The sequence below is a fragment of the Carcharhinus amblyrhynchos genome, unplaced genomic scaffold (assembly GCF_965287045.1).
Source record: "Carcharhinus amblyrhynchos unplaced genomic scaffold, sCarAmb.v2.hapA scaffold_44, whole genome shotgun sequence".
Taxonomy (NCBI): Eukaryota; Metazoa; Chordata; class Chondrichthyes; order Carcharhiniformes; family Carcharhinidae; genus Carcharhinus; species Carcharhinus amblyrhynchos.
The window spans coordinates 2,896,463-3,026,490 of NW_027649785.1; the positions used below are offsets into that span (position 1 = coordinate 2,896,463).

Here is a 130,028-nt window from a genome sequence, read left to right on the forward strand (position 1 = left end):
CCTCCCCCTCCCACTCCCACTCTCCCTCCCCCTCCTCCTCCCACTCCCCCTCCCCCTCCCACTCTCCCTCCCCTCCCCCTCCCACTCTCCCTCCCCCTCTCCCTCCCCCTCCCCCCACTCTCCCTCTCCCTCCTCCTCTCACTCTCCCTTTCCCTCCCACTCCCCCTCCCCCTCCCCCTCCCACTCTCCCTCCCCCTCCCACTCTCCCTCCCCCTCCCACTCTCCCTCTCCCTCCCCCTCCCCCCACTCTCCCTCCCCCTCCCACTCTCCCTCCCCCTCCCACTCTCCCTCCCCCTCCCCCTCCTCCTCCCCCTCCCCCTCCTCCTCTCCCCCCTCCTCCTCCCCCCTCCTCCTCCCACTCCATGGGGTGGTCAGAGCTGCTCACTGGGGAGGGGGGGGTGGTGCCACACAGGCCAGTGATGAGGGGAGTGGTGGGGTCACGGAGACTGGTGATCGGGGGGGGGGGGATTACAGAGGTTGGCGATGTGGGGGTGGGGGGGGACAGTGTGCATGTGCTGATCTCCCCACTGACAGATCAATGTAAGCACGTTGGCACCTCTCCGGTTCAGACTCCCCCACAACGCCCACCTCCATGAAACACATCCTCCCTTTCAAAGCCCTGTCCAGTGTTACACTGCCCTTTGGGACAGCACCCTGTCCACCTGATCATAGTCAGAGTATTGACCTGATTCAGTGGCTTCTCTTTCCCTTAACACCCGAGCCACAAATCTCCAGCCATTCACATTAGTGGATTCTCTGGTCGCACTGCAGTGACTGAGCGCCAAATTCTCCATTCAGGCTGTGAATGACCAGAATAATCCGGCCCTGGTATCTAACATCCAGGAAACATTTCCTCCTGATAAATGTTAGAACGGCTGAAGCCAATGTCCTGGTCGCTGTGATAAACTTCGCTCTTCCTGGCTACTCTCTGAGGCTAAACCCGACCTTGATGTGATATTTGAACTGGAGATGAGTTTCCAGCTCACCTCTGTGTTACCCAGAGACACCCCCCCCCATATCCGAATCTGTAACACTGCCTGACTTCACCCCAGCTCCAGCTGATTGCCCGGGGAAACCCCCAATCCTGCCTCGGTTGGTCAGTCTAATGTACTCACATTCTACGCTCACTTATAAACTTGCAATCATCACAAATCCTGTGTCCAAACTCACTGCGAGCCTTGTTCACCCACCATCCGTACATTGGCTCCCATGGCCTCTCCCTCCCTTCCCTATGTCTGTCATCTCCTCTATCCCCACACTCTGGGATCTCCGCACACTCTCCGTAGGCACCGCCTGATTATTACCATTGGTGGCCATGCCTTCAGCTGCCTGGACTCCAAAGCCTCCAAACCTCTTCCCCTCATCTACCTCTCCCCTCCATTCAGACCAAGATACAGTTGGCGATTCTCCCAAAGAAATTCTAATTCTCACATTCGCATAAAACCTGGAGTAAATCACGCTGTTTCTTTTCCCAGCGGGAGTTCCAAAATGAATCTCCCACACTCTGTATCTGCAGAAGGCACCATTCCAAAAGCTGTGGCGGGGCCTATTCCCACCAGGGACGCCAGCAGCACCGTGCTGACTGGGCCACAGAGTGTGCGCCAGTCTGACGGTGCTCAGTGGCCCCCCCCCCCCCCACCCCGTCTATTGGTCTCCCGATCCCTGACCGATCCTTCAACCCCACATCCCTGGCCATGTGACTCCCCACTGGTCCTCCCAAACATGCCTGAGCCAGTTCCACCCTCCCCTCACCCCCCCACCCCCCCCACCTGCAGTCCCAACCCCCCCTGCTCCCCCCACTCGGGTGGCCATCTCGGATTGCTGGCTTCCCTCCCTCTGTCACTCAGCCCGGAGTGGCAGTCAGACCCTCCCCCTCCCCACAGAGGGAGAGGCCCTGTCCCCATTAGGCCTCACCTCTTGACACTGCCTGGGTGATAGTGGCAAGGTGTCCCCCCTGGGCCTCTTTGGCACTTTGCCTCTTGGGCAGTGATAAGGGGCCAGGCTGGCACTGCCGAGGTGGCACTCCCCCTGGCACCCAATCCTCTGGGTTGGCCTCAGTTGCCCTCCCCACACCATCCCCCCCCCCCCCCCTCACTCCAGCTCTCTACAAGTGGGGAGCAATAGTAAACCCCACTGGAGTGATCCCCTGCCTGACGGGAGAGGCTAGTGAGCCTGGAGAATTCATTCCCGGACCCATTTAAACCATAATCAGATGAGGGTTGAACACACCATGCAGATCCAGGCCGATTTCTAGAGCTGACAGAGACAGAGATCCAGCTGCTGGAGACACGCAGAGGTCGTGGTGCCAGCGGGGAGCCTGTGGAACTGCCTCTGCTCAGATCTCCCAGCCCACTGCACTAGAAAAACAGCACAACATGCTGGGAGAATCACCCCCTTAAAATCTAACCTTTCAACAAAGATTTTGTTTAAATGCCTTAATACTGAATCATGTGGCTCACTGTCCTATTCTGGAATGATTCTGTTCTGTGTTTTGGGACATTTCATCATGTTACAGGGCAGTCTTTTGCTGGGACACAGGCCTTGAGTCTATTCTGCTTTTTAAAAGTTTATTTATTAATGTCACAAGTAGGTTTATAGTAACACAGCAATGCAGGAACTGTGAAAATCCCCTAGTCACCGCATCCAGCACCTTCATAGCGAGGGGGATTGAATATAAAAGTAGGGAGGTCTTGCTGCAGCTGTATAGGGCATTGGTGAGGCCGCAGCTGGAGTACTGTGTGCAGTTTTGGTCGCCACACTTACACAAGGATATTTTGGCCTTGGAGGGAGTGCAGAGGAGGTTTACTAGGCTAATACCGGAGTTGAGGGGGTTGAGCTATGAGGAGAGGCTGAATAAACTAGGCTTGTACTCGTTAGAGTTTAGAAGAATGAGGGGAGATCTCATTGAGACGTATAAGATGATGAATGGGATGGATAGGATAGAGCTGGAGAGACTCTTCCTGCTCAAAAAGGACAGTAGGACTAGGGGGCACAGCCTAAAGATAAAGGGGGGGCGGTTTAGAACGGAGTTGAGGAGGAACTTCTTCACTCAAAGGGTGGTGAATCTCTGGAATTCTCTGCCCGTTGAAGTGGTGGAGGCTGCCTCGCTAAATATTTGTAAGATGCGGGTTGATGGGTTTTTGATAAGCTAGGGGATTAAGGGTTATGGGGAGAGGGCGGGAATGTGGAACTGAGCCACGACAGATCAGCCATGATCTTATTGAATGGCGGGGCAGGCTCGAGGGGCTAGATGGCCTACTCCTGCTCCTATTTCTTATGTTCTTATGTTCACCTGTTTGGGTACACCGAGGGAGTATCTAGCATGGCCAATGCACCCTAACCAGCACATCTTTCGGACTGGGAGGAAGCTGGAGCACTCGGAGGAAACTCACACAGACACGGGGAGAATTTGCAGACTCTGCACAGACAGTGACCCAAGCTGGGAATTGAACCCGGGTCCCTGGTGCTGTGAGGCAGCAGCACTAACCACTGTACCACCGTACTACCCATAATTAGATCACAGCTGATCTGTACCTCAATCCCAGTCTAACTCGTGAAAGGGAAAGTTTTATGCAACATTTACTACCATGTTCAGACACTCAGGCCTCGGATTTCCAAAGTTTTGATCTTAATGTGTAAACATTTAGTGAATTCCCCGAAGTACAGGCTTGTGACGCTATTGGTTCCTTAAAACCAAGTTGTAAGTTGAAATGTTGTATGACCGAACCGATTTTCCCAGAGGAAGAAGGTATAAATGGGGGAATTGGTTCCAGAATCCATGGCTGGACATCACTCATGGGATTCCCAGAGGGGTAAAACATTCTCATGTCCTGTCATTTCGCTGAGGCAATTGTTGATGTCTGCAGACCTTAGTGCAAGTTCCTCAGTAAGTGTGGAGGATATCATGAAACCACTTAATTATTATCAGTTGCCTGTTTAATCTTGATCTTCTGTGAGTCTGAGCTGACATTAAATACAACATAAGCTTATAAATATGTTAAAAACACAGCAGTTGCCTCAAAAATACTTAACAGAATAAAACGTTCATGTCCAACCTGATGAAGAGAATTTGGCCTATCCGGTTATACAGGTGGGTGCTGCAGGGTGTCAGTGAGTATTTGTAAATGTGCTGGCTTAGTGTTGTAAAGTCAAAACCAACACTGTAACGTTAAAATGGCCTGTCGATTTATAAGTGTTGTATGTGTTGCCCGTCACAACTCGAGCGTGGTAAAGTCAAATTCAATGTTTTCATTGAATATTAACCCATTGTTAAAGAAGTGGAGAATTTTAAAGCAGCGCGTTATTTTAAGGCCTAGATTTTTAAACGCAAAATACAATTGAGATAGGAGGAGGCCTTTATTAACAGTGAATCAGCCTCATGGTATGTGTCTCTAGGCAGTCACACCTTTGTCACCATTACTCACCTGGGGTGCGTTGCTTGCATTTTCCAACATGATTTTCCTGTTAACGCTTTGAACAAACTGAGTCAACAACTGCATTTTAATACCGTAGAATTTTCAAAATGTACGGGCAGGGATACTGAGGGAAGTGAGAATGGAAATTCCAGAGGCGCTGGTCATCATTTTCCAGGTTTCTTTCGAATGGGGGGGGGGGTGGTTCCAGCTGACTGGAGAATTGTGAATGTTACACCCTTATACAATAAAGGGTGTAAAGATAAACCCAACAACTACAGATCAGTCAGTTTGGGGAGATTCTAGAAACAGTAATATGGCACATAATTAATAGTCACACGGACACAGGCAGGCACACTAAGGAAAGGCACCATGGATTTGTTAAAGGCAAATTGTGCCTAACTAATTTGCTGGAATTTTCCAAAGAGGTAACAGAAAGAGTCATGAGTGTAATGCTGTTAATGTGGTGGACATAGGCTTTCAAAGGCATTGATACAGTTCCACATTACCGGCTCGTGAGAAAAGTTATAGCTTGTGGGTCAGTAGCAAAGTGGATATAGAATTGGCCAAGTGACCGGCAAACAGAGATTATCGATTAATAGATGTTTTTGGGACTGAAGGAAGGGTTAGAGTGGAGTTTCCAGGAGCTGTATTGGGAGCCTTGCTTTTTCTTATATTTATTAATGACTTAGATCTTTGGTGTACAGGGGACAATGGAGGTAGCAGGACAGGTGGAGAGGGCAGTTAATAAAGCATACCAAATCCTGGGTTTTATTAATAGGGGCAGAGAGTAAAGAGCAAGGAGGTAGTTTTAAAGTTTATAAAGGACTGGTTCAGCCTTAACTGGATTACTGTGTCCAGCTCCGGCACCACTCTTTAGGGAAGATGTGAAGCGATGAAAATAGGTGCAGAAAGATTGATGAGAAAGGTTCTCAGGATGAGGAAGTTCAGTTATGAAGATAGATTGGAGAAGTTAGGATTGTTGGCTTTAGAGAAGACAATACCGAGAGGACTTTATTGTAAAGATGTTGATTGAAGGGTGAATAGGGAGACCTCGAGAACTCTCCTTCCAAACATTATCACGGTGTCTTCCACACCACCTCACAGGGCAGGTTTTTGTCGAGAAACAGGTTCCTGCGTGGAGAGGCCAGATGTTTTTGCAGAGAAGCACAGGTCCTGGAGATTAAACAAATTGCTTAATTATCTCTTTGACATTGTTAAAAGTGACATTTTCCCCCATAGTCATTCTGCCACAACACCAACGTAATTAGAACATGATTTTTGTAAAAAGAGAAGCTTTGATGTTACATAAGAACAGAAGAAATAGGAGCAGGAGTCGGCCATCTAGCCCCTCGAGCCTGCCCTGCCATTCAATAAGATCATGGCTGATCTGAGGTGGATCAGTTCCACATTCCTGCTTTCTCCCTTAATTCCCTTGCCTACCAAAAACCTATCTACCCGTGACTTAAATATATTTAGACTTAAATGTAAATATATATTTAAATATATTTATATGTAAATTATATTTACATATCATTGCGACTCTCAGGCTCTCCCATGTAAGCTGCAATGGTAGTTGGTTAGACTGAACATCTCTGATTCAGAAACCACAAGTAATGTGAAATTATTATAAGATTCTTTGGGGTGGGGAGGGTTTTTGTCAGTTAAATCAATTAAATAACTGAATCATTATTAAATTGAATAGATCCCTCACAATTGCAATTAAGATAATGAACACATTAATCAAACAATCGGGATTCCCTTGACAGCTCACCAGGTTCAGCACTGAGTCGTTCAGACCTGAATATTTCAGCGTCAGTCCCAGATCAGTGTGTCAATATTACGCAGTGGGAGAGGCAGGCCAATTAATCACGGTAACCTCGATTCACCAACCACAAACTCATCCAAAATTCTGCTAATTCACATCAAATCTTACTTCCCCATCACCCGGTAACCCACGCTGTCTCTCACAGAATCCCTACAGTGTAGAAAGAGGCAATTCAACCCATCAAGTCTGCATCGACTCTCTGACCCAGAGCAACCCCCCCCCGCAGGCCCAACCCTCGCCCATCCCTATAACCCCATGCATTTACGCTGCTAATCCCCCTAACCTACACATTCTGGGACACTAAGGAGAAAGTTAGCATGGCCAATCCACCTAAACGCGCACACCTTTAGCGTGAGGGAGGAAACCAGAGCACCCAGAGGAAACTGATGCTGACACAGGGAGAATCCGCAAACTGTACACAGACAGAGAGGCTGGAATCGAAGCCGGGTCCCTGGAGCTGTGGGGCAGCAGTGCTGACCACCATGTTCCCTATGCACCCATCAAAATTAAATAAAATCCTCATCTTCCAACCCATCCAAGGCCTCACACCTCACTATCTCAATAACCTCTTCCAGCTTTACAATCATCCCGGCATTCCTCCAGTGCTGCTCCCTGATTCCAGGTACCTGTTAACGTTGGCTAGTCTAGCTCTGGAATGATGACTGAGACGTTGGTATTTTCCAAAGAATAACTTGGTTTATTTTACACACTGATTTACCTGAACTATGTATAGCTACACATGATTAGGTGTCACACTGCTGATGCCATGAACATTCTCCCTCTCGTCTCCTGGTCATGTGGATTATATCATCAATCTGGGAAGTGAGCAGCCCCACACATTAACCCTTCCAAACCTGATTACTACACAGCTGAAACCTTTATATTCGGAAATACCTCTCCATCTCTCCACTACATCCTCTTCTGCTGCTTTTTAAACCCTGTTTTATTGGCCAGATTTTTAGTCGCCTGTCCTAATGTCTCCTTCACCATGCTTGGTATCAAATTGTGGCCAATAATGATGTTACGAATGACCTTGGGCCATTTGACTGTGCTGATGGTAGTATTTTTGTTGCAGTAGAAATGCTCTGTCTAAGCAGGGACGTCAGTGTTGAGTTTGAATGTGATCACCCTGTGACCAAATAGTTACCTGATATTCTGATGTGTGAAAAATTCTTTGGACTGGATACGAAAGGGTAGTTGATGGGTGGACTTGTCCCAGAAAATGCCATCCTCATGGACCTTTACATGGTCCGTGTCCCGCCTGCTGCAATTCATGGTGGTCATGATGTAGAGACGCTGGCATTGGACTGGGGTAAACACAGTAAGAAACCTCACAAACACCAGGTTAAAGTCCAACAGGTTTATTTGGTAGCAAAAGCCACGAGCTTTTGGAGCACTGCCCCTTCGTCAGGTGAGTGGGGAGTTCTGATCACAAACAGGGCACATAAAGACACACACACAGTTTACAGAATACTGATTAGAATGTGAGTCTTTACAGCTAATCGAGTCTTCGAGGTGCAGACAATGTGAGGGAAAGGAACAGGGAGGAGGCTGAAGGCAGATGTTTGAATGGGCTGCAGGGGAGAGGGGTGACTGCACACAGGCAAAGAAGGGATAAGGGGGGAGATAGTTTACAGGGGAGGTTGGAGGAAGCTGGAGCCCGAGAGGGAAGGGATGGACACATGACCTGGATAGGGGATGGTTTATAGGAAGAGCTGGGGTCATGAGAAGGCCTTGGCAGGTAAGATTAAGGAGAACCCTAAGGTGTTAAACATGTGGCTCAAAGAGTGAGGCGAGAAGAAAGGTTTTGATTGATGAGGCATTGGCACCAGTACTCAGGAGAGACGGGGGCATTCTGATAGGATGGGATCACTCTGATAGATTGAGATCAGATGACCAGAATCACTATTTTAAAATGTCTTTTACTATAACACCCAGGTTGCTTGAAGGCAGCCTGGAAGATGTCTATAAATAGACAACGAACCACCTTTCCTCCCTTTGTCCTCAAGTTCAGTGCCCTATCTCTGTTATACTGTAGGATCCGTCACAGAGACAGGGAATTTTAAAGGAACCTCAGATGAAAAAGCATTGATTTTTGGAAAAGACAGATTATGGTAAGAGACTGCTGCCAGAAATTGCAGTTTAAATCACCCTCAATCCCACCGGAATCCCACGGGAATACAACTCCCTTCCCAACGCAGCTTGGCAGGGTTTCCTTAACTGGCCCCAGCAATCCCAATCAATGTTCCTATGTTCTGGAATTCCAGCGGCAATCCTCACCCATGGGCCTAGTCTAATTTCAGTATGGAGGGTGTGGAAAGTCTGCAGAGGGATCTAGATAGGCTGAGCAAGTGGGCGAGGACCTGGCAGATGGAGCACAATGTTGGCAAGTGTGAGGTTATCCACTTTGGTAGGAATAATGGTAGGAAGGATTATTACTTACGTGGAGAAAAACTGCAGCAGGCGACGGTGCAGAGGGACCTCGGGGTCCTTGTGCATGAGTCGCAAAAACCCAGCTTGCAGGTGCAGCAGGTGGTCAGGAAGGCAAATGGGATGCTGGCCTTCATAGCGAGGGGGATTGAATATAAAAGTAGGGAGGTCTTGCTGCGGCTGTATAGGGCATTGGTGAGGCCGCAGCTGGAGTACTGTGTGCAGTTTTGGTCGCCGCACTTACACAAGGATATTTTGGCCTTGGAGGGAGTGCAGAGGAGGTTTACTAGGCTGATACCGGAGTTGAGTGGGTTGGACTATGAGGAGAGACTGGATAGACTGGGTCTGTACTCGTTAGAGTTTAGAAGGATGAGGGGGGATCTTATTGAGACATATAAGATGATGAAAGGGATGGATAGGTAGAGGTGGAGAGGCTCTTCCCGCTCAGAAAGGACAGTAGGACTAGGGGGCACAGCCTCAAGATAAAGGGGGGACAGTTTAGAACAGAGTTGAGGGGGAACTTCTTCACTCAAAGGGTGGTGAATCTCTGGAATTCTCTGCCTGTTGAAGTGGTGGAGGCTGCCTCGCTAAATATTTTTAAGTCACGGGTAGATAGGTTTTTGATAGACAAGGGAATTAAGGGTTATGGGGAGAAAGCGGGAAAGTGGAACTGATCCACTTCAGATCAGCCATGATCTTATTGAATGGCGGGGCAGGCTCGAAGGGCTAGATGGCCGACTCCTGCTTCTATTTCTTATGTTCTTAATAGGCATTGATCCAGACAGCGCAGCTGGTGCTCAACATCTGCCAGTCTGAATGGTCAGAAACTCTCGGAGGTGGGACAACTGCCCTGCAGGAGAAATTCCGAAAGGAGACCCTAAAGTCAGACAGCTTGATTGGGATGTAATCCTGACAGGGCCCATTCTGGTAACGGCCATAACGTGGTTGCCTCTTCAGCTGGGGAACAGACTCACTGTTGCCACCCTTGGTTCCAAGCTAACTCAGTTTGGGAAATAAATACCCCGGGGTACACAACCCTTTGAAAAGAATGGAAAACAGCCCTGATAGTAAAGGATGGCATAAGGATATTTGTGAGAAACAATCTTGGCTCAGAAAATCAGGAAGCAGAATCAGTGTGGGTAGAGATTAGGAATAGCAAAGGTCAGGAAACACTGATAGCAGTGATTTATAGGTCTCTAACAGTAGGCACACTGTTGGACAGACCCATTAAGCAAGAAATTATTGGAGCTTAACAATGGTAATGTGAGAGACTTTAATCTTCAAATAGACTGGACCAATCAAATTAGCAATAGCAGTCTGGAAGATAAGTTTGTAAAATGTTTTTATGACAATTTCTCAGAACAACGCATATATAACAAATTAGAGATAATGCTGGTGTAATAAGCCCAGGTTAATAAGTCATCTCACTGGGAAATATTAAAACAAAATTTCAAATTAAATTTAAAGGTTACACACTTCAATCACAAACATAAATATAAAACTTAAACAAAACCTTTATCTAGGCTACTGTTGATTAGGTAAATAGATTAAAATAGGAAACATAGAACATAGAACATACATAGAACGTTACAGCGCAGAACAGGCCCTTCGGCCCACGATGTTGCGCCGACCAATTAAAAAAGCAATGACCCTCTAACCTAAACCAATCCCTTTCCATCCATAAACCTATCCACGGATCCCTTAAACGCCCCCAAACTAGGCGCATTTACAACTGCAGCAGGCAGGGCATTCCAATCCCTCACCACCCTCTGGGTAAAGAACCTACCCCTGACATCCGTCCTATAACTACCACCCCTTAATTTAAAGCTATGCCCCCTCGTGCTAGCTTTCTCCATCCGAGGAAAAAGGCTATCACTGTCCACCCTATCTAAACCTCTAATCATCTTATATGTTTCAATAAGGTCCCCTCTTAGCCGCCTTCTTTCTAACGAAAACAACCTCAAATCCCTCAGTCTCTCATAGAACATAGAACATAGAACATTACAGCGCGGAACAGGCCCTTCGGCCCACAATGTTGCGCCGACCAGTCTTATTTTAAAAAAAACATTGACCCACTAATCTAAACCAATCCCTTTTCGTCCATAAACCTATCCACCAATCTCTTAAACGCCCCCAAACTAGGCGCATTTACAACTGCAGCAGGCAGGGCATTCCAGTCCCTCACCACCTCTCCTCATAGGACCTCCCCTCCATACCAGGCAACATCCTGGTAAACCTCCTCTGCACCTCTCCAATGCCTCCACATCCTTCCTATAATGTGGGGACCAGAACTGCACACAGTACTCCAAGTGCGGCCGCACCAGAGTTTTGTACAGTTGCAACATGACGCTGCGGCTCCTAAATTCAATCCCCCTACCAATAAGCGCCAAGACACTGTATGCCTTCCTAACAACCTTATCTACTTGATTCCCAACTTTCAGGGATCTATGTACACATACACCTAGATCCCTCTGTTCATCAACACTATTCAGAGTCCTACCGTTAGCCCTATACTCTACACATCTGTTATTCCTGCCAAAGTGAATTACCTCACACTTTTCCGCATTAAACTCCATCCGCCACCTCTCGGCCCAGCTCTGCAACTTGTCCAAGTCTCTCTGTAAACTATGACACCCTTCCTCACTATCTACCACACCTCCGACTTTGGTGTCATCAGCAAATTTACTAATCCACCCAACTATACCCTCATCCAGATCATTTATAAAAATTACAAACAGCAGTGGCCCCAAAACAGATCCCTGAGGCACACCACTTGTAACTGAACTCCATGACGAATACTTTCCATCAACCACCACCCTCTGTCTCCTATCTGCTAGCCAATTCCTGATCCAATTACCTAGATCACCCCCAATCCCATACATCTGCATTTTCTGCAGAAGCCTTCCATGGCGAACCTTATCAAACGCCTTACTAAAGTCCATATATACCACGTCAACTGCCTTACCCCCATCCACCTCTTTGGTCACTTTCTCAAAAAACTCAATAAGGTTAGTAAGGCACGACCTACCCGCTACAAAACCATGCTGACTATCTCCAATCAATTATCCCCAAACATTGTGTTTAACAAAAATCCATTCCATTAAAAAGCAAAAACTCAGCAGGGAAGAACCATCTTACTAAGGAAGATACAGGCAATGTTAAAAGTAAAATCCACCACGATGGTATAGAATAGCAGGTCAGGCATTATCAGGCATTCTACAAATATGTGAAGAGTGAAAGGATGAGATGTGAAGGAGTAGGATCTATAAAATGTGAAGGTGGGAAAGTTTGTGTAGAACCGGTACAAATAGCAGAGGTGCTCAATGAATACTTTACCTCGGTATTCACGGTGGAAAATGATCTGGGAGGTTGTACTGCAGGTTTGCGGCAGACTGAAAAGATTGAGTATGTGGACATAAAGAAAGAAGATATGTTGGAAATTTTGAAAAGCATCAAGAGAGATAAGTCACCAGGACCGGATGGGATGTACCCCAGGTTACTATGGGAGGTGAGGGAAGTGATTGCAGAGCCCCTGGCAATGATCTTTGCATCGTCGATGGAGACGGGAGAGGTTCCGGAGGATTAGAGGATTGTGGATGTGGTTCCTATTTTCAAGAAAGGGAACAGGGATAGCCTGGGAAATTACCGACCGGTGAGTCTGACCTCAGTGGTTGGTAAGCTGATGGAGAAGATCCTGAGAGACAGGATTTATGAACATTTAGAAAAGTTTAGTATAATCAAAAGTAGTCAGCACGGCTTTGTCAAAGGCAGATTGTGCCTTACGAGCCTGGTTGAGTTCTTTGAAAATGTGACTGAACACATTGACGAAGGAAGAGCGGTGGATGTGGTTTATATGGACTTCAGCAAGGCATTCGATAAGGTCCCCCATGCAAGCCTTCTTGAGAAGGTGAGAGGGCATGGGATCCAAGGGGCTGTTGCCTTGTGGATCCAGAACTGGCTTGCCTGCAGAAGGCAGAGAGTGGTTGTGGATGGGTCTTTTTCTGCGTGGAGGTCGGTCACCAGTGGAGTGCCCCAGGGATCTAGGACCCTTGCTCTTTGTCATTTTCATAAATGATCTGGATGAGGAAGTGGAGGGATGGGTTAGCAAGTTTGCTGACGATACGAAGGTTGGTGGTGTTGTGGATAGTCTGGAGGGATGTCAGAAGTTGCAGTGTGACACAGATAGGATGCAAGACTGGGCGGAGAAGTGGCAGATGGACTTCAACGCGGATAAATGTGTAGTGGTCCATTTTGGCAGGACCAATGGGATGAAGGAATACAATATCAAGGGTAGCAGTCTTAGCTGGGTTGAAGAGCAGAAGGATCTTGGGGTCCGGGTCCACAGGACTCTTAAATCAGCCTCGCAGGTGGAGGATGTGGTCAAGAAGGCGTATGGTGTACTGGCCTTCATTAATCGAGGGATTGAGTTTAGGAGTCGGGAGGTAATGCTGCAACTTTATAAGACCCTTGTCAGACCCCACTTGGAGTACTGTGCGCAGTTCTGGTCGCCTCACTACAGGAAGGATGTGGAAGCTATTGAGATGGTGCAGAGGAGATTTACAAGGATGTTGCCTGGATTGGGAGGCATGCCTTATGAGGATAGGTTGAGGGAGCTGGGACTCTTCTCCCTGGAGAGATGAAGGTTGAGAGGTGACCTGATAGAGGTTTATAAGATGCTGAGAGGTATAGATCAGGTAGATTCTCAGAGGCTATTTCCCAGGGCTGAAATGGTCGCTACGAGAGGACACAGGTTTAAGGTGCTGGGGAGCAGGTACAGAGGAGATGTCAGGAGTAAGTTTTTCACTCAGAGGGTGGTGAGTGAGTGGAATCGGCTGCCGTCGGTGGTGGTGGAGGCTTTTTAAGAGACTTCTGGATGGGTACGTGGGACTTAATAGGATTGAGGGTTATAGGTAAGCCTCGGAGGTATGGATATCATTGGTGCAACTTGTGGGCCGAAGGGCCTGTTTGATCTGTAATTTTTCTATGTTCTAAATGTAAGGCAGCCTGGGACGGTTCAGATCTTTCAGTTGGGGCCAGAGTACAGTGTGTGCAGTGTGTTACAGGGCTATGCCTGGCACACACAGCTCTCCTCTGCACCACAGTGATTCTATAATCAGTTATATCGTATAGTCAGAATCCTGAATGCAGAGTCTGTGTTTCTATAGCTGGGAGGAGGAAGGGACAGAGTGAGAGGAAAACACATTCCTCTGATTGCCTCGACTCCCAACTCCTCCTGTCCCCAAAACTGTAATTCAGGATTTACCCACGGAGCTGTCCCTCAAGGTGAAATCAATCCTTTCCTTTTTCATTCGGGAGACATTTATTTATCTCAGCCACCGTGTGGGGAAATTAAATCGTTTTTAACCAAGTTCTAAGACTTGGGGCTGGATTTCACAAAGCTGGGAGGATTCCCCGGACTTTTGAAAATGGTGGGAGGGAGCTGGATGTGAAAGTCCTGTCCCCATTTCCGACAAACCTCATATTTTCCAGTGAGGGAAAGGCAGTGGGGCTTGATTCACACGTGAGGGAAATTGAACGCAGTAGGGGCATTTGACTCAGAACTGAGTCCAAACTGGCACACACAGTTATAGGGTCTACAGCACAGAAAAAGGCCCTTTGGCCCATTGTATCTGCAGCAGTCAAGGACAAACTACTTACCTAAGGCCCTTGTCAGACCCCACTTGGAGTACTGTGCGCAGTTCTGGTCGCCTCACTACAGGAAGGATGTGGAAGCTATTGAGAGGGTGCAGAGGAGATTTACAAGGATGTTGCCTGGATTGGGAGGCATGCCTTATGAGGATAGGTTGAGGGAGCTGGGTCTCTTCTCCCTGGAGAGACGAAGGTTGAGAGGTGACCTGATAGAGGTTTATAAGATGTTGAGAGGAATAGATAGGGTGGATTCTCAGGGTTGAAATGGTCGCTATGAGAGGACACAGGTTTAAGGTGCTGGGAGTAGGTACAGAGGAGATGTCAGGGGTAAGTTTTTCACTCAGAGGGTGGTGAGTGAGTGGAATCGGCTGCCGTTGGTGGTAGTGGAGGCAAACTCGTTGGGGTCTTTTAAGAGACTTCTGGATGAGTATAGGGGTTTAATGGGATTGAGGATCATAGATAGACCTGGTAGGTAGGGATATGATCGGCGCAACTTGTGCACCGAAGGCCTGTTTGCGCTGTAGTGTTCTATGTTCTATTCTAATTCCATTTTCCAGCACTTGGCCCATAGCCTGTATGCCTTGGCATTACAAGTCCATAACTAAATACTTCTCAAATGTTACGAGGGTCTCTGTCTCCACCATCCTTTCAAGCAGTGAGTTCCTGACTCGCACCACGCTCTGGGTGAAAAAACTTTCCACACATCCCCCCTAAACCTCCTGCCCCTTATCTGAAATCTCTACCCTTTAGTCATTGATTCCTTCACCAAGGGGAATAGTTTCTTCCTGAATACTCGACCTATATCCCTCATAATTTTAAACGTCTCAATCATGTCCCCCCGTCAGTCTTTCCTGCTCCAAGGAAACAATCCCAGTCTATCCAACATCTCTTCATAACTAAAGCTCTCCAGCACATCCTGCACCTTTCCCAGTGCTGTCACACCCTCCTGTGATGTGGATTCCAGAACGGTGCACAATACTCTAGCTGTGGCATAACCAACATTTCATATAGTTCCAGTGTAACATGTTTCGGTCCCAGCCCAGGGGGTGAGGAGGGCCTGTCTGTGCTATGTCACCTGGGAGTTGGTTGCTTGGTACTGGGCAGCAGATGGCATATCACAGTCAGCAGGTACACCTGGGGCAGGATCTTACAGCCTCGCTCGTCCCAAAACCATTGAATCCCGCCCAAGGTCAACGGACCTTTCCATTGTCTGTCCCTCGCCCAGTCTGATCCCCGTGGGGACGGGGCAGTAAAATTCCGGCTGTCCAGTTTGTAACGGGGGAATCGGTCAGGAAGAGGAGGCATTCGATGGTCTCACGGATGGCAGGGAGGTGGGGTGGTTCTCAGTGGGTCACTCTATGTAGCCCTGAAGATGGGGAGGGGTGAGGGCACCGTGGGACATTGGTACATTCAGAAAAAACGGGTTCGGGGGAAGAACAGCGATTTGAATAACAGTGAATTCCAGAGTTAAAGGGGAGAAAGGGTTAAGTTGGTTGCATTAAGAACATAAGAAATAGGAGCAGGAGTCGGCCATCTAGCCCCTCGAGCCTGCCCCGCCATTCAATAAGATCATGGCTGATCTGAAGTGGATCGGTTCCACTTTCCCGCTTTCTCCCCATAACCCTTAATTCCCCTTGCCTATCAGAAACCTATCTACCCGTGACTTAAATATATTTAGCGAGGTAGCCTCCACCACATCAACTGGCAGAGAATTCCAGAGATTCACCACCCTTTGAGTGAAGAAGTTCCTCCTCAACTCCGATCTAAACTCCGATCTTATTTTGAGGCTGTGCCCTCTAGTCCTGCTGTCCTTTCTAAGTGGGAAGAACCTCTCTACCTCTACCCTATCCATCCCCTTCATTATCTTATATGTCTCTATAAGATCCCCCCCCATCCTTCTGAACTCCAGCGAGTACAGACCCAGTCTATTAAGTTGATCTTTCTCTACACCCTAGCTATGACTGTAACACTACATTCTGCACTCTCTCCTTTCCTTCTGTATGAACGGTATGCTTTGTCTGTATAGCGCGTATAATACTTTTCATTGTATATTAATACATGTGACAATAATAAATCAAATCAAATCAAATCAAATAGTGATGAGAGGAAGGGAAACTTGCACATTATCCTCATCCATAGGCAGACACTGACTGGGACTGTATTCAGACAGATCCACCCCGCTGTCTGAATGTGCTGTCATTGCCCACTCTAGGGACGGGTCAGTAATCTTGGACCCCAGTTTGGGAACCTCTGGGCTTGGCAGTCAGCTTCATTAAAGGGCACTCACAGTGTTGGTGAGTGAGTGACAATTACTGAGCGAACCCTCACTGCCCTGTTGGTAGAAGCAGGAATGGTCCCTGTCTTCACCAGCCAGCTCTGCTCCTCAAAGTGGCTGAGTGGCAGCATCCGCCCCCCCCATCTGCTCTGGGATCTCTCCATGTTGTGGGAGATCTTGTCCTGCAAGGTAAACGCTGAGCAACAGGGACGGAGCAGATCAGAAACTTGCCCCACTCTGTGTGAGCTGAGTGTGGGCTAAAGACCCGAGTCTCAGGATCGCACAGGAGATGATGATGTTAAAGTGTGTGAGAGAATGTTCCTTCACTGGCAGGGAGTGAGATCCCTGTGTGCTATAACCTCGCGAATGGCCTTGTGAGAGTCAGAGTTGAGAGTGAGAAGAAGGTTGACTTACCCTATGGAGTGGATGAGTCCATTCATCTCTTTCTGCTTTGCAGGGTCTTCCTCTGCTGAGGTCCAGGGGCACTGTGACTTCCATGGTGACTTCCTCCCAGGCAGGCACTGTGAGGTTGGTGGACATCCCAGTGATCCTGGATTGCCGAGGGGGAGTCTCTCACTTGCCGCTGACTTTGGGGGGCAGAGGGTTTGCTTCCCACCTGAGTCAACACTCATCACAACAAGCCCTTGGCTACACGGAGGGAATTGTGAGTGGATGCTGCTTAAATATGGTGGCCAGTCCTTTAACTGCCCCTCCCATGAGGTAATGGGGGGGGGGGTGGACAAATCCCAGCTGGCCCCATCACTAGATTCCATGAGCATTAATTACACATTAATAATGAGCTGAAAATCTAGCAGACAGCATGCCAGTTACCCACCCATCCCTGCACCTTGTCTCCAGAACAGAAAATTCTATCTATGGTTTCAGGTCAGTCATCTTTCAGCAGAGCTGGGAATCATAGAGTCATATAGCACGGAAACAGGCCCTTCGGCCCATCATGTCAATGCCAACCATCAAATACCAATCTAAAGTAATCCCATTTACCAGCTCCTGGTCCATAGCCTGCTTCACCTTAGTGATTTAAGTGCTCGTCCAGATGCTTCTTGAATGTTGTGAATACCCATCTTCAGCACCCTCTCAGGCAGCATGTTCCATATCTCCACCACCCTCTGGGTTCAAAACATTAACCTCAGATCCCCTCTAAACCATTTCTTTCTCACCTTCAACCTGTGTCGTCCGGTATTAGACACCTCTGTCATGGGGAAAGGATTCTTACGATCTACTCTATCCATGTCTCTCATAACTTTGTAACACTCTGTCAGATCCCCCCCGCCCCCAGCCTGCTCTGCTCCAGGAATACAACCGCAGCCTAACCAGTCTCTCCTCACAGCTGAAACTTTCCACCCCAGGCAACATCCTGGTGAATCGCCTCTGCACCCCCTCCAGTACAATCACATTCTTCTGATAATGTGGTGACCAAAACGGCACACAATATTCTATCTGTGAACTATCTAGTGTTGTATCAAGGTCTCCCTGCTCCTATATTCTGTACCCTGGCTAATGAAGGAAAATATTTCTTATGCCTTCTTCACTACCTTATCTATCTGCGCTGCCACCTTCAGGGATCTACAGACTTGTACACCAAGGTCTGTTTTTCCTCACTGCTCCCTTGTGACTCCTGTTCATTGTATATATCCAACCCTTATTAGACCTCCCAAAATGTATCACCCCACATTTATCAGGATTAAATTCTATCTGCCATTGCTTGACCCAATTTACTAGCTGATCAATATCAGTCTGTAGCCTCAGATTGTCCTCCTCACTGTCACAACACCAACTTTCATCTCATCTGCAAATATATTAATCACGTGTTCTATATTCCCATCTGAATCGTTAATCTATATAACAAAGAGAAAGTGTCCCAGCACTGATCCCTGTGGTACAATGTTGGTCACAGGCTTCCAATCACAGAAACAATCCTCCACCATCACACTTTGCCTCCTACTAACAAGCCAATTTTGGATCCAATTTGCTGACTTGCTTTGGATCACACGGGCTTGGACCTCTTGGACCAGCCTTCCATGTGGGACCTTGTCAAAGGCCATGTAAACTGCACTGCCTCATCAATGTATTGAGTTACCCTTTCAAAAAGCGCAACTAAATTAGATCGACAGGATTTCCCACTAACATAGAAAGATAGAAGAAAGTAATCAGGAGTAGGCCATTTCGCCCTTTGAGCCTGCTCCATCATTAATTATGATCATGGCTGATTATTGAATTCAATATCCTGATTCCTCCTTCCCCAACATTAGCCCCAAGATATTTATCTCATTTCTTCTAGAAATCACACAACATTTTGGCCTCTGTGGTAGTGGATTCCACATATTCCCCACCCTCTGAAGAAATTTCTCCTTACCTCAGTTCTAAAAGGTTTACCCCATATCCTCAAACTATGATTCCTAGTTCTGGACTCCCCACCACTGGGAACATTCTTTCTGAATCTACCCCATCTAACCCTGTTAGAATTTTATACGTTTCTATGACTTCTACTCTCACTCTTTTAAACTCCAGTGAATATAATCCTAACTGACCTAGTCTCTCCTCATATGACAAACCTGTCACCCCAGGAATCAACCTGGTTAAACCTTTGCTGTACTTCTTCCATAGCAAGGACATCCTTTCTCAGATAAGGACACCAAAACTTCACACAGTACTCCAGGTGTGGCCTCACCAACGCCCTGTACAATTGCAGTGAAACATCCCTATCCCCATAATCAAATCCTCTCGCTATGAAGGCCAACTTGTCTTCTTTACTGCCTGTGTACCCGTGTACTTACTTTCAGTGACTGACGCACAAGGGCACCAAGGTCTCACTGGATATCCAACAAATCCTTCCTGACTCTCCCTGTTCAATCCCTGTCTTTCCAAATGTTGATTATTCCCGTCCCTCAGAATTTTTTCCAGTAATTTCCCTACCACTGTAGACTAACTGGCTTGTAATTACCCGACTTATCCTTGCTACCTTGAATAAAGCTACCACATTAAATACCCCCCAGTCATCTGGCACTTCACCTGTGAGAGGCCTCACAACACCAGGTCCGAGGCCAACCAGTCCACCTGATAGCAAACTCCCAAGCTTCTGGGTTTACTATCAAACAAACTGGTTGGACTCAAACCTGGTGCTGTGAGACCTCTCACTGTGTTTACCCCAGTCCAATGCCAGCATCATGACTTTATCTGTGTTCAGCGAAGATTTAAATATCTCCATTAGGGCCCCTATAATTTCCTCCCTTCCCTCCTGTAGCAGCTTGGGATACACCTCGTCAGGTTCTGGGGATTTATGCACCTTTACACCCACTAAAACATCTAATACTTATTAATCTTAACATGTCGAGAACTTCACTATTCTAACTGAAATCTCCCGCTACAATATCTTTCTGCTTAGTGAATACAGATGGAGAATATTCCTTTAAGACCTCGCCCTTTCTGGATTCTCTGACTCCAAGCATAGATTGTCTATTTGGTCTCTACTCTGGCTCCACTCTCTCTTTTGTCATCTTCTTTCTCTTAATATACTTAAAAAATGCCTTGGGCTTTTCCTTATTCTTTCCTGCCAATGGTATTTCATGGCCACTTTTTGCCCTTCTGGTTTTTGTAAGCACCCCCCTACCCTCTCTACACTCCTGAAGGGCCTCTCCCCTTTTTAGTGCTTTATATGCTTCCTTTCCTTTCTTTGTCAAACCCTCGATATCCCTTGACATCCAGGGTTCCCTCCACTTGCCAACCTTGCCCTTCACTCTTAGAGGAACGTGTTGGCCCTGAATTCTCACTATTTCATTTTTAAAAGCCTCCCATTTTCCAAATGTAAATTTCCCCGCAAGTAGATGCTCCCAGTTTACATTTATCAGATCCTGTTTAATGATATTGAAATTGGCCTTTTCCCAATTCAGACACTTGATTTCTGGACTATCCTAATCCCTTTGAAACTTACAGAGTTATGGTCAGTCTGCCCAAAATGCTCGCCCACCGACACTTCAACCACTTGCCCGGATTAGTTCCAACGCTGTTCTATCTCCAATAAGACTATCGACAAACTGGTGAGTACTGGATACAGTTTAAAATTCCACTGTCTAATCCTTTCTTATTAAGGTGATTCCATTTAATATTGGCAAAGTTGAAACCCCCCCTACACCGATAACCGTATTCCCCTCTCACCCCTCTCTGTGATTTGCCAATATCTGCTCTTCCATCTCCCTCACCCCTTTTTTATTTCTAAGCTCCAACCAAATGGCTTCATTTGAACAGCCTTCTCAGACATCCTGTTTCATTACTGCAGTGATACTCCCTTTTATCAATAATGCAATGCTCCCTCCTCCCCCATCACACCTAAAACCCTGGAATGTTGAGATGCTAGTCCTGCCCTTCGTTCAACCTCGGCTCAGTAATTGCAACAATATATTTTCATGTTTTGATAACACTCGAAATGTATCTGCCTGACCAGACAGGCTCCTCACATTAAAATAGATGCAATTTAGTATCCCAACCCTCCCACGTGCCTTATCGTCTTCTCTGGCTGCTGGATTGACCGAATTTCCCTTCTATATTTGACTAAACCTCACTCCCAACTGTACGTCTACTCCGTGTCCCATTCCCCCGGCCAAATTAGTTTGAAAGTTCTGGCCTATCCCTTGATATTTTCCAATTCAGGGGGAGCAAGGGATGAAACAGACACAATATCAATGTAATCAACATAGGTGGCACAGTAGTTAGCACTGCTGTCTCACAGCGCAAGGCACCTGGGTTCAATTCCAGCCTCAGGTTACTATCTGTGTGCAGTCTGCACATTCTCCCCATGTCTGTGTGGGTTTCCTCCCACTGTCCAAAGTTGTGTGGGTTGGGTGGATTGGCCATGCTAAATTCTCCCTTAGTGTCAGGGGGAACTAGGAGGGTAAATACGGGGATAGGACCTGGGTGGAATTGTTGTCAGGGCAGGCTTGATGGGCTGAATGGCTTCTATCTGCACTGTAGAGATTCTACGTTATGGAGAGGGAGAAGAACTGGAACAATGAACATTCCACACACCCCCAAATCCGTAGAGGTTTCCATTGCCACACAAGGGGTTAGGTTGGAGCGAGCCCTTTAAGAGATGGTGAGAAGTCTCCCAACACCAGGTTTAAGTCCAACCAGTTTATTTGACAGTAATCCCACAAACTTTCGGAAACCGTGTTCCTTCCTCAGGTGTGTGGAAGGTTCTGATCACAGAAGGGCAGGTAAAGTCACACACACTTTACACAACACTGATTAGCATGCAACTCTTCACAGCTAACCTGCTATTCAAGTCTTAAAGATGCAGACAATGTGAGTGGAGAGAGCATTAGCATGATGTATCTGGTGTAGGGCATCGGTTGAAGGTCCTGTGTGGTGAAGAAGTCTTGTTCGAGCCTGTGCATGAAGATGTTGGCATATTGAGGTGTGAATTTGGTCCCCATGGCTAATCTGTGTGTCTGGATGAAAAACTGGTTGTTGAAGGTGAAGACATTGTGGTCCAGGATGAAGCCGATGAGTTGTAAAATTGCATCTGGAAACTGGCAATTTCCAGGGTGCTACAGGATGGCCCAGCTCCTCCCCCACCCCAGGGTGCTACAGGATGGCCCATCATCCCCCCCCACCCCAGGGTGCTACAGGATGGCCCATCATCCCCCCCACCCCAGGGTGCTACAGGATGGCCCAGCTCCTCCCCCACCCCAGGGTGCTACAGGATGGCCCATCATCCCCCCCCACCCCAGGGTGCTACAGGATGGCCCATCATCCCCCCCACCCCAGGGTGCTACAGGATGGCCCAGCTCCTCCCCCACCCCAGGGTGCTACAGGATGGCCCATCATCCCCCCCACCCCAGGGTGCTACAGGATGGCCCAGCATCCCCCCCACCCCAGGGTGCTACAGGATGGCCCAGCATCCCCCCCACCCCAGGGTGCTACAGGATGGCCCAGCTCCTCCCCCACCCCAGGGTGCTGCAGGGTGGCCCAGCATCCCCCCCACCCCAAGGTGCTGTAGGGTGGCCCAGCATCCCCCCTCACCCCAGGGTGCTGCAGGGTGGCCCAGCATCCCCCCCACCCCAGGGTGCTGCAGGGCTGCCCAGCATCCCCCCTCACCCCAGGGTGCTGCAGGGTGGCCCAGCATCCCCCCTCACCCCAGGGTGGCCCATCATCCCCCCCCCACCCCAGGGTGGCAGCAATCTGGAAACTGGCAGTTGCGGCCTTGAAGAGATGGGCGGGCTTTCACCGTGACATCATGAGACCTGTGCGTAATTACATCACAACGGGTCACGTTTACGACGCTTGCGTGGCAACGTCACAGAGCTGATGTTGTGCTGCGCGGAGACGTCAACGAGCGGATGTTATGGGACGCGGTGACGTCAACGAGCGGATGTTATTGTACGCGGTGACGTCACAAAGAAGAGCGCGTGAGCTGACGTCACAGCCGATGTGAGCTGGACTTCCGGTCAGAGTGTAAACAAGATGGCGACAGTGCGGCGGCTGTTTGTCCCCTTCCTGCTGGTCCTGAGCGCGGCCTTGGGCCCTGAGCCGGCCCATGGCGTCTCGGAGCCTGGCAAGTGGCGGCTGAGTTTCGGCGGGGTGAGTGAGAGGCTGTTTGCGGGAGACTCGGACTCAGGAGCCGCCACAGTCAAGTTGCTGCCCCGTCCCCTGCCCTGAGGCTGTGGGAATATTCAAAGAGCGGCCCGGGGTGGCTGGGCCACCCTACAGCACCCTGGGGTGGGGGGGATGCTGGGCCACCCTACAGCACCCTGGGGTGGGGGGGATGCTGGGCCACCCTACAGCACCCTGGGGTGAGGGGGGATGCTGGGCCACCCTACAGCACCCTGGGGTGAGGGGGGATGCTGGGCAGCCCTGCAGCACCCTGGGGTGGGGGGGGAGAATGCTGGGCAGCCCTCCAGCACCCTGGGGTGGGGGGGGAATGCTGGGCAGCCCTGCAGCACCCTGGGGTGGGGGGGGAATGCTGGGCAGCCCTGCAGCACCCTGGGGTGGGGGGGAATGCTGGGCAGCCCTGCAGCACCCTGGGGTGGGGGCGGAATGCTAGGCAGCCCTGCAGCACCCTGGGGTGGGGGGGGAATGCTAGGCAGCCCTGCAGCACCCTGGGGTGGGGGGGGAATGCTAGGCAGCCCTGCAGCACCCTGGGGTGGGGGGGGAATGCTAGGCAGCCCTGCAGCACCCTGGGGTGGGGGGGGAATGCTAGGCAGCCCTGCAGCACCCTGGGGTGGGGGGGGAATGCTAGGCAGCCCTGCAGCACCCTGGGGTGGGGGGGGAAATGCTAGGCAGCCCTGCAGCACCCTGGGGTGGGGGGGGAAATGCTAGGCAGCCCTGCAGCACCCTGGGGTGGGGGGGGAATGCTGGGCAGCCCTGCAGCACCCTGGGGTGGGGGGGGAATGCTGGGCAGCCCTGCAGCACCCTGGGGTGGGGGGGAATGCTGGGCAGCCCTGCAGCACCCTGGGGTGGGCTGGGCCGTGCTGGGGTGGGGGGGGAGGGGTTGGGGGGGGGCTGGGCCACCCTGCAACATCCTAGGGCAGCTCTCTGTCCCAGGCTGAAGCTGGTCATTAGGCAGCAACCCTCATAGTTGATATCCCTGAAAGGGGGAGAATAGCCTGGGCTCAGGCAGCCTTTATCTGGGGCCTTGGTGACTTTTGCCTTTGTGCTGCAAAGGGGAAAAACAACCTGAAACAGCAGGTTTTATTGTCCCATGGGAGAAAGCATCTCTGAGGATGCAGCACTCTCTCATCACCTTGAACCTTCTGACTCAGACACAAGGGTACCATCTGGACCAAACCAAGAACAGCAGTGTGCCATCCAGCCACCCCCTGCCACTCAGTTGGTTCAGGTCTCCAGTGAGGCATTGCTGAAATCCAGCACATTAGTGATTGTGAAATGTATTTTTTGGTTGTGCAATGGATTGCTACTTCCTCCATCACAGGGAATTGATACACAGGACATGAGGAAAATGTTGGGGCTGGGAACCATGGTTGCTTCTGAAGAGGAAGTCAAATTGAAGCTAGTTTACTGAGATGCTCCTTGAGTACAGTCCCTGCTGTCTTTCTTTATTGCCCATTCTTGACATGTAATCCCAGCTTGTGTCTTGCTAGACTGTTTGAAAATGGAGAGGTTCACTGCTGAACCTCACTTTGACACATGCATTCACACACTCTGCCACTGGATAATCAGGTGTGGGACACTTGACTGACCTCCATCCATTTCCCCAATTGTGAAATTTAGTTTTAAAGTTTATTATTGTCACAGGTAGACTTACCTTAACACTGCAATGAAATTACTGTGAAAATCCCCTAGTTGCTACAGTCCAGCACCTGACCGAGTACACTGAGGGAGAATTTACCACAGCCAATGCACCTAACCAGTACGTCTTTTGGACTATGGGAGGAAACCAGAGCACCTGGTGGAAACCCACACAGACATGGGGAGAATGTGCAAACTCCACACAGACAGTGTCCCAAGCCAGGGATCGAACCTAGGTCGCTGGTTCTGTGAGGCAGCAGTGCTAACCACTATGTCAGTCTTATTCCTGGATTACGTACTTCATTTTCACCTTAGCCGATGCAGTTCCAGGAAAATAAAGTCTGAGTTTTTCTAAACCTGCTCTCTCCCCTTTAGACCTCCCCGACAAGTAACAGCTAAACCTCAATGACTGATTGCTTCCCTTCCCTTAGGCAACTCTTTGGGAGGATGTTAGCCTCTGTGACCCATACTTAAAATTCCTGATGGTGTCAGTCAGCCCCTCGATCTTCATCGCTAGCTGAAAGAACAGTGACAATGCAATCGATACGTATCTGCGTTCATACGGACAGGATGCAGTTACTTCTGCATTCTTATGTAGTTAACTCTGAGAGATGGCAGATTACATGTACAGTGTGTCTTAAACATTGAGATCTGTACTACCCCCCGTGGTTAAACATTGAGTTTAAAATGAGAGGAGATCATTTTGGTTCATAGAGCTTGTGAAATCTGTCAATTAGTAATAACTTGGTTGTCAGCTAGATGACAGTACGTTCTTGCCTGACCTTGTGCAAATTAACTTGTGCTGCAGGTTAATCCTTACCAAAGCTCTGAGGTTGGGGTTTCTCTTCATAGGAAAAGGTTCCTTTCTCAATGAGCAACTGTAGAAGTTGATTTGCATGTGACTGGACATTGTGACAATGCACTAGCCAAAATTAATTGTCTGTACTTATTGCAAGTTCCATTTGATAAAAATAAGTTTAATTAAGCAAGGCGGGGAACGCTTCCACTAAATTGCACAAGCACACAGCAGCCTGGAAAGTTCCTTCCCAGGATAAATGCCATGTAAAGGCATGTTTAAAGGGAACACCCACTTTTTGAGGGGGGGAAGTGGGTGCTGGGCTGGGGCTGGGACTGGGTATACCCAACAAACAAATTTTAAGGAGAACGCTGCCCTTAAAAGCATTGACTTTCCACTGGGATGGTTTCCTATGGGCACTGCCCGCTTTTGAGAATGGAACATGAAAGTGACCATTCTAGTCATGAGCCATGGTGACCTGTACTGGTGATGTGGGTATGCCGGCGTTGGACTGGCATAAACACAGTAAAAAGTCTGACAACACCAGGTTTTAGTCCAACCTATTTATTTGATAATATACTCACAAGCTTTCGAGGGACACCCTCTTCGTCAGGTGAATGGAGAGTTCTGGCCTCAGACAGAGCATATAAAGCACAGACTAATTACTAATCAGTAATCTCTAAACTGTCTGTGCTTTATATGCTCTGTCTGAGGCCAGAACTCTCCATTCACCTGACGAAGAGGGTGTCCCTCGAAAGCTTGTGAGTATATTATCAAATAAATAGGTTGGACTAAAACCTGGTGTTGTCAGACTTTTGACCTGTACTGGTACAGGAGGAGCAGATTCAGTGAGCAATCCCCCTTCCTGATTGCCGTGCTGCTTGTGCTGGACATTGCAGCTGTCTGCCACTTGGTCCCCATGATGCACAGATGAAGAGTCTGTGGACACCATCTGGGGTGATGGAGGAAGACTGTCCACTTGATCAAACCTGCTCAAGTTTCTCATTCCAGCAAGCCTCAAATGGACAGAAATTCAGTTGGAGTGATTTCTACCTCCTGTTTTACTGATAGGCTTGGAACGGGGCCATGTTACTGGATGAATAATTTGAAGAATGAGAGTACTTAGAGTCACAGAGGTCTATAGCACAGAAGAAGGCCCTTTGGCCCATCAAGTCTGCATTGGTCAAAGACAAACCAGCTAACTATTTTAATCCTGTTTGCCAGCCCTTGGCCCATAGCCTTGTATGCCTCGGCATTGTGAGTGCACATCTAAATGATGCTTAAATGTTATGTCTCTGCCTGCACCACACTTTCATCAAATCCTGTTGTCGCAGTTTGAGACTTTAAATGTGTTTTTTTTAGCTCTGAAATTTAAAAGAAACTGGTTCCTGTGAAGATGAGTGTGACAGAACGGCTTTCTTCTCTGATGTATCATTCTATGTGTTCATGTGCTGCAATTGTTTTATATCTTTTCAGAATCAATCAAAGACTCAATTTCTACTACGAAAGACATTGTTTAACAACTCTTACATTACCCTGAAATGTGAGTAGCTGGATTTCCACCCTGATTATTGGTGAATGTTTTTGGGATCGAATTGTTTTGGGTTCAACTTGGAGGTCCCGGCATGGTGCTGATATACTGAATTTGATGCAAACTCTCCCCCCACGTACCTGAGGTTCAACTGTTCATAGAATAGAATCCCTACAGTGCAGAGGGAGGCCATTTGGCCCATCGAGTCGGCTCCTACCACAAACCAACACAGGCCCGATCCCTTAACCCTAAGTATTTTACCCTGCTAATCCCCCTGGGATTAGCATTTAGCATGGCCAATCCTCCTAACTCCCACACCTTTGGACTGTGGGAGGAAACCAGAGCACCCAGAGGAAACCCATGTAGAAATGAGGAGACCCAAGCCAAGAATCGAGCCTGGGTCCCTGGCACTGTAAGGCAGCAGTGCTAACCAGTGTGTCACCCCTTCTGTTGAGTGTGTTGGAATTGGCTGCTTACCACAGGTTGAGAGTAGGAATGGTGATCTATAACATACCCCTCATTTGCAAAATGGAAGGGGCTGCCTTATGACCAGAGGACAGTGCAGGTCTGGCAGAAGTATAAGAGGCAAATGATATTCTCCCATGAGCTGTGTGCTGTTGTTATAACCACTGTCTGAAATCTTCCTTGAAATAGCTACCCCAAGCATTCTGAGAGCTTACTTTGTTTACAGGCATTGCTGATCAGTCCTGAGACTTGTGCTGGACAATGCAGCTCTCCATCACTTGATCCCCGTGATATAGTCCCAAGCACCTTCCCCAGGCTTCTTTGCCATTTGTGACAATGGGGTGGGGAGGCGAGGCTGGGGGTGACTGGTGAAGGTGATTCAATCATTTCTAATCTGTGACAGTTGCCCAGAGGTGGGTAGCAGTAATTGTTGTCTTGTTTTTTCAGGGACCAAGGAGAATTGTGAATCCCAAGTAAACCTGAGTGTATCATGGTACTTGAGAAGTTTTCACTGTTACGATGAATATTCTGGAGTGAGTGTAAGTGACATTGCTGTGGACTTTTCCCATCACTGGCTATGTTTGCAATGAAAACATAAAAACTGGAAGTGAATTAGAAGTGGTAAATGCTGCAAATGTAAAGGAATGGTTACCAATTTACACCAACGCAACCCAACATGTTCATCTGGTCTCTTCCACATGTTACCTGATCTTGTTTTGTCTCAAAAGCACCTGTGCTTTGAGAGGGAACTTACAAAAATGTAATGTAGAATAATATTGTAAGATAATTACAGATGAGAGTCCAACTTCCCTCAAGTCACAAAGGAATTCCCCATTATATTTTTTGAATTTGATTTTAAAGCTGATATTGTGGCTAATTTTCTTTCTCCACCATCGGTCCTGAGACTATCCCCAGGGCCTCGTAGGATCTACACCAGAATACTGAGGGAGGCAAGGGCAGAAATCGCTGGGCCTCTGACAGGTATCTTTGTATCTTCATTAGCTACAGGTGAAGTTCCAGAGAACTGGAGGATAGCCGATGTTCCATTTTTTAAGAAGGGCAGTAGGGATAATCCAGGAAATTATAGGCTGGTGAGCCTTGCATCGGTGGTAGGGAAATTGTTGGGGGAAAAGATTCTTAGGGACAGGATTTATTCAAATTTGGAAACAAACTTATTAGTGATAGCGTGATTTTTGTGCAGAGGAGATTGCGCCTCACCAGATCGAGTTTTTTGAGGAATTGATGAAGATGATAGATGAGGGAAAGGCAGTGAATGTTGTATACATGGACTTCAGTAAAGCCTTTGACAAAGTACCCCATAGTAGATTGGTGTGAAAGGTGAAGTCACATGGGATTAGAGATGGCAAGGTGGATACAGAACTGGCTTGGCCATAGAAGACAGAGGATAGCAGTAGAGGGATGCTTTTCTGAATGGAAGGCTGTGACTAGTGGTGTTCCACAGGGATTACTTCTAGGACATTTGTTGTTTGTAGTAACTATAAATGATTTGGAGGAAAATGTAGCTGGTCTGATTGGTGAGTTCGCAGACGACACAAAAATTGGTGGAGTTGTGGATAGTGAAGAGGATTGTCAGAAGATACGGCAAAGTATAGACTGGTTGGAGACTTGGGCGGAGAAATGGAGTTTAATCTGGAAAATGTGAAATAATGTATTTTGGAAGGTCCAATGCATGTAGCAATTATACAATAAATGGTTGAATCTTTAGGAGTATTGACAGGCAGAGATCTGGTCCACCAGTCACTGAAAGTGGCAACACCGGTGGATAGGGTATGCTTTCCTTCATCGCTCGGGTCATGCTGCAGCTGTACATCCCACCCCATGAACAGTTTACATCCCACCCATGCTGTCATGAAGATCACGCTGGATGAAATATGCACCACAATAACCTTGAGACAAAACATCCCGAGGCCTTGTTTATCATGGCCAGTGACTTAATCAGGCCAAGCTCAAGAGTGTACTACCAAGTTCGCACCAACACACCACCTCCACCAGAAGCCCAAACATCCTAGACTGTTGCTACACAGATATCAAACATGCCTACTGTTCTATCGCCCGCCCACACTTTGGCGAATCAGACCACAAGACTGTCTTCCTGCTTCCAGCTTGCAAGCAAAAAACTGAAGAGGGAGAATCCTTCAAAGAGAGTCTGAGGAATCGGATGATCTCCTACGGGCTGCTTGGAGTCAGTAGACTGGTCAGTATTTAAAAACTGTGACCAGCCTGGACGAGTACACCACCACAGTAACTGACTTCACCAGTAAGTGTGCAGAAGCCAAAGAAGCAAATCAGTGTGTTTCCCAACCGGAAACCATGGGTGAACAGGAATATCCACTGCTTGCTGAAGTCTGGGTCTGAGGCACCCAAGTCAGGCAACACTGACCTACACAAAAAAGCCAGATACGATCTAAGGAGATCCATCAAAAGACAGTACGAGACCAAGCTCGAGTCCCAGGCCACACCGACCCCCACTGACTATAGCAAGGTCTGCAAGACATAACAGGCGACAAGACAAGGTGAAGGTGTGTAAAATCGCTGGCTCCAACACACCCCCTCCCTGATGAGTCCAATTCATTCTATTACCTCACTGGAGGTAGTGAGAGTGTGACCTCAACCCTGGGAGCCCAGGATGAACCTGTATGGGGTGGGGGTCACCACTGCAGATGTCAGAGTAGTGTTCTCGAACGTCAACCCACGGAAAGCGACTGGCCCGGATGGGGTACCCGGACAAGCACTCAGATCCTGCGCTGATCAGCTGGCGGGGGGATTCACAGACATCTTCAATCTCTCTATATAACAATCTGAGGTCCCTTTCTGCTTCAAGAAGCCGACCATCATCCCCGTACCTAAGAGAAACCAAGCAGAGTGCCTTAATGCCTACTGTCCGGTGGCTCTGATATTCATCATTGTGAAGTGCTTCGAAAGGTTAGGCATGGCACGAATCAATTCCAGCCTCCTGGACTTCCTGGATCCACTACAGTTTGCCTGCCACTGCAACAGGTTCACAGCAGATGCCATCTTCCTGGCCCTGCACCCAACCCGGGAACACCTAGATAACAAGGATACCTATGTCAGACACCACCTTATTGACTTCAGCTCAGTTTTCAACACTATTATTCCCACAAAACTCATCTCCAAACTCTGTGGCCTGGGCCTTGGCCTACCTCTGCGACTTTCTAACTCACAGACCACAATCAGTAAGGATAGGCAACAACACCTCCTCCACGTTCATCCTCAACACCCGTGCCCCACAAAGCAGTGTGTTCTTAGCCCCCTACTATACTCCTTATACACCTAATGTCTGGCCAAATTCCCTTCAACTCAATTTTCAAGTTTGCTGATGACACACACCATATTGGGTTGGATCTCAAACAATGATGAAACAGAGTACAGGAATGAGATAGAGAATCTGGTGCAGCGACAATAATCTCTCCCTCAATCTCAACAAAACAAAGGAAATTGTATTGACTTCAGGAAGCATAAAAGAGAACATGCCCCGTCTGTATCAATGGGGGCGAAGTAGAAAGGGTCAAGAGCTTCAGGTTTTTAGGTGTCCAGATCACGAACAACCTGTCCTGGTCCCCCCATGCTGACACTATAGTTAAGAAAGCTCACCAACACCTCTACTTTCTCAGAAGACTAAGGAAATTTGGCATGTCAGCTACGACTCTCCAATTTTTACAGATGCACCGTAGAAAGCTGATTGTATCACAGCTTGGTCTGGGCTCCTGCTCTGCCCAAGACCTCAAGGAACTACAAAAGGTCATGAATGTAGCCCAATCCATCACACAAACCAGCCCCCCATCCATTGACTCTGTCTGCACTTCCGGCTGCCTCGGCAAAGCAGCTGGTATAATCAAGGACCCCACACAACCCGGACTTTCTCTCTTCCTTCTTCTTCATTTGGGAAAAAGTTACAAAAGCCTGAGGTCACATACTAACCGACTCAAGCAGCTTCTTCCCTGCTGCTATTGAATGGACTACCTCACATTAAGTTGATCTTTCTCTACACCCTAGCTGTGACTAACACTACATTCTGCACTCTCTCGTTTCCTTCTCTACGAACGGTGTGTTTTGTCTGCATAGCGCTCAGGAAACAATAGTTTTCACTGCATGCTAATACATGTGACAATAGTAAATCAAATCAAAACAATTCTGGTTGCCACACTACTACAAGGATGTGGAGGCTTTGGAGAGGGTGCAGAAAAGGTTTACCAGGATGTTAGCTGGTCTGCAAGGTATTATCTATGAGGAGAAGTTGGTTAAACTCGGTTTGTTCTCACGGGAACAATAGAGGGTGAGGGATGACCTGAGAGGTTTACAAGATTGAGTGGCATGGACAGAGTGGATAGTCAGATGCTCTTTCCTAGGGTAGAAAAGTCAAGTAGTAGGGGAGTAGGTTTAAGGTGTGTGGGGAAAAGTTAAGAGGAGGTGTGCGAGGCAAGTTTTTACCGAGAAGGTGGTGAATGTCTGGAACATGCTGCCCGCGGAGGTGGTTGGAGCAGATAGAATAGTGGCATTTAAGGGGCAATTAGGCAGATACGTGAATAGGATGGGAATGGAAGGATACAACCAGGCTTGGAGGGCCGAAGGGCCTGTTCCCGTGCTGTACTGTTCTTTGTATTTTGAACTTGTGTTCATGTTTGGCTCCTGGTTTAGTCTGAGACGCTTAACAGCTTGAGGCACCAACGTTTTGGAGAGATTTTGGCACAGTTTCCTGTTTCCAACCCAAATTTCCCAAAGGGAAGGGTCCTAGCCGGCATGTATCCAGCAACTTTGCTTTCAAAAAAAAATCCCAGGTCAGCATCATATGCGGTCTGTGGGAGCTTGCTGTGCACAAATTGACTGTCTCAATTCTTACAGGGGCAGCACTGACTAAACCTGAAGTGTTTTATTGATTAGAATGTGCTCCTGAGGTTGAGAAAGGTGCTATAGGTATGCAGATCACTGTCCACTGTGGCTGTGTGGAATAAACCACATTCTTTTAAGAATAAGATTTTCTCTCAATGAAATTATAATTTTAAACTACTAATGGGCAAAGCCACTGAAAAGATTTTGCGCAAGAAGAACAATGGGAATTACAGAAAGAGAAATTCTGTTCACTCGAAGGGAACAGAGAGGGGACAGCACATAAATCAGATTTGCTTAAAAGTGCCTGCTATAAGGATTGAGCGTTGTATTTACCTGAGCACCAGCTCCCAGCCCACAGTTGACTCGAGTTTCCAGCCTCATCTGCTGAGGATTAGGCAGCAGCTCTTTGTCACAAAGTTTAAAGTTTATTGCTCACAAGTAAGGCTTACATTAACACTGCAGTGAAGTTACTGTGAAATTCCCCTAGTCACCTCAGTCTGGGGCCTGTTCAGGTCAATGCACCTAACTAACACGTCCTCCAGATTGTGGGAGGAAACCGGAGTACCCGGAGGGAAACCCACAGGGAGGACGTACAAACCGCACACAGACAGTGACCCAAGCTGGGAATGGAACCTGTTGGACTTTAACTTGCTGTTGAGAGACTTCTAACTGTGTTTACCCCAGCCCAGGCCAGCATTGCCACATCATTGTTGTGAAGCAGCAATGCTACCAGTCATTTCCTGTCAGTGCTTTCTACCTCTGCAGAATGTTCATGTGGCAGAATTTCACCACTAATGTCAAATGTTTCGGATGTCCTTTTTAAATGAGCAACTGGCCAGAGTTCTGGAAGCAGCTGGTGGTTATCTTGACCTCTGCATGAGTCAGCAACGATGTGGGTGTGCCGGCGTTGGACTGGCGTAAACACAGTCAAAAGTCTGACAACACCAGGTTTTAGTCCAACCTATTTGATAATATACTCGCAAGCTTTCGGGTTAGAGCTTGCGAGTATATTATCAAATAAATAGGTTGGACTAAAACCTGGTGTTGTCAGACTTTTTACTGAGTCAGCAACCCCAGCAGGAGAGCTGTAAAGAGGAGGAAAGAGAGATCAGCTTCCCCTTTTCTCACTCTTTCTCCGTACTATTCTCCCGTTAGGGAGATCACCTCCCTGGCTGGGATTCACATTTGGCCACATTTCATTGGGAGAAAACAATGTTACTACTTTAAAAGATCATGGTTTATTCCACACTGCATCGCTATAGCATCTTTCTCAATCTCAGGAGCACATTCTAACCAATAAAGTACTTCAGGTTTAGTCATTACTACCAATGTAAGAATTGAGACAGTCACTTTGTGCATAGCAAGCTCTCACAGCCAGCATATGTTTTGTGGAGTGTGAACTACCCAGCAAAAATGAAATGACCAATATAAATTGGAAAAAGTATGGAAGTGTATTCTAAAGGAATGCAGTGTGGAATTACCATCCCATGCACTGAGCTGGAGATAATTATCTTTGTAATAAGTGGCAGTTTTGGACAAAACTAACTCGTATTTGCATTCCTGAATTTAAAGAGGATTTTCAACGTATTCCTCTGGTGGCTGGACTAATTGATGTTTTCCTCCTTTTAGGATCAGACAGCAACTAAGTATTTTCGTTCTACCAAAGAGGAACGTAAAGATGGAAGTGGTTATTACATTCTGCATCAGTATAAATCCTTCCAGTGTCAGAAAGATGCTATCAGTGGGGAGGTAAGCATTTTCTCATTCAGATTTTAGATATAAGTCTAGGATATTACTGAATGGTGAACGTGTTAAATCCCTGCATACTACTTTCTCTTCTAATGCTTATCCAATTCCCTTTTGAAATCCCTGATTCAGACACTGGCTCATCTTCAGGTAGCTGTTTCCCAGACCACTTATACCAACTCACAGCTAGCTTAATGAAATTGGCCTTCTTTCCAAGTTAATCCATTTATTCATAGAAATCATAGAAACCTTACAGTGTAGAAAGAGGCCCTTTGGCCCATTGAGTCTGCACTGACCACAATCCCACCCAGGCCCTACCCCCATATCCCTACATATTACACCCACTAATCCCTCTAACCTACACATCCCTGGGGCAATTTCTTAGCGTGGCCAATCAACCTAACCCGCACATCTTTGGACTGTGGGAGGAAACCGGAGTACCTGGAGGAAACCCACGCTGACACGAGGGGAATGTGCAAACTCCACACACAGTGTGACCCAAGCTGGGAACCGAACCAGGGCCCTGGAGCTGTGAAGCAGCAGTGCTAACCACTGTGCTACCGTGCCGCCACATTCTTGGACTTTCTGCCCTTTTCCACTGGTATTTTAAATTTTCATGATGTGGGTATGCCGGCGTTGGACTGGCGTAAACACAGTAAAAAGTCTGACAACACCAGGTTTTAGTCCAACCTATTTATTTGTTAATATACTCACAAGCTTTCGGGGTTAGCCCCTTCGTCAGGTGAATGGAGAGGTGAATGTCTGTGCTTTATATGCTCTGTCTGGGGCCAGAACTCTCCATTCACCTGACGAAGGGGCTAACCCCAAAAGCTTGTGAGTATATTATCAAATAAATAGGTTGGACTAAAACCTGGTGTTGTCAGACTTTTTACTATTTTAAATTTTAACAGGGTGTGATCAGGGCCATCAAAATTCCCCCCTCCTGTTTCCAGCTAGCCAGCTTCTTTTTCTGAACCTAAATCCAGGACCACCCCTTCCATCGCTGGGTTAGCAGTGTACTGGCTAAAAAACATCTCCCCAATGTATTTTTAAAAATAGGTGTTAGAGTGGCTGAAATCTCTGACTATTACAGTAAGTCTACACTTCACATTGTAGTTCCATTCCTGCAGAATCATAGTTTCCCATAAGAATGAAGATGAAAACCAGAGTTAGGATTTTACACCCAGAGAAGCCAGCATACAGATTGAGATACTGTATGTTTATATGTGCGATCCGAGCGGAAATAATTTGTAAAATAAAACAAATCACAATGTTAAAAAGTCCAGAATGCAGTAAATGTAAATAAATGTTTAAATAAAACTGCACTCACCTGGTTTTGGATTAACTCCATCGGGTGTTGATTGGTGCAGTTAGCTGCTGAAGAAGCCTCAGGCTGCCTTTACTTTGCAAGCAGAGAGGGAGGAGAATGGGAGCGAAACAGCTAGAGTCATTTCCGGGAGTGGCAACAGACATGGGGGCTTGAATAGGAAGAATGGAGTTGTGAAGGGAAGAGGGGATGGAAAAGGTACTTCAGGAATTTGGGTGGGTGTGGAGTGAGGGCAGCAGTGGGGTGGGGGGTGCAGTGGGTTGGGCAGGAGGGAGCCCAGTTCAAAGGGTGGGAGCAGAAGTGCTCGGGAAACATGTACATGTAGATCACAGAACAGAAAGTCAGTGGTGACCACCGTTCTAGTGAACCTCAGCATTAAATAATACATTGTCCCTATGTTATCAATAATGTTAGAACCTTAACTGAGTCAACACTAAGCAGGGATTTACTATACTATCCAGAGTTTCTGCTCGTCAGTAACTTGCCAATGACTTTCTCTTCAATCTCTGACTGGTTGACGGTTTATAGCATCGTATCCAACACTCTGGTGGTGTCTTTTCTAGTCCTCAGTTGCCAATGTGACCTTAGTTGATCCTCCCAGCTCGACATCCCTTCCTCCAGCTTTGAATGTTTCTTTTAACCAATATTGTGACTCCCCCATTCCCTCACCAGCCTGGCAGTAAACACGCAACCAGGAATATTGAACTGCCCTTGCTGCCTCTCTTTTAGCCGTGTTTCCAAGTGTCATATTTGCACCATTAGAACAAAGAAAATTACAGCACAGGGACAGCTCCTTCCACCCTCCAAGCCTGCACCAACCATGCTGTCTGAGTGAACGAAAACCCCCTACCCTTCTGGGGACCATATCCCTCTGTTCCCATCCTGTTCATGGACTTGTCAAGACGCCCCTTAAAAGTCACTACTGTATCCACTTCCACTACCACCCCCAGCAGGGACTTCCAGGCACCCACCCACCCTCTGTATAAAGAATCTGTTTCGTATGTCTCCTTTAAACCTTGCCCGTGGCATCTTAAACCTGTGCCCCCTAGTAATTGACTCTAAAGAACAAAGAAAATTACAGCACATCTGTTTTATTGTTCAGACTCCTTCAGTTGAAGTTTCTGTCTTCAGTCAACAAGCCCTTTGTCTATTTTATGTTCTCCTGCCTTCTATTTCCAGCTTTGTTTCTGTCTAGAATTTACACTCAGTTTGGCAGGGAGGTGGGAACCTGATTGAAACCCTCACCAACAGCATTAGTGACTGTCCCTGCCACAATATCAATCCCCGACCTGTTGGCTTTTACTGACAACACCAGGTTTTAGTCCAACCGGTTGGACTAAAACCTGGTGTTGTCAGACTTTTTACTGTGTTTACGCCAGTCCAACACCGGCATACCCACATCATGGCTTTTACTGACCCGGTTCCTCCGAAACTAAACCCAATGCTCCAGGAATTTTAAGCCCCACTTTCTGCACACTTTATCCAGCCACACCTTCACCAATACAGTCCTATCTGTGTACTCACTCAGCACTGGGAGGAATAAAGAAATTGCCACCTTTTTGAGGTATTTTTTAAAAATTTGTTTCATAACTCGCTGAAATCTACCTGTTGGACCTTGTGATTCATTCTGTCAGTGTCATTACCACTGATACCAGCCATAACCTCTAGCTGTTTATTTTCTTTCTTCCCCCTGTCCCTTTCAGAATACTCTGCAGCCATTCCGTGACATCCTAAATGCTTATCCTCAGGGGGGAATTACACCGATCTGTAGTCATTTCTGAGGCCACAGAAACACCTATCTGTTCTCATGGCTAATGCTTTTCTGATCTGCTTTGCTTCCCCAATGCAATTGAACCATCCATGTTTCTGTGCCTCTGGCTGCACTCCACACTTGGGATGACTTGGAAAAATCTGAGTTAATGGAAGGGCTTGTTTTTAAACATCTGAAGGGGGAAGGATCAAAGGCTCAGGGGAGCACTACCATAGTATTGTTATAAGGGGAGGGTGATCTCTCTGAGAACTAACATACAACCACTCAAAATATCTGCCTTCATAATCTGTTAAAGAACATGTGAGAAATAGTACGATCTGCCTACAGCCACTTTGTGGTTAAATCAAAATAACCCCCTGAGATTCTCTCTTTAAAAAAGAAACAAGTACCACTTTATTTCATCTAATTAAAAAGGGAACATTTAATGATGTCAGAGGTCCTATGCAAATACTAATTGTCTGATGGAGTCTTGAATGCCTTAATATCTGAATTCCTTTTCAGCTGCAAGTCCAACCCTTTGACCAACCAAAACCATTGTTGAATTGGACTCAGGTAAGTAAATAAAAAGTCAACGTTTCTCAATCCTATGCTTGATATCAATGCATGCAGTTAGTGTTTAACGTCTTGAAACATCTGTAGTACAAAATCTCTGCGTAACTGTAGATGCTGTGGAAACCTCTCTCTAACAGAATGGCATAACCCAGATGGTTTAGCAGCTGAAGCCTTATGACTGGGATCAAGTGAATCCCTTGAAATGTATGGTGGTGTAGGAGTAAAGTTGAGAGAAATCAGGAGGGCAAAAAGGAACACAAGATTGTTTTGCCAGATAAGGCAAAGGAGAATCCAAAGAGCTTCTACAAATACGTAAAGGGCAAAGGAGTAACAAAGGAGAGAGTAGGGCCTCTTAAAGATCAACAAGGTCACCTATGTGCAGATCCACAAGAGATGGGTGAGATCCTAAATGAATATTTCTCAGCAATATTTACTGTTGAGAAAACTTGGGGGGAAAAAATAATGATGTCTTGTTGCAGAGAAGGAGGTGCTGGAAGTCTCGAAGTGCATCAAGTTAGATAAATCTCCGGGACCTGATGAAGTGTATCCCAGGACATTGTGGGAGGCTAGAGAGGAAATTGCAGGTCCCCTAGCCGAGACACTTGAATCATCGATAGTCACAGGTGAGGTGCCTGAAGATTGAAGAGTGGCAAATGTTGTGCCTTTGTTTAAAAAGGGCTGGAGGGAAAAGCCTGGGAACTACAGACTGGTGAGCCTCACATCTGTAGTGGGTAAGTTGATGGAAGGTATTTTGAGAGACAAGATCTACAGGCATTTAGAGACGCAAGAACTGATTAGGGACAAACAGCATGGCTTTGTGAGTGGAAAATCATGTCTCATATATTTGATTGAGTTTTTTTGAAAGGATAACCTAGAAGGTAGATGAGGGCATTGCAGTTGATGTTGTCTACATGTACTTTAGCAAGGCTTTTGACAAGGTACTGCATGGTAGATTGTTGCATAAAGTTAAATCTCACGGGATCCAGGGTGAGATATCTAAATGGATACACAACAGGAGCCAGAGGCTGGTTGTAGAAGGTTGTTTTTTAACCTGGAGACCTGTAACCAGTGGTGTGCCTCAGGGATTGGTGCTGGGTCCACTGTTATTTGCCATTTATATTAATGATTTGGATGAAAATATAGGAGGCATGGTTAGTAAGTCTGCAAGATTGGTGGCAATGAAAAAGGTTATCTCTGATTGCAGGTGGATCTTGATCAATTGAGCCAGTGAGCTGATGAATGGCAAATGGAATTTAATTTAGATAAATGCCAAGTGATGCATTTTGAACCAGGGCAGGACTTACTCAGTTACTGGTAGAGTGTTGGGGTGAGTTACAGAACAAATAGATCTAGGGGTAGCTCCTTGAAAGCGGAGTCACAGGTGGACAGAGTGGCAAAGAAAGCATTCAGCATACTTGGTTTCATCGAACAGAACATAGAATACAGGAGTTGGAATGTCTTGTAACTTACAAGATAATGAAGGGGCTAGATAGGGTCGAGGTAGAGAGATTCTTTCTGCTTAGAAAGGAAACCAGAATTAGAGGGCAGAGTCTCAAAATAAGTAGGGGGGGCGCAGTTTAGAACAGAGTTGAGGAAGAACTTCTTCACTCAAAGGGTGGTGAATCTCTGGAATTCTCTGCCCATTGAAGTGGTAGAGGCTACCTCGCTAAATATATTTAAGTCACGGGTAGATAGATTTCTGATAGACAAGGGAATTAAAGGTTATGGGGAGAAAGCGGGAAAGTGAAACTGATCCACTTCAGATCAGCCATGATCTTATTGAATGGCGGGGCAGGCTCGAAGGGCTAGATGGCCTATTCCTGCTCCTATTTCTTATGTTCTTAAGTTATACAAAACATTGGTAAGGCCACACTTGGAACACTGTATGCAATTCTGGTCATCCTATTATAGAAAGGATGTTGTTAAACTAGAAAGAGTGCAGAAAAGTTTTACTAGGACGCTACCGGGACTTAATGGATTAAGTTTTAAGGAGAGGCTGGATAGATTGGGACTTTTTTCTCTGGAGTGTAGGAGGCTAGGGGTGATCTTATGGAGGTCTATAAAACAATGAGGGGCACAGATCAGCTAGATAGTCAATATCTTTTCCCAAAGGAAGGGGAATCTAAAACTAGAGGGCATAGGTTTAAGGTGAGAGGGGAGAAATACAGAAGTGTCCAGAGGGGCAGTTTTTTCACACAGAGAATGGTGAGTGTCTGGAACAAGCTGCCAGAGATGATCATAGAGGTGGGTACAATTTTGTCTTTTAAAAAGCATTTAGATAGTTACATGGGTACAATGGGTATAGAGGGATATGGGCCAAATGCGGGCAATTGGGATTAGCTTAGGGGCTTTAAAAAAAGAAAGGGCAGCGTGGACAAGTTGTTTCCATGCTGTAAACCACTATGACTCTACCTCTACAATTCTCGAGCTCTGCACTGAATTACTTGGACATGGTTAATGTACAAGTAAGTCTTGACTGTCCCTGCCAACGGCTGAACATTATTTTGGCCTTGCTAACTGGCAAACTCCAGTTGCTCGCCTCGCTGTTCAGTCCAGAGATTGAACCAAAGACTTCCTAATTTATATAGCTCATCTTCTCACTGCCTTAAGCAGCTGGGTGGCACAGTGGTTAGCGCTGCTGTCTCTCCGTGCCAGAGACCTGGGTTCAATTCTGGGTCACTGAGTGGAGTTTGCACATGCTCTCCTTGTCTGCATGGGTCTCCTTTGGGTGCTCTGGCTTTCTCCCACAGTCTAAAGATGTGCATGTTAGGTGGATTAGCCATGGTAAATATGAGTGATATTTGCATTGTGTAATGTGTGGCTTGTATCCGTTGACGCTGCTAAACATTCCTTACATTAATCTTCACAGCTCGTTAAGGGTGAACCCAATCCCAAACCAATAGCCAAAAGAAGTTCAGACAGTAAGCAGGTAAGATTTAGGTAATGGAGAGCATCTAGATGAATTCTTAGAAAAATAGTGGAATACATGATAAAATACAAGGTTTTAGTGATGGGTGCTTTTTTGAGACTGTCTACCATTGAATTGGATCTTTGGAAAATTAGGCATTGTACCTGGAGTTTTTTGATCTGTAATAGCAGTGTGCCAGACCCTTAGTGAATCTTAGAAACTTTACAGCTTGTTTGTTTCTTTGTGTTCCCCTTTCTCTCCTGAGGATTGCTCACTGATCTTCATTTACTTGAACCTACCTCTCTGAGCTTTGATCTGTTGCCGTAATCACTACTGTGGGCCCGAAGACCAAGTCTTAGTGGTTGGTCCAAATGATCTGCCTGACTGCTGACGTTTTTCCATTATTGTCCATAACTGGTTGGGAGGAGGGATCTATGAGCTCCACTAAAAATTTTTTCAGGAGCAGAGCTGTGAAAAGCTTATTTTCTTCCAGAAAGAAGACAAACAGCCAAAGAATGAGCAGAAAGCCAGGAATGAAACCACCGAGGTAATCACTCCTTCGGTAAGTTTGTTTCCCCCATTCCCATTCGCCGCCTCTGTGTCAATTAGTGTGATGTGACTGTCGACTCTTCCCATCCACCACCTTTGCTCTGTGTCTTGGGGCTAACCCGAAAGCTTGCGAGTATATTATCAAATAAATAGGTTGGACTAAAACCTGGTGTTGTCAGAGTTTTTACTGTGTTTACACCAGTCCAACGCCGGCATACCCACATCATTGCTCCTGTAGAGTCAGGGATATATTTACATCTATTTACATAGAAGCTGCAGCACAGGAACAGGCTGGTTGTACTCTACAGTATCCTCCCACCTCTCTTCAGCCAGTCTTAACTCCATTGCTTTCTCCTTGTCTAGCTTGTGTCAAATGCAGTATGCCAGCTGATCCTTGGTTAGCTGTGAGCTGGCAGTAAAGGTTCACAGCATAGTGGAAAGGAGGCCATTTGACTAACTGTGCCGTGCTACTGCTTTGGAGTAATCTCAGATCATTCCTCGTGCTCCATGCTGTCCTGCTCTGTATCTCCTGCTTCAGATATTTATCAACAATTATCCCTTCACCTTGGGTTCCTTGGCTTAAAACTGTTGAAACTATACAGGATTGATATTCAGTTAAAATTTAATTTTTGCTCTGTTTTTATTTTTTCCTTTTTGTTCTGAAGGCATTGATTTGGTGGATAAATGTATGCCATTTCTCAACACGAGTTCAAAAGCATTTCCTGGGGATTAAGCAAGCAGTGATGATAGCTAACAGACTAGAGAATCATACTTGGAGTATAGGCAGCAGAGAATACACACCATGCTGCAATTATCAAACAGAAAGGGATCTTCTGCCCATGCAGAGGTGAAACCTACCCTCACTGCCCTCTTTCTTTGACCTTTACTTTGACAGTGGCTGCATATTGGCACAGTGGTTAGCACTGCTACCTCACAGTGCCAGGGATTGGATGGCAATATTCTGTCCCCCACTCTTAGGGGGAGATTGTCCAGTGTCAATCTTGTACGATGTGTTGGTCAAACCTTTGGGTGGCATTGACTCTTTTTGCCTCACTGAAGAGGATTCCTTGATGGTATAAATGTTTGATTTACTGGTTGTGTTAACTAGTAAATCAAACATTTATACCATCAAGGAATCCTCTTCGGTGAGGCAAAAAGAGTCATGCCACCCAAAGGTCTGACCAACGCATTGTACAAGATTGATACTGGTTGTGTTAACTAGGTAAGTTTTATTATTTAAAGAGCCTATAGATGTGTGTTAAATTGTTTTCTTTGACATGTTTTGCAGGACTCGGTGGCACAGACCTGGGAGGATGCTCCATACTTTTTCATCATTCAGGTCCAAGAGACTGGACTAAAGACTGAAAACAAAAAGTGGAATTTAATCTGTAGGTTTTCAGTACAGCAGTAAAATAATGCATTAATCCCTGACTTCAGCCAAGACACAGGCAGCAAAAGGAATGATGCTGGAGGAAATCATTTTTTAAATCAATTCTGTATTAGCTCCCCCCTTAATACCAGGGCAGCATGGTGGCACAGTGGTTAGCATTGCTGCCTCGCAGCATCAGGGACCCAGGTTTAATTCCCAGCCTTGGGTCACTGACTGTGTGGAGTTTGCGCGTTCTCCCTGTGTCTGTGTGGGTTTCCTCTGGGTGCTCCGGTTTCCTCCCACAGTCCAAAGATGTGCAGGTTAGGCTGACTGGCCATGCTAAATTGACCTTTCGAGTTCGAGGGATTAGCAAGGTAACTCCACGGGTTTAAAGGCATAGGCCTGGGTGGATTGTTGTTGGTTCAGGCTCAGTGGTTCCATGATTCTATCCTAACTGCCACAAACCGTTGCAGGTGATGACGTGAATCCTGTTGTAGCTGTAAGCAGTGGAGCTAAGACGTGAGGAGTGTACATTCTAACAAGAATACTGGTCTTTGATGCAAGATTAGTAATGATCAGTCGTGGGAGATTGGGGTGATGGACCGAGGCCGAGAGTGCAAGGACTTGGAGGTTGATAAAAGTGGGAGGGTAGACACAACTAGCAGGAAGTGATGGTCAGGATGGTCAAAATCAAAATACTGCAGATGCTCGTAACCTTAACATTAACAAAAAGGAAGGGCTGGAAACAGTAGGTGTCTCAGCATCCATACAGCAAGAAAGCAAGCTAGTGTTTCCAACTGATAAACTTTCCATTTTTATCTGCTGTAATATTCGAAGGAAGTAGCATACTGGGGGGAGTAACCTGCTTTGATGTCCTACTAGAGATGTGTGTGTTCGTGCTTACTGTGTATGGTGTAATAATTTCTATATTATAGTCCCTGGTGTGTGAGCATGTGCTGGTATCCACCTGATGAAAAGCTGCTTGCTCTCAGAGTATGTGTGCCTGTAAGCTGGGCCTGTGTACACTTGCAGCTTCTGAACTGATTGCCATCCTGTGCTTTCTCTGTCTTTGCAGTAGAAGTGGAAATGTTGGGACCCCATGGATATATATCTGCAACAGATTGGCCATTAATGATTGTAAGTATTTTGTTAACCTTGACGGTAGCAATTTACTAATAAATCTGATTCTTATAAAGGGTGGCTCCATCTGGTTACATCTGTGTGGGCCAATGGGATGAGAATCCTCAAAACTAAACTGGGCAGTTAAGTTAAAGATGCACATGTAAGTCAGCTGTAAACTTAAACCGTTTTCTAGATATTTTCCAATTCAAAGGACAGGGAGTCGACTCAAATTTAACTTAAATAATATCTTTATTCAATACTTCAGGTCAAATATTCAACATGTACTGGTCATTTGCAACACTTTGACTCACTTAACTTTAACTTAAGCTTTTAACTGTAAACAAATACTATCCATTTGAGCAAACTTAGCCAGGCTTGCTCTCCTCCCTCCTCTGAAGGTGCCTTCAGAGCAGTGTTGTGAAGATGATTCTGAAGTTTTCACTAAAGACAAAGACTCGGACACTATTCTAAAAGTTTCCCGAAAATTCTCCAGCACTCGGGCAATGATACCGGAAACTGGTAACGCTGTTTGATTGTAGCCAATGGAGTTACTCATGAACAATTCCTAAATGTTTGTACCAAACAGCACATTGTTCACACAACCTCACCATATCGGCAATAAGGTGAGAAACTTTAGCACTGGTATGTCTGGCATTTGTTCAATCAACTGACCCTATTTGGTCAGCACAGGAAGTACGAGACAAGTCCTCTCACAGTTGGGGTGATGAGCAGGATTGTGTTTTACCTGTCAGTGTAAAGTGGGGTTGGGCTATGGGGGAGGAAGAGGGTTAAACAAACCTCCTTCTGGAGCTGACCCAGGAAGGGACGGCTTGAGGAAGCAATGACTCAGTACCTTTACAATCAGCATCACCAACAGAACAATTTCATCACTACAGTCAGTGGCACCATTGGTTTTGAAATATGTATTTTTACCTTCAGCTGCAGCATATTGTCATCTTCATCAAAGCAGCAGTCCCTAACATTTTTCAGTCAACTCAGGGCAGCGCAGTGGTTAGCGCTGTTACCCTCACAGCGCCAGGGACCCAGGTTTGATTCCGGCCTTGGGTCACTGTCTATCTGGAGTCTGCATGTTCTCCCCATGTCTGTCTGGTTTTCCTCCAGGTACTCCGGTTTCTTCACACAGTCCAAAAATATGCGGGTTAGGCTGATTGGCTGTGCTAAATTACCCCTTAGTATCGGGGGACTAGCAGGGTAGACACGCGGGGTTACGAGGATAAGGCCTGGGTAAGATTGTGGTCAGTGCCGACTCGATGGGCCAAAAGGCCCCCTTCTGCACTGCAAGGATTCTATCAACTTGGTGTTTGTCATGAATTTCAGTAAATTGAGGAGGGTAGTTATAAAGTTAGTGCTGTAACTAACTGAAGGCATCTACTGGAACAGTCTGGCAATAGCCTTTTGAACTCGCAAAGAGATTTACATAACATTTTATTGTGCTGCTTAAAGCACTTCAATTCAAAAGGTGAAGTTTTATTTTCTTCATTCTTTCATGGGATATGGGTGTCGCCAGCAAGGTCAGTGTTTGTTCAACCCTAATTCCCCTTGAACCGTGTGACTTGCCGCATCCTTTGAGGGCAGTTCAGAATCACCCACATCGCTGTGGTTCTGGAGACCAGGTCTAGCAGATTTTCTTCTGTAAAGGACATTAGTGAACTAGATGGCTTTCTGCAGTGGTTTCCTGATCACCATTACTGTGACTAGCGGTCAGTTCCAGATTATTAACTGAATTTAAATTCCACCAGCTGGTGTGGGATTTGGATCCCTGTTCCTCGGAACATCAGCCTGGGCCTCTGGATTACCAGCTCGGTGATATGTTGTGCCATCAGACTATAGAGTAGCTGCGTTTAAGGGGAAGCTGGATGTACACGAGGGGCAGCTGAATGAACGGGTATGCTGAAAGGATGAGATGAAGGAGTCTTGTGTGGAGCATCGATCTGTTGGCTTGTTGAAATGGAGAGGGCATTTAGCCTCTTGAACATTTTTCACTATTCAGTGAGATCATGGCTGATCTGTCACCTAAGTCCATATGTTGGTCTTTATACTATATCTCAACACCTTTGGCTAACAATTTATCAAACTCAGATTTACAATTAGCATTTAAAATCTAGCTCCCATTGCCATTTGTGGGACAGAGTTTGAAACTTTTATCACCCAATACATTTCCTCATTTCACTCAAAGTGCTGGCTTTAATTCTTTTGACTGCTCTGCCTTAGCCTTGGACTCCCCAACCAGCAGGAATCATTCCTTCCAATCTACCCTATCTCTTCCACTTAATGTCCTGCAAACTTTGTCTAAATCATCGTTTAAATTCCAAGGAGTATAACCCCACTTCATTTAACCTCTCATATCCGTCTAATAAATTTGAGCTGTATTCTTCCTAAGGTGTGGTCTCAGGAACTGATCACAATTCCAGGTGTTGGGGGTTTTGCTGAGTTGAAACATGACTTCAATTACTTTGGATTCTATTCTACTTGAATATAAAGACCTGTTATCCCTACTCCCCATTTCCTTCTGATCAGCACATTTCCAAATCAGGTTTCTCTTTGTTTCTTGTACTTTTAGCTAAAAGTCTCTTTAAGGGACTTCATCAAAAAACTTCTGGAAGTCCAAGTAAATAACATCTATAGACATTTCCCTGGTCAACACTGTTATCTCAAAGAAAATTGGTCAGATATGACCTCCCTTTTACAAAGCCATGTTCTGATAGAATCATACAGTGCAGAAGAGGCCTTTTGGCCCTTTGAGAATGGACTGACACCTGAGAAACACCTGGTCTCGCACCTAATCCCATTTACCAGCTCCTGGCCCGTAGCTTTGAATGCTATGATTGCCAAGTGCCTATCCAGGTACTTTTTAAAGAATTAGACAAGCTGCCTCCACCACCCTCCCAGGCACCACGTTCCAGACCATCACCACCCTCTGGATAAAAATGTATTTTCTCTCATTCCCCTTCTGCCCCTCGCTTTGAACTTGTGTCCCCTCAAGACTGAACAGCTGCTTCTTATCCACCCCATCCATGCCCCTTATTATAGACACCTCAATCAGGCGTCTCCTCAGTCTTCTGTGCTCCATCAGAAACAACCCAAGCCTATCCAACCTTTCTTCGTAACTTAGATGTTGGGTTTTGTAAATGTTTTATAACAATGGAAGTGTGTTTCTCTTCTCTCAGTGATGAAAACAATATGATGGCAGTGAAACACTAGCACTCAGTAAAACAATTAATCCACTACCTTGTTCCCCGTTGCATATCAGTGCCACCTCCAATATCTGCTCCTGCGCTTTTATAAATTCGTGCAGTGACGATATCCACATTCCTGAAGCTCACTTGCTGTTTTTCTTCCTGCAGTTCTACATGGTGATGTGTATCATCTATGTGCTGTACAGCGTTATTTGGCTTTTCCTGCTGCTTTGTCACTGGAAGGATTTGCTGCGGATTCAGTACTGGATTGGTGGGGTCATTCTGCTCGGTATGCTGGAGAAAGCAGTCTTCTATGCAGAGTACCATACAATCTCACAGCAGGGCGTGTCAGGTAAATGACTGTGGACGTTTTGTAATGTAAATTGGGGGCTGGACCAGCAAGTGATGGTGTGTAAATCAGCCACTTCCTGACTGACTGCAGCGTTGTGGGTGCTGGGTGGAATTGTATTGAACCTGGCAGTGACCCTAGCACAGCTGAGAACCTCTGGCATTCTGCACCCTGTGTAAGATGCCAGAGGAACACCAGCCCCTGTTGGCACATACCCCAACACAGCTGCCCGAGAGGCGAGGGGCACTGTGGGAAAATTGATTTTCAGGCCATCCTTGTTCCTGGATTTTCAGAAAAAATTTAAAATGCCAATTTATTCATAAATGGACTTTGAGCAATATGATTTCTTAAGATTGAGCTACGTATTAAAACTGATTCTTGTTTGAAACTCTCGCAGTTCACGGGGCGGTGATCTTTGCAGAGCTGCTGTCAGCTGTGAAACGCACCTTGGCTCGAATCCTGGTCATTATTGCTGGGCTTGGCTATGGTATTGTCAGGTAAGGTGTCTTGTGTACCTGCTGCTTTTTGAGCTACTGTCAGGAAGGGGAGGAGGAGCGGGGACAGGGTGGGGGGCGGGGGGGGGGGGGAGAACAGAGACTTGGTAAAGGTGGGGGAAGGGGGTTGAGATGGGGGAGGGTGAGAGGGAGAAGGGGAGTGGGGAGGGAGCAGCTGGGGGGTGGGAAGAGAAGGGGAATGGAGTTAAGGCATGGGGGAGGTGAGGCGGGGTGGTGGGAGAGAGAGAGGCGTGTTAGGAGCATTGGTAGGAATGAGATGGAGGAGTCAGTCGGGATCGAGATGTGGTGGGAATGGAGGGGGAGGATGATCAAAGGATTGGATAGGATGGACAGTGAGGGCCTTTTTCCTCGGATGGTGATGGCTAACACAAGGGGACATAGCTTTAAATTTAAGGGGTGGTAATTATAGGACGGATGTCAGAGGTAGGTTCTTTACTCAGAGGGTAGTAAGGGTGTGGAATGCCCTGCCTGCAGCAGTTGTGGACTCGCCAACTTTAAGGGTGTTCAAATGGTCAGTGGATAGGCATATGGATAGCATTGGAATAGTTTAGGTTAGAGGGTCATTAGATTGGTTCCACTGGTCGGCGCAACGTCGAGGGCTGAAGGGCCTGTACTGCGCTGTAATGTTCTATGTTCTATGAGTAGGGATGAATAGGAGAAAGGACACTCATCCCAGCCACCCCACACAGTCCCCATGGTTAATCCATCCAAATGACACATCTTGGGACGCTAAGGGGCAATTTAGCACGGCCGATGCACCTAACCTGCACATCTTTTCAGCTGTGGGAAGAAACCTGAGCATCCAGAAGAAACCCACGCAGCCATGGAGAGTGTGCGTGTGGAGTTTGCACAGACGTGCGCGCGCACACACTCTCTGACCCGAGGCTGGTGTTGAACCCACATCCCGGGCACTGTCAGGTAGTAGTGCTAACCACTGTGCAGCCCACACTGAAACCTAAAGTCGTGTCAGAAAATGCTGGAAATGCTCAACATGTCTGGGAACTTCTGTTATGAGAGAAACAAGAGAGAATATTTTGGGTTGATGACCTCTAATCTGAACTGGAACGTGTTTGATTTGTGCTTTGAGAAGTCCTGATTGTGAAAGGGTCTATAGAAATGCAAGTTTTTTTCATATAACCTGCTGATGCTCCAATGCCTAATCTCTAAGGGGAAAGCTAGTTCCTCCCAGCCTTGCTGCACCTTCCTGTTAGAGATGTTCTTGGCAATGGTGACAGTGAAAGTCATTCCTGCTAACATCTTATATTTCCTGTTTTTAAACAGGCCCCGGCTGGGAGCCTCTTCCACTCAAGTCGTTGGCATCAGTTTGCTCTACCTGCTGTTTTCCTCAGTGGAGGGAGTTTTGCGAGTGGCTGTGGTAAGGGCATCTATAAAGATGCTGAACTAGAATTTTTTTCAATGTGGCGGGGGCCAAGAAGAGAATGGCGGGGGTTGGGGTTGGGCAGCGAGGTTTGTTAATCGAGCAGTTTTTCGATGAGAATTTATGAAACCGGCTGTGTTTGTTGTAAATATGTCATTCCTCTCACCAGAACATTAAATTTATTTATTAATCACTAGTAAGGCTGCAATGAAGTTACTGTGAAATTCTCCTAGTCACCACATTCTGATGCCTATTCGGGTCAATGCATCTACCCAGCATGTCTTTCAGACTGTGGGAGGAAACAGGAGCACCCGGAGGAAACCCACACAGACAGTGACCTGTCTGGGAATCGAACCGGGTCCCTGGCGCTGAGGCAGCAGAGCTAACCCCTGTTCCACCGTGCCATCTGTAATTCCTCTAATTCACCAAGCGTATCTGTGTAGCCCCTAGTGTAAACCACAGTGAAATCATTCTGTACGGTTCTGGGTTCTGCACAGTCCGGCTGGCTTAACTAAAGCAGAGACCTTTCTCTTGAACTATGAGCTTTGAAGAGTGGACTATGTCTGACTGCCATTCTGAAATAAGTGGGAGGTTTGATTTCCAGTTAGTCCACACTGCTGAACTTTACATTCTTCTCTTCCCCCATGGCCTCTCCACTCCCCTCAGAGATCCTGGGATGGGCAATAATTGCTGGCTTTGCCATCAATACCCACATTTGGTGACTTTTGTTCTTTAACTGGCACAGCTGAAGTTGTTTTGGGGTGGAGGGGGGAGGAAATCTGTCACGGTGTGCTGCCGGGTACAAGCCCAGATTCAGGTTTGTCTGCTGTACGTCTACACCTGAATAGCAAGGGTAATGATAACTGGAGAAAGTGACCGGTTTATGGAAAGTTCCACAATCCAGACTCCACACTATGTGTAGAAGCTCAAGAATTAACTCAGTGATTTGTCCTGGTGGCAGTGCAATTAAAAAGCTGGTACCAGTAAAAATTGATGCACTGCAGCCCAGAGTGAATCTAGTCAGGAGTGTGTTAGCTCATCTCTGCCAGCTACCCTGTTCCTCAGGTGCTCAGTTCCACTTGCCACTGATGCAGTGAGTCTGGAGGCTTGTGTTGTGCAGTATCTGATGTTCTAATAGGCATGTGACGAGGATCTGTATTGTTGTGATAAAGCATTTTTGTTTCCTTGGGCAGGGGGAACACAAGGTCCCTCAAGGTTATTGTATTCGTCATGTTAACTAACATTCATGTCCCTCTTTAGGAGCATTCTGCAGCAGCCATGACCGTCTGCGAGATTTCTCTTGCACTCATAGACTCCTGTATTGTATGGTGGATATCCTTTTTGTCCCAGTCCTCTCCCTTGGGCCTTCTGTTGTTGACTGATCGGAGATTGTGTTGTGTTATGCGAGTGGACAGAAAGATAGATGGACTGTAATCAGTAATTATAAAGTGGAAAGCACACAAAAGGTCAATCAAGTGTTCGAATAGTCAGATATCTGAAGACCTTGGTAGTCTCAGCCCAACCTGTCTAATCATTGCAGAGCACCAGCCAGTATAAAACATATCCACAGCACACAACCTAGTGCTTTGGCTGACCTGGTTTGCGCTGATGGTTATGTTCCACTTGAGCTGCTTCCACCCTTCCTGATCTAATCCTATCAGCATTCATTTCAGCTCAGAGTGTTAGCACACTTGTAGGGGAGTTGAAAGAGCCCAAAATCTCACCTGTAAATGAGAGGGATTGTGTACATTTCCATCATCCAAGTCTCAGATCTTGGGAGGTATACAAGTTCGTTAAAGGGCATGGGTGAAGTAAGTAGAATATCGTGAGGGGAAATTGCCTCAAGTTAATAAGCGCAGCAAACTCCTTTGTCAATACATTGAGTGAGCTTCCAGGGAGAGTAATGAGGGCAAACCTTGTCATGGTTTAAAGATGCTGCATTTTGAAGCATGTGGAATCTGTTTAAATGGATGAAGTAAGACGTGCTGATTTTATTATGGACATATTTACTTGGGATTGTATGAGTTACTGCTGTCACTATAACCGCGAATGATGGGGCATTGGCCATCAATAAGCAGCTCAAAAAAAATTAACACATAACATTACACGTGTAAAATTTGTGATGACTGTTAGGATGTTGTCATTTCATATTGGAACAGCATGGGACCCTCCAACACAAGGTGAAGCTTTACTGAATCATTAATGACAACACTGGAGGACTTAAACTTGAAACTGCAATGAATTACTGAGATCATTTGTGAATTGAAAGGCTGTTCCCAAAGAGAGACCAAATTCTTGCCTGCTGTGTGCTGGTGTTTTACTGTGTGTGATGCTTTTTCCCCGCTCTTGTGTGTTCTTTTCTGTCTTTCTGTTTCTTAGAATCAGGATGATGTAGTGCTGCTGGCTGCCATTCCCCTTGCTATACTTGACTCTTCACTCTGCTGCTGGATATCCTCTTGCTGTTTGATGCTTGGCTAGTCTGTTAGAGGAAAGAGAAATTTATCTTTAGCTTCATTCATGAACTAAAATCTGCCTGTCTGAAGCCATCGGAAGTTCAAGATCCCCAAAATAGTTTCAATCATTAAAGGTTTACTCCTGCCCAGCAGCAAACCTATTCATATAACACCAAATCCATACATTTCGATTCAATCTTCAGGCAGGTATTGGATTTAATGTCAAATCCTGATCGTCCGTGCCTGCTGTCAAAGTTATAAAGGACGTTACATGAAGGGCCGCATATTAATATACAATTCAAGTCACTGACTAAAAGCAAATTACTGCGGATGCTGGAATCTGAAACCAAAAGAGAAAACACTGGAAAATCAGCTGGCAGCATCTGTAAGGAGAGAACAGAGCTGATGTTTCGAGTCCAGACGACCCTTTGTCAAAGCTAAAAGGCGTAGAAAGTCGTAGATATTGATACTGCGGGGGGAGGGAATGAAAGATGAGTCATAGCCGCAGAAACCAGGGGAAAAGACTGCTAATGGCTGTCCACAGAGAGAATCAAGAGTGTCATAGAAATCATAGAAACGTACAGTACAGAACATAGAACATTACAGCGCGGAACAGGCCCTTCGGCCCACAATGTTGCGCCGACCAGTCTTATTTTTAAAAAAAAACATTGACCCACTAATCTAAACCAATCCCTTTTCGTCCATAAACCTATCCACCAATCTCTTAAACGCCCCCAAACTAGGCGCATTTACAACTGCAGCAGGCAGGGCATTCCAGTCCCTCACCACCCTCTGGGTAAAGAACCTGCCCCTGACATCCGTCCTATAACTACCCCCCCTTAATTTAAAGCCATGCCCCCTCGTGCTAGATTTCTCCATCCGAGGAAACAGGCTATCACCATCCACCCTATCTAAACCTCTAATCATCTTATATGTTTCTATAAGATCCCCTCTTAGCCGCCTTCTTTCCAGTGAAAACAACCCCAAATCCCTCAGTCTCTCCTCATAGGACCTCCCCTGCATACCAGGCAACATCCTGGTAAACCTCCTCTGCACCCTCTCCAAAGCCTCCACATCCTTCCTGTAATGTGGGGACCAGAACTGCACACAGTACTCCAAGAGCGGCCGCACCAGAGTTGTGTACAGTTGCAACATGACGCTGCGACTCCTAAATTCAATCCCCCTACCAATAAACGCCAAGACACCGTACGCCTTCTTAACAACCTTATCTACTTGATTCCCAACTTTCAGGGATCTATGTACACATACACCTAGATCTGTCTGCTCCTCCACTCTATGGGCCATTTGGCCCATTGAGTCTGCACTGACCACAATCCCACTCGAGTCCTACACACTTACCCACTAACCCCTCTAACCTACACATCTCAGGACACTAAGGGGCAATTTTAACATGGCCAATCAACCTAACCTGCACATCTTTGGACTGTGGGAGGAAACTGGAGCATCCGGAGGAAACCCACGCAGGCACGAAAATGTTGCAAACTCCACACAGACAGTGACCCGAGCCGGAATCAAACCCAGGTCCCTGGAGCTGTGAAGCAGCAGTGCTAACCACTGTGCTACCGTCCCACCTGTGCCAGTGTGAATGGCCAGACAGCAGAGAAGCTGTAAGCTGTGACAGATGAAGATGTGTGTGGTGGAGGGGGGAAGGTAGGGGAATTGGCGGGGGGAGAGGGGGTAGGGGAGTTGGGGGGGGGGGAGGTGGGGTAGGGGAATTTTGGGGGGGTAGGGACAGAGGTAGAATATAGAAAAGGGTTAAGTGGGGGTGAGGAAAGGTAAAGGAAGGGGGATGAAGTAGGAGGAAGGAAAGAGTGGGGGGGGGGAAGATTGGGAAGAAAAATGACAAAAGACCATAAAGAAATAAAAGGTAGAGAAAAAAATTAAATAAAATAGAACGAAAACACAAAGATGGAGGTTGGGTAGAGCAAATCAATTGAACTTGTTGAATTTGGTGTTGAGACTGGAAGGCTGTAAAGTGTCTAGCTGGAAGATGAGATGCTGTTCCTCCAGTTTGCGTTGAGTTTCATTGAGGCCAAGAACAGACATGTCAGCATGGGAGCGGGATGGTGTGTTAAAATGGTAAGCAACCAGAAGGTCAGGGTCCTGATTGCACACGGACTGAAGATGCTGAGTCTACACTTGGTCTCTCCGATATAGACAAGACCACATTGGGAGCAGTGAATGCAATAGACCAGGTTGAACCACTGCTAAACCTGGAATGTATGTTTTGGTCCTTGGATGGTGAGCATGAGAGAGGTAAAGGGGCAGGTGTTGCACCTTCTGCAATTGCATGGGAAGATGCCATGAGTGACGGGAGAGGAGTTGGGTATAGTGAAGGAGTGGACTAGGTTATCCCGGAGGGAATGGTCGCTACAGAATGCTGACAGAGGAAGTGAAGGGAAAGATGTGGTTGGTGGTGCATCACGCTGGAGTTGGTGAAAATGGCAAAGGATTTGCATATGGAGGCCAGTAGGGTGAAATGTGAGAACAAAGGGGGACTCTATCCTTGCTCTGGGAGAGAGGGGAGAGGGTGACGGCCATGGCATGGGAGATGGACCACACGCTGTTGAGGGTCCTGTTGACAACTGTAGGTGGGAAATTATGGTTGAGGAAAAAGGAGCACATATTAAAAGCATCACTTTGGAAAGTGACATCACCTGAACAAATGGAGGTGAAGGAGCTGAGAGAAAGGGATGGAGTCCTTACAGGATGTGGGGTGTGAAGAGCTGTAGTCCAGATAGCTGTAGGAGCCAGTGGGCTTCGAATGGATATTGGTGGATAGTCTGCTGCCAGAAATGGATACAGAAAGGTCAAGGAAGGGAAGGGAAGTGTCTGAGATGGACCAGGTGAAGGTGATGGAGCGGGGTGGAAACTGGAAGCAAAGTTGATGAATTTTTTGAGGTCTAGACAAGAGCATCAAACAGCACCAAAATCATCATCGATGTACTGGTAAAGGAGTTGTGGGAGGGGATTTGGATAGGCCTGGAAGAAGGAATGTTCCACATAACCCATAAAAAGATAAGCGTAGTGAGGACCTATGTGGTACCCATTGCTACTGCTTTGATTTGGCTGACTGATCACTGACTGTTCTGTCTACCAAAGTTTAAATTTCCTTCACTTTGTTGGGCTTCCAAGGACTTGTGCTGGAATTTTTCAGTCTGGAAGAGTTCCCCACAGTAAATTTTGACAGGCAATTGCAGATGAGTGTGGTATTTCAATCACATTACTCGCTGGGTTGGCCTATAAATGGAGACTTCAGGGCAGTGCTGTTTGCTGGCACAATGTTGCCTCAGTTCCAGAGATCTGGGTTCAATTCTGGCCTTGGGTGACTGTGTGGAGCTTGCATGTTCTCACTGTGTCTACTCTGGGTGCCCCATTTTCCTCCCATGTTCCAAAGATGTGCAGGTTGTGTGGATTGGCCATGCTAAATTGTCCCTTAGTGTCCAAAGACATTGTAGGTTGGATGGATTAGCCATGGTAAATGTGTGGGATTACAGGAAGAGGGCTTGGGTAAGACGCTTTGCCAGAGTCAGTGCAGACTCGATGGGCCGAATGGCCTCGTCTGCACTGTAGACGTTCTATGATAGCTTTACCAAAACTATCGACGTAAATTCTGTGTTGCCCATTCAGCTTTATCTCGGCTTGCTTCAACACCGTGATCACACATTCTGTCCAAATACTTTTCCAAACAAGATTTGAAATGTAACTTGTAGAGAAATGAACCCAACACAGATTAAAATTCAAGCAGCCTGAGCTTCCCATTGTTAAATACGTGTGTGTGTGTGTGTGATCCTACAGTGTAGAAGGAGGCCATTTGGCCCATTGAGCTTTCGCTGACAACAATCCCACCCAGCCCTATCCCTGTAACCCCACATAGTAACCCTGTCGAGCCCCCTGACACTAAGGGGTAATTTAGCATGGCCAATCAAGCAAACCTGCACAAATTTGGGCTGTGGGAGACAACCGGAGGAAACCCACATAGACACGGGGAGAATGTGGCGCACACAGTGACCTACACTGGAAATTTAATCTGGATTCTTGGCACTGAGAGGCAGCAGTGCTAACCCCTGTGTTACTGTGCCACCTTAAATTGTCATTTACAATGCTTCCTCAAAATGTAGCTTATCCATATTAGTAAAAATAGAGTCTCAATCCTGGGGTCAGGAGAGGCTAGGAAATTGCTGAGGCTCAAGTGGGAGGAGGAGGCGATGCCCTGAGAACTGTCCCACGCCTTTGGGTTGTAAGGAAGCCATCGTGTTCAACCGCTTTGGACAAGATAACATGCTCTGTGGGGAGAGAGCCACCAGTTTAGCTTGAGTTAAATTTGTTTTATGAATTCTCTTATTTCAATTGTAAGTAACTTTATAGATTGTTGAGGTCACACAACATATTCAGATTTTCACACTGAATTGCAGATTTCTGGTACTTAAATTCTTCACAGAAAAGTTTTAAGATTACTACTTAATTTTTGAATTCTCACTTTGCCCCACTCGCTTCCCAGAATTGAAAATTAGAATTAAAAGCACCTTTTCAGTTACTGTCACCATCATCCTATTTTCAAGACTCTGTTGACCTGTGGCCTTTCTGCACCACTCCCCCCTCCCCCCAATCCCCTCAGCCCCCATCCATCCGCCTCCAGTTATATCATGAGTGTTGATTGAGGCCAGGGTATTGGGTGCAGAACTGTAACGGTATCTTACACACAAGGTGGCTGTCCCTATAAAATCAGTCATCACCATGAATACCTGGAATTCCCTCCCTAACGGCACTGTGGGTCAACCCACAGCACATGGACTGCCACGATTTAAGAAGGCAACTCACCACCACCTTCTCAAGGGCAGCTAGGGATGGGCAATAAATGCTGGCCAGCCAGCAACACCCATGTCCCATGAATGAACTTTAAAAAAACACCAGGTGCAGCTTTTAGTCCATGTTTGGTGACTGAGATTAATAAATATAATGAAGACTCCTCTCCTATTGTTAATACTCCTATTAGCAATGCACATGGTTCTTAGCTGAATAGCAGTCAGAATCTAATAACCAATGTTTAGATAGCAACAGCACAGACAAAAAGGCAGAGTGGATGTTTTGGGAATATGGAAGGGAAAGTACTGTGCGACATTGAATGGAAGAGGAAAGAGTCAGCAGTGACTGATGGAGCAGGGTAAAAGAGCGTGTCAGTATCAACGTTCGGTGGAGTGAGGAGAGTTAGCATGTGAGGAGAGCATTAGTTTTGGGCGGAATTGGAAGAGAGTGGTGGTGTTCGGTGTTGGGGATGTTACTTGCAAATATTTTAGACCTACTGTGGGTTACTTAATATGCCTTTTAATTGCATACAGCAAGTGTAAATACACGTTACAATTACACTGCCATCTTCCCTTGCTCATCACAAAAAAAAGGTGAGACAGAAATTTTAATTGCTAACACGTGAGGCTTAGCCCAAATCGAGAAAACCCCCCGCCCCCCCCCCCCCCCATTCTAATTTAAACTTTTGTAACAGACTACATTTTGATAGTATCTGAGGAGGGTGGGAGGGAGAGGACTGGGGGCTTATTGAAGATGATGGATTTTCAGGTCTCTTGCCACCCTAAGGGAAACTGAGTAGGGTGATGCAAGATTTGGGTTGAGTGAGTGACAGCAGTGAGGGGTTAATTGGGTGTCTCGAATATTCGGGACAGTGATGGTGTTCAGAAAAGAGACTGGATAAAGGGAAGGTGAAGAGATAGGAGAAAAGATCCAATTGTCCATGAGAGCATTTTCCTATGGTAAGTTTGATATTGTTTGAATTGTATTGTGAAATATTTCTAGCAAAGATATGGTCTTGCATTGTACCTATTGTACAGTGGTGCTTAAGGTGCTTTGCTAAAAGCTGGCTCTCATTATAATAATGTGAACCTGGATCAAAGTGTGATTGGTTTGAGTTTGTTCCAATGACCTGATTTACTGTTTTAACATTATGAAGCAAGGTTCCTGAGAAATGTTATTGTAGGAACAGGCCTCTTTCATTCTCAATCCATCTCAGTACCAGTTTGTCCCACCAAGATCATAAAACTGTGGTAGCATCATAAAATCAGACCATTCAGCCCATTGAACCTGCACTGACTCCAAGGGCCTACTGTCATAACCCCATGTATTTACCTGCTAATTTCTCTGAAATTAAGGGGCAATTTACCACAGCCAGTCAACTAACCTGCACATCTTTAGAGTGTGGGAGGAAACTGGAGCACCTGAGGCAGACATGGGGAGAACATGCAAACTCCACATAGACAGTCATCTGAGGTTGGAATCGAACCTGGGTCCCTGGCACTGAGGCAGCACTTTGCCACTATACTCTCTTTGCTTTTCCCTGTACTTTAACTTCACTTCTAATTGTGGTAAACCAAATTACCATTTGACAGACAATAGAAAGTTCTGTTTTTGAATGGAGTCCTAACTCCTGTCATCTGTTTTAAGATTAAATCCCTCAGATCACCGCTTATCCTGATGGAGTTCTTTCCTTTACATCTTTCTTCTCCTCTCTCTTCCCCCACCCCTCTGCTCCCTCACTGACAGAAACCACAGGTTTGTGTTAATCTTGTGCTGAATTTTCCAAAACCTTTCCCCAATGAACATTTTACAGATGTGTTAATATATAAAACAAAGGATGTGGTTAGGAGCTGGTTATACTGTGATATAACCTGTTTCTGCAACTTAAATGAGGGGGCTACCTGGCTAAAAATTGATCATAATTATTCTTTCAAACAAATGGTGATTTCCTTGACCTCCATGCACATCTTTGTTAGCCTGTCTCAGACAATGAAGCAGCTGAAACTCCGAAGAGCTCTGATGAAACTCTCATTGTACCGACACTTCACAAACACACTAATATTTGCTGTTTTTGGTAAGTTTGCAGTTGTTGCAGGACATTAAATTGGTGCAATGTTTGAACGTGGTGGCGATGGGTGGTGATGTTTGCACTTGTGCATTGCCTGTCCAGTATTTATTACCCAGGTGGCCTTGTTCATGCCCAGTGTCAGGAGTTATCAGTCCCAAGGTCACAGCTCATTTCATCAGTGTTGAAAATTTCAAAGCAACTAGTTATTCTAATCAAGAGAGCATGATTTGGAAAAGTGTACTAGAATAGCAATTCTCTGTTCATACTAAACTAATTTATTTAGTTAGTAACTTCACTAAATGAAGAAGAGTAAGTATCCAGGCTTCCTGAAAACGCAAAGCTGGGTAGGAATGTTAGCTGTGAAGGGAATGCATACAAGGCTGCAAAGAGATATAGATAATATAAGGCTGTAAGTTGGTAGGTGGGAAGATAATTGGGGAAATCTGACGTTATTCACTTTGGTAATAATAGAAAAGCAGAATTTTTGTTAAAGTGTGAAACTTGTAAACATCGCTGAGACTTGGGTGTACTTGTACAAGGCACATAATGTTAAGTTAATACGAAGCAAGAGTACAGGAGTACAAGAACAAGGAAGTCTTGCTACAATTGTATAGTTTTGGAAATCACATCTAGAGCACCGTGTACAGTTCTGGCCTCCGATCTAAGGAAGAATGCGTGGTAGCACAGTGCCTCACAGTGCCAGGGACCCGGGTTCAGTTACCAGCTCGGGTCACTGTCTGTGTGGAATTTGCATGTTCTCCCCATGCCTGTGTGGGTTTCCTCCGGGTACTCCGGTTTCCCCTCAGTCCAAAGATGTGCGGGTTAGGTGGATTGGCCATGCTAAATTGCCCCTTAATGTCCTCAGGTGCATAGCTTAGAGGGATTAGCGGGGTAAATATATGCTGTTAAGGGGATAGGGCCTGGGTAGTTGTTGCTGGTGCAGGCTCAATGGGCCGAGTGGCAGCCTCCTGCACTGTAGGTTTCTATGATTCTTTCTAAGAATGTACTTGCCTTGGAAGCAAATCATCAAAGGTTCCCTAAACTGGTCCCTAGCTTGAGAGGATTGTTTTGCGATGAGGTATTCAGTAAATTGTGCCTATACCGTAGCATTCTGAAGAATGCAAGGTTATCTGATTGAAGTGTGCAGGATTCTGAAGCAGCTTGATAAGGTTGTCTCCTGACCGAGGAATCTAGAACATGGGGCACAGTCTCCAGGTGAGGGTCAATTATTTAGGACTAAAATAAGAAATTTCTTAACTCAAAAGGGTTGTGAATCTTTGGAATTTTCCCACCCTGGACGTTCGTGAAGGATTCATTCATCTTTGGGTAGATTAATGCTGAAATAGATGTTTGAATTCCAGAATTAGAGACTTTACCCCAGGATAAAATCCTAAAGGGAGATCACAAGAGAGTTCAGTTTCTGATATTCTAACGTGTTAGTTGTAATTGTTAAACACGAGTTATAATGCAGCGTTACATTTGATATAGATTTGTTTCTGAAAAGTTGGGACTATTAGAACAAAGAACAAAGAACAACCCAGCACGGGAAACAGGCCCTTCGGCCCAACGAGCCCGCGCCGCCGCATCGCCCTACACCTATTCTACCCTGCATGTCTACGAATGGGACCCTACTCAGTCAGATTCAGGGAAGAAATAGTGTCAATTTGGTGGAAACCAATTAGCCTAAGAGCACATCTTTGGGGTGTGGGAGGAAACCGGAGCGCCCGGAGGAAACCCACGCAACCACAGGGAGAATGCGCAAACTCCCACAGACACAGGCCCAAATCCATGTATCTGCACAGCTAGCAGTGCTAATCACTGAGCTGTTGTGGCGCCCGTCTATCGGTCCAGGATCAAGCACACACACCGACATGAAGTACTAGGCCACTCCTGGACTTCCAAGAGCAGCCCACGCACAACCCGCCGTGTGCATGCCCCTCGCTTGACACGAGGTGGACCTCCACCTGTGGAATAAAGACAAAACATATTAATCATACAGCCTGCCCTTCCGGTGTCTCCCGAGGTTTAACCCTATTTAATAGCCCCTACCATATCCCTCCATTCTCGTTTCACTCATATGCCTATCTAACTGCATCTTAAACGAGTCCAACGTGCCTGCCTCCACCACCCTACTCGGTAGCGCATTCCAGACCCCCACAACTCTCTGTGTAAAGAACCTTCCTCTTACCTCCAAATTATACCTCCCCCCCCTCACCCTTAAGTGATGACCTCTTGTGTTCGTACCCAGTCTAGGGAGCAGTCTCTCACTATTAACTCTATCTATTCCCTTCAGTATCTTATATACCTCTATCATGTCCCCTCTCAATCTCCTTCTTTCCAAGGAGAATAGCCCCAGTCTCTTCAGTCTCTCCTCGTAACCCAGTCCCCCCATGCCAGGCAACATCCTGGTAAACCTCCTCTGCACCCTTTCCAGAGACTCCACGTCCTTCCGGTAATAAGGTGACCAGAACTGGACGCAGTACTCCAAATGCGGTCTAACCAACGTTCTGTATAACTGAAGCATTAGACGGCAGCTTTTATACTCTAAGCCCCTTCCTATAAAGGCTAACATCCCATAAGCCTTCCTAACAACGTTCTCCACTTGTGACACAACCTTCATGGATTTGTGGACCTGCACTCCCAGGTCTCTCTGTACGTCTATACTCCTAATCGGCCTACCTTTTATCACATAGCTCCTCTCTGCATTATTCCTTCCAAAATGCATCACCTCGCATTTGTCAGGATTAAATGCCATCTGCCACCTATCTGCCCACTGCACCAACCTATCTATATCCTGTTGTATCACCTGACAATCCAGTTCTGTACCCGCCAACCCTGCCATCTTGGTGTCATCAGCAAACTTGCTGATCACACCACCTACTCCCTCTTCTAAGTCATTTATGTAGACTACAAAGAGGAGAGGTCCCAGTACCGAGCCCTGCGGCACACCACTGGTCACTGGCCTCCAGCCCGACAAGGTACCCTCCACAACTACCCTCTGTCTCCTATTTCCCAACCAGTTCTCAATCCACCTAGCTACCTGGCCTCGTATCCCATGCGCCTTAACCTTTTCTACCAGCCTACCGTGAGGGACTTTGTCAAACGCCTTACTGAAATCCATATAGATGACATCAACGGCTCTCCCATCGTCAACCGTTTTTGTCACCTCCTCAAAGAATTCCACCAGATTCGTAAGGCAAGACCTCCCTCTAACAAAGCCATGTTGCGTATCCCTAATCAGATCGCAACGCTCCAAATGCTCATACATCCTACCCCTAAGTATTTTTTCCATTAACTTCCCTACCACCGACGTCAAACTCACTGGCCTATAATTCCCAGGGTTATCCCTACTACCTTTTTTGAACAACGGGACCACATTTGCTACCCTCCAGTCTTCTGGGACCTCACCTGTGTCCAAAGAAGAGACAAAGATGTGCGCCAGAGGCCCAGCAATTTCATCTTTCGCCTCCCTAAGCAGCCTGGGATAAATACCATCAGGCCCCGGAGCTTTATCCGTCCTTACGCTACCTAAAAGCCCTAGCACTTCCTCTCTCGTAATAACTATATCCTGCAACTGAACCTCCGCTCCCTCCAAGAGACCGCACGATTCCGAACCCCTCTCCTTCGTGAATACCGACGCAAAGTATTCATTCAGGAGCTCCCCCATTCCCTCCGACTCAATACACAACTCTCCACTCTTGTCCCTAAGAGGACCAATTTTCCCTCTAACTACTCTCTTGCCTCTAATATAGGAATAAAATGCCTTAGGATTATCCTTAATCCTACCGGCCAAAGCCATCTCATGCCCTCTCTTCGCCCTTCTAATTCCCCTTTTTAGCTCCCTCCTTCTCTCTCTATATTCCTCCAGCGCACACTCCGTACCCATTTGTTTTGACCTAACATACGCCTCCCTCTTCTTCCTAACCAAGTCTTCAATATCCCCCGTAATCCACGGCTCTCTAATCCTACCTTTCCCATCCTTTCGCTTAACCGGAACAAACCTCCCCTGTAACCATTTCATTTTGTCCCTAAAAGCCTCCCACTTGCCAACCGTGGACTTGCCAGCTAACAGTCCCTCCCAGTCAGTTTGCTGCAGCTCCCTCCTAATCCTGCCATAGCTCGCCTTTCCCCAGTTCAGCACACTCCCGCTTGGACGGCACTCGTCCCTTTCCATTTTTATCCTAAAGTAGACGGACTTGTGGTCACTGTTTGCCACATGTTCGCCTACCTCTACCTCACCCACCTGCCCTGGCTCGTTTCCCAACACTAAATCCAGTATAGCCCCTCCCCTAGTCGGGCAAGTTACATACTGTTCTAGCGACCCTTCCATAACACATTTCACAAACTCCTCTCCCTCCGTACCCCCAGCTCTAGGCCCCCTCCAATTCACTCCGGGAAAATTAAAATCACCCACTACAACCACTCTATTCTTTCTGCACCTGTCCAAAATGCCCCTGCAAATTCCCTCCTCCACTGACTTTGGACTGTTGGGTGGCCTATAGTACACCCCTAGCAATGTGATCTCTCCCTTTTTATTCCTCAACTCCACCCACAGCGACTCAATCCCTATCTCTTCCATATCGCCCTCCCTCTGCACTACTGTGATGTTTTCCTTGACTAACAGTGCCACCCCTCCACCTCTCTTCAACCCTCCTCTGTCACACCTAAAACACCTGTACCCAGGAACATTCAGCTGCCAGTCCTGCCCTTCCCGTAACCACGTCTCCGTTACAGCCACCACATCCAACTGCCTCACAAACATCAAGGCCCTAAGCTCATCCGTTTTCCCTGCCACACTCCTAGCATTGAAACAGACACAGTTCAACCCACAAATGTCCCTCGGAACCACCTTCTCCCTTATAATTTTCCTTTCACCCGTCTCTCTCCCAGCCACCTCCCCACGCCCCCTCCCTATTAGTTTAAATCATTCCTGAACACCCCAGCTAACCTCCCTGCTAAGACACTAGTCCCCCTCCCGTTCAAATCCTCCCCACCCCTCCTGTACAGTTGCCTTTCTCTCCTAAACACCTCCCAGTGATCTACATAAGTAAACCCCTCTACCCTACACCAGTCCCTCAACCATGCATTCAACTGCATGATCTCGTCGTTCTTAGCCCTGCTCGTACTGGGCAGCAACCCAGACAGTGCCACCTAGAGGTATTGTACTGGGTAAGAGTGTTAATGAATACTGTGGAGTTGCAGGAGTGGGATATGCAGGCAAGTCACAGCTTCACTTATCTGGTGGCTCCCTTAACATTCTCTAAAGGCAGTGACTGGGAAGTCCAGGGATTTAATTGAAAATGTGGGGTATTGAGTGGTCAGTTAGCCAGGGCTTTTATTAAGTATCCTTGGGAATGATCACACCAGGGGCAGGGAAGTCCATAATAACCATTGTGGGTGTGTGTGGTCAGCTGGATGAGCTCATAATAGATAATGCCCACTTGTTTGGGGAATTAGTGTGTTACCTGAAATATGAGCATCATAACAGATAATGATGGTTACGGGGAGGAGGAGGAGAAGGTGTACAGGTTTCTGTGTGCTTTTTAAGGCCATTCACGACTTCAGAGAATTCCTGAAATGTTCTTAAAATTGGTAATTTTGAGATTTTAATAGAACATAGAACATAGAACATTACAGCGCAGAACAGGCCCTTCGGCCCACGATGTTGCGCCGACCAGTTACAAAAACAATGACCCACTAGCCTATACCAATCCCTTTTCGTCCATAAACCTATCCAGAGATCTCTTAAACGCCCCCAAACTAGACGCATTTACAACTGCAGCAGGCAGGGCATTCCAATCCCTCACCACCCGCTGGGTAAAGAACCTACCCCTGACATCCGTCCTGTAGCTACCCCCCCTTAATTTAAAGCCATGCCCCCTCGTGCTAGCTTTCTCCATCCGAGGAAAAAGGCTATCACTATCCACCCTATCTAAACCTCTAATCATCTTATATGTTTCAATAAGATCCCCTCTTAGCCGCCGCCTTTCCAACGAAAACAACCCTAAATCCCTCAGTCTCTCCTCATAGGACCTCCCCACCATACCAGGCAACATCCTAGTAAACCTCCTCTGCACCCTCTCCAACGCCTCCACATCCTTCTTGTAATGCGGGGACCAGAACTGCACACAGTACTCCAAGTGCGGCCGCACTAGAGTAGTGTACAGTTGCAACATTACACTGCGACTCCTAAATTCAATCCCCCTACCAATAAATGCCAAGACACCGTACGCCTTCTTAACAACCTTATCTTATTTTGTTTTGCTGCTGCTCTTTGCTGTTAGCAGAAAGGCTTTTTGATGATATCAGTGTTAATATTTGTCTTCCTTCCTCAGCTTCGGTGATTTTTATCATCTGGATGACTATGACATTCAGACTTCCAGCCTGTCAGTCGGTGAGTAAACATTGCATATTCAATCGATGGCACACTCTCTTCTAGCTCATGGGTTCAAATCCCACTTTAGGATTTGAGGACATCCTCCAGGGTGCTCCCAGGGTCGTGCTGAATGACAGCATGTCAACATTATTGGAGGTGGCACCCTCGCCCAACAGAATTGTCAGTCTTGGATTGAAATTTTTAAATGATCCCAGGCCTCAGAATCTTCCTTGGTGAGCTTTCTAAGTTTCCTTTGTGAAAAAGTGCTCATGTTTTCAGAAATACCAAAGGACCAGGAATTGGAAGAGCAGGAAGTTTTCTTGTGTCATGGTCACCATTCCTTCGACCCGCTCCCGTCACAAGTAATTGAATGGTTCCAGCACACGAGGAGGCCATGTGGCCCATCGTGCCTGTGCCAGATCTCTGCAAGTCTCACTTCCTGCCACCTTTTCCCTTGCAACATTCTTCTTTTCAGAAAATGATCCAATTCTCTTTTGAACCTGCCTTTACCACGCTGTCAGACTGTGCACTCCAGGCCTTAACTACTCACAATGAAAGCAGTTGTCCTCATGTTGCCATTGCTTCCTGTGCCAGTCATCTTTGTTCTTGACCCTTCCCCCAGAGGGAATGTTTTTTCCTATCTACTCCATCCAGGCCCCATGTGATTTTGAAAACCCCTCTCAAATCTCTTCTCACTTTCTGTTCCCCAAGGAGAACAGCCCCAAATTCTCCAATTTATCAACATATCCCTCAGTGTTCTCCTGAATCTTTTCTGCACTTTCCAGTACCTTCACATCCTTCTTAAAGTGTGGTACCCAGAACTGAACACCATCCTCCAGCTGAGACTGAAACAGTGTTTTATACAAATTTATCATAACTCCCTTGCATCTGTACCCTATGCCCCTCTTTATAAAGCCCAGTATCCCGTACCCCTGTCACACTCAATGATTTGTGTACACGTATACTCCCTGGATCGTTCTGCTCCTCCAACTGCCTTTCCAAAATAAACTAAATGGTAAACTCATTCATCCTTTTGATTTGTCTGCAGAATGACTGCTGCATTTGCTGGGTCTTTATAATACTTCTAAGTCTTGTGTATGATATAAAATCTCTTATTTCTTTCTGCACCAGGACTGGAGAGAGCTGTGGATAGAAGATGCATTCTGGCGATTCCTTTTCTCCGTTTTGCTGCTTGTAATAATGTTCTTGTGGAGGCCATCTGCAAATAATCAGAGGCAGGTTTCGTACTGTTCTTTTTCAAGGTCGTCTTATTGGTGTATTTAGTATCAATACCGTACAGTAGGAAAAAAACCACGCACACTTCAATATTAATTCACTGTACACGAACCTTGTGCTGCATTCAGAATTTATCTCCTCCACTTGCTTTGCTCACCAGCCCTTCATTAACCCTTGTTTAACAAACTGGAATCCAAATCTGCACAGATGAGGGTTTCTTCACAGTTGAAGTCCATATACAAGAATTCCATTGCTCTTTGAAATTATAGTTTGATAAATGAGGGGAAGAGATAGAGTGGACGGGAGAAAATTGTTTCCCTTGGTGGAGAATTCTAGAACGGGTGGCATAGATTCAAGATCATTCTCCAAAGATGTAGCGGGTACGTGAGGAACAACCTTTTTATGCAGAGGTTGCTGGGTGTCTGGAATTTGCTGCACAGGAGGGGCAGAGATCTGAAACTCATTGAGAAAGTGTCTGGATCTGCACGTTTAGTGCTGTAGGCTATGAGCTGAGTGCAGGAAGGTGGGATTAAAGAGGTCACCTGTCTGTCCCCGGGCTGGCATGGACAAGATGGGTCAAAAAGCCTCCCCCTGTGCTGTAACCTAAACAAAAATCCTCCCAGCCAAAATGTTCCATGATCTTTTTGAATTGGTGCCTAACCTGATCGCCTCTGCGGGGTGCAGAGGAGGTTTGCCAGAATACTACCAAGAGAAAAGGGAGAAACTGGATTCTCCTCCAAGCTGTAAAGGTTAAGAGGAGATTTAATGGGGTTTGGAATTCTGAGGCATCTTGATGAGAGTACATGGGTAGAAGGTTTCCTCTGTCGGGTTGTAACCAGAATAGTGATTTATGATAGGCAAAAAACCTGGGAGGGACAGTGGGAGGGAGCTGTGACTACAAACTTACTGCCTGAAAGAGTAGTGGAAACAGATTCAGTGGTAACTGCCTCAAGGAAATTGCATTAACACTTAGAAATTTGCAGAGCCACAAGGAAAGAGTGGGACTAATTTGATCTTTAGTGAGCTGGTGCAAGCAAGATGGATGGAATGATAGTTTTGTGGCTTCATTCAATCCCTCCACCACTGACGAACAGTAGCAGCTGTAAGTACCATCTACACGATACATTGCAAAAACTCACCAAGTTTCTTGGGCAGAATCTTCCTAACCCGTGACCATTTTCTAGAAAGACAAGAACAGTGAGCGTCTGGGAATACCATCACCTGGAGGTTCCCCTCCAAGTCACTCACCATTGTCACGTGGAAATATAGCTCCCTCCCTAACAGCACTGTGGGTGCTCCTACACCACATAGAAAACTACAGCACAAACAGGCCCTTCGGCCCACAAGTTGCGCTGATCGTATCATACATGGACTGCAGTACTTCAAGAAAGCAGTTCACCACCACATTCTCCAGCAACTAGAAGCATGGAATCCCTATTTTGCAGAAGGAGGCCATTCAACAGAGCATCTTACTGAGGCTCTCACTATACCCGTAACGCCCTACGTTTATTCCACTAATTCTCCTAACTTACTCATCTTGGGGCACTATGGGCCAATTTAATGGCCAATCCACCTAACCTACGTACCTTTAGAGTGTGGGAGGAAATCGGAGCACCCAGAAGAAACACACAGACACTGGGGAGAACTCCACGCACTCACCCCCAAGGTTGGAATTGAGGCAGCAGTGCCAATTACTGTGCCAACCTGCTGTCCAACAATGGCACCCACCAGAGGGCAATGGATGAGTAATAAATGCTAATCTAGTCAGTGACGCCCACATCCCATGAATGAATAAAAAGATGATTCAGTACTGATATGAAGATGTGCTTTTCAGTTGTGTTGCCAAGGGGTTGTTGTATTGTGTGTTCTGCCCTGTGTTAATCCGTGTAAAGTAATGGCCTATGTTTCTCTGGGTTGCAGGTATGCTTACTCTCCATTGATAGATGAAGTTGATAATGAAGAGGAAGAGGAGCAGTTAATCAATGAAGCTTTTGGTGCGTTTGGTTTATTAATATGTCAGCGTGCATTACAAAGTTTATTTCAGTTTCGTTCTGTGGCCCCATGTCCCAAAGCACCAACAACCAATGAAATGTTGTTTTTGTAAGGTTGGGAATTGAGACACCTTGATGTTCTGATAGATGCTGTATTCCTGTTGTTTAAATTGGAGATGTGACAGGCTCTACCACAATTCCTGCCTGCGGCAAAGCTTCCCTTATCATTACCTTTAGCAGCTGCGCTCTCTGTCAATTGTGTTGTTGCTCTGTCATATAGCTCTGAAGAGGCCCTTCGGCCCATCAGATCTGCACCAACTAAGGTCACACTGAGCCCATTTTCCTGTGCTTGTCCCATATCCTTGAATGTTAAATGTTTCAGGTGCCCATCCAGATAATTTTTAATGGTTGTAAGATTTCCGGTCTCCACTACCTTCCCTGGCAGCGCGTTCCAGATTCCCACCAGACTGAGTGAAAACAAATTCTCAAATCCACCCTCTGAATCTCCTGTCCTTCAGCCTAAAACTATCCCCCCCCTCCACGTGATTGACCTGTCAACCAAGGGGAACAGCTGCTCCTTACTCAACCTGTCCGTACCCCTCATCATCTTACACCTCAACCATTCCCCCCCTGCCTCTGCTCTAAAGGGAACAACCCCATCCTATCCAGTCTCTCCTCATCACAGAACCCTCAAAGGAAATGGAGTTTCTTGTTTGCGTTTTTTTTAAGTTTGTTTCTCATCACGTTGTTATTCTCCATATGGCATTATATAAAATGTCATGTCCGCTTATACCTTTGACTCTGAAAGATCACTGGAGATGCCACTTATTGTAAACAGTCCTGTCGTCACATGGTTACTAAGGAGCAACGATGAGTGATTACCCGAGACTTAGCCAGTCAAGGTCAGTGCATTATCTGGCCCTCATTCATTGCTCCTGGTGGGATCTTGCTGTGTGAAAATTGGCTGCTGCCTTACAATGGTGATGTCACTAGAAGAATTTCATTAGCTGTGAAGTGTTATTGGACGTTCAGGGTTATACAGAAGCTGTCATAAAGCTACAAGACTTTAATTTTCATCCAGTATTTCCATGAATTAATCACATTGCTAATCCCGTTAAGATTAATCATGACCATACCATTCGCTAGTGGTGAATATTCGGGGCAGTATGGTGGCACAGTGTTTAGCATAGCTGCCTTATAGTGCCAGGGACCCAGGTTCAATTCCCAGCTTGAGTTACTGTCTGTGCAGAGTCTGCATATTCTCCCTGTGTCTAATGGGGGTTTCCTCCGGGTGCTCCCCTTTCCTCCCACAGTCCAAAAGACATTCTTGTTTGTGTGCATTGGCCATGTTAAGTTCTCCATCAGTATACCCGAACAGGCACCGGAGTCTGGTGATTAGAGAATTCTCACAGTAACCTCATTGCAGAGTTAATGTGAGCCTAATTGTGACAATAATAAATAAACTTAATGTTAATGTTCACCACCAGCCTCTGAAGGGCAAACAGGGATGGCAATGCTGGTAGCAACAGCCATATCCTGTAAATTATTTTTTAAAAAGGCAATAACATGGTTGGGCTGGTAAAATGATGACTACTAGATTACCCAAAGGTGGCAGTGTCTTAACATTTAAGCTTTGCAATGATATTTTTATCATGTATGAGATTTTATTCTTAAATTCCCTGGTATCATTGATATTACTGAGCCACGACAGATCAGCCATGATCTTGTTGAATGGCGGGGCAGGCTCGAAGGGCTAGTTGGCCTACTCCTGCTCCTATTTCTTATGTTCTTAATTACTTATCTTCTACAGAGGGAATGAAGATAAGAACCATAAAATCAGAATCTAATGGCACAGCCAAACCTAACAGAATGGTGAGTGAGCTTTCAGTGTTGTCAAGTAGATTATTATCAATTTAAAAACTTTTATCTTGATGTTTTAATTGTCACCATGTTGCTTTCATCATAGCGAGTGATGTATCAATTAGTAATATCTTCAGACCTTAAGTGTTTCTAACTCTGGGAGTTTGCCAGTTTTCATATATTTGGAACACTGACCCTGTTCTGAATGAATTAGTGATGCTGACGTTGTGTTGGATCACTGCATGAGCCCAACAGGCTCTGGTACCTGTTCCAGATTGACACTCAAAGGAATCATCGTGGATAAGCTTAAAATCAGAGACTGTATCTTGATATTCTGCCTCTTGTGTGGGGGAGCAGGGGGAGGATGTTCTCTGGTCCCCATGTATTAGTGACGTAAATCACTTGGAAAGGTATTCTTTCTTTTCTATTTCAAATGAATTTGAAAAGGCAGTTTAAAAATTAACAGTCTCAGCATTTCTTAGAAAGTAGCATTCAGAAAAAACACTCGCTGTAATGTTTTTAATGCCTCTTAACACACAGCGACTGAAGCAAATTTCTTTGCTTCTTGTTCCCCCAAAGACTCCGTGCTCAGGGAACAATCACATGGTGACTTTATAGAGGTTTATAAAATCAGATACGGTGAAAAGCTGAGGTCTTTTCCCCAGGGTAGTGGAGTCCAAAACTAGCACAGATTTCAGGTGAGGGGGTGAAAGATTTAGAGGGGGATCTGTGGGGTAATCTTTTTCACACAGAGGGTTGTGCGTGTAGAGAATGAGGTGATAGAGGCAGGTACAATTACAACATTTCAGAGACATTGGAACAGGTACATGGATAGGAAGCTTTAGAGGGATATGGGCCAAACACAGGCAAATAGGACCAGTTGAGTTTTGGAATTTTGGTTGGCATGGATGGGTTGGGCTGAAGGGTTTGTTTTCATGCTGAATATCTCTCTGACTCCACATATCTCAGTGGATCTTTGTTTTACTCAGTGACACAGGAGACCAGGGCCTGAATCCCACCATGCAGATGGTGGAATTTAAATTCACTAACAAATTTGGAATTAAAAGTCTAATGATCATGAAATCATTGTCATAAAATTCATCAAGTTCATGAATGTCCCCTTAGGGAAGGAAATCTGCCATCCCTGCCTGATTTGGCCTATATGTGACTCCAGATCCACAGCAATGTTCCCACAAGGATGAGCAATTAATTCTGGCCCAGCCTCCAATGCCCTCATCCCATGAAATGAATTTAAAAAGATCTGAGGATAATGTATAAAAGATGGAAAGTCAAGTTCCACAGATTAGCATTAGATTAACAAAGCCACGTGGGTCTCCTGGGCTAGTTTTAATTGCCAAAAGGGGTAAAAATTTCTTGCATTTTTATTTTGCCTGTCCTGGAAAATGGCAGGGTTTTGAGTTGGCTGTGGGAAGTGTATATATCAAATAATACACATCACGTACAACATGGGATCTTTACCTGATCGTATAAAAACTTTAAACAAAAGGTGCCACAGATGTTGCTGTGAGATACGGAGACCGGTGAATGTGAAATATATCAGTATAACTTACTGCTGATGAACTCTTTTGGATTTCAGTTAACCTGACCTGTCTCTCTCATCCATGAAGGTTGTCACTCTTTTCCGTCAAGAATTGGTGTTTAAAATGAAATCCACGGCTGCTTTATTAATTCTTTTGCAGGATGTAGATATTGTTGGCTAGGCTAACGTTTTGTTGCCCATCCCTAATTGCCATTGGGAAGGTGGTGCTGAGCTGCCATCTGGAACTACACAGTCCGTGTGGTGTAATTACACCCACCGTACAAAACTAACTCAACATGAACATGAGGGTGGAAACTGATGTGGGAAGTGCAGTTTTATATCTTTGGGTTCTGAGAAATTTAGGGGAAGTTTAATCTGGATTGAACCATGCCATACCCTTCCTATTGTGTGTCTGCTGCTGAATACTCCAATTATTGGCAGCTTGAAAGCGTAAAATTCACAAAAGTATTTTGCCAGCACTTCCACCTGCTGAGCACTGGGAAATAAAGATCACCAAAACATGAGTTGTAATGTGAATGTTTGTTGATACAGGATGAAGATCTCAAATGGGTTGAAGAGAACATCCCATCCTCACTAACTGATGTGTAAGTTTCAGCTAAAACTGAAGCCTGTTTCCCTGAACCTCCCTTCCCAGTGGAACTGTGGTGAGGAATCAGACCATCCCTGAGGGTTGTTTGTGCTTTGCTGACAGCGTAGTTCTCTTGTTGAATAGAAAGAGACGATTACATGCAAGTTTTGGCTGTGCCTTGGTGGCTATTGGTCTTGTCTGAATCAGGAAGTTATAGATTCAAATCATATTTGAAAGATCTGTGAACACATTCTGGACTGGGGTAATACTGCGGGAGTGCTGCACTGTCAGCACTGCCATCTTTCTGATATGTTAAACAAAGATTCTTACTTTCTTGTGAGGTCATAAAAGATCCCATGGAATAGAGAGCAGGAGAGTTCTCCCTGATGTTCTGCTCAATATTTATCCCTGAATAAATAGCATTGCTGTTTGTGGGAGCTCATTGGCTGCAGAATTCCTACAAGTGTAATAAGTAATTCAGTGGCTGAAAAGTATGGTGGGACATCCTGAGCGCTACACACCTACAAGCCCTTTTACTAGTCAGTACTGCTGAGAGAGCTGGGGACACATGACATGCCACAGCCAGAGGGAGTTTTCAGTACTTGTATTGATTCCTCTCAAGTTAAGATGTCTCTGTTGGATTCACTAGCAATATCATCATGTTTTTAAAATGGCCATACAGATTGGGCTGAGTGTGCCATGCCACTCTGGATACAGGTGCCAACCATCGCAGCATGAAGCCAGGCAGACTGGAAGGTCCTAGATCATATTGCCCATTTATTGGAGTTATTTGCTATCAGTAGCCGAGCAGCTGCGATATTCAGGTTGGCCCCTGGAGCAGAGGACAAAAAGTTGTCACAGTTTCTGATCTGGACAGCAGCAGGTGATTGGCTGGAAGTTTGGCGTATGTGAGAATGGGATTAGGTTCCACTGTGATGCTGACCACAGTCAAATTGCCAGTAACACTCAGTCTAACTGGCCATCTTGGAGCTTGTGGAGTGAAGCTCCATCCTTTCTGAAATCACCTGAAATGTTGACCTTTTCTTCGCTTGAAACCCCTTCAAGTTGTACATTATATTGTGTATTTAAAGTAAATTTCCATGTAGGTGAATAAAACCATTCTCCACTTTAGAAGAGGGAGTCTGTTCTGTTTTTGTACAAGGTGTATTAATGTTAAAATTTGTAATTCTGAATTTGATGAGATGTACGTTAGCTGTGGCTCAGTTGGTAACGCCCTTGTCTCTTGATTCACAAGGTTCCTGGCTCAAGTCTCACTCGAGTCCAGCCCAGTGCAGTATGAGGGAACACTGTCCAGTCAGAGATGCCATCTTTCAGATGAGATGTTACAAACTGACACCCCGTCTGCCAAAGTGCGGGTGGGTTTAAAAGATCCCACAGCACCGTGCTGAAGAGGAGAGAATTATCTGCCTTTCCCTGGCCAATATTTATCACTTAATCAACATCTGATCGTTACCACCTTATTTGTGGGACTTTGATGTTGGTGAATTGGCTGCTGTGTTTCCTACATTTACAGCAGTGACCACAGCTCAAACAGAATGCTTCATCAACTGTACAACAGTAGTTGCCAGTGGTTGTGTAAAGCACTATGTTAGCCAGTCCCTCGGTCCACATTGAGTTATTTGCTGGTTCTGTCCTACTCTACCACCTAATAGTTATTAAGTAAAGATTAATCAATTTTTAAAATTAACCCTGCATTCTGGTTTCTCAATCTTGTTCATTATTTTCCAGTGCGTTGCCTACTCTTCTGGATTCGGATGAGGTAAAATGCAACTTAATCTGTAACTTGTCTGCTTGACCGTTAACTGTTCCAGTTAGAGATTTCCCCCATGCTCTGGTGTGCGATAGAGTTCCCCCAGAGGCCTGGTTGTGAAAGACATTGTGTGACTGGAGCGGGCCCTCCAGATTCACGAGGTCCCACACCTCAGCCAAGTTTCTAACCACTGGAGAGAAGTATAACCTTCAGGTGGGAACAGAACTGGTTTCTGATGTTCTACTCCGTGGTGATTAGCCCATCGATCCCTATATGGTCTTTCACCTTGAGTTGCAAGATGTGGCCGGGGTTTAGTTAACCTTTTTAGGTGTGGTTGGTTGTGATAGGAGGAAAAAACATTTCCAAGTGTAGAAAACAGAGGGTGGCAGAGTTGAAGCTTTGCAGCATTTGGCAATGGGTGCAAGTTACATCGAGTTTGAACTCAGCTGCATATTATTGAATGCAAACACTGCCAGTGCAATTGGACAACATTTGAAAACGCTTTAAAACAAAATCCTTCTTGTATTTAAGAGTTGGTAGCTTGGATTAATCCATCTTAAAATTAGTTTATCACAACCAATTAAATATCACAGCGACACGGTGGTACAGTAAGTAGCACTGCTGCCTCACAGCACCATGGATCCGGGTTTGATTCCTGGCTTGGGTCACTGTCTGTGTGGAGTCTGCACGTTCTCCCCGTGTCTGTGTGGGTTTCTTCCAGGTGCTCCAATTTCTTCCCACAATCCAAAAGACGGTTAGGGTGCGTTGGCCGTGCTAAGTTCTCCCTCATTGTACCCGAACAGGTGCTGGAGTGTGACGACTAGGGGATTTTCTCAGTAACTTCATTGCAGTGTTAATGTAAACCTTTTTGTGACACTAATAAATAAACTTCAAGAAGTGCCAAAGCTTTATTTGCACTGAACCCTCATTGAGTTTGCAACATTTTCTGACAAATCATGAATAGGGTGGATAGTGATAGCCTTTTTCCTCGGATGGAGAAAGCTAGCACGAGGGGGCATGGCTTTAAATTAAGGGGGGGTAGCTACAGGACGGATGTCAGGGGTAGGTTCTTTACCCAGCGGGTGGTGAGGGATTGGAATGCCCTGCCTGCTGCAGTTGTAAATGCGTCTAGTTTGGGGGCGTTTAAGAGATCTCTGGATAGGTTTATGGACGAAAAGGGATTGGTATAGGCTAGTGGGTCATTGTTTTTGTAACTGGTCGGCGCAACATCGTGGGCCGAAGGGCCTGTTCTGCGCTGTAATGTTCTATGTTCTATGTCTCAGAAATATGCGTGAGCGAGGGGTAACTCTGCTGGGGATGCGTTCTCATGCATCATTTAAAATTTCTTTTCTCATTTTGCAGGAAATAATGACGACCAAGTTTGAAATCTCCAAAATGGAATAACTGATTGGAAGGATGTTACAGGCAAAACTTTACTCCAGAAGCCAAAATCCCCTACAGCAGCCAAATGGACCTCTGGACCTTTCTTAGTTGAGAGAAAATGAAGGAGCGTATGAAATGTTCTTTGTGGTGTGACCTTTTGAAATGATATAAAAGCATATTTTTCATTTTGGATACTTCCAGCCGATCACTTTATTGCAACTTTTTTTTAAAAAGAAAAACTGCCTTTTTGTACCATTCTCCTTGAGATGGTGAAAATTCGGTTTGAATTCTGTGAAGTGCCACTGGTGAGAGAGAGGTGTGTTTTGTACCACCCGTACGTCAGATTCAGGCAGAGATGAGCAAAGTAATTGTGATGCTAATTGGGCCAAACCGAGGGCTCTGTAAAATATTGCAGACGTGAAGGTTGTTGGGCTGAATATTTTATATAATATATGGTACCTGCTTATCCATATGCAAACATCTTTGTCATAATTTAAGGCAAATAGTTAGAAAATAAGGAAGAAATCAATACAATATTCAGCGTACCAAAAATAATAAGTGCGGAATGTCTGTATCCTCTAACCATGGTGATCGTGCAATCTCTTTTCAGTGTTCATTATTTAACTGCTGGGTGCTTCTGACCTGTAATCCCAAAACTTGGCAGCATTTTGCAGTCTGCTTTTTCACTCAGTGACAGCTGAACTCTTGACCTGAGCCCGTGTTTACACAGCAGTGGTTAGATGTTGGCAAGAACACTTCACCTTAAGCAGCATAATGGGTGTGCTGGAGCATCCTGCCGTCCATCGAAAACTGCCCATTATCTCAGCAATGTTGGGTGAGTTCCAGTTTACTGGAGGACACGTCCTTTGCTGTTGCTGTGAGCTCTTTTTAAGATGGATTCTTAATTTTATTTTTGTCTGCTCCCCAGGACAGGTTGAGGGCCTGTAACACAAACTATGCATTGATCAGTATATTAATGAATATTTTCTGTTGTTTTAAAAACTTTTTCCATGGTAGACAGCAGTGCTGCAGATGTGCTGCTGTTTTGAGTTGCTTCAGGTGATTTTTGACTTTGTGCTTTGAGGAGTTCTACCTGAATGGTACAGAAGCTGGTAACAGCTCATTTTTATTCTACACCCCCCACCCTTCCACTGTCCACTCTGCAGCACGTTCTCTCATGGCATTTTGTGGAGAATCCTAGCAGGTAAGTAAGGAGCTTTCTCCCAGACCATCCCCGGAAACATGAATGTGATTGGCTGTGTTAGATTTTTGTTTTCCTCCCCAGCTCTCTCCAGTTCTCTTGTGTTGTCCCTGAAGTTCTACAGATGATCACTGATGGCGTGGATGTGCACACTGGGCTTGACTATGATGCCCATCCTGGTGAAATAGCCAGTCACCACTACCTAAGCTCACCCATGGCCACCTTGAGGTGAGATGCCTCAGCCAAGGCCAATACATTTTAAATCTGCTTTTTTAAAAAATATCCCAAGAGGATTGCATATCCCTTCTCCATTTTAATTTCCATCTGCATTTAACTTGAGGTTTGCTCACTAAACTTCTCAACAAAAACAGAACTTCTTTGTAAAACTGTCTTAGAAAGGTCATGATTATTCACTGCGTGGTTTAAAACCAGCTTCCAGTTACACAAAATCCATTTCTAAATCTCACGTGAGTTTGAACAAGCTACAGTTTGCCCAACACCAGTCGTGATGAAGATGGGTTCACGCTTCCAGTGCCTGATCTGTGCAGCACCCTTGAAGCTTGGGTTCGAAAGTGTGTCCCTTATAGGGACCTGTACCATGTCTTGTATTGACTTTGTTTCACTCTGTTTAATTCAAAACCTAGTTTGAGTTGTAATTCATCCTTGGATCGGAAGTGCAGAGGACAGTGGTCAGTGCTTCCTATAGCCAGGGGAGCAGCAATAATGCATTTACTGGCAATGGAGAGTTAGCCAATGCAGCCTCTCCCCAACCTGAATGCAGCTCCTGCCCAACTTAAAAGTGTGAATTCCAAAGCACGACTGTCCAGTAGGGGCTTGGACTGGTTCTCGATGGGGCAGAGTGAGCTCCAAAAACATGTATGTGTGAACTGCTTACAGAGTGTCTCCACATCAGATGGACATTACGTACTACACTGAAAATGTACTGTAAGCAGACTTGTGTTTGTGAAAAATCAATAAATCATTTAGTAAAATGAAGTCTTGTTTAAAGAAATAACAATTGTGGTTATATTTCATATTGCTATTGGAAGCAAATTTACGTTCATCTGTGCTGCTACCACTAACAGGGCATCAGATTTCTCGTGTCTCCTCACTTGATGTGTATAACAGCTGTTCAGAGCAAAGGTTATTGTACGAGAAGTTAACTTCCTGTAAAACAATCAGTTTAGAAGATAAATCTCCAGTCGGGTTGACATGGATTCAGGTCAGAATCCTGAAATAGTTGGGGATCACATTTCACGTTATCTCAAAGGGAGTACTTATGTGCGGGGGGACAGTGGCATTATAGTATTGTCACTGGGTTAGTAATCCAGAGGCTCGGTCTAATGTCCTGAGAGCAGAGGTTCAAATCCCATGATGAGAAATAAACACATGGTATCCTGAGCTAGTGTACCCCGGATGGACTATGAATACTAATGAGAAAATAAGGAAGAAAAAGACGTGTGTTGGAATAATAGCAATAGAAAGCGGGTAGAATATATCAATTGCAGGAGAGAGGCTGAGGCTGGAGTAAGGAAGGCTAAGAGGAAGCATGAGGAAAGGATGGCAGGCTACACTAAAATGTTCTTAAACCGTATTCATGGTAAAGGGATAGAGTGGGGATCATTAGGGAGAAGCAGGGTCAACTGCTCAGTGGTGCAGAGGGTATGGCAGAGATGGTAAATGAGTAAACTGACAATGGCCAGCCGAGAATATGGGTGTTGAGCAACTGAGCAGTCTAGTGTTCGATAAGAGGTGCTAAAAAGGCTGGCAGTCCTCCAGGTGGGAAGGTTGCTAGGCCTGGATGGGATACTGGATTGCTGAGAGGCAAGAGAGCAAAGCCATTGCCAGAAATTTTCCAGACCTCACTGAACACAGGATTAGTCCATTGGCATCTGGAATATTACAAATGTTACTCTTTTATTTAAAAGGCAAAGGATAACTCAGGAAACGACAGACCTGTCAGCTTGACATCAGTAGCGGGAAGACCAATGGGAGGCCATTATACAGGATAAGATAAATCTAAACTTGAAGAAAAATATGTTAATACTAGACCATCAGGGCAGGTCATATCTTCAACCCGTTACCAATTAAAAAGCTAACTCACTGCCCTAGCATCCACCGCACTGTTCAGTTCTGGGCTTCTTATTTCAGGATGGATGTTAAAACCCGAGACAGGGTGCAAAGGAGATTTACTCGAATGATTCCAGGAATGAGTAATGTTAGATACAAGGAAGGATGGGAGAAATTGGGCTTATTCTCCTTGGTGCAAAGTGCATTAAGAGGTGACCATATTGGGGTGTTCAAAATGATGAACTATTTTGATTGGGTGAAGAAACATATTCTGTTTCCCCTAGTTGGTACGTCAGTGACGTAGGGTCATAATTTCAAGTTGGTCGGCTAGGAGTGAGATGATGAGAAACTCCTTTACTCAGAATTGTTGGGATTTGGAATGCGCTGCCCGGGAGAGTGATAAAGGCAGATTCCGTAGGAGATTTCGAGAGCTGGATACAGATTTGCAAGTGATGAATTTACAAAGAAAGAACAAAGAAAATTAAAGCACAGGCACAAGCCCTTTGGCTCTCCAAGCCTGCAGCGACCAGGCTGCCCAATTTAACTAAAACCCAGTGCCCTTCTGGGGCCAATATTCCCATCTCATTCATGTACTGGTCAAGGCACCCCTTAAAAAGTCACTCGTATCTGCTTCCACTACCTCTTCTGGAATTCTAGGCACCCACCACTTTCTGTGTGGAAAAGAAATCTGCCTCGTACATCTCCTTTTAAACCTTGCCCCACGTACCTTAAACCTGTGCCCCCCTAGTAATTGACTCTTCCACCCTGGGAAAAAGCTGCTGACTATCCACTCTGTCCATACCCTTCATAATCTTGTAGACTTCTATCAGGTCTCCCCTCAACCTCTGTCATTCCAGTGAGAACAAACCAAGTTTCTCCAATCTCTCCTCATAGCTAATACCCTCCATACCAGGTGAATCTTTTCTGTACCCTCTCCAAAGCCTCCACATCCTTCTGGTAGTGTGGCGACCAAAATTGAACACTATATTCCAAGTGTGGCCTAACTAAGGTTCTATAAAGCTGCAACGTGACTTGCCAATTTTTAAACTCAATACCCCAGTCTTGAAGACAAACATGTTGTATACCTTCTCCACCTGCTTTGCCACTTTCAGTGACCTGTGTACCTGATTTAGAGAGTTATGGAGATAGGGCTGGAGAATGGGACCAGCTGAGTTGCACTTTCAGGAGCTGGTGCAGACATGATGGGCCGAATGGCCTCCTGTGCTGTAAAATTCTGTCTGATTACCCTCCCTTTTTAGGATGCTTTCTACCCCTCAGAGACATCCAGGACCCCGGCACCAGGGAGGCAGATAACCATCCTGGAGTCTTGTTTGCGCTCACAGAAGTGCCTGTCTGTACCTTGAACTATCGAGTCCTCTATTGCTCTCCTACTTCCCCCTTTCCCTTCTGAGCCACAGAGCCCGACTCCATGCCAGAGACCTGGTCACCATGGCTTACCCCTGGAAGGTCATTTCGCCCCCCCATAGTATCCAAAACGGTATATTTATTTAGGAGGGGAAGAACCACAGGGGATCCCTGCTTTCTCCTCTCCCCTCTCCTGTCATCTAGCTAGCTTCGTTTTTAGGTTGCCACTTCCCAATAACTCCTATCACCCCCCCCTCTGCCTCCCGAATGATCTGAAGTTCATCCAGTTCCAGCTCCAATTCCCTAAGGCGGTTTCTGAGGAGCTGGAGCTGGGTGACCCTCCCGCAGGTGAAGTCAGCAGGGTCACTAATGGTGACCCTTACCTCCCACATCCTGCAGGAGGAGCATTGAACTGCTCTAACTGCCATCCTCTCCACCCAAACTCCCAGCTATCGCCATTGTTTTCCCGCTCTTTAAACCATTGCTGCTCTGTGTTCACGTTCCATTTTTATGGGAATGCCATTTACCTGCAAGTTCTTGCATCCCACTCGTCATTCTGAGTTGAGAATATATTGCTGTTGCGATGTGGGACTGCTGCAGCGATGCCTGTTTCTCATGAATAAATAAGATAAAGGTTCTGAGTAACTGATCGGTGGTGATACCATTACTTATTATCAATTTGGAGTCTCTCTACACAAACATTATTCAGTTCAGTTGCATTGATCTCAAACAAAGTTACAGAGCCTTGGACAGGAGTTACTTGGTGTCTGTGAGTGTATATTTACCATCCAGATCCATCCTGCCCCTACATCCCAGATTTGGCATCTTATTATTCCCAATGCTGATGTCACAGCCCCTCCTGCTGGATGTTTAATATTGAATGAATTTCTTGGAGGATCTGAAAACGGGGTACGTTGTCCCAAACCTGGACAGCTGCAACAGTAAGTGTGTACCACAGTGCACACGGTTAAATAAGAGTAGGGAGGTTATCTGGAACGATATAAAATGTCAAGGCCACAGCTGCTGGACTCCATGTTATAGGAAGGTGCAGAGGAGATTTACTGGAATGTTGTCTGGGCTGAGAGTTTAATTATATTCACTAAGTATATGGCCATTCTGGGGGACTCTGATAGGTTATATCTCAGTTACCAGAACCAGTGACATCTCCATGTTGGCCCTTGAATTTTCCAATCCATTTTGAGTTCCATCACAAAGCAGCTCTGTCCCCTTTTGCACCCTTAAGTTCCCTTGCGTATTCCTTGCTGTTGCCTTGCATACACACACTCTCATCCCCCTCCCCTCCCCATCTCTCTCTGCACTCCATCATCACTCCCTCTCTGCCCCTCCGTCTCCCCTTCTGTGCCCCCCCCCCCATCTCCCCCTCTGACCACCCCCTCCCTCCCCTCCGAAGAAGGAAAAATGTTAGTGAATTCTGTACCTGGAATTTGTACAAGAGCGTTGTAAACCTTGTCTGTTTGTGCAGGCTCGTGTGCTAACTAAACATAGCTGAACAGCCGCAGATGCTGAAGCGCGATAAAGGCTGTTGAAAGGAAGGAACAACTGGACCCGGGGACCATAACATATAAATATCACACTTGTATTCGGGGAGAAGTCTTACAGAGGAGATGTAAGTTTTTCACTGAGGGTGGTGAGTGAGTGGAATCGGCTGCCGTCGGTGGTGGTAGAGGCAAACTCGCTGGGGTCTTTTAAGAGACTTCTGGATGAGTATGTGGGATTTAATGGGATTGGGGGTTATAGATATGCCTGGTAGGTATGGATATGATCGGTGCAACTTGTGGGCCGAAGGGCCTGTTTGTGCTGTAGTGTTCTATGTCTGGCAGACTGCTTTAGGAACCAACTTCTCTCAAAAGCTTTTGTAATAAAGCCACTGTACTTTGACCCACTTAGTCTCAGAAGTATTATTTTATCTCCAACACCCCCATCTCTCTTCTCCTCCCTGTCCCCCCCGCTCTTCATTTCCCCCGTCTCCCCTCTGACGTCTCCCCTCTGACTCCCCCTCCCCACCCCCAGTGTCGCTCCCTCGCTCCCACCTGAGCCATCCCCCTCGCTCTTTGAGGTGATGCATTCCTGCTGATGTGGAGTGGTGAGGAGTGTGAAATAAGACTCGGGGTGGGGGGGGGGGGGGGGAACGGAGAGATATCGCCTCTTATCCCAGTGTGCCAGATGTAAGATTTCTTCTGGCTGATCTGAATCGAGCCGGACTCTGTTGTAGCAGCGTGGAATGTGTACGTAGTGTTTATTTTCAGCACTATTTATGGAACAGGAATATTTGGGAGCTTTCCTGGGAAAGATGCCAGACTTCCACAAACCGAAAAGGCGCCTTGGACATTGGAGATTTATTTGTGTTGAGGGGAGGGGTGGGACGGTCGCGATTAGGGCAGCGTGGTGCACAGTGGTTTAACACTGCTGCCTCTCAGTGCCGGGGACCCGGGTTCAATTCCCAGCTTGGGTCACTGTCTGTGTAGAGTTTGCATGTTCTCCCCGTGTCTGCTTGGGTTTCCTGTGGGTGCTCTGATTTCCACCCCCCCCCCCACTGTCTGAAGCTGTGCGGGTTAGGTGGCGAAAAACTGCAGCAGGCGACGGTGCAGAGGGACCTCGGGGTCCTTGTGCATGAGTCGCAAAAACCCAGCCTGCAGGTGCAGCAGGTGGTCAGGAAGGCAAATGGGATGCTGGCCTTCATAGCGAGGGGGATTGAATATAAAAGTAGGGAGGTCTTGCTGCGGCTGTGTAGGGCATTGGTGAGGCCGCAGCTGGAGTACTGTGTGCAGTTTTGGGCGCCGCACTTACGCAAGGATATTTTGGCCCTGGAGGGAGTGCAGAGGAGGTTTACTAGGCTGATACCGGAGTTGAGGGGGTTGAGCTATGAGGAGAGGCTGAATAAACTAGGCTTGTACTCGTTAGAGTTTAGAAGAATGAGGGGAGATCTCATTGAGACGTATAAGATGATGGATGGGATGGATAGGATAGAGGTGGAGAGACTCTTCCCGCTCAGAAAGGACAGTAGGACTAGAGGGCACAGCCTCAAGATAAAGGGGGGACAGTTTAGAATGGAGTTGAGGAGGAACTTCTTCACTCAAAGGGTGGTGAATCTCTGGAATTCTCTGCCCGTTGAAGTGGTGGAGGCTGCCTCGCTAAATATATTTAAGACGTGGGTTGATGGGTTTTTGATAAGCGAGGGGATTAAGGGTTATGGGGAGAGGGCGGGAATGTGGAACTGAGCCACGACAGATCAGCCATGATCTTATTGAATGGCGGGGCAGGCTCGAAGGGCTGGATGGCCTACTCCTGCTCCTATTTCTTATGTTCTTATTGGCCTTGCTAAATTGACCCTCATGTCAGAGGGTTCACAGGGGAAATATTTGGGTTATGAGAATAGGGCCTGGGTTGGATTGTGGTTGATGGACTGAATGGCCTCCTTCTGCAGGGATTCTATGGTGATTGGTTTGTCTGTTTGTGGGAGTGAAAGGCACGGGGATATATTAACGTGTCCATTACAAAGCTCCTCTGTAAGGAGGAGAGCACATTTCCCAATGCTTTTGGAAAAAATGCTGACCGGAATCTGAGAGCGTTTATCCTGTTCTATCAGAAGACACACACAGCCTGAAATCTCCGGCAGAGCAGTGTAAATAATGTTTGCAATAGAGAAACATTCAACTTCCATTGGTATTGAAAGGAAAACAAGCTGGTGACAGAGCAGCAGCCAGGAGGACACAGAGCAGCCCTTGTGTGTAATTATTGTTGGACGGTTGACGCTGTAAATGCTTATGCGTTCTCTCAGTTTTCTTTGCTATTTTGGGAAGCTGAGGGTGAAATTTGAAGCAGGGTGATTTGCTCAGGATGAGGATGTTGATATTGGGAGCGGATGTAACTTACTGATTGGAGTATTTGCTCTTGCTGTGCGCTGGCCTGTGCTGCAATGTTATTGGCTGATTCTTCCATCTCGTAAGACCATAAGAAATAGGAGCAGGAGTAGGCCATCTGGCCCTTTGAGCCTGCCCCACCATTCAATAAGATCATGGCTGATCTGTCGCGGCTCAGTTCCACATTCCCGCCCTCTCCCCATAACCCTTAATCCCCTCTCTTATCAAAAACCTATCAACCCGCGTCTTAAATATATTTAGCGAGGCAGCCTCCAACACCTCAACGGGCAGAGAATTCCAGCGATTCACCACCCTTTGAGTGAAGAAGTTCCTCCTCAACTCCGTTCTAAACCGCCGCCCCTTAATTTGAGGCTGTGCCCCCTAGTCCTGCTGTCCTTTCTACGCGGGAAGAATCTCTCTACCTCTACCCTATCCATCCCTTTGATTATCTTATACGTCTCTATAAGATCCCCCCTCATCCTTCTAAACTCCGAGTACAGACCCAGTCTATTTGGTCTCTCTTCATAGTCCAACCCCCTCATCTCCGGCATCAGCCTAGTAAACCTCCTCTGCACTCCCTCCAAGGCCAAAATATCCTTGCGTAAGTGCGGCGACCAAAGCTGCACACAGTACTCCAGCTGCGGCCTCACCAATGCCCTGTACAGTTGCAGCAAGGCCTCCCTACTTTTATATTCTATCCCCCTCGCTATAAAGGCCAGCATCCCATTCGCCTTCTTGATCACCTGCTGTACCTGCAGACTGGGTTTTTGCGACTCATGCACAAGGACCCCCAGGTCCCTCTGCACTTTAGCATGCTACAGCTTTTCGCCCTTTAAATAGTAATCCCTCCTACTATTATTCCTGCCAAAGTGGATAACCTCACACTTGCTAACATTGTACTCCATCTGCCAGGTCCTCGCCCACTCGCTCAGCCTATCCAGATCCCTCTGCAGACTTTCCACACCCTCTGCACAATTTGCTTTTCCACTCATCTTTGTGTCATCAGCAAATTTCATCACCCTATACTCAGCCCCCTCCTCCAGATCATCTATATAAATGGTAAATAGCTAAGGCCCCAGCACCGATCCCTGCGGCACTCCAATAGTTACCAACCGCGAACCAGAATAGCACCCATTGATACCAACTCTCTGCCTCCGATTAGACAACCAATCCTCTATCCACGCTAACACCTTACCCCCAACTCCGTGTACCCTAACCTTCTGAAGCAACCTTTTATGAGGCACCTCATCAAACGCCTTTTGGAAATCCAAAAACACCACATCCACCGGTTCCCCTCTGTACTGCACTAGTCACATCCTCATAGAAATCCAATAAATTCGTCAAACACGACTTCCCCTTAACAAATCCGTGCTGCGTCTGCTCTATCAAACCATTCCTTTCCAGGTGCCTCGCTATTTCTTCTTTGATGACGGATTCAAGCATTTTTCCAACTACAGGCGTTAAACTAACCGGCCTATAATTCCCTGCCTTTTGTCTGCTACCTTTTTTAAACAGCGGCATAACATTAGCCGTTTTCCAATCTTCCCCGGAACCCAGTGAATTTTGGTAAATAATCACTAAGGCGTCCACTATCACCTCTGCCACTTCCTTCAGAACCCTGGGATGCATTCCATCCGGTCCTGGGGACTTGTCCACCATCAGTCCTGTTAGTCTATCAAGCACTACCTCTCTAGTGACAGTAATCGCATTCAGGCCCTCAACTCCTACCATCCTTCTATCTTTAATATTCGGTAAGCTATTTGCGTCCTCCTCCGTGAAGACTGAGGCAAAAAACTTATTTAAGGTCTCAGCCATTTCCTCATCTCCCACCACTAAATCCCCCCTCTCATCCTCTAAGGGTCCAACATTCACTCTAGCCAGCCTCCTCCTCTTTATATATTTGTAAAAACTTTTACTGTCCTTGTTCATCGGCAAGTTCACTGTTCACCCAAAGATTCTCACATGGTAAGGTTGATACTCATTGTCACACGAGGGAAGCTTGGACCTCAATTCAGTAATGAGTCAAACAGGGATGTTTTTAATAAGTTAAAAAGCACTAACAAAATGACCAAACTGTGTCTTTTTGTGGTTTGTGCCTTTGTGTAGTGAGTGATAGCGCCTCCTCCAGGCCCTATCTCATTGGGAGCAAGGTGTGATGATGATGGGGTGTTTGGCGTCATGGGGACGGAGGGGACCTCATGGGAGGGGGGGATGCGATGTCATCGGGGGGGGATCCCATTAACGAAGGTAAGCCCGGCACCCCCCCACTGCCTCCCCCCAACAAATCCAATGTTCCTGGGCGTTGATGCTGTGCTTTTTTGACAAGTTCCAGTGTCTTTCAGTAAGTTACCCCCATCTCGACAGCTGCTCTTTGTCCAATCTTTTCCTCTTGCCTCCACTGCAGCACGTCCAAATTCAGCTCCTGATCTCACCTCCATGATCCGGTGTCAGGATATAAACTAGTGATTGTGAGTGTGAAAGCAAGTGACCACACCAAACCTGCACCTGGACTGATTTCCTGAGGCCTCTTCACTGTCCCCCCCCACCCCGAGATTCCCCCTCCAGTGTCTGTGAGAGGACAGAACACACAAGGGTCGAGATGTGTTGTGGGTAAGAGATACACACTCAGACCCTCAGCTGCCTGTCAATCACGAGTGAGTGTGCGGTGAGGGAAAAGTGGGACCTGAGATGGTAAAAGGAAGATATTATCATTTTGCTAGTTGTCACTGGCTACTCTCTCAGCAATGGGCAGCCCAATAATATCCAGCGTACCTGCTCTGTGAGAGTTTGTGTGCTGGGAATTACATTGACTACAAATTTAAGATCAGTTGGGCTTATGATGTGGTTTTGTAGCAGGTAGGTCGTGCCTTACTAACCTTATTGAGTTCTTTGAGAAAGTGACCAAAGAGGTGGATGGGGGTAAGGCAGTTGACGTGGTATATATGGATTTTAGTAAGGCGTTTGATAAGGTTCACCATGGTAGGCTTCTGCAGAAAATGCAGATGTATGGGATTGGTGGTAATTTAGGTACTTGGATCAGGAATTGGCTAGCGGATAGGAGACAGAGGGTGGTGGTTGATGGTGAATATTCGTCATGGAGTTCGGTTACGAGCGGTGTGCCTCAGGGATCTGTTTTGGGGCCACTGCTGTTTGTAATTTTTATTAATGATCTGGATGAGGGTATAGTTGGGTGGATTAGTAAGTTTGCTGATGACACCAAAGTCAGTGGTGTGGTAGATTGTGAGGAAGGGTGTCATAGTTTGCAGGGTGACTTAGACAGGTTGCAGAGCTGGGCCGCAAGGTGGCGGATGGAGTTTAATGTGGAGAAGCGTGAGGTAATTCATTTCGGTAGGAATAACAGATGTGTTGAGTATAGGGCTAACAGGAGGACTTTGAATAGCGTGGAGGAGCAGAGGGATCTAGGTGTATGTGTGCATGGATCCCTGAAGGTTGGGAATCAAGTAGATAAGGTAGTTAAGAAGGCATACGGTGTCTTGGCGTTTATTGGTAGGGGGATTGAATTTAGGAGTCGCAGCGTCATGTTGCAACTGTACACAACTCTGGTGCGGCCGCACTTGGAGTATTGTGTGCAGTTCTGGTCCCCACATTACAGGAAGGATGTTGAGGCTTTGGAGAGGGTGCAGAGGAGGTTTAGTTTGGGGGCGTTTAAGAGATCTATGGATAGGTTTATGGACGAAAAGGGATTGGTTTAGATTAGTGGGTCAGTGTTTTTTTTTTAAAAAAAACTGGTCGGCGCAACATCGTGGGCCGAAGGGCCTGTTCTGCGCTGTAATGTTCTATGTTCTACTAGGGTAGACCGGGAGCTACATAGACACAGGGCCCTGTTCTTTATGGACAGAAAGAACATGTACACACATTGCGCCTGTTTCAGTTAACGTGACAAGCATTTGCTGATTCATTCCTCAGGGCATTGCCCTGTCCAATCAGGTTCAACTGCCCGGTTTAAATTTCGAGCAATGCTTGGCGCATTTTCCATGGCGATGTCTCTACCAATCAGAGTCCACTTGGGAATCAATCAGTATAAATTGTTGTTGTCCTCTTACCAAGTGTCCTGATGAAAGATGAAAAGTCTTGCTAAAGAGGAGAGTGTGTCAGTGAGTGTTGTACAATCTGTTTGGCTCATGTGACTGCCATGGTTGGTTTTTTATTGGTATGTGTGTGTGTGTGGGTGTGAGGATGTGTGGATATGGGACTGCCAGATATGAACCTAATTGGGGATTGTGTAATGGGGATGTAGTGAATGGAGTTGTGTCTGAGGCTGGTGATAAAGCTGGTCGGATACAGCAGTTTATAAAACATTTCAGTTCCCTCCACTACCCTGTCTGAGGTCATTGAACATCTCAAATGCAAGTTCCTGAGGCTTGACTCCTGGTACTGACCCTCATGGCTATTTGCATCCAGTACTCTTTTTAAGCTTGTGTTTGGATAGCCTCATGTTTCCGCCACCCCCTCCCCTACAATAGACATCATTCCTCCCCTTTCCATCTCTTCAACTGAGGTCATGAGGCCACACTGTGTGTGTGTGCAATGTTATTCTTTACTGTTTCCAGGTCAGATTGACTTGTGGCAGTCACAATGCACCTTCCCATTTTAGCTGGTTGGAATTGGTACACCATATAGAACAGTACAGGCCCCCTCGATGTTGTGCTGAGCTATTACTGAACCCAAGATCCAGCTATCCCACTCCCTATCATTCTGGAGCGCTCCATGTGTCTATCCAATAACAAGTTACAAAGCTGGCACTAATACAGTGATGAACAATGTGCGTTGTGCTGACTACAGGCAGCAATCATTTAAATGAGGGGACATTGGCCTATTTTTCGTTAACCAGGAGTGGGTTAATTATGCAGTAGGATTCCCCTGTGCGCGTTCAGAGGTCTGGGGCTAGCCCAAGGTGTTATTTTAGATTCCTAACACTTCTGGCACCTCTCCCTCATTTAACAGACGGAGTAGCATCTCCCCAGCTCCCATCTTATTGGGCGATTGTTGGTCCTGCCCCCGAGAATCTTCTGTTTATAGAATCAGTATTTGTGTCTGTGTGTCAAAAACATTTTCAAACCATCCACAACTCTCCTCACCCCCCCCACCCCCTCCCCCCCTCCATAAGTCATGGCTAAATTTCCTGCCAATAGACATTGCTGAAGCCACTTGGACCAGGACTATCCTAGTCTTGAGTACTGAGAGGATTGAGGAACCAACCAGGGCGGGGTGGGGGTGGGGTGGGTGGGGGGTGGGTGGGTGGGGAGGTGGTGGAAGAATAACACTTGTTATAAGGGTTTGATTTTTACTCAGTGTCAGCTGTGGTTTATGAGTCAGGAACTGTGATGTGAGTTCCTGTTGCACCTTCAGGGGAAAATCATCGGGATTCTCTGACCTCACCCTCAGTGGCCGGGGTTCTCCAGTCCCGCTGCCGGGGTTCTCCAGTCCCGCTGCCGGGGTTCTCCAGTCCCGCTGCCGGGGTTCTCCAGTCCCGCGGCCGGGGTTCCCCAGTCCCGCGGCCGGGGTTCCCCAGTCCCGCGGCCGGGGTTCCCCAGTCCCGCGGCCGGGGTTCCCCAGTCCCGCGGCCGGGGTTCCCCAGTCCCGCGGCCGGGGTTCCCCAGTCCCGCGGCCGGGGTTCCCCAGTCCCGCGGCCGGGGTTCCCCAGTCCCGCGGCCGGGGTTCCCCAGTCCCGCGGCCGGGGTTCCCCAGTCCCGCGGCCGGGATTCCCCAGTCCCGCTGCCGTGGATGGCGATTTGGCTGGGCGCCATATTCTCTGTTCCTGTTGGCAGCGGGGGTGAGGCTGGAAGATCCGACCCAATCGGCACAGGCGTGGAGGGGACACTGCGCCGTTCCCGATTCCAGTGTTCAGACAGGACGTTAAACTGTCTCTCAGACGGAGAGGGAGAATCCATTGGCTGCTACTTCAGAGGAATTAACCCGGTATCCTGGGTTAAAACATATCTCACTGACAACATCACCAACCCAGATAGACATTAGCACACTGTTGGATCTTGCTGTGCACACATTCACTGCCCCATTTCCTCCATTATAACAGTGGCTACACTTCAAAATTGGTCGCCAGCCGCTTTGACGGGTGCTGAGGTTGTAAATCTGGTGCTATGAATACAGTTCATACTTTAAATCTATTTAAAACTCCAGTCAGTTTGACAGGATGTCATTGTGGCAGCTTTATAAAACTTCGGTTACACCTCACTTAGAGCGTTGCACTCAGTTCCGATGGCTACGTTACAGGAAGGATGGTGGAGGCTTTGGAGAGGCTGCAGAAGAGGTTTACCAGGAAGCTGCCCTGGATTAGAGGGTCTGAGCTATCAGGAGAGGGTTATTTTCTCTGGAGCTGCTGAGGGGAGACCTGTTAGAAATCTGTAAAATTATCAGAAGCTCAGACAGAATCTGTTCTCAGAGTTGAAATATCTGATGCTAAGAAGCAGGTACTCAGGGTGAGAGGGGGAAAGGAGGTGTGAGGGGCAAGTTTTTTACGCAGAGAGTGGTCGGTGTCTGGAACGCACTGCCAGGGTTGGTGATGGAGGCAGATACAATACAGGTGTTTAAGGGGCTTTTACAGCCACACGTGAATGTGAGTTATAGAGAGATATGGAGCAAGGGCAGGCGGAAGGGATTGGTTTAATTGGCATCATGTTTGGCACTGTGGGCTGAAGGGCCTGTCCCTGTTTTATGTTCTTAAAGACCCCGGTGTTAAGACGATGGTGTTAGTGGATGCCCTTTAGGGGCATTTGTGCTAAAATAAGAACTATAGAAATAGGAGCTGGAGTAGACCATCCAGCCCATTGAGTTGGCTCTGCCGTTCAATCTGATTTTCCTGCCTGCTCCCCACATTCAATAATTCCTCGACAGTCCAAATAATCCATCCATCCAAGACTTAAATATATTCAACGAAGGAGCAACTCTCCCTGGGGGGGAGAATCCCAACCGTTCACACCCTTTGGGTGAAGAAATTTCTCTCCATCTCAATCCCAATGATCAGCCCCTTGTCCTCACAATGTGCCCCCCACCCCTGTGCCCCCCACCCCCACTGCTCCACCCCTGTGCCCCCCACCCCCACTGCCCCACCCCTGTGCCCCCATTGCCCCACCCCTGTGCCCCCCACCCCCACTGCTCCACCCCTGTGCCCCCCACCCCCACTGCTCCACCCCTGTGCCCCCCACCCCCACTGCTCCACCCCTGTGCCCCCCACCCCTGCGCTCCCCACCCCCACTGCCCCACCCCTGTGCCCCCCACCGCTCCACCCCTGTGCCCCCCACCCCCACCGCTCCACCCCTGTGCCCCCCACCCCCACCGCTCCACCCCTGTGCCCCCCACCCCCACCGCTCCACCCCTGTGCCCCCCACCCCCACTGCTCCACCCCTGTGCCCCCCACCCCCACCGCCCCACCCCTGTGCCCCCATTGCCCCACCCCTGTGCCCCCCACCCCCACTGCTCCACCCCTGTGCCCCCCACCCCCACTGCTCCACCCCTGTGCCCCCCACCCCTGTGCCCCCCACCCCCACTGCCCCACCCCTGTGCCCCCCACCCCCACCGCTCCACCCCTGTGCCCCCCACCCCCACCGCTCCACCCCTGTGCCCCCCACCCCCACTGCCCCACCCCTGTGCCCCCCACCCCCACCGCTCCACCCCTGTGCCCCCCACCCCCACCGCTCCACCCCTGTGCCCCCCACCCCCACCGCTCCACCCCTGTGCCCCCCACCCCCACCGCTCCACCCCTGTGCCCCCCACCCCCACCGCTCCACCCCTGTGCCCCCCACCCCCACCGCTCCACCCCTGTGCCCCCCACCCCCACCGCTCCACTCCTGTGCCCCCCACCCCTGTGTTTCAGATTCTCCGACCAGTGGGAACAACCTTCAGAATCTTGTAGGTTTTAGAGATTGATTTCTGTGAGCAGAGACTGGGTGATCAGGTACCGTGGCTATGGATCCAGATCCGGGTCTGAGAGAGAACTTTCCTCTCTCTCTCTCTCTCTCTCCGATATGGCTGGCCAAACCTGGGTGTTTCCAGGATTATCTATTTCTAGATGGGAGACAGAAGGAGCTTGGTTATTATAACTCTCAGCTCCCTCCCTCCACACACACACACACACACACCACGGTGGAGAGGGATCTCCACATCTTGAGCAGACCAGCTAAGGATCAACCAGCAAAATAATAATCCCAAAGTTATAACCAAGTGATTAGCTTCCCTGAAATTTAAAATTCATTTCACTACCTCCAGGCTTTCCCTAAACAGAAAGGAAAATGTTCCTGACTGTCCAATACAAACAGGATTGGTGTTGGATATTTTCTTTCAATGTAAATAATCACAGCTCTCAGGAGTCTATAAAAAAACTCAGACAGGAGCTGATTCATAACGCAGCATGGCATCAGGTAAGATGAAGTGTTTAACTTGCTGTCTTGGAGATCTTTAGGCAATAATTTGAAGAGGACATCATTATATTAAAGGCTTAAGTTACAATTACGTTGGGTATAATATATGCAATGGTTTTAATTTACAATAATTTAATGCAGTGCATTTAAATTATGACAAGTTAATGCAACATGAGTTTATGTTATAATTTAATGCAGTGTGTGTTTATATTATACTTTAATGCAGTGAGCTGAAGTTATAATAATTTATTGCAGTGCAATTTTAAATTATAATTTAATGCAGTGTGTGATGGTACTGTGCTATTTTGATATATTTTCTGTGTAAGATGGGGCATTAAGAGGTTGTTTTGTTACAGGAGTTGATTTGTCTGGGAAACATTCAGCAGATGCTAAGAATGCAGGCTAATACTTTTGCTGGGAACATTTTACTTTGCAGAATTAATGGACCTCTTGTTCATTTAGGTTTTCTGGGAATTTAGACTTGATATGTAGAGTCAAGTGAGTTTTTGATTAGGCTGATTGACAGGGACAAAGTCGGTTGATCAATGGGAGGAGCTAAGCTTGCAGGAAAGCCCACTTTCATTATCATTTTAAAATGCAAGCAGTTACTGCCTGGACCTTCTAGAAGATAGTATCTCTTTCTCTCCAAAGGCTTTCTGAAACCTCCAAGCCTGGTAACCTGAGTCAAAGCAAGTATATTTTGCTGATTTTAAAGAGAGGTTTACTGTATCACAGAAATATTTCTTGTTTTGAATTCGTAATAAGTTAAGAATTGTGTCTTGTCATGGTGCAATATTGTTCAATTCTTGAAAGTTAAGCTTTGTTATAATTGAACTGTATTGTTAAATAAAGTTTGTTTTGATAAAAGCTTTGGCAATAGAATCACTTTTGGAGTGAATCATATTCTCACACTAATACCAAATAGAAAATTGGTGGGGTTTGCCTGACTTCACAATATACCTGGGGTTTCTGATCTGTAACCCTAACAGTGGGTTTAAATTACAACATTTTAATGCACTACGGATTTAAATTACAATAATTTTTTTGCGGATTCTTGCAGTTTAATGGCAGATGGAGTTTAATTTAGATAAATGCAAGGTAGATTTTGGTTGATTGAACCAGGGCAGGACTTACTCAGTTAATAGTAGGGTGTTGGGGAGAGTTACAGAACAAAGCGATCTCGGGGTACATGTTCATAGCTCCTTGAAAGTGGAATCACAGGTGGACAGAGTGGTGAAGAAGGCATTCAGCATGCTTGGTTTCATTGGTCAGAACATTGAATACAGGAGTTGGGACGTCTTGTTGAAGTTTTACAAGACATTGGTAAGGCCACACTTGGAATACTATGTACAATTCTGGTCACCCTATTGTAGAAAGGATATTATTAAACTGGAAAGAGTGCAGAAGAGATTTACTAGGATGCTACTGTGACTTGATAGTTTGAGTTATAAGGGGAGGCTGGATAGACTGGGACTTTTTTCTCTGGTGCGTAGAAGGCTGAGGGGTAATCTTATAGAGGTCTATAAAATAATGAGGGGCACAGATCAGCTAGATAGTCAATATCTTTTCCCAAAGTTAGGGGAGTCTAAAACTAGAGAGCATAGGTTTAAGGTGAGAAGGGAGAGATCCAGAGGGGCAGTTTTTTCACACAGAGGGTGGTGAGTGGAACAAGCTGCCAGAGGTAGTAGAAGAGGCGGGGACAATTTTGTTTTTTTAAAAAGCATTTAGATAGTTACATGGGTAAGATGGGTATAGAGGGATATGGGCCAAATGTGGGCAATTTAGGGGTTTAAAAAAAAAGACCAGTATGGACAAGTTGGGCCGAAGGGCCTGTTTCCATGCTGTAAACCTCTACGACGCTATGACTTTATGATTCTCTGACTTGAGTGGGACTTTAAGTTATAATAATTTAATGCAATGTTGGTTTGATTTGATTTATTGTCAAATGTATTGGTATACAGTGAAAAGTATTGCTTTTTGCGCACTATACAGACAAAGCATACCATTCATAGAGAAGGAAACTAGAGAGTGTAGAATGTAGTGTTACAGTTGTAGCGAGGGTGTAGAGAAAAATCAACTTAATATAATGTAGGTTCATTCAAAAGTCTGATAGCAGCCGGGAAGAAGCTGTTCTTGAGTCGGTTGGTATGTGATCTCAGACTTCTGTATCTTCTTCCTGATGGGAGAAGGTGGAAGAGAGAATGTCTGGGGTGTGTGGGGTCCTTAATTATGTTGGCTGCTGAGTCACAAGTGTAGATTAGAGGTTTAGATAGGGTGGACAGTGATAGCCTTTTCCCTCGGATGGAGAAAGCTAGCACGAGGGGGCATGGCTTTAAATTAAGGGGGGGTAGTTATAGGACGGATGTCAGGGGTAGGTTCTTTACCCAGAGGGTGGTGAGGGATTGGAATGCCCTGCCTGCTGCAGTTGTAAATGCGCCTAGTTTGGGGGCGTTTAAGAGATCCGTGGATAGGTTTATGGATGAAAAGGGTTTGGTTTAGGTTAGAGGGTCATTGTTTTGTAACTGGTCGGCGCAACATCGTGGGCTGAAGGGCCTGTTCTGCGCTGTAATGTTCTATGTTCTATGGAGCCAATGGATGAGAGGCTGGTTTGTGTGATGGATTGGCTTAGTTCATGACTCTTTGTAGTTTCTTGTGGCCTAGGGCAGAGCAGGAGCCCATACCGAGCTGTGATACAACCAGAAAGAATGCTTTCTATGGGGCATCTGTAAAAGTTGGTGAGAGTCATAGCTGATATGCCAAATTTCCTTAGTCTCCTGAGAAAGTAGAGGTGTTGGTGGGGCTTTCTTAACTATACAGTCGGCATGGGGAGGACCAGGACAGGTTGTTGATCTGGACACCTAAAAATTTAAAGCTTTCAACCATTGCTACTTTGTGCCCGTATCAATGTAAATTATAATAATCTAACACAGTGTGGGTTTAAATTGGTTCCCTAGGGTGGCATGGTAGCACAGTGGGTTAGCACTGCTGCTTCACAGCTCCAGGGTCCTGGGTTCGATTCCCGGCTCGGGTCGCTGCCTGTGTAGAGTTTGCACATTCTCCTTGTGTCTGCGTGGGTTTCCTCCGGGTACTCCAGTTTCCTCCCACAGTCCAAAGATGTGCGGGTTAGGTTGATTGGCCGTGTTAAGAAATTGCTACTTAGTGTCCTGAAATGCGTAGGTTAGAGGGATTAGTAGGTGGATACATAGGGATACGGGGGTAGGGGTGGATACATAGGGATACGGGGGTAGGGGCCTGGGTGGGATTGTGGTCGGTGCAGACTCGATGGACCTCTTTCTGTAGGGTTTCTAGGATTCATTGCTAATGTTGGAATTGTCACTTCACTCAGTGATATTAAGGGGGCTTCCACTGAGCTCAGGTAGCTGCAGACCCCTGGCACCAGGAGGTTCACAGGGCTCCTCGTCCTGTTAAAACCCCGGTGAGGCGGAAGGCCCTGATGCTGCTGTTAGCAAGTATTACAAAGAGAGAATGAGGAGAAGGCGACGGGGTGTTGTCTGAAACCATACCCTGGTGGTGAGGGATTGGAATGCCCTGCCTGCTGCAGTTGTAAATGCGTCTAGTTTGGGGGCGTTTAAGAGATCTGTGGATAGGTTTATGGACGAAAAGGGATTGGTATAGGCTAGTGGGTCATTGTTTTTGTAACTGGTCGGCGCAACATCGTGGGCCGAAGGGCCTGTTCTGCGCTGTAATGTTCTATGTTCTATACCCTGTCATATCGATGTGGGGCTGGTGAGTTTAATTGAGATCTGCAGAGAAATCAGCTGGAGGTTGATGTTGACTGGTCCAACAGGGAGTTCTTTGTCCCGGTTGTCCCTGAATCCCAGTAAAAGGAGCTGATATTCTTCCTGCAACATCAGGACTGGAGTTACACTCACCACCAACAAAACCCTCCTCAGAACTGTCTTCAGGGGTGAATTTCGGAATGATTGTTAGAGAGCACACGGACCTCCCACTTTCTCCAAACTCTTAAAATTTATACCAACTTTTTAAAAGCCTCACCAGTGGAGAAATGTGGGATTTAATCAGAAAATACTGGGAATTGTTCAGCGGGTCTAGCAGTGCCCGTGGAGGGTTTCCAGCTGCAGAAACCTGCTTCACAGATGCTGCCAGACCTGTTGTCATTGACTCAGATCTTTCCTCCGCTCACTCCTATATTCCTTGCATTCCTATTCCCCACCAAACTGGACAGCTTCACATTTTTCCAACTTATATTCCTGTGATCTGGAATACCCAGCCTGAAACGGGGTGGGGAGACGCGATAGGAGCTTCCAGAAGAACATTGCAGGGGTGAAGAGGAGGAGCAGGAGCCTGGGATTAATTCATTAACTCTGCCAAAGGGCCAGCATACACAGTGTGGGCTGAATGGCCTACCATTCCACATGGTTAGTGTGCGGGAATTAATTCCAGCCTCTCTGGGCTAGTCACAGAGTACAGAAAAGGCCCCTCAGCCCATCAAATCTGCGCCAACAATAATCCCCACTAATCCCATTTTCCAGCCCATCCCCTTGAATTTCAAGTGCTCGTCTAAATGTTTTTTAAAGATTTCCAGCCCCCACCACTTGGCCAGGCTGTGCATCCCAGATTCACACCACTCGCTGAGTGAGGAAGGTTTTTCTCAGATGCCCCCTGAATCTCCAGCTCCTTACCCTAGAACTAAGGCAAGGAGAAATGGGCAAAAGGTTCCCGCAGTCTAAAGGCCTCCCCGCTGGATCACCCTGAGTGAGGAAGCCAGCTTTAGGCTCGGGCGTGATGGCTGCTAGAGTTGAATAGCGGCACGATGGTACACAGGTTAACACTGCTGCCTCACAGCGTCAGGGTTCAGTTCTGGCCTCAGGTCACTGTCTGTGCAGAGTCTGTACATTCTCCCCGTTTCTGCATGGGTTTCCTCCTCGTGCTCCTGTTTCCTCCTGCAGTCGGAAAGACATGCTGGTTAGCTGGATACTAAATTGCTCCTTAGTGTCAGGGGGATTATCAGGGTGAGTGTATGGGATTATCGGGGTGAGTGTATGGGATTATCAGGGTAAATACTTGGGATTATCGGGGTAAATATTTGGGATTATCGGGGTAAATATTTGGGATTATCGGGGTAAATGTATGGGATTATCGGGGTAAATGTATGGGATTATCGGGGTAAATGTATGGGATTATCGGGGTAAATATTTGGGATTATCGGGGTAAATGTATGGGATTATCGGGGTAAATATTTGGGATTATCAGGGTAAATACTTGGGATTATCGGGGTAAATACTTGGGATTATCGGGGTAAATATTTGGGATTATCAGGGTAAATACTTGGGATTATCGGGGTAAATGTATGGATTATCGGGGTGGGCGCGCGGGATTGTCGGGGTGGGCGCGCGGGATTGTCGGGGTGGGCGCGCAGCCTGTTTGAACTGACTGTGGGTCTGTGACGTTCTCTGTGAGAGCCGCTGGTGTACACAGAGACTGGAGTCGGATTTGTTTGGAGGTTACAGGGAGCGGCTGCATAACATTCTGTATAACATTTCTACTTTCTAAATAAAAACACTAATGTCTCTGATTACAAAAGCCTTGGATTGTGGTTGGACCACTTTGGACTGGAGTAATACACCAACACCAGCTCTTATCTCCTGCAGTGGGGTTTCTCAATGCTGGCTGCTGGACCAGTCATTCCAGCTTTGGACAAATCAGGACCTCGATTAGAGACTTTTAACTTTCTTCAGTAGAAATGTGTGAGAAAGGTGATTGGATTTGTGTGCTGGGGGCTGAGGTGGGAGATTGTTATTGAGTACAATGAGATGGACGGTGGAAAGACAATAAATCAGGTGAATAATAACAGGGAAGTGAGCTGATTCAGCTGGACTTTCAGATCTGATTTGAAACCAGTTACAATTTTTGCTCGGATGTTTTAGTTCGTGTCGGCTCCCTGGATGAACTGATGCATTTAGAGATCAGATCAGTGTTTCCACCCTAAGTTTAAGGAGTGGCAGTGAGCGAGGGTTCTATCACAGTAAAAAGTCTGACAACACCAGGTTTTAGTCCAACCGATTTATTTGATAGTAAACTCACAAGCTTTCGGGGTTAGTCCCTTCGTCAGGTGAATGGAGAGTTCTGGCCTCAGACAGAGCATATAAAGCACAGGCAGTTTAGAGATTACTGATTAGAATGTGAATCTTTACACCTAACCTGCTGTTCAAGTCCTAAAGTGGCTGACAATGTTAGATTCGCATTCTAATCAGTAATCTCTAAACTGTCTGTGCTTTATATGCTCTGTCTGAGGCCAGAACTCTCCATTCACCTGACAAAGAGGGGAACCTCGAAAGCTTGTGAGTTTACTATCAAATAAATCGGTTGGACTTAAACCTGGTGTTGTCAGACTTTTTACTGAGTTTACCCCAGTCCAATGCCGGCATCTCCACATCGTGACTCTGTCACAGAAGCCAGAGGGTGGTTATCGAGGGTTGTGTTTCAAACTGGAGGCCTGTAACCAGCAGTGGGCACAGTAAGAAGTCTCACAACATCAGGTTAAAGTCCGACAGGTTTATTTGGTAGTAAACACCACTAGCTTTAGGGGCTTTGCCCCTTTGCCGGTGGGTGGGGAGTTCTGAGCACAAACAGGGCATATAAAGGCACACAGTCAGTTTACAGAATCTCCACATCATGACCAGCGGTGTGCCTCAGGGATCAGTGCTGGGCCCACTGTTATTTGTCATTTATATTAATGATTTGGATGAGAATTTAGGAGGTATGGTTAGTAAGTTTGCAGATGACACCAAGATTAGTGGCATAGTGGACAGTGAAGAAGGTTATCGCGGATTGCAAAGGGATCTTGATCCATTGGGCCAATGGGTTGACGAATGGCAAATGGAGTTTAATTTAGACAAATGTGAGGTGATGCATTTTGATAGATTGAACCAGGGCAGGACTTACTCAGTTAATGGTAGGGTAATGGGGAGAGTTACAGAACAAAGCGATCTAGGGGTACAGGTTCATAGCTCCTTGAAAGTGGAGTCACAGGTGGACAGAGTAGTAAAGAAGGCATTTGGCATGCTTGGTTTCATTGGTCAGAACATTGAATACAGGAGTTGGGACGTCTTGTTGAAGTTGTACAAGACATTGGTAAAGCCACTCTTAGAATACAGTGTACAGTTCTGGTCACCCTATTATAGAAAGGATATTATTAAACCAGGAAGAGTGTAGAAAAGATTTACTAGGATGCTACCGGGACTTGATAGTTTGAGTTATAAGGAGAGGCTGGATAGACTGGACTTTTTTCTCTGGAGCGTAGGAGGCTGAGGGGTGACCTTATGGAGGTCTATAAAATAATGAGGGGCACAGATCAGCTAGATAGTCAATATCTTTTCCCAAAGATAGGGGAGTCTATAACTAGAGAGCATAGGTTTAAGGTGAGAGGGGAGAGATACAAAAGTGTCCAGAGGGGCAATATTTCACACAGAGGGTGGTGAGTGTCTGGAATAAGATGCCAGAGGTAGTAGTAGAGATGGGTACAATTTTGTCTTTTAAAAAGTATTTAGACAGTTACATGGATAAGATAGGTATAGAGGGATATGGGCCAAATGTGGGCAATTGGGATTAGCTTAAGGGTTTCAAATAAGGCATGAACTAGTTGGGCGAAGGGCCTGTTTCCAATGCTGTAAACCTCTGTGACTCTGTCAGTAATCAGCCAGGCTAGTTTCAAACAGAAAAGAAGGAAAAATGAAGACTAAGTTCAGCAATAGATCACTTCTCAACCTTTTGGCTAAGATCAAGTGTAGTATCGACATGCTGCACTTGGGTTGAAACCGTGAGGTTACACTGAGGCTTCATTTGAAGCAATTTTTAAATCGGCGTCTGGGCATTTCGGCTAAGATACAAATGAGATCAGGTCTTGGAGGAGGAGCTTTGCCTGCTGCAATCAGCTTGGATCATATAGATCAAGCCCAAGGGAGGAGGTGAGAGCCCTGTCTGGACACTGCCTGGTATGGAGGGTCTTATCTATAAGGTGAGATTGAGTAAACTAGAGTTGTTCTCCCTGGAAAGACGGAGGTTGAGGAGTGACCTAATAGAAGTTTATAGAATTATGGAGGGCATAGATAGGATGAACAATAGGAAGTTTTTTCCCGGCTCAGAAATGACAAACACGCGTTCAAGGGGTGGGTGGGGTACAGATATGCGGGGGACGTATTTTACACAGAGGGTAGTGGGGGCCTGAAATGCACTACCAAGCAAGGTGGTTGAGGCGGACATGATGGAATCGTTTAAGACTTATTTAGATAGCCACATGAACAGACTGGGAATAGAGGGATACAAATGGATGGTCTAGTTAGGAACACCATGATAGGTGCAGGCTTGGAGGGCCGAAGGGCCTGTTCCTGTGCTGTATTATTCTTTGTTCTTAGTTCTTTTGTCTTGTCAGCTTGGATCGGGAACGTCTCAACCTGCTGAGACTCTGAATTGGACTTGATTGGATCGAATTGGATATATAAACAAACAAAAATTGTTCCCCGGCTTTTTGGCTAAGATCAAGCCCAAGATGGGGTGCAATATCTTATCTTGTCGTAGACTAGAATCATTGAATCGCTACAGAAGGAGGCCATTCAGCCCATCAACCACAATCCCACCCAGGCCCTATCCCCACACGTTTACCCTGCTAATCCCTCTAACACTAGGGGCAATTTGGCACGGCCAATGTGCCTAATCGGCAAGTCTTTCAGACTGCGGGAGGAAACCGGAACATCCGGAAGAAACCCACGCAGACATGGGGAAAATGTGCAGACTCCGCACACACAGTGACCCAAGCCAGGAACCGAACCCCGGTCCCTGGGGCTGTGAAGCTAGTACAGTTCGCAGCACTTCCTCTCAGCACTAGGGAGCAGGGTTCGATTCCTGGCTCGGGTCACTGTCTGTGTGGAGTCTGCACATTCTCCCTGTGTCTGCGTGGGTTTCCTCCGGGTGCTCCAGTTTCCTCCCACAGTTTGAAACTCACGCAGATTAGGTGGATTGGCCGTGCTAAATACTCCCTCGGTGTACGCAAACAGGTGCCGGAGTGTGGCGAGTAGGGGATTTTCACAGTAACTTCATTGCAGTGTTAATGTGAGCCTACTTGTGACACTAATAAATAAATTTAAACTCAAAAACTTAGTAATCAACTCCTTATCCTGAGACTGTTGTCGGGTGACCCCCTACGCCCCCACCCCCCCACTCCCCGGCACGGGGTGTGTACAACAGCGTTAGGACCAGAACATTCTACTGCTGGCCAATGGTCTCAGCTGCTGAAACGAGCTGTGGGGTGAGGGGGGTCTCACACGGAAAATCCCACCCCGTGTCACTGTGTTTGGGCTTCCCCAGCCAGGCGGAATCTATCTCTCTGCCAAAACACTTCAGAATCTGGGAGGTTTCAAAGAGATCACCTCCAAACCTGGGGAATATACACCCAATTTACTCAGCCTCTCATCACCTCTTCCCCCAGGGACCAATCTAGTGGACCTTCGCCGTACTGCCGTATCCTCACTTGGATACAGAGACTAAAAGCTGTACTCCAGCTTTGCAATGACAATCTCCTGTCTCGCCTGCCCTGGGAACCGAGGCGCGCCATCTGAAGGTGTGTTGAGCTCAAGTTGGGAATTTCCAGTGTCTGGAGAATCCCACCCTTGGTCTGACTCTGGCCCAGTACAATTAGAACATAGAACATAGAACATTACAGCGCAGAACAGGCCCTTCGGCCCACGATGTTGCGCCGACCAGTTACAAAAACAATGACCCACTAGCCTATACCAATCCCTTTTCGTCCATAAATTGCAGCAAGATAACCTTGTTCTCCAATCCCGTTGTAATCGAGGCCAACATTCATTTGCCTTTCTAATGTCCTGTCCCTGTATGTTATTTTTAAGTCTCCAAGATCATCAACATTTACAAGTTTCATGCCTATTGTAGAATTCTCAAAGCCAACCACCAAAGTGAATAACTTCCCCTTTTCCCCACATTACACTCCACGTGTCCCACTCTTCCCCATTCACTTAACCGCTCGCAATCTCTGCGCACCTTCTTTGCGTTCCCACCCAGCGAGCCTGGATACATAACCCTTCACGATTGCTGTAATTAAGACCATCCACATCTACTGTGGCAGCAGCACCCTGCCCCCGAGTACTGCCCGAGAGCTACTGCCCAAAACTGAGCCAATATTCTAATACCGGATGTCAGAGGTAGGTTCTGTACTCAGAGGGTAGTGAGGGCGTGGAATGTCCTACCTGCAGCAGAAGTGGATTCACCAACATTAAGGGCATTTAAATGGTCAGTGGATAAACATATGGATGGAGTTGGGGGTAGGGTGTTAGCGTGGATAGAGGATTGGTTGTCAAATAGGAGGCAGAGAGTGGGGGTCAATGGGTGCTACTATTCGGAATGGCGGTTGGTGACTAGTGGAGTGCCCCAGGGGTCGGTGCTGGGGCCTCAGCTATTTACCATTTATATAGATGATCTGGAGGAGGGAACCGAGTGCAGGGTGTCGAAATTTGCTGATGACACCGAGATTGGTGGAACGGCAAATTGTGCGGAGGGTTTGGAGAGTCTGCAGAAGGATCTAGATAGGCTGGGCGAATGGGCCAGGAAATGGCAAGTGGAATTTAATGTTGGCAAATGCGAGGTGGTCCACTTTGGTAGGAATAGGTTCTTATGTTCTTATGATATTGGAATAGTGTAGGGCTTTAGATTGGTTTCACAGGTTGGTGCAAATGGAGGGCTGGACAGTTTGTACTGTGCTGTAATGTTCTCTGTTCTACCACCAGGGAGTGTTCAGATGAGACTTAAAACTATTTGGAGGAAGAGTGAAATAAATCCTCCCCGGTGTCCTTGGCCATCTTTTAATCCCTTAACCAACTGCATTAAAATAAACTATCCAGTTATTACCATGTTTGCTGATTGTGGCAGCTTGCTGTGTGTGAAATTGGCCACTGCCTTTTCCAACAAGACAGCACAGACAACCCTTCGAAAATAAGAGTTCTTCACTGGGGTTTTGAGAGTCTGTGAAAGGTTTTCAATGTGTCAGTCAGCACAGATCCTCACCGGCTGCACTCAAAACAAATCGACCTCAACTCTAAGCCACCGCCACTGAATAGAGTTCCTCTGTGTTTACTCAGATTGGAGAGGTGAGAGGGTTATTAATCAACTGCCCAGAATAACACTCTGCCAACAAGAACCCAAATCACCCCTCAGGCAGCCCGAGGTGGGGGATGTGTTTGAAATTGAGTTAATTATTCAGTCTGGAGTAATGTTCTCTGTCAATGGGGTTCCCTCTTATCCCTCAAGGGAGGAATCGGCCATCCCTGACAGACACGGGACTCCAGAGCCGATGTAATGAGGCTCACCTTTCCCAGAGGGGGTGAGGAACCCACATGTTACAGTCAGGAGCAGGGGGTGCTCCGTGGACTGCAGCGGGTCCCGGGAGGCAGCTCACTGTCACCGTCTCAAGATGGGAAGTTATTCAACTCATTTTAAAGGGTACCTGGATCCACATCGGAAAAGCTGGAAGCTACAAGGCTATGGGCGAAGTGCTGGAAAATAGGTTTAAAATGAGTGGCTGGTCTTGTTCTTTTCTCATTTTTGGTCAGCGATGGGCTGAATGGCCTCTTTCTGCGGTTCTGAGGGTCACTAAGAATCTCCCTTTTGTGTTCTCTGTTGTAAGGAGAGGGATATGTGCTTGTCTAGTCTCTCCTGTATTTGTATAAACTTAACCCCACTCCCCAGGGCTGCCTCAGAGGTGATTTGGGTTCTTGTTGGCAGAGTGTTATTCTGGGCAGTTGATTAATAACCCTCTCACCTCTCCAATCTGAGTAAACACAGAGGAACTCTATTCAGTGGCGGTGGCTTAGAGTTGAGGCTGATTTGTTTTGAGCGCAGCCGGTGAGGATCTGTGCTGACTGACACATTGAAAACCTTTCACAGACTCTCAAAACCCCAGTGAAGAACTTTTATTTGAAGGGTTGTCTGTGCTGTCTTGTTGGAAAAGGAACATACAGCTCCCTCTCAGTCCTGGTTCAGTGTGGAGTGTGGGGACAGCAGGTCAGGGAAAGCAGCAGACAACCCAAAAACTGAGGTCCATAGGATCCACAACACACAACACGCCCCAAATTGGTCCACGCTAACCAAAAAACCCATCTAAACTAACCCCATTTGCCTGCATTCGGCCCATATTTCACTAAACCTTTCCTAGCCATATATCTGAACAAATGCCTTTTAAATGTTGTTAATGTCCCTGTCGCAACCACTTTCTCCAGCAGCTCATTCCACACATGTACCAAAAATAGGGTTGTTAAGAAGGCATACGGCATCTTGGCGTTTATTGGTAGGGGGATTGAATTTAGGAGTCGCAGCGTCATGTTGCAACTGTACACAACTCTGGTGCGGCCGCACTTGGAGTACTGTGTGCAGTTCTGGTCCCCACATTACAGGAAGGATGTGGAGGCTTTGGAGAGGGTGCAGAGGAGGTTTACCAGGATGTTGCCTGGTATGGTGGGGAGATCCTATGAGGAGAGACTGAGAGATTTGGGGTTGTTTTCACTAGAAAGAAGGCGGCTAAGAGGGGATCTTATTGAAACATATAAGATGATTAGAGGTTTAGATAGGGTGGACAGTGATAGCCTTTTTCCTCGGATGGAGAAAGCTAGCACGAGGGGGCATGGCTTTAAATTAAGGGGGGGTAGTTATAGGACGGATGTCAGGGGTAGGTTCTTTACCCAGAGGGTGGTGAGGGATTGGAATGCCCTGCCTGCTGCAGTTGTAAATGCGCCTAGTTTGGGGGCGTTTAAGAGATCCGTGGATAGGTTTATGGATGGAAAGGGATTGGTTTAGGTTAGTGGGTCATTGTTTTTTAACTGGTCGGCGCAACATCGTGGGCCGAAGGGCCTGTTCTGCGCTGTAATGTTCTATGTTCTAAAAGTTGCTCCTCGGGTTGCCATCTTTCCCCTCTTACCTTAAACCAATGCCCTCTAGTTCTCGATTCCCCAACCCTGGGCAAAAGGCTGAGTGCATTCACCCTATCCATGCCTCTCATAACCTTATATACATCTATAAGGTCACCCCACCTAGTCTCTTGCGCTCCAAAGAAAAAAGTCCTAGCCTGTCCAATCTCTTCCTATGACTCAGTCCTTTGAGTCCTAGCAACATACTCTTCTGCACTCTCTCCAGTTTAATAACATAATTCCTGTAACAAGGCGACCAAAACTGAACACAGTATTCCGTCAATGACCTTCCCTAGGTTAAAAGCTCAGAAATGGGGATGAACGCCGGTTGTACTGTATCATTCGCAATTCCTTAGATACTGGAGCAGTTCATGTCTAAATGTAGCAAGACCTGGGCAACATTCAGTCTGGGGCTAACACGTCACAACTAACATTCCTGCCACACACATGCAGGTGACGAGCACCTCCAACAAGAGAGAATCTAATCTTGATGTTCAGTTCCATTACCATCGCTGAACCCCCACCATCGAATCCAGGAGGTGACCATTGACCAGGAACTGAACTGGACCCAGATATATAAACACAGTAAAAAGTCTGACAACACCAGGTTTTAGTCCAACCTATTTATTTGATAATAGACTCACAAGCTTTCGAGGGACACCCTCTTCGTCAGGTGAATGAACTCTCCATTCACCTGACGAAGGGGCTAACCCGAAAGCTTGTGAGTATATTATCAAATAAATAGGTTGGACTAAAACCTGGTGTTGTCAGACTTTTTACTGTGTTTACGCCAGTCCAACGCCGGCATACCCACATCATGCCCAGATATATAAACACAGTGGCTACGAGAGCAGGTCAGAGGCTGGCAATCCTGCAGTAACTCACCTCCTGACTCCCCAGAGCCTGTCCACTATCTACAAGGGATAAGCCAGGAGTGTGATGGAATACTCTCCACTTGCCCTGGATGAGTGCAGCTCCAATAACACTCAAGCTTAATACCACCCAGGACAAAGTAGCCCCTTGATTCAACATTCACAGGCGAACAGTGGCAGGAGTGTGTACCACTAACAAGATAAACTGCAGGAACTCACTAAGATTCCTTAGACAGCATCTTCCAAACCCATGAGCACTAAGATCTAGGACCAGGGTTCCCTCTGCACCATCCTGACTTGGAAATATATCACCGTTCCTTCACTGTCCCTGGGTCAAAATCCTGGAATTCCCTCCCTAACAGCACTGTGGGTGTACCTACATCTCAGGGACAGCAGCGATTCAAGAAGGCGGCTCACCAGCACCACCTTCTCAAGGCGCAATTAGGGATGGACAATAAATTCTGATCTAGCGAGTGATCCCTACAAGGATAAGTTAGGAGCCTCAGTGTGTCACTCAGAGTGAGGAGGTGATGACCCAGAGGAAGCTGCACAGTCAAAAATCTGACCATCAACAAGAACAGATCCTTCTTAAACAAACGACACGTCTGAATGGAACTTCTAACAATAAACTGACTGACTTGAGCTGCCTTCTTGAACTTGGCCTTGGAGGGAGTGCAGAGGAGGTTCACTAGGCTGATACCGGAGTTGAGGGGGTTGGACTATGAAGAGAGATTAAATAGACTGGGTCTGTACTCGCTGGAGTTGAGAAGGATGAGGGGGGATCTTATAGAGACGTATAAGATAATGAAAGGGATGGATAGGGTAGAGGTAGAGAGATTCTTCCCACTTAGAAAGGACAGCAGGACTAGAGGGCACAGCCTCAAGATAGTGGGGGGGGGGCAGTTTAGAACGGAGTTGAGGAGGAACTTCTAAATATTTTTAAGAAGCGGGTTGATGGGTTCTTGATAAGAGAGGGGATTAAGGGTTATGGGGAGAGGGCGGGAAAGTGGAACTGAGACACGACAGATCAGCCATGATCTTATTGAATGGCGGGGCAGGCTCGAAGGGCTAGATGGCCTACTCCTGCTCCTATTTCTTATGTTCTTATGTTCTTCACTCAAAGGGTGGTGAATCTCTGGAATTCTCTGCCCGTTGAAGTGGTGGAGGCTACCTCGCTAAATATTTTTAAGACGCGGGTAGATAGGTTTTTGGTAGGCGAGGGGATTAAGGGTTAAGGGGAGAAAGCGGGAAAGTGGAACTGATCCACTTCAGATCAGCCATGATCTTATTGAATGGCGGGGCAGGCTCGAAGGGCTAGATGGCCGACTCCTGCTCCTATTTCTTATGTTGAACTGCTGCTTGCTGTGTGGTGTAGGTACAGCCACCGTGCTGTTAGGGATGGATATTGACCCAGCGACAGTGAAGGCAAGGCTGATATATTTCCAAGTCAGTGTGGTGTAGAAGGGATTTGTAGGAGATGGTATCTCCATGTATCTGTGCTCTTGTCCGAGATGTTAGTGTTTGGAAGGTGCTCTCTCTAAGGAACCTTAGTGAGTTCCTGTAGTGCAGCTTATAGGTGGTACATACTGAACAACTAGACCCTGTAGACTTCAGGGCACTAGTTTTATTTTAGCTCAGTGTAATACGCCCTGTCGCGCTTGCTGTGTCTGGGGGAAGGAGAGTGAAGGCGGAAAGATTTGCTGGTCTCTTCAGTAATGGTTCCTGGGAGCCCCATGTCTGGTTGTCATCATTGCAAAGTGTTCAGACTCTGCTGTACGTGACGGAGGCGATACTGAGGAATGGAGCTCAATCCTAAAATAATATCCTTGTTTGCAATCAGACTGTGGCAAGATCTTTGCTAAAGGTTTCACCATAACAGAGCCTGATGCTGCCACGGATCACCACACTGGCAACCTCGACACCACCGGTGCCAAAGAGAGCACCAGCGATGCCACAGCCCACCAAGGTGATGCCAAAGGGAGTGGCAGTGATGGCAAAGTGAGCACTGATACCAAAGGCAGTGCCGATGATGCCAAGGACAAGTGCAGCAAAAGACATAAAAAGGTAAGTAATGTCCTCTTCTATTTTAATTTTTTGCCTCCTGCACTCCCTCTTTTCCCATCAGTAACACAGGAAAGGCCAAGTTGCTGACAGCAGGATTGTGAAGTTGCTCTGGTTTTCTCTGCCCACTTTCTACCCGGGAGTTTGAGTGTTGACAAAGTGATACAAACAGGGCTGAGGCTGTATCGACACTCACCCACACCCAGGGGCAACAGGATAATGACCAGGAGAAGGAACATATCTGCCCTCCACTCCCTGTACCTCAATGCTACAATGTGGGGCCCAGTTCTATCAGGTCCATTCTTATCGCGTTTTTATAACTCCTCATTTCGAACCTGTCATTTCAAATCAGCCCTTGTTCCTGGCACTGCTATTCTCTGTTCAAAAACTTGTTTCAAACGCCCCTCTCTAGCTGATCAAACCAAAGGGAGCAAGTGTCCTAACTGTGGGTGTACAGTGTGTGTGTGTTAACTGTGGGTGTACAGTGTGTGTGTGTTAACTGCGGGTGTACAGCGTGTGTGTGTTAACTGTGGGTGTACAGTGTGTGTGTGTGTTAACTGTGGGTGTACAGTGTGTGTGTTAACTGCGGGTGTACAGCGTGTGTGTGTTAACTGTGGGTGTACAGTGTGTGTGTTAACTGCGGGTGTACAGCGTGCGTGTGTTAACTGTGGGTGTACAGTGTGTGTGTGTGTGTTAACTGTGGGTGTACAGCGTGTGTGTGTTAACTGTGGGTGTACAGTGTGTGTGTTAACTGCGGGTGTACAGCGTGCGTGTGTTAACTGTGGGTGTACAGTGTGTGTGTGTGTGTTAACTGTGGGTGTACAGCGTGTGTGTGTTAACTGCGGGTGTACAGCGTGCGTGTGTTAACTGTGGGTGTACAGTGTGTGTGTGTGTGTTAACTGTGGGTGTACAGCGTGTGTGTGTTAACTGTGGGTGTACAGTGTGTGTGTTAACTGCGGGTGTACAGCGTGCGTGTGTTAACTGTGGGTGTACAGTGTGTGTGTGTGTGTTAACTGTGGGTGTACAGCGTGTGTGTGTTAACTGTGGGTGTACAGTGTGTGTGTGTTAACTGTGGGTGTACAGTGTGTGTGTGTTAACTGCGGGTGTACAGTGTGTGTGTGTTAACTGTGGGTGTACAGTGTGTGTGTGTTAACTGTGGGTGTACAGTGTGTGTGTGTTAACTGTGGGTGTACAGCGTGCGTGTGTTAACTGCGGGTGTACAGTGTGTGTGTGTTAACTGTGGGTGTACAGTGTGTGTGTGTTAACTGTGGGTGTACAGTGTGTGTGTGTTAACTGTGGGTGTACAGCGTGCGTGTGTTAACTGCGGGTGTACAGTGTGTGTGTGTTAACTGTGGGTGTACAGTGTGTGTGTGTTAACTGTGGGTGTACAGTGTGTGTGTGTTAACTGTGGGTGTACAGTGTGTGTGTGTTAACTGTGGGTGTACAGTGTGTGTGTGTTAACTGTGGGTGTACAGCGTGTGTGTGTTAACTGTGGGTGTACAGTGTGTGTGTGTTAACTGTGGGTGTACAGCGTGTGTGTGTTAACTGTGGGTGTACAGTGTGTGTGTGTTAACTGTGGGTGTACGGTGTGTTAACTGTGGGTGTACAGTGTGTGTGTGTTAACTGTGGGTGTACAGCGTGTGTGTGTTAACTGTGGGTGTACAGTGTGTGTGTGTTAACTGTGGGTGTACAGTGTGTGTGTTAACTGTGGGTGTACAGTGTGTGTGTGTTAACTGTGGGTGTACAGCGTGTGTGTGTTAACTGTGGGTGTACAGTGTGTGTGTGTTAACTGTGGGTGTACGGTGTGTTAACTGTGGGTGTACAGTGTGTGTGTGTTAACTGTGGGTGTACAGCGTGTGTGTGTTAACTGTGGGTGTACAGTGTGTGTGTGTTAACTGTGGGTGTACAGTGTGTGTGTTAACTGTGGGTGTACAGTGTGTGTGTTAACTGTGGGTGTACAGTGTGTGTGTGTTAACTGTGGGTGTACAGCGTGTGTGTGTTAACTGTGGGTGTACAGCGTGTGTGTGTTAACTGTGGGTGTACAGCGTGTGTGTGTTAACTGTGGGTGTACAGCGTGTGTGTGTTAACTGTGGGTGTACAGTGTGTGTGTGTTAACTGTGGGTGTACAGTGTGTGTGTTAACTGTGGGTGTACAGTGTGTGTGTGTTAACTGTGGGTGTACAGTGTGTGTGTGTTAACTGTGGGTGTACAGCGTGTGTGTGTTAACTGTGGGTGTACGGTGTGTGTGTGTTAACTGTGGGTGTACAGCGTGTGTGTGTTAACTGTGGGTGTACAGTGTGTGTGTGTTAACTGCGGGTGTACAGCGTGTGTGTGTTAACTGTGGGTGTACGGTGTGTGTGTGTTAACTGCGGGTGTACAGCGTGTGTGTGTTAACTGTGGGTGTACAGTGTGTGTGTGTTAACTGTGGGTGTACGGTGTGTTAACTGTGGGTGTACAGTGTGTGTGTGTTAACTGTGGGTGTACGGTGTGTGTGTGTTAACTGTGGGTGTACGGTGTGTGTGTGTTAACTGTGGGTGTACGGTGTGTGTGTGTTAACTGTGGGTGTACGGTGTGTGTCTCTACATTCTGTTGGGACAGTTGACTCCATTTTTTAACCTCAGTGTGGATTCGAAAAGAAGGAAAATGTTAACCGTGGCGGAGAGCAGGGAATCCTTTAGTTGGAATCTGAATTAAGTAACTCTCAAAGTTTAATGTAGGGAATGACCCGTATGTTACAGTTTAGCAATTTAATCTCCCAGTTTGAAGTGACTGGTAGAAGAATTCCATAAGACCATAAAGTACAGGAGCAGGATTAGACCATTCTGCCCATTGAGTCTGCTAGCCCATTCAATTGTAGCTGATAATTTTCTCCATCCCATTCTCCCATCTTTTCCTTGTAACCTTTGATCCCCTTATCTCTGTCTTGAATACACTCTGGCCTCCACACCCTTCCGTTATTCCACAGAATCACCACCCTTTGAGGGGAGATCGGGGAAGTTTTTGCACCCAGATTGGTCACGGGCCCTGAGCTCGCTGCCTGTAAGGGACAAACCCATTTAAAATGGTGTCTCCACCAGCTCCTCAAGTGCTGTAACCCCCAGAGCTACTGACTAAATGCTGGAACGTGAGATGAGGCAGCGACTGGGGGGGTTGGGGAGGAGGGTGTGGGGGGTGGTTTTGCTGCCACTGATACGATGGAACAAGTGGCTTTTCCTGTAAACTCTCTGTGGTTCCATGTTCTGCTGAGCTCTGCATCTACTCTTGGTGTGGCCTCATCCCTCTTGTATATAACAGTCCCTTGGAATAGACTGAAACAGAGGCGGGATATTTCCTAAGATCGATCATTTGAGGAATAAAAGTAAAGGTTTAAATAATCCTTTTAACCGTCCTCCCCGTTAGCTGGCCGATGGGTGTCTCTATAAACTAGCTGTGATCTTTCTCAGTAACCCGTCTGAACTCAAAGAGCAGGATAAACATTGGGATGTGTTAGTGATGATTTCCCATTGGTGTAACCTGATCATAGAACATAGAACATTACAGCGCAGAACAGGCCCTTCGGCCCACGATGTTGCGCTGACCAGTTAAAAAAACAATGACCCTCTAACCTAAACCAAACCCTTTCCATCCATAAACCTATCCACCAATCTCTTAAACGCCCCCAAACTAGGCGCATCTACAACTGCAGCTGGCAGGGCATTCCAATCCCTCACCACCCTCTGGGTAAAGAACCTACCCCTGACATCCATAGAACATAGAACATAGAACATAGAACATTACAGCGCAGAACAGGCCCTTCGGCCCACGATGTTGCGCCGACCAGTTACAAAAACAATGACCCACTAGCCTATACCAATCCCTTTTCGTCCATAAACCTATCCAGAGATCTCTTAAACGCCCCCAAACTAGACGCATTTACAACTGCAGCAGGCAGGGCATTCCAATCCCTCACCACCCGCTGGGTAAAGAACCTACCCCTGACATCCGTCCTGTAGCTACCCCCCCTTAATTTAAAGCCATGCCCCCTCGTGCTAGCTTTCTCCATCTGAGGAAAAAGGCTATCACTATCCACCCCATCTAAACCTCTAATCATCTTATATGTTTCAATAAGATCCCCTCTTAGCCGCCTTCTTTCCAACGAAAACAACCCTAGATCCCTCAGTCTCTCCTCATAGGACCTCCCCACCATACCAGGCAACATCCTGGTAAACCTCCTCTGCACCCTCTCCAACGCCTCCACATCCTTCTTGTAATGCGGGGACCAGAACTGCACACAGTACTCCAAGTGCGGCCGCACTAGAGTAGTGTACAGTTGCAACATTACACTGCGACTCCTAAATTCAATCCCCCTACCAATAAACGCCAAGACACCGTACGCCTTCTTGACAACCTTATCTACTTGATTCCCAACTTTCAGGGATCTATGTACACATACATCTAGATCCCTCTGTTCATCCACACTATTCAAAGTCCTCCCGTTAGCCCTATACTCGACACATCTGTTGCTCCTACCAAAGTGAATTACCTCACACTTCTCCGCATTAAATTCCATCCGCCACCTCTCGGCCCAGCTCTGCAACCTGTCTAAGTCTTCCTGCAGACTATGACACCCTTCCTCACAATCTACCACACCTCCAACTTTGGTGTCATCAGCAAATTTACTAATCCACCCAACTATACCCTCATCCAGATCATTAATAAAAATTACAAACAACAGTGGCCCCAAAACAGATCCCTGAGGCACACCACTCGTAACTGCACTCCATGATGAATATTTACCATCCACCACCACCCTCTGTCTCCTATCTGATAGCCAATCCGTCCTATATCTACCCCCCCCTTAATTTAAAGCCATGCCCCCTCGTGCTAGCTTTCTCCATCCAAGGAAAAAAGCTCTGATCTATCCGTCTGGAGATGTCAGGGGTAAGTTCTCCACTCGGAGAGTGGTGGGTGAGTGGTATTGGCTGCTGGCAGTGGTGCTGGAGGCAGATTCGATCGGGCCTTTTAAGAGATTTTTCGACACGTACGTGGAACTTGTAAGGTAGAGGGTTATAGGTAAACCTGGTAATCTCTAAGACAGGGACATTTTCGGCACAGCTCTGTGGGCCGAATGGCCTGTATTGTGCTGTAGCTGTTCTATGTTTCTAACAAACAGTGACTCACTGTCTGTATTGATGGTCACTGATCCAGAACGTTGCCTCACAGTGAACCTGGTCACAAAACCAGCTCCTTTGTATGTTTGAATGTTCAGAGGTTGTGTACGGGCTCTTTGTTGGACTCTCTGTTGCCTTGGTGACTGTTTCCTGCCCTTTTATTCTCTTCCTAGTGGAGAGACAGGGTTTGGCAGAGTGCAGTCGCCGGTGGGGGAAGCGGCCACTGAGTGTTTTCCCGTGGGCAGTCGGGGCTGACACACACTGGTTAGCACGGCTGCCTCACAGCGCCAGGGACCCGGGTTCAATTCCCGGCTCGGGTCACTGTCTGTGCGGAGTTTGCACATTCTCCCCGTGTCTGCGTGGGTTTTCCTCTGGGTGTACTGGTTACCTCCCACAGTCTGAAAGACATATTGGTTGGGTGGATTGGCCGTGTCAAATTGGCCCTTAGGGGGATTAGCAGGGTAAATATGTGGGGTTATGGGGATAGAACCTGGATGGGATTGTTGTCAGTCCTGCTTGATGGACCAAGTGGCCTCTTCCTGTGCTGTAGGGATTCTGTGTAGTGATAGGATTAGAAAGATTACGAAACTCGGGTTTGACAGTGTGGGCAGCTTGTAGACACTTGTAGATCGCCTCCATCTCTGTATATAAAATCTCACTTATTCAACCTCTCTCTCTGGCTCTTGTTCTGTTGAGTTGTCTTTGCCACTCGGGTGACTGCGTTCCTGGTCGACGGAGAGGCTGGGTGTTCATTCCAGAGCTCCTCCACACGTTCTCTGCACGTTGGTGGCATCCCCTCACAGTGATGGGATGCATCAGGCCTCTTTCCCAGTGGGAATGAGGACATATGAACATAAGAAATAGGAGCAGGAGTAGGCCATCTAGCCCTTCGAGCCTGCCCCGCCATTCAATAAAATCATGGCTGATCTGTCGTGGCTCAGTTCCACTTTCCCGCCCTCTCCCCATAACCCTTAATCCCCTCTCTTATCAAAAACCCATCAACCCGCGTCTTAAAAATATTTAGCGAGGCAGCCTCCACCACTTCAACGGGCAGAGAATTCCAGAGATTCACCACCCTTTGAGTGAAGAAGTTCCTCCTCAACTCCGTTCTAAACCGCCTCCCCTTTATCTTGAGGCTGTGCCCCCTAGTCCTACTGTCCTTTTTGAGCGGGAAGAGTCTCTCCACCTCTATCCTATCCATCCCATTCATCATCTTATACGTCTCAATGAGATCTCCCCTCATTCTTCTAAACTCTAACGAGTACAAGCCTAGTTTATTCAGCCTCTCCTCATAGCTCAACCCCCTCAACTCCGGTATCAGCCTAGTAAACCTCCTCTGCACTCCCTCCAAGGCCAAAATATCTTTGCGCAGGTGCGGCGCCCAAAACTGCACACAGTACTCCAGCTGCGGCCTCACCAATGCCCTATACAGCTGCAGCAAGACCTCCCTACTTTTATATTCAATCCCCCTCGCTATGAAGGCCAGCATCCCATTCGCCTTCCTGACCACCTGCTGCACCTGCAAGCTGGGTTTTTGCGACTCATGCACAAGGACCCCGAGGTCCCTCTGCACCATCGCCTGCTGCAGTTTTTCGCCATGTAAGTAATAGTCCTTCCTACCATTATTCCTACCAAAGTGGACCACCTCACACTTGCCAACATTAAATTCCATTTGCCATTTCCTGGCCCATTCGCCCAGCCTATCTAGATCCCCCACTGTTCAGGGTCACTCATTGGCAATGTCTGCTCTTGACATATTTAACCCAGTAACTAAACTCGAATGAATAGTCAACCTCAGGGGCACAGATCATGGTGGCACAGTAGTTAAACAGTGGTTAGCACTACCGCCTATAACACCAGGGACCCGGGTTCAATCCCAGGTTTGGGTCACTGTCTGTGCGGAGTTTGCACATTCTCCCCGTCTCTGCGTGGGTTTCCTCTGGGTGCTCCAGTTTCGTCCCACAGTCCAGATGTGTGGGTTAGGTGGATTGGCCCTGACTGTCAGGGGGACCAGCAGGGTGAATGCATGGGGTTATGGGGAAAGGGCCTGAGTGGGAATGAGTCAATGATGACGGGAATTAGGTTGGAAATAAGCCAATCAAGTAGGTAACCGTGTGCAGGTTTGATGGGCTGAGTGGCCTCCCTCTGCACTGTAGGATTCTAGGAGAAGTGAAACTCCCATCGCTATGATGTGACCCTTATCACTGAGCCATCCAGGAGTCTGGTATTCACAGAGGAACTGTCCCCACAGCAAATCATCCTCAACCCCCTGCAACACTGGGACTCCCTCCCTATCGCCTGAACCACCTCAGTGAGGGTGTGGGTGACAGCATCAGACACGAGAGCGGTGGACGAGGGTTAGGGTGGTGGGATGGTCTCATAGGAATCATCTCCACCCCTGGGACAGGCTATGAGCTCACCCAGAACTCTCCTGTCCCCTCTGGCCATCCCCGCTCAGATGAGGAGGATCGTGACAGACACCTCCAGACCCTGAAAGATGCCCTCATAAGAACAGGATATGGTGCTCGACTCATAGATCGGCAGTTCCGATGCGCCACAGTGAAAAACCGCACCGATCTCCTCAGAAGGCAAACACGGGACACAGTGGACAGAGTACCCTTCATCGTCCAGTACTTCCCCGGAGCGGAGAAGCTACGACATCTTCTCCGGAGTCTTCAACATATCGTTGATGAAGACGAACATCTTGCCAGGGCTATCCCCACACCCCCACTTCTTACCTTCAGACAACCACACAACCTCAAACAGACCATTGTTCGCAGCAAACTACCCAGCCTTCAGGAGAACAGTGACCACAACACCACACAACCCTGCCACAGCAACCTCTGCAAGACATGCCGGATCATCGACATGGATACCATCATCTCACGTGAGAATACCATCCACCAGGTACACGGTAAATACTCTTGCAACTCAGCCAACATTGTCTACCTGATACGTTGCAAGAAAGGATGTCCCGAAGCATGGTACATTGGGGAGACCATGCAGACGCTACGACAACGGATGAATGAACATCGCTCGACAGTCACCAGGCAAGACTGTTCCCTTCCTGTTGGCGAACACTTCAGTGGTCACGGGCATTCAGCCTCTGACCTTCGGGTAAGCATTCTCCAAGGCGGCCTTCACGACACACGACAGCACAGAGTCGCTGAACAGAGACTGATAGCCAAGTTCTGCACACATGAGGACGGTCTCAACAGGGATCTTGGGTTCATGTCGCACTATCTGTAGCCCCCGTGACTTGCCTGGGTTTGCAAAACCTCACTTACTGTACTGTCTGGAGACAATACACATCTCTTTAAACTGTGATCAGTGCTCCTTCCACTCACATTATCAGCCACTTCAGGTCTTGAACAGTAGGTTAGGTGTAAGGATTCACATTCTAATCAGTAATCTCTAAACTGTCTGTGCTTTATATGCTCTGTCTGAGGCCAGAACTCTCCATTCACCTGACGAAGGGACTAACCCCGAAAGCTTGTGAGTTTACTATCAAATAAATCGGTTGGACTAAAACCTGGTGTTGTCAGACTTTTTACTGTGATTACGCCAGTCCAACACCGGCACATCCACATCATCCCCGCTGCCCCATGGCTTTCCTCCAGAATATTCTCTTCATCGTCCACCTCACTATCCTCCATCTCTTCCTCAGGCAGCTCCTTGCTGGGTTCTGCTGTCACTACACACAGTCCCCCCCGCCCCCCCGTGCACTCAGAGCTGGCCAGGTACCAGATACACATTCTCAACAACCCAGTGATCTCAGTGTGAGCAGCTCACGATACCTGATCACCGCTACAGCCTCTGTACAGGCGTCTCAGGGGGTAACCTTAGCCCCAGAGCAGCCAACCCTGTACTCACTGAGCTCCCTCGGAAAAAAACCCCTCAGGTATCTGAGAATGGCTTAGGCTGGGAACACATCCCAGGAACCCAGCACCCAGTCTATGACCGACTGAGTATTGAGGGAGTGGGAGCCCTTGTGGTTGACCCGCTGTAGTCTAGGATGCCGTGGGGATGGGAGTGCCGTGTGAGTACAGTCAATGCCTCCCTCTGCTTATGGAAATCTGCCTTGTGTCGCTGGCCTGCTCCCTGTTAGAAAGGATGTTGGTGTTGACCTTGTGTCTGTCATCTCTATGTTGCTTTTATAAGCGGAGGTGTATGTGATGTCACCTGTGGGGCCCTGGAAGGAAACAGGAGGGTACAAATTGAGGGGGGAGGGGGCTGTAACTTCCCATGCCAGAGGTGATGGATGTCCTCCAGCTACATTGGCAGGAAGGAACCGTCTAGACAGGCGAAGTCTACAGGGACACTGGCTCATCTGCAGAAGGGTCAAGGTCCGCCTGTAGATCCTGCTCTGTGCAAGGCGTTTCCAAGCAGCTGCTGTCCTGTAGCAGGGAGATAGCCCCTGCCATCCCTTCCTCCTCAGCCCCCCCCGGCTCTGGAGACCCAGACACCTCCATTGGGGGGGGGGAGTTTACTCGATAAGTGCGTGTGGGTTTAGTTCAGCCGGGCAGCACAGTTGGTACACTTGGTGTGCCGAGGGACCTGTCCCTGTGCTGTACTTTTCTTTGTTCTTCTCGGCTATTGCAAATAAAATCATCGAATCCCTACAGTGCAGGGAAGAGGCCATTCAGCCCATCGAGTCTGCTCCGACTCTGAAGTAACATCCCGCCCAGTCTCCCTGTTCTCCTTAACCCCAGCATTTCCCATGGCTGATCCACCTTTGGACGCTGAGGGAGAATTTAGCACGGCCAATCCCCCTAACCGGCACATACTGTGGGAGGAAACCGGAGCACCCGGAGGAAACCCACGCAGATACTGGGAGAATGTGTAAACTCCACATAGAGAGTGTCCCACAGCTGGAATCGAACCCGGGTCCCCGTGAGACAGCAGTGCTAACCACTGTGCTGTGAAGGAAATTGGCGACTGGATCAAAAGTTATATTTATTAGTCACTAGTAAGGCTTACATTAACACTGCAATGAAGTTACTGTGAAATTCCCCTAGTTGCCACACTCTGGCGCCTGTTCGGGTCAATGCACCTAACCAGCATGCAGGAGGTAACCGGATACCCAGAGGAAACCCACGCAGACACGGGGAGAATGTGCAGACTCCACACGGAGGGTATCCCACAGCTGGAATCGAACCCGTGTCCCTGTGAGGCAGCAGTGCTAACCACTGTGCCACTGTGTATCTGTAGAAACGGGAAGCAGTGTCACTAAATTCAGGAATATCCAACTAAGGTGATGGCACAGGGTGATCACGTCCGTGACTACAGAGGGTAGCAATCCAGCTGGGAGTAACTCATCCAGAACAGTGAGGAAAATGGGAATAAAATGCTTTCCCAGTTGGTCAGAGTTGGCCAGACCTTCGTATTAACCCCAAAGCTGTTTCTCTTTAATTCCAGAGAGGAGATGGTCCAGTATCCAGTAGCAGCTCCAGTAGCAGTTCCTCAGACAGCGACAGCAAAGAGATGGTAAGTTTTGGATAATCTCTCATCTTTTCAATAACCAACGAATGGGTATAAAAATATCTGGCACTAACCGGTGTCAGTCCAATGGAGAGTGCTACAATATTAATCATAGAATCCCCACAGGAGGCCACTCAGCCCATCGAACCTACACCAAGTCTTTACTAGAGCATCCCACCCAGGGCCATCCCTGTAACCCTGCCACTAATCCCCCCAACCATACACATCTCGGGCCACTAAGGGGCAACTTCACATGGCCAATTCACCTATTAGAGGTGCACCTTTTGGATGTGATGTTAAACTGGGCCATGGGATTTAGGGTTGTTTTCGTTGGAAAGAAGGCGGCTAAGAGGGGATCTTATTGAAACATATAAGATGATTAGAGGTTTAGATAGGGTGGATAGTGATAGCCTTTTTCCTCGGTTGGAGAAAGCTAGCACGAGGGGGCATGGCTTTAAATTAAGGGGGGGGTAGCTACAGGACGGATGTCAGGGGTAGGTTCTTTACCCAGCGGGTGGTGAGGGATTGGAATGCCCTGCCTGCTGCAGTTGTAAATGCGTCTAGTTTGGGGGCGTTTAAGAGATCTCTGGATAGGTTTATGGACGAAAAGGGATTGGTATAGGCTAGTGGGCATTGTTTTTGTAACTGGTCGGCGCAACATCGTGGGCCGAAGGGCCTGTTCTGCGCTGTAATGTTCTATGTTCTATGTTCTATTCTATGTAAAAGACCCCCTGTTTCTATTTAAAGTTGAGCAGTTTCCCCTCGAGTCAGTATTTAGCCCACTTTCAACTCTGCTAAGATAGATTTTAGTGCTGTGTGACGTGGAGCCTTGTGATGTAAACATCACTGCTGAGATTTATACAGTGACTGCATTTCACAAATACTTTATCAGCTGGAAATCTCTTCAAACACACTTAAATAAATCACATTCTTTATTGCTTGCATTGTGGACTTTCCCCATTGAAGGTTTAGGATTAACTTTTATCCATAATTGTACCAGGATTGAAAAGCTGCGACTGCTCATATTTGTGGGATCTTTAATTTCATTCATTCAACTGCATTGGCCTCCAGCCTGCCCACCCTGCCCAACCTCCCGCACTGCTCCACATCATTGCCCCAGTTTGAACGGCCAACTTGTTTCCCCTTCTGCCTTTTCCAAGTCATTTTTATGTCCATTAAAAAAAAAGCAGAGCAGCGTCCGAGAAAGTTCCTTTGAAGTGGATGGTTTCAGGAGCAGTTCATTCAGCCCCCCCAGACTGTTCCATCCTGTCTGTGTTTCTGAATATCCTTGCCAGAGAGAGAAAAAAATCTATCAATCTCAATCTTCAGACTTGTTGCCCCAGTTTCAGGGAGAGTTCCAGATTTTTATCATCTTTTGTGTGAGCAAGTGTAACATCCCCTAAATCCTCTTCTATTCTCTTCCCACACCCAATGGTTCACTAAAACAATCACCTGGTTCCATAGAACATAGAACATTACAGCGCAGAACAGGCCCTTCGGCCCACGATGTTGCACCAACCAATTAAGAGAAAAACATTGACCCTCTAACCTAAACCAATCCCTTTCCATCCATAAACCTATCCACGGATCTCTTAAACGCCCCCAAACTAGGCGCATTTACAACTGCAGCAGGCAGGGCATTCCAATCCCTCACCACCCTCTGGGTAAAGAACCTACCCCTGACATCTGTCCTATATCTACCACCCCTTAATTTAAAGCTATTTCTCCTCATGCTAGCTTTCTCCATCCGAGGAAAAAGGCTATCACTATCCACCCTATCTAAACCCCTAATCATCTTATATGTTTCAATAAGGTCCCCTCTTAGCCGCCTTCTTTCCAGCGAAAACAACCCCAAATCCCTCAGTCTCTCCTCATAGGACCTCCCCTCCGTACCAGGCAACATCCTGGTAAACCTCCTCTGCACCCTCTCCAAAGCCTCTACATCCTTCCTATAATGTGGGGACCAGAACTGCACACAATACTCCAAGTGCGGCCGCACCAGAGTTTTGTACAGTTGCAACATGACGCTGCGACTCCTAAATTCAATCCCCCTACCAATAAACGCCAAGACACCGTATGCCTTCTTGACAACCTTATCTACTTGATTCCCAACTTTCAGGGATCTATGTACACATACACCTAGATCCCTCTGTTCATCCACACTATTCAAAGTCCTCCCGTTAGCCCTATACTCGACACATCTGTTATTCCTACCAAAGTGAATTACCTCACACTTCTCCGCATTAAACTCCATAGAACATAGAACATTACAGCGCCTTACATTACATTACATGGCTAGTAACTCTCGGTAAGAAGCCTCCCAATACCAGGTTAAAGCCCAGCAGGTTTATTTGGTAGTAAACGCCACTAGCTTTCGGGCCTCTGACCCTTCATCAGGTGGGTGGAAGAGTCCCTCACTTGATGAAGGAGCAGCTCTCTGGAAGCTTGTAGTATTTACTACCAAGAAAACCTGTTGGATTTTAACCTGGGGTTGGGAGACTTCTTACTGTGTTTACCCCAGTCCAACGCTGGCATCTCTGCATGGTAACTCCCGGGACAGTTGGATGGTCTGTGCTGTACCGTTCTATATCCTTTGTCTCAATGACTGATCCACATCCCCGTAACAGACCAAGTATTAGCTGGCATTGTAGATACCAGTGAGTCAGGATCCTGATCACCGGGCATCTTTCTGTCTCTGTACATTTTCTAACAGTTTTTTTTAAATCTATTTAGCCTGGATGTCGAGAGAAAAAGAAAAAAGTGTCCAAGGTGAAAGAGGGGGAGAGAGCGAGCGAGAAGGAGCAGCTTGAGAACTGCAAACAGTAACAGCCGATGAAGAAACCTAACAAGATTGTTAAAAAATATTTTGTTCCTCCGTCCAATCTTGGCATGTTTAAGGAATGCTATCTTTATATTTCAGATTCTGTGTTCTCCGTGGTTTGTGATCTTTTTTCTGTTAATTATTCAGAGGCAGCAATGTTTCTGGTGAACCGTCCAAAATGTTAGTTCGATTAACCTCTCTGTGAACTTCTCTGTGAGAAACCTGGTGCCGATTGCGTTACAGAATATTTTGTATTTGTCGTTTCAATCAGTAACCACACCTTCAGCTGTAAACTCCGAAATTCCCTCCCTAAATATCTCCCTCTTCTAGAAGATGTTCCTTTAAACCTGTCTCTCTGGCCAGGTTTGGTCGCCAGTCTCCATGTGGCACAGAGCCTGGTTTATTTATCCGAGGAACTCAGGGAAACCTTTGATTATATTAAAGATCTCATCCAAATGTGAGACACAGTGAGGATGAATTAAAGATTTATCAATCTGAAAAAACCTTTGCTCATCTCTGCTGTTATTTATAAACCCAAATATGATCTTATAACCCTCGATGATCTGGTATTTGGTATAATCCTGTTAGGGAGCAGTAAAGTTTTGTTTAACATCAGCGTAGTTTGAGATTTAATAAAGGCACAGTGTTGCAAAAGCTGCCTTCACCACAATACCAGCTAAGGAGATGAAACAGTTCACAATATTCCAGGCGTGGCTTCATCCCCACATTCCCCATTGCCCATCATCTCCCCCATCCCCCATCCTCCCATTCCCCATCGCCCACCGCCCATCATCTCCCCCATCCCCCATCATCTCCCCCATCCCCCATCCCCCCATTCCCCATCACCCATCGCCCATCATCTCCCCCATCCCCCATCGCCCATCGCCCATCATCTCCCCCATCCCCCATCATCTCCCCCATCCCCCATCATCTCCCCCATCCTAGTTTGGGGGCGTTTAAGAGATCCGTGGATAGGTTTATGGATGAGAAGGGATTGGTTTAGGTTAAAGGGTCATTGTTTTGTAACTGGTCGGCGCAACATTGTGGGCCGAAGGGCCTGTTCTGCGCTGTAATGTTCTATGTTCTATGTTCTATCCCCCCTCAACCCTCATCCCCCCTCCCCGTCCCCCATCACCCCCCCTCCCCGTCCCCCATCACCCCCCCTCCCCATCCCCCATCATCTCCCCATGCCCCCCCCCTCACCCCCAGGATCTGGGTTTTCCAGCATGAGATTCGAGTCCAATCCCAATCTCCGTGTTCTAACGTTCCTCATTATCAAAGCAATAATTCCTTATTGAGAGAACTGTAACAGTTTGAGTCTCAGACTATGATCTCACCTTAAACCGATGCTGCAGGATTTAGTAACTCTTTGGTTGGACAGGTTTGAAATTGAGAGTTGACGCCTCGATAGCGATCAAAGGAAGTTTAAAAGAACTTTCTGCAGCAAAACCCCAAAAAGAAAATTCATTTTTATTTTTCATTAACAAACAAGGTGACCAAAGGGGAGAAAATCTCTCTCATCAACATTTTGAGGTGAAATTTATTTTATCCACAATACAAGAGACAGAACAGCTTTTGTTATGTGAAAAGAATCATGAGATTATAAACAAATTAGATTGAACCAACTTGTCCTTCTGGTTTTCCATCTTCACCCAATTCACAACTTTACTCATTCTGCAGATTTCACCATTTCAGAATGTATCGAATAATCCAGTTAGGTCACAGATGGACCCTCTGGTGTCAGCGTGTGTGAGAGAGAAGGAATGGGTGTGTGTGGGAGTGTCTATGTGTGTGAACGTGTGTGTGTGTGGGTGTGTGTGAGAGTATCTATGTGTGTGAATGTGAGTGTGTGTGGGTGTGTGTGGGAGTGTCTATGTGTGTGTGTGTGTGTGTGTGGGTGTGTGTGGGAGTATCTATGTGTGTGAATGTGTGTGTGTGTGGGTGTGTGTGGGAGTGTGTGGGAGTGTCTATGTGTGTGAATGTGTGTGTGTGTGTGGGAGTGTCTATGTGAGTGTGTGTGGGTGTGTGTGGGAGTGTCTATGTGTGTGAATGTGTGTGTGTGTGGGTGTGTGTGGGAGTATCTATGTGTGTGAATGCGTGTGTGTGTGTGGGTGTGTGTGGGAGTGTCTATGTGTGTGAACGTGTGTGTGTGTGGGTGTGTGTGGGAGTGTCTATGTGTGTGAATGTGTGTGTGTGTGTGGGTGTGTGTGGGAGTATCTATGTGTGTGAATGTGAGTGTGTGTGGGTGTGTGTGGGAGTGTCTATGTGTGTGAATGTGTGTGTGTGTGGGTGTGTGTGGGAGTATCTATGTGTGTGAATGTGAGTGTGTGTGGGTGTGTGTGGGAGTGTCTATGTGTGTGAATGTGTGTGTGTGTGTGGGTGTGTGTGGGAGTGTCTATGTGTGTGAATGTGTGTGTGTGTGTGGGTGTGTGTGGGAGTGTCTATGTGTGTGAATGTGTGTGTGTGTGTGGGTGTGTGTGGGAGTGTCTATGTGTGTGAATGTGTGTATGGGTGCGTGTGGGAGTGTCTATGTGTGTGTGTGTGTGTGGGTGTGTGTGGGAGTGTCTATGTGAGTGTGTGTGTGGGTGTGTGTGGGAGTGTCTATGTGTGTGAACGTGTGTGTGTGTGGGTGTGTGTGGGAGTATCTATGTGTGTGAATGTGAGTGTGTGTGGGTGTGTGTGGGAGTGTCTATGTGTGTGAATGTGTGTGTGTGTGGGTGTGTGTGGGAGTATCTATGTGTGTGAATGTGTGTGTGTGTGTGGGTGTGTGTGGGAGTGTCTATGTGTGTGAACGTGTGTGTGTGTGGGTGTGTGTGGGAGTATCTATGTGTGTGAATGTGAGTGTGTGTGGGTGTGTGTGGGAGTGTCTATGTGTGTGAATGTGTGTGTGTGTGTGTGTGTGTGGGAGTATCTATGTGTGTGAATGTGAGTGTGTGTGGGTGTGTGTGGGAGTGTCTATGTGTGTGAATGTGTGTGTGTGTGTGGGTGTGTGTGGGAGTGTCTATGTGTGTGAATGTGTGTGTGTGTGTGGGTGTGTGTGGGAGTGTCTATGTGTGTGAATGTGTGTATGGGTGCGTGTGGGAGTGTCTATGTGTGTGTGTGTGTGTGGGTGTGTGTGGGAGTGTCTATGTGAGTGTGTGTGTGGGTGTGTGTGGGAGTGTCTATGTGTGTGAATGTGTGTGTGTGTGTGGGTGTGTGTGGGAGTGTCTATGTGTGTGAATGTGTGTGTGTGTGTGGGAGTGTCTATGTGTGTGAATGTGTGTATGGGTGCGTGTGGGAGTGTCTATGTGTGTGTGTGTGTGTGGGTGTGTGTGGGAGTGTCTATGTGAGTGTGTGTGTGGGTGTGTGTGGGAGTGTCTATGTGTGTGTGTGTGTGTGGGTGTGTGTGGGAGTGTCTATGTGAGTGTGTGGGTGTGTGTGGGAGTGTCTATGTGTGTGAATGTGTGTGTGTGTGTGGGTGTGTGTGGGAGTGTCTATGTGTGTGAATGTGTGTGTGTGTGTGGGTGTGTGTGGGAGTGTCTATGTGTGTGAATGTGTGTGTGTGTGTGGGAGTGTCTATGTGTGTGTGTGTGTGGGTGTGTGTGGGAGTGTCTATGTGTGTGTGTGTGTGTGGGTGTGTGTGGGTGTGTGTGGGAGTGTCTATGTGTGTGTGTGTGTGGGTGTGTGTGGGAGTGTCTATGTGTGTGTGTGTGGGTGTGTGTGGGAGTGTCTATGTGTGTGAATGTGTGTGTGTGTGTGGGTGTGTGTGGGAGTGTCTATGTGTGTGAATGTGTGTGTGTGTGTGGGTGTGTGTGGGAGTGTCTATGTGTGTGTGTGTGTGGGTGTGTGTGGGAGTGTCTATGTGTGTGTGTGTGTGGGTGTGTGTGGGAGTGTCTATGTGTGTGAATGTGAGTGTGTGTGTGGGTGTGTGTGGGAGTGTCTATGTGTGTGAATGTGTGTGTGTGGGTGTGTGTGGGAGTGTCTATGTGTGTGAATGTGAGTGTGTGTGTGGGTGTGTGTGGGAGTGTCTATGTGTGGGTGTGTGTGGGAGTGTCTATGTGTGTGAGTGTGTGTGTGTGGGTGTGTGTGGGAGTGTCTATGTGTGTGAATGTGTGTGTGTGTGTGGGTGTGTGTGTGGGAGTGTCTATGTGTGTGAATGTGTGTGTGTGTGTGGGTGTGTGTGGGAGTGTCTATGTGTGTGAATGTGAGTGTGTGTGTGGGTGTGTGTGGGAGTGTCTATGTGTGTGAATGTGTGTGTGTGTGGGTGTGTGTGGGAGTGTCTATGTGTGTGAATGTGAGTGTGTGTGGGTGTGTGTGGGAGTGTCTATGTGTGTGAGTGTGTGTGTGTGGGTGTGTGTGGGAGTGTCTATGTGTGTGAGTGTGTGTGTATGGGTGCGTGTGGGAGTGTCTATGTGTGTGTGTGTGTGTGGGTGTGTGTGGGAGTGTCTATGTGAGTGTGTGTGTGGGTGTGTGTGGGAGTGTCTATGTGTGTGAATGTGTGTGTGTGTGTGGGTGTGTGTGGGAGTGTCTATGTGTGTGAATGTGTGTGTGTGTGTGGGTGTGTGTGGGAGTGTCTATGTGTGTGAATGTGTGTGTGTGGGTGTGTGTGGGAGTGTCTATGTGTGTGAATGTGTGTATGGGTGCGTGTGGGAGTGTCTATGTGTGTGTGTGTGTGTGGGTGTGTGTGGGAGTGTCTATGTGAGTGTGTGTGTGGGTGTGTGTGGGAGTGTCTATGTGTGTGAATGTGTGTGTGTGTGTGGGTGTGTGTGGGAGTGTCTATGTGTGTGAATGTGTGTGTGTGTGTGGGTGTGTGTGGGAGTGTCTATGTGTGTGAATGTGTGTATGGGTGCGTGTGGGAGTGTCTATGTGTGTGTGTGTGTGGGTGTGTGTGGGAGTGTCTATGTGTGTGTGTGTGTGGGTGTGTGTGGGTGTGTGTGGGAGTGTCTATGTGTGTGTGTGTGTGGGTGTGTGTGGGAGTGTCTATGTGTGTGTGTGTGTGGGTGTGTGTGGGAGTGTCTATGTGTGTGAATGTGTGTGTGTGTGTGGGTGTGTGTGGGAGTGTCTATGTGTGTGAATGTGTGTGTGTGTGTGGGTGTGTGTGGGAGTGTCTATGTGTGTGTGTGTGTGGGTGTGTGTGGGAGTGTCTATGTGTGTGTGTGTGTGGGTGTGTGTGGGAGTGTCTATGTGTGTGTGTGTGTGGGTGTGTGTGGGAGTGTCTATGTGTGTGAATGTGAGTGTGTGTGTGGGTGTGTGTGGGAGTGTCTATGTGTGTGAATGTGTGTGTGTGGGTGTGTGTGGGAGTGTCTATGTGTGAGTGTGTGTGTGGGTGTGTGTGGGAGTGTCTATGTGTGGGTGTGTGTGGGAGTGTCTATGTGTGTGAGTGTGTGTGTGTGGGTGTGTGTGGGAGTGTCTATGTGTGTGAATGTGTGTGTGTGTGTGGGTGTGTGTGTGGGAGTGTCTATGTGTGTGAATGTGTGTGTGTGTGTGGGTGTGTGTGGGAGTGTCTATGTGTGTGAATGTGAGTGTGTGTGTGGGTGTGTGTGGGAGTGTCTATGTGTGTGAATGTGTGTGTGTGTGGGTGTGTGTGGGAGTGTCTATGTGTGTGAATGTGAGTGTGTGTGTGGGTGTGTGTGGGAGTGTCTATGTGTGTGTGGGTGTGTGTGGGAGTGTCTATGTGTGTGAATGTGAGTGTGTGTGTGGGTGTGTGTGGGAGTGTCTATGTGTGTGAATGTGTGTGTGTGGGTGTGTGTGGGAGTGTCTATGTGTGTGAATGTGAGTGTGTGTGTGGGTGTGTGTGGGAGTGTCTATGTGTGTGTGTGTGTGGGTGTGTGTGGGAGTGTCTATGTGTGTGAATGTGAGTGTGTGTGTGGGTGTGTGTGGGAGTGTCTATGTGTGTGAATGTGTGTGTGTGTGTGTGGGTGTGTGTGTGGGAGTGTCTATGTGTGTGAATGTGTGTGTGTGTGTGGGTGTGTGTGGGAGTGTCTATGTGTGTGAATGTGAGTGTGTGTGTGGGTGTGTGTGGGAGTGTCTATGTGTGTGAATGTGTGTGTGTGTGGGTGTGTGTGGGAGTGTCTATGTGTGTGAATGTGAGTGTGTGTGTGGGTGTGTGTGGGAGTGTCTATGTGTGTGAATGTGTGTGTGTGTGTGGGAGTGTCTATGTGTGTGAGTGTGTGTGTGTGTGTGGGTGTGTGTGGGAGTGTCTATGTGTGTGAATGTGTGTGTGTGTGTGGGTGTGTGTGGGAGTGTCTATGTGTGTGAATGTGTGTGTGTGTGTGGGTGTGTGTGGGAGTGTCTATGTGTGTGAATGTGTGTGTGTGTGTGGGTGTGTGTGGGAGTGTCTATGTGTGTGAATGTGTGTGTGTGTGTGGGTGTGTGTGGGAGTGTCTATGTGTGTGAATGTGTGTGTGTGTGGGAGTGTCTATGTGTGTGAATGTGTGTGTGTGTGTATGGGTGTGTGTGGGAGTGTCTATGTGAGTGTGTGTATGGGTGTGTGTGGGAGTGTCTATGTGTGTGTGTGTATGGGTGTGTGTGGGAGTGTCTATGTGAGTGTGTGTATGGGTGTGTGTGGGAGTGTCTATGTGAGTGTGTGTATGGGTGTGTGTGGGAGTGTCTATGTGAGTGTGTGTATGGGTGTGTGTGGGAGTGTCTATGTGAGTGTGTGTGTGGGTGTGTGTGGGAGTGTCTATGTGTGTGAATGTGTGTGTGTGTGTGGGTGTGTGTGGGAGTGTCTATGTGTGTGAATGTGTGTGTGTGTGTGGGTGTGTGTGGGAGTGTCTATGTGTGTGAATGTGTGTGTGTGTGTGGGTGTGTGTGGGAGTGTCTATGTGTGTGAATGTGTGTGTGTGTGTGGGTGTGTGTGGGAGTGTCTATGTGTGTGAATGTGTGTGTGTGTGTGGGTGTGTGTGGGAGTGTCTATGTGTGTGAATGTGTGTGTGTGTGTGGGTGTGTGTGGGAGTGTCTATGTGTGTGAATGTGAGTGTGTGTATGGGTGTGTGTGTGGGAGTGTCTATGTGTGTGAATGTGAGTGTGTGATTACTTTAGTAATTCTATTAGTTTTAAGATCGCTATGGAGAATGATAGTTCAAAAGTTAAAATTCTAAACTGGGGCAAGGTCAATTCAGGCAGAAACTCCCAACAGTTAATTGTGGGAAGGTAAAGGGATGTCTGGTGAGTGGGAAGATTTCAAACGTGTGTTAACCAGGGTTCAGGGTAAACACATTCCTCTCGGAGTGAAGGGCAAGGCTGGTAAAAGTAGGGAACCCTGGATGACTCGGGATATTGAGGCCCTGGTCAAGAAGAGAGAGAGATATGACCTGCGTAGACAGCTGGGATCAAGTGAATCCCTTGAAGAATATCGGGAGTGTAGGAGGAGAGTTAAGAGAGAAATCAGGAGGGCAAAAAGGGGACATGAAATTACTTTGGCAAATAAGGCAAAGGAGAATTCAAAGAGCAACAAATAGTCAATATCTTTTCCCAAAGGTAGGGGAGTCTAAAGCTAGAGGACATAGGTTTAAGGTGAGAGGGGAGAGATACAAAAGGGTCCAGAGGGGTAATTTTTTTTACACAGAGGGTGGTGAGTGTCTGGAACAAGCTGCCAGAGATAGTAGTAGAGGCGGGTACAATTTTGTCTTTTAAAAAGCATTTAGACAGTTACATGGGTACGATGGGTTTAGAGGGATAGGGGACAAATGTGATTAGCTTAGGGTTTTTTCAAAAAAAGGGTGACATGGACAAGTTGGGCCAAAGGGCCTGTTTCCGTGCTGTAAACCTCTCTGACTCTATAAATACATAAAGGGCAAAAGAGTAACAAGGGAGAGAATAGGGCCTCTTAAGGATCAACAAGGTCACCTATGTGTGGATCCACAAGAGATGGGTGAGATCCTAAATGAATATTTCTCATCAGTATTTACTGTTGAGAAAAGTATGGATGTGAGGGAACTTGGGGAAATAAATAGTGATGTCTTGAAGAATGTACATATTACAGAGACGGAGGTGCTGGAAATCTTAAAGCGCATCAAGGTAGATAAATCTCCGGGACCTGATGAAGTGTATCCAAGGACATTGTGGGAGGCTAGGGAGGAAATTGTGGGTCCCCTAGCCAAGGTTTTTGAATAAACGATAGTCACAGATGAGGTACCTGAAGATTGAAGCAAATGTTGTGTGTTTGTTTAAGAAGGGCTACAGAGAAAAGCCAGAGAACTACAGGCCAGTGAGCCTAATGTCTGTACAGGTTAAGTTGTTAGAGAGTATTCTGAGAGACAGGATTTACAGAGAGGCAAAGACTGATTAGGGACAGCATGGTTTTGTGAGTGGAAAATTATGTCTCCTGAATTTGAGTTTTTTGAAGGGGTGATGAAGGCAGTGCAGTCGATATTGTCTACATGGACTTTAGCACTCACAAAGCA

The 130,028-nt window shown here is 46.9% G+C and overlaps 2 protein-coding genes across 2 annotated transcripts; both read left to right on the plus strand.

Annotated features, from left to right (window-relative positions):
- The first annotated feature begins 23,054 nt into the window (after positions 1-23,054).
- Positions 23,055-77,591, plus strand: LOC145337158 (transmembrane protein 87A). Its single transcript, XM_080181946.1, has 21 exons — positions 23,055-23,188; positions 27,129-27,195; positions 28,096-28,187; positions 34,147-34,266; positions 37,863-37,913; positions 40,783-40,842; positions 41,315-41,383; positions 42,659-42,758; positions 43,815-43,876; positions 47,227-47,410; positions 47,805-47,904; positions 49,204-49,297; positions 51,680-51,748; positions 58,546-58,654; positions 64,984-65,042; positions 66,156-66,259; positions 68,181-68,254; positions 70,062-70,123; positions 72,204-72,256; positions 73,990-74,020; positions 75,374-77,591. Exons 1-21 carry the CDS (start codon positions 23,072-23,074, stop codon positions 75,413-75,415), a joined length of 1,719 nt encoding a protein of 572 aa, XP_080038072.1. The 5' UTR covers positions 23,055-23,071; the 3' UTR covers positions 75,416-77,591.
- A 14,706-nt stretch (positions 77,592-92,297) lies between these two features.
- LOC145337167 (uncharacterized) lies at positions 92,298-121,649 on the plus strand. The gene is made up of 4 exons (XM_080181956.1): positions 92,298-92,307; positions 107,973-108,196; positions 118,761-118,829; positions 121,557-121,649. The coding sequence occupies exons 1-4, from the start codon at positions 92,298-92,300 to the stop codon at positions 121,647-121,649; spliced, it is 396 nt and encodes a 131-aa protein (XP_080038082.1).
- Positions 121,650-130,028: the final 8,379 nt, after the last annotated feature.

Bases quoted from the DNA above. Each gene is read 5' to 3' on its own strand.
- LOC145337158 (XM_080181946.1), top strand. From the start codon at position 23,072: ATGGCGACAGTGCGGCGGCTGTTTGTCCCCTTCCTGCTGGTCCTGAGC. The intron at 42,759-43,814 runs GTAGGTTTTCAG...CTGTCTTTGCAG, and splicing joins CAAAAAGTGGAATTTAATCT to TAGAAGTGGAAATGTTGGGA. The intron at 74,021-75,373 runs GTAAAATGCAAC...CTCATTTTGCAG, and splicing joins CTCTTCTGGATTCGGATGAG to GAAATAATGACGACCAAGTT.
- LOC145337167 (XM_080181956.1), top strand. The intron at 108,197-118,760 runs GTAAGTAATGTC...CTTTAATTCCAG, and splicing joins GCAGCAAAAGACATAAAAAG to AGAGGAGATGGTCCAGTATC. The intron at 118,830-121,556 runs GTAAGTTTTGGA...AAATCTATTTAG, and splicing joins ACAGCGACAGCAAAGAGATG to CCTGGATGTCGAGAGAAAAA.